Source organism: Odocoileus virginianus, unplaced genomic scaffold (genome assembly GCF_023699985.2).
Source record: "Odocoileus virginianus isolate 20LAN1187 ecotype Illinois unplaced genomic scaffold, Ovbor_1.2 Unplaced_Contig_29, whole genome shotgun sequence".
In the NCBI taxonomy this organism is placed as follows: domain Eukaryota; kingdom Metazoa; phylum Chordata; class Mammalia; order Artiodactyla; family Cervidae; genus Odocoileus; species Odocoileus virginianus.
In genome coordinates, this window is record NW_027224346.1 from 1 (window position 1) to 144,179 (window position 144,179).

General features: G+C 39.0%; 2 protein-coding genes across 7 annotated transcripts; one reads left to right on the top strand and one right to left on the bottom strand.

Annotated features, from left to right (window-relative positions):
* The first annotated feature begins 468 nt into the window (after window positions 1-468).
* Window positions 469-28,073, top strand: DBF4 (DBF4-CDC7 kinase regulatory subunit). 5 transcript variants are annotated; one of them, XM_070464564.1, is made up of 11 exons: window positions 469-648; window positions 8,963-9,142; window positions 12,649-12,699; window positions 13,190-13,259; window positions 13,458-13,534; window positions 15,861-15,903; window positions 16,691-16,736; window positions 21,567-21,695; window positions 22,157-22,271; window positions 24,798-24,922; window positions 26,931-28,073. In XM_070464564.1, exons 1-11 carry the CDS (start codon window positions 493-495, stop codon window positions 27,910-27,912), a joined length of 1,974 nt encoding a protein of 657 aa, XP_070320665.1. In that variant the 5' UTR covers window positions 469-492; the 3' UTR covers window positions 27,913-28,073. The 5 variants fall into 5 exon arrangements, with proteins under 5 accessions (XP_070320665.1, XP_070320666.1, XP_070320668.1 ...); XM_070464565.1 differs by having other exon boundaries at window positions 16,694-16,736; XM_070464566.1 differs by lacking the exon at window positions 469-648 and adding an exon at window positions 10,417-10,543 and having other exon boundaries at window positions 8,998-9,142.
* Window positions 28,074-55,599: 27,526 nt separating this feature from the next.
* On the bottom strand, window positions 55,600-97,179 carry CCDC126 (coiled-coil domain containing 126). 2 transcript variants are annotated; one of them, XM_020876501.2, is made up of 4 exons: window positions 96,881-97,179; window positions 96,396-96,476; window positions 78,006-78,384; window positions 55,600-57,366 (listed from the first exon to the last, which is right to left on the bottom strand). In XM_020876501.2, the coding sequence occupies exons 3-4, from the start codon at window positions 78,241-78,243 to the stop codon at window positions 57,182-57,184; spliced, it is 423 nt and encodes a 140-aa protein (XP_020732160.1). In that variant the 5' UTR covers window positions 78,244-78,384; window positions 96,396-96,476; window positions 96,881-97,179; the 3' UTR covers window positions 55,600-57,181. The 2 variants fall into 2 exon arrangements, with proteins under 2 accessions (XP_020732160.1, XP_020732161.1); XM_020876502.2 differs by lacking the exon at window positions 96,396-96,476.
* Window positions 97,180-144,179: the final 47,000 nt, after the last annotated feature.

Genomic DNA, 144,179 nt, shown 5'->3' on the forward strand with positions numbered 1-144,179 from the left:
GTGGACCATTTAGTTTTTTTAATATACACTGACTCTACATGAAACTTAACCTTGAGCAGTCAGGAACCTTTGCGGACTAGGTCAGTACCAGTTTTGAGTGTTCAACAGAATGCCAGAAGCTCAGTAAGTATTTGTTGAGTAAATACTACATGGAGTTTACATCCTACGAAAACTTTTAAATTGGTTTTATATAGTTCCATGCCTTAATGCATAAAACAGAATTAAATGCATGAATATTTCCTGCAGATCAGCTCCTATGAGCAATAAACGTTTTGTGACATACAGTATCGGTTTAAAGACCATTTTGCCATTATCCTAAGTGACACTACAAAGGAAATATATTAAAATGTTAATGCTGAATTAGTAGGATTATATTTTTTCCTCTGTGATATGATTATTACATAATTTTTTTAAACAAGAAAAATTTTCTGTCTACATAAAGCATGATCTAATTCTGAATTTTTTAAACAACAGGTGGAATCCAAGTTAAAAATGAAAAAAAACCGACCATCTTTGAAATCTCTGAAAACTGATAACAAACCAGAAAAATCCAAATATAAACCTCTCTGGGGTAAAGTATTTTACATCGACTTACCTTCTGTCACCATATCTGAAAAACTGCAAAAGGACATTAAGGATCTCGGAGGGGTAAGTCAAATCCATGCACTTTGACCAAAAAGAAAAACTTTCTAACTCCTAATCATTTAAAATTTTCCTTTTGGAAAAAAAGGTATAACCATAGAGTACCAGGGACTTCCCTGATGACTCAAATGATAAAGAGTCTGCCTGCAATGCAGGAGACCCATGTTTGATCCTTGGGTAGGGGAGGTCCTCTGGAGAAGGGAATGGCTACCCACTCCAGTATTTTTGCCTGAAGAATTCCATGGCCAGAGGAGCCTGGAGGGCTGTACAGGCAAGGGTCACAACGAATTGGACACAACTGCTTCCCTGGTGGCTCAGTGGTTAAAGCGTCTGCCTGCAATGCGGGAGACCCGGGTTTCGATCCCTGGGTCGGGAAGATCCCCTGGAGAAGGAAATGGCAACCCACTCCAGTATTCTTACCTGGAGAATCCCATGGAGGGACGAGCCTGGTAGGCTACAGTCCACGGGGTTGCAAAGAGTCAGACACGACTGAGCTACTTCACTGAGCAACTGACACTTTCACCGTTTACCAAGCTTACATTTTTTATCATCTGTTTATCATTTATGCAAAGTCATGTAACTGTGGAAACTTGACAGAACTTTCAGATTTCTGTCTGGTATAAAGTTCACGGTGTGAGAAATGAGACACACTTGTCCTGGAGGAACTGCTGATTGTCTTTTCATCGTAATTTTGGGATGTCCTTCAGATGGCAGGAGCTCTTTGATTGTGATTATTAGGAAGCTAAATATAAATAAGGTATTTACAGAACAAGGAAAACCTGTTTAAACCACAAAGAATTAAAATTTCTTTTGACTGATACAGTCTCAACAGAATGAATGTCACTAAGGTACCACTTTTGGATTATGAATATGGGAAATGTGCTTCTTTCCTACATTATACATTTGAGTATTAGAAAATTTGGATAAAAGTACAAGATTTTTTTAGGATTAAGGGTAATAATGGATAAATTTTGGCAAGGTTAAGATTTAATTTCCTGATTCTTCCTGTTTCAGAGATTTCTGCTGTACTTTGAGTTTGTCACGGTTAGCATTTTTTAATTGTCTTTGAAAAGCTATTCTACTGTTTTGCTGTTTTCTTAAACTAAAACATTGTCACATACTTGTCATGAGTAGTAGCATGTTATCATAATAACCATATGGCTGCATTCCTAAAGGTTATGTTTTGTAACCTAGCACCTTTGAATAAAGGATCCTTTCATTTTAAAAATTAGGTACTCAAGTATCCAGAGAAGTTAAATGACTGGCTTAGGTTAGAATCAGCCTAATTTCCAGACTCATGTGCTATTGCACCATTCTGTTCCTCTAGCATCCATGGCTACAGTGGGGAAATTCATTAACCCTGCTGATGTAAATCAGTAATTTTAGATTTGCGTTTTTAGCAGTGGAGCCCTTCAAACAAAATCATGTCCAATGTATAAAGCCACTGAAAAAGGAACTGCTCTAGCTAAAAGCAGTACAGAAGCACTCATCTCTATATCAGTTCCTGAGACACTTGCAAGAACCAAATTTTGAATGAACTTATACATTCGATAATAGTTGAGAGTTGATTTTATCAAATTTTCATCCTAAAATGGTTCGAAGTAGGCCAATGAAAAGAGTGTATTTCCCCAGAGCTGTGGATTTTGAACTGAATCTGATTATTCTTTAATTTCTCTTAAAAACTTTTTAATCAAATCCTGATCTCCCCAACACACTACTTTTCCAGTAATTCACTGATGTCATGATTTCTGTGCCTAGCACAGTACTGTTTCTATCACTGAAAAAGACTGTTAAGATCTCAGATGTGAACTATAAAGGAACTTTGACTTCCATACACTTGTTTTAACATTCAACTCTAAGAAATAGTTACATAGATATTCCTTGAACAGATTATGCTTACTATTAATCTTTATAATTACTTAAATCCTTTATCCATTTGTAATTTATCCTGCCTCAGGCTATTAACAGTGTTGTCTGTTTTAAAATGGTCTATGCATTTTTTTCTCTCGTCTTAATGAAAACATCTGGTTCAGTCGCTCAGTCATGCCCGATTCTTTGCAACCCATGGACTGCAGCAAGCTGGGCTTCCCTGTCCATTACCAACTCCGGGAGCTTGCTTAGACTCATGTCCATTGAGTCAGTGAAAACACCTAAATACACTTTTTATTTGGAGAATACACTTCTGAGAATTAAACCACTGAGAGCACATCAGGAAAGTCTGACATAATGGGAAAATATATTTAATAGTGAAAAGGAAGGCTGCTATTGCAAAACCAACCATGTAAAGGCCCATGTCTAAACAGTGTGGGCTAAAATAAGAGAGTTGGGAGAGAAAAGAGATATAGGGTCAGATACCTTACCATATCATGGACTTGAGGATAAACTTACTTGTTTTTGATGTTAAGTGTAACATTGAGTCATTACACTCAAAGTGTAACTTTGAGTCATTAGAAAAAAATAAATTTTGAGTTTACTCTTTTAAAGACCTAGATTCAACAGTAGCTAATAAAGACTGATAAAACTAAGTTAATGGTACAGGACACAGTATTAAGTATTTTGGTAGATTCAAAAATGAATCTGATACCTAGTCCACCTGCAATTTCTAATCAAATAGAGGTGGCATTGTTACAATTAATTGTTACATAACAGAATGTTAAAAAGGAAAGATTATTTACAACTGAGGAACCTTGGAGGCCATTGTACAGACACAATTTGAACTCAGCTTTGAAGATTGATTATGATTTGAGCATATGGAAATTCATTCAGAAATTATTCCACCAGTGTTTCCCATATGCTAGCACTATTTAAGATGCTAGGGATGCAAAAATCAGATGTAGTCTAATCCTCTAGGAATTCTCAGCCTATAGGAACATCAAACGCCTACATAAATAAATTACAGTATAGCATTGTCAGTGCTTTATCAGAAATAATGTAGAAATTGCCATTAGAATACAGAAATGGAAATTATTAACTCTGCCTTTTACAATTTATAGCAGTGATAAAGTTTGAGCTGAATATTAAAAACCTAGTAGGAATATACCAGGTAGAATGAACACACTAAATAGAAGAAAGAGCATACATAAAATATATGTTTGTGTGGTTTGAGCAGCTGTTAATAATAGAGTATGACTTGATCTTGGGATTTAGATGAGGGGTATGGCAAGAAACAATGTTACATTGGGACCAGACTATGAAAGATACTTTGTTCACTACTAAAGAGTTACAAGAAGTATGGGAAATGAAAAACCAAAGGAAATGTGGGGTACTAGCATAATGACAGACATACAGACCGATGCAATAGAAGAGGGAAACCAGAAATCCTCACTTATAGTCACCTGATTTTCATCAAGGTTGCCAGGACCATTCAGTGGGAAAAGGATAATCTTTTCAACAATTGATGCTAGGAAAACTGAACATCAACATGCAGAAGAATGAAGTTGTACCCTTACTGTACATTATATGATGCAGTTAATTAAAAATGATCAAGATCTAAAACATAAGAGCTAAAACCCATAGAGGAAGGTATTGGGGAAAATCTTCATGATGTTAGATTTGGCATTGGTTCCTTGACTATCATACCAAAAACACAGACAATGAATGAAAAAAAGATAAGTTCGACTTAATAAAAATGAGGTTTTGTGCATCAGAGGACTACTGTCAAGAGAGTAAAAAAGACACCCACATAATGAGAGAGAAAAATTTTGCAATTTTTTTCTGTTTGCAATCTTTTGATGGATTAATATCCAAACTATAAAGAATTCCTATAACTCAACAAAAATCTACCCAGTTAAAAAATGAGCCAAGGACTTGAGTAGACCTTTCTCCAAAGAAGATATATATAAATGGCCAATAAGCATAAGAAAAGATGTGCCACATCACTATTAGGGAAATGCAAATCAAGACCCCAGTAAGACAGACATAGAAAACCAACTTAAAATTAAGTAGCAAGTTCCTACTGTATATAGCACAGGAACTATATTCAATATTTTGTAATAAACTATAATAGAAAAGAATATGAAAAAGAATATATATACGAATGTGTAACTGAATCACTTTGTTGTACACCACATACTAACACAACATTGTAAATTAACTATATGTCAGTCCAAAGAAGCAGTGTGTTACCACTTCACATCCATTAGGACAGCCACTATCCTAGGTGTCAGTGAGGATGTAGAGAAACTGGAGTCCTTATGCACTGTTAGTGAGATTGTAAAATGGTGCAACTGCTATGGAAAACATTATGCTGTTTCCTCAAAATAATAAAGAAAGGAATTATCATTATCATTATGATCAAGCAGTTCTGCTTCTGGGTATATATCCAAAAGAACTGAAAGTGTCTTGAAGAGATAATTTATATACCCATGTCCAGAACAGCATTACAGTAACCAAAAGGGGGAAAAAACCCAGATATTAATAAGCAGATGAATGGATAAATGTGGTTTATATATATACAGTTCAGTCACTTCGTCATGTCCAACTCTTTGCAACCCCATGGACTGCAGCACCAGGCTTCCCTGTTCATCACCAACTCCTGGAGCTTACTCAAACTCATGTCCATTGAGTCAGTGATGCCATCCAACCATCTCATCCTCTGTCATCCCCTTCTCCTGCCTTCAGTCTTTCCCAGCATCAGGGTCTTTTCCAGTGAGTCAGTTCTTTGCATCAGGTGGCCAAAGTATTGGAGTTTCAGTTTCAGCATCAGTCCTTCCAATGAATATTCAGGACTGATTTCCTTTAGGATGGATTGGTTGGATCTCCTTGCAGTCCAAGGGACTCTCAAGAGTCTTCTCCAACACCACAGTTCAAAAGCATCAATTCTTTGGCACTCAGCTTTCTTTATAGTCCAACTCTCACATCCATACACGACTGCTGGAAAAACCATAGCTTTAACTAGACGGACCTTTGTTGACAAAGTAATGTCTCTTTTCAATATGCTGTCTAGGTCATAGCTTTTATTCCAAGGAGCAAGTGTCTTTTCATTTCATGGCTACAGTTACCACCTGCAGTGATTTTGGAGCCCGAAAAAGTAGTCTGTCACTGTTTCCATTGTTTTCCCATCTATTGGCCATGAAGTGGTGGGACCAGATTCCATGATCTTAGTTTTCTGAATGTTGGGTTTTAAGCCAACTTTTTCACCCTACTCTTTCACTTTCAACAAGAGGCTCTTTAGTTCTTCTTTGCTTTCTGCGTTAAGAGTGGTGTCATCTGCAAGTCTGAGGTTATTGATATTTCTCCCAGCAATCTTGATTCGAGCTTGTGCTTCATCCAGTACAGCATTTTGATGTACTCTGCATATAAGTTAAATAAGCAGGGTGACAGTATACAGCCTTGACGTACTCCTTTCCCAATTTGGAACCAGTCTGTTGTTCCATGTCCAGTTCTAACTGTTGCTTCTTGACCTGTGTACAGATTTCTCAGGAGGCAAGTCAGGTGGTCTGGTATTCCCATCTCTTGAAGAACTTCCCACAGTTTGTTGTGATCCACAGTCAAAGTCTTTGGCATAGTCAATAAAGCAGAAATAGATGTTTTTCTGGAACTCTGTTGCTTTTTCAATAATCCAAGGGATGTTGGCAATTTGATCTCTGGTTCCTCTGCCTTTTCTAAATCCAGCTTGAACATATGGAACTTCCTTGTTCACATACTGTTGAGGGCTAGCTTGGAGAATTTTGAGCATTACTCTGCTAGCATGTGAAATGAGTGCAGTTGTACAGTAGTTTGAACATTCTTTGGCATTGCCTTTCTTTGGGATTAGAATGAAAACTGACCTTTTCCAGTCCTGTGGCCACTGCTGAGTTTTCCAAATTTGCTGGCATATTGAGTGCAGCACTTTCACACATCATCTTTTAGGATTTGAAATAGCTCAGCTGGAATTCCATCACCTCCACTAGCTTTGTTGGTAGTGATGCTTCCTAAGGCCCACTTGACTTCATATTCCAGGATGTCTGGCTCTAGGTGAGTGATCACACCATTGTGGTTGGAATATTATTCAACCTTGAGAAGGAATGGAATTCTGTTCCATGATACATCATGGGTGAACCTTGAAAACACTGTTACATGAAATAAGTCAGACCCCAAAAGATAACTACAGGATTCCACCTATATAAACTACCTAGAATTATCAAGAGACTTCCTTGGATGGCTCAGCAGTAAATCCATCTGAAATGCAGAAGATATGGGTTTGATCCCTGGGTAGGGAAGATCCCTTGAAGAAGGAAATGGCAACCCACTCCAGTATTCTTGCCTGGGAAATCCCATGGACAGAGAAATCTAGCAGACTACAGTCCATGGGGTCATAAAAGAGTTGGTCACAGCGTAGTGACTAAACAATGACAGAATTGTCAGATTCACAGAAATAGGAAGTAGAGATTAAAAGAGATAAATCGGCTGGTGGGAGGGGGAAATTGGGAGTTACTGTTTAATGGGTACAGTTTCAGCTTACAATGATGATCAAATTCTAGAAATGGAGAGTTCAGTTCAGTTGCTCAGTTGTGTCTGACTCTTTGCAACCCCATGGACTGCAGCACACCAGGCTTCCCTTTCCATCACCAACTCCCAGAGTTTACTCAAACTCATGTCCATCAAGTCAGTAATGCCATCCAACCATCTCATCCTCTGTCATCCCCTTCTCCCGCCTTCAATCTTTCCCAGCATCAGGGTCTTTTCCAATGAGTCTGTTCTTCCCATCCGGTGGCCAAAGCTTCAGTTTCAGCGTCAGTCCTTCCAGTGAATATTCAGGACTAATTTCCTTTAGGATTGACTAGTTGGATCTCCTTGTAGTCCAAGGGACTCTCAAGAGTCTTCTCCAACATCACAGTTCAAAAGCATCAGTTCTTCAGTGCTCAGCTTTCTTTATAGCCTAACTCTTATATCCATAGACGACTACTGGAAAAACCATAGCTTTGACTGAATGGACCTTTGTTGGCAAAGTAATGTTTCTGCTTTAATATGCTGTCTAGGTTGGTCATAGCTTTTCTTGCAAGGAGCAACCGTCTTTTCATTTCATGGCTGCAAACATTGTGAATGTATGCATTGCCACTCTATTGTACACTCAAAAATGGTCTAAATAGTAAATGTTGTTACATATTTTATCACAGTTTTTTTGTTTTTTATAAACGTGGGAGATTGGGCTTCTCTTGAAAAACTGGGACTTCTGTTTTAGGGCCCACATATTTGAAAATTTTTTTTAAAAAGAGTATTTGATATGTAATTGTTTATTTGCATTCTTGATGACCCTTGTAGGCATTTGAGTGTGTAATCCTTGGCATATATAAATGTACTTTATTTACTGGTGATGAAAATGTTATTCAGAAAGAGAAGTAGTGATTTGCATTTAACCAAGGCAGCTGCTGGTCTTAGCAAATTCTGTGTAATGCTTAGATGAAATTAAGTCATTATTACATACATTGTTTCATTTTTATTATCCATTTATTGTTGTGAGATGCTGTAGAAATTAGATATAGCTGTTTAAAATATTTTTAGTTTCATTTATGGAAATAGTTAATGATTAATAGTATTTTTTCTACTTAATTTTCCTACCTTTGAATAGGAGTGATTTTCAGCATTGACTTTGGTATATGTGTTTATAAATTCAGGCAGTGGTTTTCAGACTAGGGAAATTCTCTTCAAAATAGTCATACACTCTTAAGGGTAAAAGTTTCCTACCTTTTAATAGTTTGTCTTATGGAAAGATATTATAACTTTATGAGTTTGAATTGTGCTGTCCATTACTGTAGCCATTAGCCACATTGGCTACTGAAATGTAACTAAAATTAACCAGGTTAAAATTCATTTGCTCAATCACATTACATTTCAAGTACTCCATAAGCACATGTGGCAGTGGCTACCATACTGAACAATGGTAATAAAGAACATTTCCATCATTACAATGCATTCAACTGGACAGTACTGCTTTAGAGCATCGACTTCAATCAAATACCTGTGTTCACACAACACTGTAAATCAGCTGTACGTCAGTTTAAAAAAATTTTTTTAATTAAGGTGAAGAAGAAAAATACCTTTATTCAAGTTCCCTTATGACTGGCACAACCTCAGGTAGGTGAGTTGACTTCTCTTCTGTTTTCTTCTCCAGTGCCATGGGTTATGTGGATTAAACTAACTATGATATATAAACTACATGCTCTTCTCGTGTTATTAGAGCTCTCCTTGTACTTTCTCAGAACTCAAGGCTCAGAATAATACAGTATGGAAATTTAGAAAATATTGAAAATGTTTCAGATTGACATTTCCTATTGTGCCTAGCAGATGAAACAGTTAATGGTTTATATGAATTCCTTAAAAATATGTTGTTTTCCTTTAGCGAGTTGAAGAATTTCTCAGCAAAGATATCAGTTACCTTATTTCAAATAAAAAGGAAGCTAAATTTGCACAAACCTTGGGACGAATCTCTCCTATACCAAGTCCAGAATCTGCCAATACTGCAGAAACCACATCACCTCATCCCAGCCATGATGGAAGTTCATTTAAGTCTCCAGATACAGTAAGTCTCTTAAATATGCTTTGAGACTCTGAAAGGCTAGGAATGAGTGAGTGAAAGTTGCTCAGTCATGTCCGACTCTTTGTGACCCCATGGACTATACAGTCCATGGAATTCTCCAGGCCAGAATACTGGAGTGGGTAGCCTTTCCCTTCTCCAGGGGATCTTCCCAACCCAGGGATCGAACCCAGGTCTCCTGCATTGCAGGTGGATTCTTTACCAGCTGAGCACAAGGGAAGCCCAAGACTGGAGTGGGTAGCCTATCCCTTCTCCAGCAGATCTTCCCGACCCAGGAATCGAACCAGGGTCTGCAGCATTGCAGGTTCTTTACCAATTGAGCTATGAGGGAAGCCCCTGAAAGTCTATAGGATGTTATAATTAAGAGTGGGTTAACAGCAGAGTTCAACTAGGTAGAATGATATCTACATTAAGTGTATCTACATTAAATGTGGCTTTCCAGTTGTCAATAAGGCTGCTGTTGTATATAGAATGGTGTTTTTTTTTCTCCTAATAATACTTATGTAGTCCTACTCCAGGGGGCTTCCCAGGTGGCTCAGTGGTAAAGAATCTGCCAGCCAATGCAGGAGACACAGGTTCAATCCCTGGTCAGGAAGATCCCCTAGAGGAGGAAATGGCAACCTACTCCAGTATTCTTGCCTGGAAAATTCCATGGATAGAGGAGCCTGGCGGGCTACATACAATACATGGGGTGGCAAAAAGTTGGACATGACTGAGTGACTGAGCACAATCATACTCTGATTCCTAAAATACGACCTTGCATTTAGTGATGGCTTATGTTTAGAGTAATTTACAAGTAAAAGATGACAGCAGGTCATTTTTTAAAGAAGGAATAGACACCTTTTGTTTGTTTCAGAGCGTGGTAAGCACAGTAGCCTAGGGGCCAGGTCCAGTCTGCTGCCTGTTTTTTTACAGCATGCAAGCTAAGCATGGAGTTTACATTTTCAAATGGTTGGGGGGACATTCAAAAAGAATACTTTGTGGCAAGTGGCAGCTATATGAAGTTGAAATTTCATCGTTCACAAGTAAAAGTTTTCCTGGAATGCAGACATACCCATTCATATAGGCATTGCCTGACCGCTTTACTGCTGTAAAGGTGGGGTGGCATAGTTGCAGCGGAGACTCCACGGCCTGCAGAGCCATAAGAACACGCACTCTTTGCCCTTTAAAGTTTGCCTACCCCTGGTCTAGATTTACTGACATCACTTCAGTTCAGTCGCTCAGTCATGTCTGACTCTCTGTGACCCCGTGGACTGCAGCACGCCAGGCTTCTCTGCCCATCACCAAACTCTTGTCCATCCAGTCGGTGATGTCATCCAGCCATCTCATCCTCTGTTGTCCCGTTCTCGTCCTACCTTCAGTCACATCACTACCACTCAGTTGCCAGTAAGTTGTAAGATACAGTGAAGGGTAAATTAAATTGATTTAATTGGTTATGCAAGGGGGAAGAGATTGGAAAAATACTGTTTATCTCTTTTTTTTTTCTGAGTTCACATTTGTTTATTGTTGTAACATTTTGTTTTGAACATCAAACACTGCACCAAAATATGAGCCATTTATCTTCAGACAGTTATCTTTGCCATAAAGTACTGATGTTGACAATTTCTGACAACTCAAGAAATGTTATTAGTGGCACTGCTGTGTCTAATAATCAAATGTCATCATAGACCGAATGTAATGATTAAAATAAAAGAGCAACATTTCCCCTTCCTCTTCCTACCTTTAAAACAAACCCAAAAAAGTAGTTTTCACCTGGAAAGAGCACTTACTTTAAACCAAAACTCAAATTTTTCACCGGTTTCATTATACCCAGCATTCTCTAAAGCGGGAAAACAAGGCTTCCCAGAGTTAACTATTGATGATACTCGAAAAGATGACAAAATCCCCTGGGAGAGTCTGTTTTCACCAACCTGCAGACAACTCAAGTCCGCTCTTGGCCTGTTCCTTTGGGTCTGGCATGTTTATCTCATTTTTAAATTGAAATTAAGTAATTTTAAATATCAGCCCCATCTTACCTCATGTAGCCATTTGGGAAGCAGGGAAACGTGGAGGCAGGGAAGAACAGGTAAGAGAAATGAGTTACACAAGAGAAATCACTTGGGGAAAAAAGAGACAAATATATAGAAGAAAAACTAGTACAGCCACTATGGAGAACAGTGTGGAGATTTCTTAAAAAACTGGAATTAGAACTGCCATATGACCCAGCAATCCCACTTCTGGGCATACACGCTGAGGAAACCAGATCTGAAAGAGACACGTGCACCCCAATGTTCATCGCAGCACTGTTTATAATAGCCAGGACATGGAAGCAACCTAGATGCCCATCAGCAGATGAATAGATAAGGAAGCTGTGATACATATACACCATGGAATATTACTCAGCCATTAAAAAGAATTCATTTGAATCAGTTCTAATGAGATGAATGAAACTGGAGCCCATTATACAGAGTGAAGTAAGCCAGAAAGATAAAGACCAATACAGTATACTAACGCATATATATGGAATTTAGAAAGATGGTAACGATAACCCTATATGCAAAACAGGAAAAGAGACACAGGTGTACAGAACGGACTTTTGGACTCTGTGGGAGAAGGCGAGGGTGGGATGTTTCGAGAGAACAGCATCGAAACATGTATATTATCTAGGGTGAAACAGATCACCAGCCCAGGCTGGATGCATGAGACAAGTGCTTGGGCCTGATGCACTGGGAAGACCCAGAGGAATCGGGTGGAGGGGGAGGTGGGAGGGGGGATCGGGATGGGGAATACATGTAAATCCATGCTGATTCATGTCAATGTATGGCAGAAACCACTACAATATTGTAATTAGCCTCCAACTAATAAAAAATTTTAAAAAAAGAAGAAGAGACCTAGGAAGCCTCATACATTCTTTCAGTTCTTGCTTTTTTTGAGGAACAAGGTTGTACAACAGTGACTAGTTCCAAATTAATTGCTGCTGATAGCATTTCAACTAATTTTCCTAATGTTTTATTTAAAACTGAAACTGTGTAAAAACCAGTATATCCGGTCTACTCATATCGTTAGATCTTCAATTAAACAGGAAATTAAAAATGTAAGCTTAAAAAAATAATAATAAAATAAAATAAAAATGTAAGCTTACTGTTTAATTACAGGCAGAATCTCAAATCAGTCTATTTTATTTTTCATGTTGAATAACATTTACTACAGAACTGACCTTGGATCTCATTTAGCTGAGTTCAGTTGATCTACTTAAAAAGGAAGAAACAAACTTTTTCATCAGAAATCTTATTGCAAACAAAGACCCTAAGGAGATCAGTTTTTACCATATATTTATGATGTTGATGGTTAAGACTTGTGTAAATAAAATGTATGTATTTTAAAGCTCATGTTTATATTAAAATTCATTTTAATTTTATCTACTTGCTTTGCTTATTTTGTCTTTTTAAAATTTTTCCCAGTGAGGCATTATGTATAACTATATGTTTGGTTGTTCTTTGGTCTTTCTATAGGTGTGTTTGAGCAGAGGAAAATTATTAGTTGAAAAAGCTATCAAGGACCATGTAAGTAGGGATTTTAAAAATTCACAGTGTTTATTCTGTTACTTGAAACTGAAGTGTAAAATAAAGATGTTCCTGAAATCTTTTCCTCATTTTTAGTAGAAAAAGCCTAAATATCAGCATGTGTCTTGTTTTATGAAGAACAGAATCTGCTTTTCATAAAGAAACACCTCCATCTTGTGGCCTTTTAAAGTATTACTGGACACTTCTGAAGCTTGTGGCACTCTGTAATTTAAAACAAAATAATTTATTGAAACTATTAACTATAAGGCTACAGGGTACATTAATTGTCAAGAATATCAGAGTGTATTAATTAGTAATGATTTTAGAAATTCCAGAAGGAAAAACTGATGTCCTCATGGTTATTGTAACTGTGTAGGGTATGATCTGAATAACCATAAGTGATATTAAACTTCAAATAATATTTTTAATTTGGCTCATTTAAAATAGTAATTTCCTAGAAAATCTATCAAACTTTTTTTTTTTTTAACAGGATTTTATTCCTTCAAACAGTATATTATCTAATGCCTTATCATGGGGAGTAAAAATTCTTCATATTGATGGTAAGGATTTTATTACTGTTTTTGACAGTATTTGCTATAAGTGTCTCTTGCTTCCTAATTTTAGATAGAATTTTAATAGCAAGACATACCTGTAACATTAATTCCTTCATCTCAATGTAGTACAATTTTAAGAAAGTGGCAGTGTTTAACTCCAAAGGCAAAAATGCTAATCTTAAACCCTTCTTTCTTTTAAAAAAGACATTAGATACTACATTGAACAAAGGAAAAAAGAATTGTATTTACTCAAGAAATCAAGCACTTCTGTAAGAGATGTGGTATGTTATTTTCCTTAATTTTTAAACTAATTAGAGAAAATGATTAAGTGTGGTTTTTAGTTCTGTATCTGTGAACTTTTTTGCCAAGTGGAAAGTATTGCTGCCAGAATATCCTAGGGGTGACCATGTATACTATATGCATGGTTCTGTTATCTGAAGAAATTATTGCACATCACTTTAGGATTTACTCATACGGTGAGAGTTGTTTCAGGGATGGTGGCATAATTTTATTTTCTTCTTTGATGGATACTGGAGCCAAGAGAACAGATACTTTTGTTCATTCTGAAGGAAAACACCATGACTGACATTTCATGAGAAGCTCCTAATGTGTATAATATACTCCTTTCAGGAACACAAATAAGGAGGCTTACTTATCAAGTTCTCTAACTTCTGTCATACAGTATGACTGACTGGCCTAACCTCAAAATATTTGTTAAACAAGTGTGTTGGGCATTAACGTCTTTTAGACCTAATGCTCTACATCTCCAGTTTTCCCTTTTTACTAACTTCCTCAACAAAGCCTCTGTATAGAATCATGCCTTCATGATACTTTAAAACAAACCTCTTCTGTCCTTTAAAAAAAATACAATAAAATCTCCCTTGACCTCACATCCCTACCTACTATTTAATCTTTATATCATCCAGACATCTGACATTTCCACTTTTACACTTCCCAACTTTCACTTTTCAACCTGTGAGGTACAAAACTACTGACCAATTTGGCATTTCAGTTGTGCACTTTTTAAAAACCAGTCATATTGGTTCTCTCAGCTACTATTCACTTCCTCCTTGAACTTATTTTCATCTGGAACTTCTCTCATCCCTTTGCTTTCTCATAGTTCTTATATCTCAGAACATTCTTTTGTGGTCTGGTTTTTCTTCACTCAATCGTTAAATGAATCTAAATGGTAAATAAATTTTATAGAAGAATGTATATAAAGACAAGCCATATGTAGCATGGCATGTTTGGGAAATTTTCTGTAATATAATACAACCTGATTTTTTAGTATGAAGCTAGAAAAGTTAGTAGGTTTAGATAGATCTTTTCACGCTACACAAAGGAGTTAGATTTTATTTTCAAGAGTTTGGAACATTACTGAGAAATAACTAATAGAAGAGGAACCTGGTTGGATATGTATTTTGGAAGGATCCTGTGGTAGCCAATTAACGATATTTCCTTGCAAGACTGATCATTTTACTCTCATAGTTCTACCTTTTCCAAAATGCAGTGGGGTTGGAAATCATACAGTATGTAGTTTTTTCAGATTGGCTTCTTCACTTAGTAATAGGCATTTAAAGTTCCTCCATATTGTTTTGTTACTTGATAGCTCATTTCCTTTTGTTGCTGAATATTCCACTGTCTGGATGTGCCACAATTTACCCATTTATCTTCTGAAAGACATCTTCATTGCTTCCAAGTTTGACTACCTGTGGCACCTTAACAGCTGCAGTTTCTTAACTGGGGTCCACTCTCATGTCAAAACTGGGGGAAAAAAGAAAGAGGAAGTAATACAGGGATTCCTTTTGTACTCTTTGGACAGCAGGAGCCTCTTTCCTGGCTCTTTGTAGCCAAAAAGATGAGGTTTGTATAGGAGTTACAGCCACTGACTCTGCTATTGCTGCCAATCTCAGGACTAGAGGTCCATTCTTCAAGAATCTTTGCAAGAAAAAAGAGGGTAGGAGAATAGGAAATACATTCCCTATCCCCTTTAAGATAATTTTGACTTCCTTCTGCAGTACACCTACTTTTGTTTACTTTTAGTCCTCAAGTAGTAGTTCATTGAATTTTGTCCAGCTTTTATTGTCATCACTCCATATGGGAAATGACCATATAGAATATATTCCATCCTGACTAGAATTACAGGCTAACAAATTTTTTAATAATTCTTTGATGAGTTTGTCACAAAGGTTTTGCTGAATAAGGGCATAAAAATAATTAACATGACTGTTCTTAGATTATTCTGTTAACCATGCTTTTTCTTTATTGGTTGATTTCTTTCTGTGAAGATAAAAACAATTATAGCTAAAATGCAAGGTATGTGTTGAGTGTACTGTAAAAGTAAGCTTCTGTTACTAAGTTTCATACTAGTGGTTAAGATCTTTAATTCTTGAATGATCTTTGTTTCCTTTCATTTCTTTGGTTGAATTGATTTTAAAAAGCTTTTTCTGATTTTCCCCCCCAGGAAACTACAGTAATCAGCCTTCCTTTATATAGTTCTCTTTCTATATAATTTTTTAATTTTGAGGATATTGAACAGTTTGCAGTGCCTGTTTTCGCTTTTCAAGCCCAGTGTTTTCACTATATATCTATATTTTGCCCCCCCAGGGGAAAAAAGTAGGTGTAGGTGTTGGCACTCAGAAAACAAAAAGTAAGTATTTTGATTTTCTTAAGTGTGCATGTTTTGCTAGAAAATAAAACAAACATAAAAAGTCTACTAAAAAATCATGTAACCAACCCTTTAAATGACTTATTCAGTGGTTCATAGCCTTTTCCCTTATGGCTGTCTGGTGACATGTCTGGTGAAGCCTATGGGCTTTTGTTAGAATAATTTTTTATACATATTTTAAATTCATCATATTACTAAGAAAATGAATTACATTGAAATTCAGTTAACAGAATATTTTTCAGTATAAAAGTTATATACTTGTTTTTATTACACATTAAAAAGTTCTACCAGAGATTATAATTGCTGCTGTAATTTGTTTTTTAAATGATAAGTGTAAGTGGTGCTTTGAAATATTTGTAGTAACTAATATGATATGGAAATGTTTCAACTGGTATCAGAATTAGAAGCACTGCTAATACTACTGTGGTCCTCTTGGTTATGTGCAGAATTGGAGGAAATGTTGAATATCAGTTACAGACTAGTGAACATGAAATTCAAATTTTCCTGTTTTTAGCTCAAAATTCTCCTGAATTCTATTTATAGGTCCTTTGGGGGATCCATTCAGTTTAAGAATTTCAGAATATAGACTGAGTGTTTGCTATTTTGGAAATGGATATATAATTATAAGATACCTTACCTGAAGCTGAAAATTTCAAACTGAAATGAAATGGGTAATGGAGACATAGTTGGATTATTTCAGCCCAAGAAGTTTTGTTAAAAAAAAATCTGGATTTGTGTAAATACCTAATATACTTTATATATTCCCAAGCAGGTAGACTCAAAAAGCCTTTTGTAAAGGTGGAAGATATGAGCCAGTAAGTATCTTGAATTCAATCTGTATGATTTAAAAGGAGAAAATATTTTATTAAAGGAGAAAATCTAATTAAACTATTTCCACTAATACTCTTAGGTCCCTTTATGTTAGATTTACATGATGCTAATATGCATGTGCTATCTAGGTTGGTCATAACTTTCCTTCCAAGGAGTCAGTCAGTCAGTTCAGTCGCTCAGTCATGTCCAACTCTTTGTGACCTCATGAATCGCAGCACGCCAGGCCTCCCTGTCCATCACCAACTCCTGGAGTTTACTCAAACTCATGTCCATTGAGTCGGTGATGCCATCCAGCCATCTCATCCTCTGTCGTCCCCTTCTCCTGCCCCCAATCCGTCCCAGCATCAGTTTCTTTTCCAATGAGTCAACTCTTCGCATGAGGTGGCCAAAGTATTGAAGTTTCAGCTTCAGCATCAGTCCTTCCAATGAACACCCAGGACTGATCTGCTTTAGGATGGACTGGTTGGATCTCCTTGCAGTCCAAGGGACTCTCAAGAGTCTTCTCCAACACCACAGTTCAAAAACATCAATTCTTCAGCGCTCAGCTTTCTTCACAGTCCAACTCTCACATCCATACATGACCACTGGAAAAACCATAGCCTTGACCAGATGGACCTTTGTTGGCAAAGTAATTTTTACTGATTTTTAATATGCTATCTAGGTTGGTCATAACCTTCCTTCCTTGGAAGCTCCTTGGATGGACAAGGGAGGCCTGGCGTGCTGCGGTTCATGGGGTCGTGAAGAGTTGGACACGACTGAGCAACTGAACTGAACTGAACTGAATATGCATGTGGCACAGTTTCAAAAAGTAGCATTAGGGCAGCAATGGAGCAGACATAGAGAACAGACCTATGGTGGGAGGAGAGGAGGGAGAAGGGGAGCCGTATGGAGAGAGTGACAGGAATTTACCATACCGTGTGTAAAACAGCGAGCCAGCAGGGATTTGCTGTGTGACCCAGGAAACTCAAACAGGGGCTCTGACACAGGCTGAAGGGTAGGTGGGGAGGGCGGTCTGCGGGAGAGCGGACATGGGTATACCTGTGGCTGATTCTTGTTGATAGATGACAGAAAACCACAAAATTCTGTAAAGCAATTATGTTTCAATTAAAAAAAATTTTTTTAAGTAGCATTAAATTACTTTGTACTTGAGGACTGAATTTAGTTTCAGTATGTTTTAGATAATAATTACTTGAAAATATAGTTTAGAGCAACCATGAGACCAACTCACATTTCAGTACTTCAAACAACCCTTCTCTGGCTAAATGTAATACCATATGATTTAGAACTATTACTTAAAGATTGCATTTACATTTTTGAAAAAGAAATTATTAGTTACTACTTGGAAATATAAAATCTGACTATAACATCTAAGTTGATAGTTTTTCTAAACTCATTCTGAACCTTTGTAACATAATCTTAATGAAGACTACAGACATAAGTAAATTAATTTGGCATGGGAGAATTAGATTTCTCTTAATATTCTACTAATTTAAACACGTGATTAATTCTCTTGGGTACTCACTGAGGTGACAAAGATGCGTTGAACACTTTTTATTAAATGTGCTGCTATGACAGAAAAGTACAATTTAAAATTAGGCCTAGAGAAGCATCAATAAGTAGAAGACAGCCCATGTTCATGGATTGGAAGACTTTAATATGTCACTACTACCCAAAGTGATCTATAGATTCAGTGCAGTCCCTTATTAAAATCCCAATGACTGTTGTTATAGAAAGAGAAAAAAATCCATCCTAAAATTCATATGGAATCTCAAGGGACCCTGAACACCCAAAGTAATTTTGAAAATGAACAGAGTTGGAGGTCTCTATTTCCTGATGTCAAACTCAACTACAAAGCTGTAGTAATCAAAACAGTTTCGTACTAACATACAGACAGATGTATGAACCAATGGAATAGAAGAAAGAGCCCAAATGCAAATCTTTATATGATCAAATGATTGTGGACTAGGGTGCCGAGAGCATTCAGTAGAGAAAGGACAGTCTTTTTAATAAATGGCATTGAGAATACTAGATAGCAACATGCAGAGAAGAATGAAGTTGAACCCTTATTTTATGCAATATATAATATTAACTCAAAATGAATCAGAGACCTAAAACTATAAAGCTTTTGGTTAAAAAACCGTAAGTAAGCTTTATAACATTGGAATTGGTGCTAATTTCTTGGATATGACACTAAAAGCAGAAGCAAAAAGAACTATTTTACGACATCAAAATTAAAAATTTCTGTGCCCAGAGAACCCAACACAATGAGAAGACAACCTATGGAAAGAGAGACGAAAGTTTCCAATAATATATTTAATAAGATGTTAATATAAAGAACAACAGAAAGTCAAATAACCCAATTGAAAAATGGGCAAAATTCATACATCAATTCAAAGATAATGCAAATTACCAACACACATATGAAAAGATGTTCAACATTACTAATCATTAGAGAAATGCAAATCAAAACTACAGTAAGAAATTGGTGACGTCGCTCAGTCGTGTTCGACTCTGCGACCCTATGGACTGTAGACCACCAGACTCCCGTCCATGGGATTTTCCAGGCAAGAATACCAGAGTGGGTTGCCATTTCCTTCTCCAAAGAAACCTATTATTACCTCACAACTATTAGGCTGGCTACTGTTTTGAAAAGAAAAAATAAGTATTGGTGAAGATGCAGAAATACTGGAACTCTTGTGCACTATTGGTAGGATTATAAAATGGTGTAACCATTGAGGAAAACCATATAGAGCTTTGTCAAAAGTTTTGAACTGTATGATCCATGAATTCCACTTCCGAGTATATATATCCAAAAGAAGTGAACACACAGTTTTGAAGAAGTACTTGCACATGCATGTTCAGTGCAACACTATTCACAATAGCCAAGAGGCAGAAGCAACCAAAATTTGTTCATCAATAGATGAATGGATAATATGATATATATGTACAATGGAATATTGCTGTGCTTAGCCTTGCTCAGTCTGACTCTTTGCAACACCATGGACTGTAGCCCACCAGGCTCCTCTGTCCATGGAAATTTCCAGGCAAGAATACTGGAGTGGGTTGCTATTCTCTTTTCCAGGGGATCTTCCCAACCCAGAGATCAAACCAGGTCTCCCACATTGCAGGCAGATTCATTACCATCTGAGCCACCAGGGAAGCCCCCAATGGAATGTTATTCAACTTTAAAAGGGAATGAAATTTTGATACATACCACAATATGGATAAACTCTGAAGACATTGTGCTTAATGAAATAAGAGGAAATTACTGCATGATTATACCTAATGAGGTACCTAGTGTAGTCAGATTCATAGAGACAAAGTAAAATAAAATGGTGCTTGTTAAGGGAACCAGTCTGTTGTTCCATGTCCAGTTCTAACTGTTGCTTCCTGACCTGCATATAGGTTTCTCAATAGGCAGGTCAGGTGGTCTGGTATTCCCATCTCTTGAAGAATTTTCCACAGTTTATTGTGATCCACACAAAGGCTTTGGCATAGTCAATAAAGCAGAAATAGATGTTTTTCTGGAACTCTCTTGCCTTTTCAATGATCCAGCAGATGTTGGCAACTTGATCTCTGGTTCCCCTGCCTTTTCTAAAACCAGCTTGAACATTTGGAAGTTCACAGTTCACGTATTGCTGAAGCCTGGCTTGGAGAATTTTGAGCATTACTTTACTAGCATGTGAGATGAATGCAGTTGTGTGGTAGTTTGAACATTCTTTGGCATTGCCTTTCTTTGGGGTTGGAATGAAAACTGACCTCTTCAAACTTTGTTTTTTTGGGGCTCCAAAATCACTGCAGATGGTGATTGCAGCCATGAAATTAAAAGATGCTTACTTCTTGGAAGGAAAGTTATGACCAACTTAGACAGCATATTAAAAAGCAGAGACATTACTTTGCCAACAAAGGTCCATCTAGTCAAAGCTATGGTTTTTCCAGTAGTCATGTATGGATGTGAGAGTTGGACTGTAAAGAAGGCTGAGTGCTGAAGAATTGATGCTTTTGAACTGTGGTGTTGGAGAAGACTCTTGAGAGTCCCTTGGACTGCAAGGAGATCCAACCAGTCCATCCTAAAGGAGATCAGTCCTGGGTGTTCATTGGAAGGACTGATGCTAAAGCTGAAACTCCAATACTTTGGCCACCTCATGTGAAGAGCTGACTCATTGGAAAAGACTCTGATGCTGGGAAGGATTGGGGGCAGGAGGAGAAGGGGACGACAGAGGATGAGATGGCTGGATGGCATCACTGACTCAAGGACATGAGTTTAGTAAGCTCCGGGTGTTGGTGATGGGCAGGGAGGCCTGGCGTGCTGCAATTCATGGGGTCACAAAGAGACACAGCTGAGCAACTGAACTGAACTGAAATGAACTGAACTGAACTGTCAAGGGTTGGTGGAGAAGGGAGAATGAAGTTACTTATTTTGTTATATATGGATACAAAGTTTCAGTTTTGAAAGATGAAGAAAGTTCTAGATATGAACAAGTGTAAAGAATCTGAAAACATTGTGAATATACTTAATACAAGGGAGAATGAAGAGTTACTGATTTTGTTATATATGGATACAAAGTTTCAGTTTTGAAAGATGAAGAAAGCTCTAGATATGAACAAGTGTAAAGAATCTGAAAACATTGTGAATTACTTAATACAACTGAATTGTGTTCTTAAGAATATAGTAAATAATTAAAGATAGTAAATTTTAACTGATTTCTATAGTTTGTTTCAGACTTCAGATGAATTATATGACTTTATAAGACTTAAAGCATGTTTTCTTTCATCATAAAGATTCTTATGTGTTTGTTTTTTTACTCTTTTAGGCTTTATAGGCCATTTTATCTTCAGCTGACCAATATGCCTTTTATAAACTATTCTATTCAGAAGCCCTCCAGCCCATTTGATGTAGAGAAGCCATCTAGCACCCAAAAGCAAACTCAAGTTAAACTAAGGTTGGTTTTACCTTCAAGCAGTTTTAATCTTTTTAATAAATGCTTCAAATAATTAATTTAATGCTGTGGGGTGTGTGTGTGTGAGTGAGTGATCACTCACTCCTTTAAGATTAAGGATTCTCCTTTGGATATTTTTAATGCCTCTTTGCTAGATTTAAAGTCTGAATTTTTTTCATTGTGTCACATTTGAACACTTCAGATTGGGGTTCTAGAGGAGAACCTAAAAAATACTTGCAAATAGTTAAAATACGTTGTTTCTCTTCATCGATGAGATAATTCTCCTGGATAATCATTAAATTCTCATTTTGCTTCTTAATTTCTTAAAAAGAAAAATGATTAGAAGTATTTGTTTATATAAATCTCTGCAGATTATAGCAGATGCTGTTTAATAGTCTAGGACTGTAATTTTTTAAGTATTCCCTGTGTTCAGCAGTTAATCTTTCACCATGTATTTCTATCAGGATCCAAACAGATGGTGATAAATGTGGTGGAATTCCAGTTCAATTCCAGTTAAAAGAGAAGAAAAAAAAGGGATATTGTGAATGTTGCTTGCAGAAATATGAAGATCTTGACATTGTAAATATGATTTTGTATTCAGGGGGTTGATGTTTCTAAAACTATGAATAATATTTGCTGTATAAATTTTAGCTTATTCTTTTGATTGTGTTTGGTAGCTTTGTAATTATTAAGTAGCATATACTTCTTTTTTATAGAATTATCTTGAATTTTAAGAACCCCAAGTGGGGAAATATATATTGAAAAGTCATTTTTATCCAGTCAACAAATATTTATTGAGCGGTTACTGTGTACCAATCACTGCTCTGAGTGAAAAGCATCATACAAAAGAGACCAGTTCCTGACCCTCATGAAGATTACATTCTATGGAAGGAGAGGAGAGAGAGGTAACCATAGGATAAAAGAATAGTGAGGTATATATAGGGAACATTAGATCAGTGCTATGAGAAAGCAGGAATGAAGATGTTCCTATTTATTTAGAGTAGACAAGGAATTCCTAATTGATAAGGTGATATTTGAGTAGAGACCTGTGTGACTTTGAGGGGACAGACTTGTGAATATTGAAATAACCAATGTAGAAGCGGTAAATTGAACTGATGGGATCAAAGAACAGATGTTGATGGACTAATCAGTGATAGTAGAAGTGATCGGACATGGTGAGATTGTGTATATAATTTAAAGGTGGGGCCAAGAATGCTTGCTAATTGATTGGATGTTGGGAGAGAGAAGAGATGATGGGCCATGGGTGAAGTGCAGTATTTCAGTCCTTAGCAATTTACAAATGGGCAAGAGACCTACTAATGGGAGGATGAGAAGAAAGTGGAGACTTTTTTTGCAATAGCAGAAAGAGAAACAGTTGAAAATATATGTGGGATGAAAGAAGATGGGAACAATTAAAATTTGTAAACAGATTTTTTAAAAAAGCAAAAGAGCTTTGGATCCAGGCTAGCCCAGGTTTGAATCCTGGCTTCTTGCCTATGTGACCTTAGACAATACCTGACACTGGGCTTATTAAATATTAGCTGTTATTGTTTGAATGTTAATTTTTAAATAATAGGTTTGTTTTGGTACTTGGTTTTGGTAGAAGATAATGGGAAAGTTGAGAAAAAGTACTTGAAAATATCTGATTCATAAACTACCTCTGTCTTCAGACTCTAAATTGAAGTTTGTTTTATAATGGAAGTTTGTGTCACATTTTTGTGTTCAGTTTATCTAATAAAGGAGGAAAATAGTTTAAAATTATTTTTAATCAGAAGCTGAACTTTCTCAAAAATAATTCCTCTAAGTTTTATCTCAATACACTGAACTTGTTGACTTTGTTCTTGACAACCCTTAAAATGAAGAAGAGACTTAATGACTCTCTGTCATAAGTACTGGGTAATTGAGATCATTATTTGCTCATCTCAAAAATGTTGTTTTTATTCCCAGCATTAGTTGTGCTTTTTTTTCTTTAATTTCTAGATTCTTGTTTTGGGCTCTTACATGTTAAATAACATTTCATGTATTTAATAGTTTATAAGCTTTACCTAACACTTGGTGGTAATTATATAAGGATAAAATAAATATATAAGGATAAAAAAATATAAGGATAAAATAAAAACTTCTCTTTACTAGAGAAGTCTTTTCAAAAATATTAGCATATTCTAAATGCTCATTCAGTCAGTTCAGTCATTAAGTCGTGTCTGACTCTATGCCACCCCATGGACTGCAGCATGCCAGGCCTCCCTGTCCAGCACCAACTCCTGGAGTTTACCCAAACTCATGTCTATTGAGTCAGTGATGCCATCCAACCATCTCATCCTCTGCCGTCCCCTTCTTCTCCTGCCTTCAGTCTTTCCCAGCATCAGGGTCTTTTCAAATGAGTCAGCTCTTCTCATCAGGTGGCCAAAGTATTGGAGTTTCAGCTTCAGCATCAGTCCTTCCAATGAATATTCAGGACTGATTTCCTTTAGGATGGACTGGTTGGATTTCCTTGCAGTCCAAGGGACTCTCAAGAGTCTTCTCCAGCACCACAGTTCAAAAGCATCAAACCGGAGACTCCGGTTTGATTCCTGGATCGGGAAGATCTGCTGGAGAAGGGATAGGCTACCCACTCCAGTATTCTTGGGCTTTCTTTGTGGCTCAGCTGGCAAAGAATCTGCCTGCTATGCGGGAGACATGGGCTCGATCCCCAGGTCGGGAAGATCCCCTGGAGAATGGAAAGGCCACCCACCCCAGCACTCTGGCTTGGAGAACTCCATGGACTGTATAGTTCATGGGGTTGCAGCATACTCTAAATGCTCAGTATTTCTGTTTTTCTTCAGCTTTATTTCATTTTCTGATGTAACTCCCTCATTTTCAGTTCCCTTAAAACCACAAATTCATTAGTACTTGAATCTTCTCATTGGAAAATGGAAGACTGAAAACCAAAGTAGTTTTAGTGGTTTCTGAGAAGATAACTTTTATTCTACTTATTTTAAGTTCTGATAAAGGATATTTCTTTGGAGTAGTTATTAGAAACTTAAGGGCATGAAAATATTAAAAAACCTGAACAAAAAAGTATCTATTGCTTTTGAAATGTAATTACTATATACTTTTTTGTTTTAGCATCTTCTGAGTGAGCAACACAGAAACTTTGCACAGAGTAATCACTATCAAGTTGTTGATGACATTGTATCTAAGTTAGTTTTTGACTTTGTGGAATACGAAAGGGACATGCCTAAAAAGAAAAGGTAATTGATCAACCTAAGTTTTAAGAATATCAGACTATTAAACTAAAAATAAATGCAGAGTTTTCTGTTCTTAGAAGGATTATAATTTCAGGGTATAAATATGGTTAAGAACTGATTACTTCCACCACCAAAAGTGCTTACATTAGATTACTTTTAAGGCTTTCTTCTTAACATAGGTGAAAAGAGGAGTTGGCAAAAGATATAAAGAATTATATAGTTAATGTTTTAGGCTTTGTGAACCACACGATGTCTATTGCAGCTACTCAGCTTTGCCTCTGTACAATGAAAGCAGCCACAGACAGTAAGTAAATGGGTGTGGCTATATTCCAATAAAACTTTATTTAAAAAATGGTGACACACTGGATAGATTTGGCCCCTTATCTAGACTATCTCCTTGGACTCAGAAATCTAGAACTTTTTGTTATTCTCATGGCGTTTTAAGAAATTCTTCCACTTTACTTCTGTTAAGTCATCTTTATACTTTCACTAGATATTTCTGCTCTGCTTGCTGATAATATTTATTAAAGGTACTGACACAACTTTTAAGTGTGAATACAGTGCTGTTCAATATACAATAACTGTACATTGACAAACTAAGCCTCATTAAGATGATACCAATAAATCTAAAATTTAAAAAAATGCGTTCATGTGTATATACCCTAGAATTGGTAATAATGCAATAAGTTGTTTAGTCCTTATATCTGTTTTTAGACCAATCATAAAGGCATAAAGACTATAAAATGTGATACCAAGCTACAGTTTCTGAAAACTAACTAGAAAGCTTTTTGGCTATATCTAGGTAGAACAGTTCCTAAACATCATATTTCTATAACATTCAGAATGATTGCTCATGACTGATTTAATAAGAGTATTTGGGGAGGAAGCATATCTTCAAATATTAAAATGTATATAAGCTATGGTAAGAATGTGGAATTTGCTAAAAACTCATTCTGCAGCAAAATTCTACACTAGTACTTATACATAAAGTGGTTATTCCTTAATCAGTTATCTTATTACCTGCACAATTTTTATCTCTACAGGCAAGTCACCTAAACATCTCTGGACTTTGAAAGGAGAGAGTGGTGTTGGACTAGTGTTTTTATATTTTATATCCTCCATTTGTTCAAGAGGAGTCTTAAGTGAAAGTATCAACAAAATAAGTAGAAAAGGAACCATTCTGGTTTTGAAGGGGCAGTTAGAATTCTGTATTTTTCTTCATTATCTATGACATGTATAACATAAAACATAATTAGTGAGCTATTGTAACCACATGGCTTAGTGGTAAAGAATCCACCTGCCAATGCAGGAGACATGAGTTCAATCCCTGGGTTGGGAAGATTCCCTGGAGGAGGAAATGGCAACCCACTCCAGTATTCTTGCCTGGGAAATCCCATAAACAGAGGAGCCTGGCAGGCTACAGTCCATGGGGTCACAAAGAGTAGGACATGACTTAGCGACTGAGCACACACACATAATGCAAAATAGCATCTCAAGAATGTTAGAGGCTCTATGAAGAAGAGAGTTTCAGATCAAATATGTGTATGAAATTTAAGGAACACTAATTTGTCATGTTTAGAAGTATGTTACAAGGTTTCTGGTTCATTATAATATAGAATTGATTATATTTAAATATAAAGTAAATCAAAACATGTAAGTTAAAGAAATTTTTCAAGATAATAAAAAAATCAGGAGCAGACCTAAATTCCTTCACCATCATCTTTCTTTGATTTATATGGTCAAAGCAGTTTTAAATACCAAGTTCAAGATACTGCTTGCCTGTGGTAGAAAGTGGAAAAATGTGGATAAGGAGTAGCACACTAGAGTTTTCAGCCTTATCTGTAAAGTTTCATTACTTCAAAAACATCTAAAGCAAATTTGGCTAAAGGTCAAGAGTTCTATCTTTTTGTAATGTTTTCTTAATTAAATAAGTTTTGTAAACAGGTTTAAAAGATACTTAAGGAGTTTTGATAGCAATTATTTTAATTTTTTTCTTTTTTTTCCTTTGAAGAATAAAATACAGTGTTGGATCCCTTTCTCCTATTATTGCAACTGTTGTGAAAAGGTCTGGAACTAAAGAAGAGCTGGAATTGCTGCATAATTTTCAGAAAGACTCCAGGGGAAATGTACATATGATAGAGCAGGGTTTCCTATATAAAGAACCTCTTCAGGAACCTGAACAAAAGTCTGTGTCTACTTCAGAACATACCCTCCACCATTCTAGTGAACCTAGAGAACTTGATGATAAAACATCTCATAAATGTTCCATGTTAAATCTACCTGAAAATGACATAAAACAAAATTTTACACCTCTGCCTGCATGTAAAAATAAACAAGAATGCATTCTTGATGTTTCTGAACACAAATTAATTTTAAATGAAAGTGACTTAGAAGTAAAGGTAGGTAAATGTCCATGTAGGCCACGGACATCTATACAGGTTTCTAATTTCAATACAGATGATGGTGCATCTCAACAAAAACAAAAGTCAGATACTGTGCTTTTTCCAGCAAAGGATCTGAAAGAAAAGGACCTTTACTCAGTATTTCATCGTGATTCTGATCTGTTAGCAATAAATAGTTCACAGGAGCACCTGACAATTTGGGCAGAAATTCCATCCCAGAGCCCTCCTGAGGAACCCAACACATGTGACATCAAGAGTATGGACAGTTTGCCTTCTGGTAAGATCTGTCGGAAAGTGAAAATACCATTAAGAAGAAATAAAAAAGAAAACCTGGAACCAAATGTGGGGTTAGATAAAAAAAGAACTGAATTTCTTACTACACAAGAAGAAAACAGAATTTGTAGCTCACCAGTACAGTCTCTACTGGACTTATTTCAGACTAGTGAAGAGAAGTCAGAATTTTTGGGTTTCACAAGCTATACTGAAAACAATAATATATGTGATGTCTTAGATATTTGGGAAGAGGAAAATTCAAATCTGTTAACAATGTTTTTCTCTTCCCCTTCAACTTCTACATTTACTGGCTTTTAGATTTAAAAAAATAAATAAATGCCTTTCAGAAGCAATGAAGATCATATTCTTGAAATTTTTATAGATGTATAAAAATTCTTAGTTTGGGGAATGGGGGTTTGCCAGTTTTGATTACAGAACCGATGTAAATAATAAAGGTGATTTTGCGTTTTTCTACAGAATTGCATACCTATTTTAGAAAAATTAAGGAATAAACTTGTGACTACATACAGTGTTCATAATTGTTTTCTAAGAATTATTATGAATAGTGAATTTGCTTTATGTCAGTGAAGACTAATTTCAAGTGAAATTTTGAGAATATGAAAATTGAGCATTATAAATTAGGTACACTGGTTGTATGTATTGTCTGTTAAAATAGATTTCCATAACATTGCTTTTAAAAACCTCATTTTCATACAAAACAAAAAAAAAATGTATTTCGGTGTCTTGAGTTCTAGAAATCATTATTACCAGAAACATTGACACTCGAAGGTGAACTTGATGGCTTATGCTGGGATGCTGGCACTGAGGAGTTATTTGTAGCTCATTAGAAGTTATTAGGAAAAAACTTAACCAGGCTAGCTTATGAAATCAAAGAATTTTTCTTACCTTTGGAAATACTTTCTTCCAAAATTAATTCTTTCATCCCTAGTTTGGAGGACTTTCCTGGTGGTCCAGTGGCATCCCTGGTCAGGGAGCTAGATCCCACATGCTGCAACTAAGGATCCCAAATGTCACAACTAAGACATAGCACAAATATTTGTAGAAAATAGTAGTTTAAGGAAACCCTAATTTGGTATCAAGAAATGAGAAAAGCGGTGACAATGAATTGTAGATAAGTTTCGAAACATGAAAGACTGCCTTTGATCAATAGGGAATAATTTAGAGAAAATTCAGATACAAGGGAAATTTCAACGCTTACCAGTAGGCAGGCAGACAATAAAAAATTGGTAAACAGGATAGAAAATTCCATTTGTTAAGTATGAGGGTTTCTACAGTGACATGTTTTCAGTAGTAAACTCATATATAACAATGGACAAATGCCCATTTTCAAAGTGCTCTCATATACTCATTTCAAAAACAGTTCGTTCTCGTTAACAAACATCTTTTACTTTGAAGAGCTAAATATTTTTTTTTTTCAATAACTCTTTGAGGCTCCCTAGAGATCATACTAGTTGCCCCTAATAGTAATCCCATACTCTTCTCTGTATTAGTACATTTAAACTATAAAAGCTGAGAACCTTAAAGGCAACTCATCACAGGTTGGGTTCCCACAGGAAGTAAACTCGGAGTTTAGCATACAGGAGGTTTTCTAAGGAGTGCCTGTGGACATAACTAACCCCACAGGAATCTTCAGGATTCCTAGGTGAAGCTGACTGGTAAGTCAGTAAATGTTCAATGACCACTCCAAGAAGGGGCATGACTGGGCAAGGAGGCTCTGCAGTTGAGAATTCCTGAAGGAGCTGACAGTGTCTACTGCCTGTACTTCCACCAATTGGGGGTACACGTTCTTTATTAAAGAGGCATCATGGAAAAAAAAAAAAAAAAACCTCCAACTAATAAAAATAAATGGAAAAAAAAAAAAAAAAACCTCCAACTAATAAAAATAAATGGGAAAAAAAAAAAAAGAGGCATCAGGGTCAGTTACTCCTACCTGGATGGTGCCTCCTTGTCTGCTGGTCTCTTGATATAATGAACCCAAAGGGAGGGGCTAAGTGATAACTGCAGCTTATAATTCAACAGGAATTACTCAGATGGGAAGCACAGATTCCAAGAGGGACACAAGAGGAACACTGGTAAGTAGGGCCACTCCTGCTTCTGCCTATTGGTTCCCACACCCATGTATTCTTTTATCAGAAACATAGCACCATATAAATCTGAACTCAAAGTATATACTATATCCTGGATGATATCCCATCCTCAAAAATACTACCTCCACACTGCTAAGCTAATGCTACAGCTATCCCTTTAACAGGCTTCCTGGGTGGTTCAGCAGTAAAGAGCAGATGCCTGCCAATGCAGGAGTCGTGGGTTCAATCCCTGGGTTGGGAGGATCCCCTGGAGGAGGAAATGGCAATCCACTCCAATGTCCTTGCCTGGAGAATCCCAGACAGAGGAGCCTGATGGGTTACAGTCCACAGGGTCGCAAAAGAGTCAGACAAGACTGAAGAAAGAGCACATATGTCTTTAACAGACCATTCCAATACTCTTATCAATGAGGAAGCTTCTGGGTGATTGGGCATGAATTAAGACCACAGATGACCTGACTATGGGCTCACTACCATACCTCAGCTATAAAGTCAGTCCCCTACTGTAACATGAAAGTATGTGAGATGCCATGCCAATAAATGAAATCCTCACATTGCGATGGTGTGAGCAAGAAAGACAAACTCATACCTGGAATACATCTGCTACTGTGTCAAGTGTAATCAAGTTGTCATCAAGTGCCAGCTTGGTCTCTTCAAGGTGCTGTAGCAGCAACTCACTGTTAGTCTGTTTCTGACAAGTTGAACTTCAGGCAAAAGCAGAAACACCAGAACAACTTTAGAAGTCCATATTATTGAGCCCAGTCATGGCTTTCATCCCTGCCCCCATAGACCTTCTACTCATAAACCCACTGTGCCAGCACTGGGGTGATATTAACATGTGATATGAAGATGCCTACACTTCATGCCCACTCCCATATGCCACATGCCTCTACCCCTTTCGCTTGATCTTCCAATCTTTGTCTCCACAAACCCCTTAATAGCCAGTCAAGTCATTTTTCACTGCTCGAGTCCACATATATTCTAAACTCATGCCATTTCTCTTTCCACACACAGGGGTAGACTAGGTCACCACTTGAATCTCTTCCCATTGGAAAGATTTTCCCTGTGTTTGACTTTAAATGCCATCTATTTTCAGCTTGCACCCACAGAAGCAGCTAGTCCATGAACAAGTCTGGGTTTTTCCTCCTTTTTACAACTGGTTGTAAGGGATGGCCCATACACCTGTAGGCGTGACCTGAGAGAGAGAACAGCAGTGACGGATGGCATGGGGTCCATGCTGCCTGCTCATGCAATTCCCATGAGCCCTCAGGTCCTGCTCTTAATCAACCCTGGATGGACCAGTCCCATCTTACCATGGATTACTGCACACCTGCTCTAAGTTATGACTTGATGGGTCTGAAAGAATCCCAACTCAAGACGCCGGTTGTAGCCACATGAAGATTTTGCCCCATGGTCAGGTACTTCCTCTCTCATACATCATCTCATAAAATGAACTATTTTCACGTTTCATACAATATGTAATTCTCCAGTGAAGATGGCATGGCCTTACTCTAAAACCCAAGGCCTCAGTTGTGATTTCCTATTGGTGCTTGCCATGAACTCCAGCTTTCCTTCAATTGAAGTCTCCAGAACCTTTGAACCTCCCAGGCCATATGACTGCAGAGCCCTTTTCTGCTCACAGCTGGCGCCCTTTCATACCACTGTGCGGAAGTACCTAAATATATTCCAGGGGGAATATACTGCCTCCAAGATCCGAAGAGGCCTCCTAGACACTATGCTTCCTTCTTCATGTTTGGGAAGCTCAGGCTGCAATCATTTGTCCTTTACTTCAGAAGCCACATCCTGGAATCCCTCTGACCAATGGAATTCTAAAAATGTTACTGATGTGAGAAGGCCCCTTAATCTTAGGGTATCTCTCCTAGGATATCTCTCCTACTCTTTAGGGAGCATGTGTATCTCATCAAAGTGTCCAATGTGCTAGCAACTTCTTCCTCATAGGGTCTAATAAAAACATTATCATTGATATAATGTATTAAGGTGACATTCTCTGTGGCATCCTCTTCAAATTATAGGATGACAAAGGACAAGAAAGTTTAAACAGCTATGAGGTAAAATCACAAAGGTATACTATAATCTTTTCCCTGTGAAATACACACTGTTTCTGATCTTTTACTTTCTGAACAGGGATGGAAAGTATGCATCTACCCAACCAATGTCTGCCTACCATGGACTCGAGACTATGTTCACTTGCAATGGAAAGGATACCACATTTGGCACTTCAACTGCTGCTGAGCCTGTGACTTCGTGCAGTTGTAGTCAACGGTTGTCTTTCTCAACCCAGGGGATGGGAATCAATTAGCTTTCAGGTACTTAATATTTCCTCCATCACCACCACCCCCTCCACCACTACCCCATGGTAAGATATTGTTTTTTATTTATTTGCCTGAGTGATAGAGGCAGTTTTGGAAATTCCTACTTACTTGGGCTTTTTGAAATTTTCTTCTCGTCTCCCCCATTATAACGATTCTTATATACTATAGGTCAGGGACAAAATGTGAGGGATTTTATGAAGTACTGAATATTCTCTAATAAAATATTCAGAGGCTAAACAAATGACATTGCTGACCCCCTGTGAGCCAGACCTTGGCCAGGACTCCATTCATTAGCTGGTTGGCGCACCCCCCCCCATTATACGAGGTACTTTGGATCCCAGGTATCAATGTCAATTCAGACCTTGTGTCCAACAAATATTTGGGTATTCTTACCTTTATCCCCAGTGCAATTACTCAAGTACCTCGAGGTAAGTCCCTTTGGGGAAGCGCTAGGGGAATCATTACCACGTGTATTTAACATGTGTTGCGTGTCCTGCTGGGGACAGGACTGGTGTCTTGCTCAGTCCATTTCTTCAGTCAGTGGTTTCTGGGTTGAAAAACTGACTCAAGTTTGGAAACAGAACATGAGAGCATGACTATCAACTACTCTCAGCCTCCCAAGGTGAATTTATTTTAATGATACATATTGAGTAAATTCCTTTGTTGTTATCCATCTGTTTTGCTCCTAAAGGAACTATGTTATCCGAACCAACTCCACAACTTACTGAGGATCAGGCCTTCTCTGGCTGCCTCTTTAACCTTGCCGAGTATTATAATAATTATGTGCACCTGGCATCCATATGTGTGAAAGGTTTCATTCAAATATATAAAATTAGATATAGATATGTAGAACAGGCAAGATGTGGCCAGAAGCACACCACTTCAACAACAGTCAAAGAAGATTAATATGATACACCACATAAAATGAAAGTTAAAAACTATGATCATCTGGACAGATCCATGAAAAGCACTGAACAAAATTCAAAATCCATTCATTACAAAAACTGTCGACAAACTGGGCACAGAGAGAATGTTTCTCAATATAAGAAAGGTCGTATATGACAAGCCCACAGCTAGCATCATGCTCAATGGTAAGAAACAAAGTTCTTGCTCTGAGATCAGGAACAAAACAACGATGCCCACTCATGACACTTTCATTAAACATAGTATGAGAAGTTCTAGCCAGAGCAATTAGTGAACAAAAAGACATAAAAGACATCCATATCAGAAAGGAAGAACTAAAACTGTCTCTATTTGTAGGTGACATTATATAGAGAGAAAACCCTAAGAATTCACCCCCAAAACTATTAGAACTGATAAATTCTGCTAAGCTGAAACATGTCTTTGAAGAGCTCCAAGTGAAGTCCTGAGCCACTTCTACTTAGCTGAGGGTTCTAAAGAATGCTCAAGAGTTCTGTAATAAAGCCTTGCCTTTCTCCAGTCTATCAAGGACAATGAGCAATATCTGTAGTTCCTCGATCATTACAAAGTTCTTCCAAATTAGGGAAACCCCAGCCACATTGTACCCAGGGGAAGTTGTAGAGCAGAGAGGAGTGCCTCAAATAAGTCACCCTGGGTGACATTAAAAAGTTCTGGGCTTAAAAAAATAGTTCCGGGCTTAACAACTAGCTCTTCAGGGAGTCTTTCCAAGTTCTATCTCTTTCTGACTCTGAACCCACTAGCTATATCTGGCTGGGCAGACAGAAACACAGGAGTTAAGATAATTCTGAGACATGTAACCCAGAGAATTTTTTTTTTTTTTTTGCTATGGTGTAGGGATATCTCACTGGCCTCTACCAGTGCCTAGAATAAATATTCTACACCAATTACCAGCCAAAAACTTTCTGATTCAAAAGTTAGTCTCTCAGGAATCTTAATACTTACCAAAAATAAATAAATAAATAAAAGGAGCTAGAAGACTCAGCATCATTAGAAAGGAACAAAGTTCATTCTAAATGAACAAAAGCAGCATTTCTGTTTAAATATCAGTCTCAAGTAACACTATTAATAGCACTTAGTACTTGTATAGAGCTTCCTATGTACCAGGAATTATTCTCAGAGCTTTTTATCTATTAACTCCTTTTATCCTTATAACAATCCTATGATGAAGGAGGTTCTATCATTATTGTTCTCATTTGCCAAATGAAGATACTAGGGCATAAAAATGTTTGGTAACACATATCCAGTGGCAGAGCTGAGATTTAAACCCAGGCGGTCTGGCAAAGAATTTTTCTTAGCCACTCTGCTATTCAGTGTAGAACCTGCCCCCAGGATACCTGCAAGGTTAAAACCCAAGTCTGGGGCATGAAGTTCTAACCCCACATGCCAATCCAAACAAGCCCTGACAGCACTCTAGACCTTGATAACAGCTCAATCAAATGATGTCATTGCCCAAGTCAGATCTTTAAATACAGAAATACAGAAAGTGTGGTATATGATGAATAAATCAAAAGGCTTCTAGAGAAGTTCTCACTAATGCACACATCATTTCAGATTTCAATGTCTTTGCATATGCTGCAATATTCTCCACTCTTCATCATGCTAACTCCTCCTTAACTTTCAAATCCAGAACAAGCATCCTGTTCCCTGGAAGGCCTTCCTCATTCCCAACTCCAAAGGCAACCCTTTTTCTGCACTCCTTATTGAAGCATTTAGCACCTTATAGTCTATCTGCTATTATTCTCATCACCCTAGATGGTAAACTCTTAGAAAACAGAACTCTGTGGAAAGCCTCTGTTTCCTAATTTGAATACTGAGAGTAATAAAATTACATCTCCTGTGAGAATTAACTAGATAATCTCTGTAAACTTTCTTGACATTTAGTTAGCACTCAAGTGAAGGATAGCCACTATGAAAGTACAGTTTTGTAACCTCGGGTAGCTGATAGTGTTGACATAAAATGCACAGTAATGCTAAACAAGTACAAAATGATATTCAAAAGTCATTGAGGAAACAAACAAAAACAAGAACAAAAAACTCACTGAAGATACACTTCAAACGTCTCATTGCTGGCCCTGATTCGTCAGCTTTGCTTGTGGAAATTTCACAATTCAAGTTGTCACATACCTTGCTCATTTTCCCTTTCTTTGGTTCCTTTTTCTGTTTCATGGTTTTAACTTTAAATAAAAGCAATGGTTGCCTTCAAAGTTTATTTAAAACAGATCAAGTTTTGTTATAATTGTTAGCACAAGAAAAATTTCAGTGTATTCAAAAAAATTTCTAAGCTCCTTGACATAACCCATTTTACTGTATTATCAAGCCATTTTACTGTATTATCAAGGATACAATAAAAATGCCAGACTAATAAAGAATTTGGAAAATTCCTTTGAGAAACTTGATATTATCTATTGGACAAAAAAATTTCTGACCCTTAAGTAAGTCTTGGTCTGTGTAGTTTGTTTACTTTCTTGAACATTTCCTAAGTATCTCTAAACTCTCCTTCTTACTAATTATACAAATATATAAAAATTGATTAGTATAAAGTTATTTGACCTTAATTCCTTGAAGGGAATAAAATAGCCACCTTATATCATTGAATAACGTATCTATTTCCTTATGCAGGGAATTTCATGCAATTATAATTAAAGTTTATTTTACTCTAATAATTTTTACCCTTTATATATTTAGGAAACCTGATCCTTACTGCAGAGATTCAACTTAACATAATTATTTTCAGTCTATAGACATCCATGCTACAAACTGTTACCAAATGTCTATACTATATAAGCATTACACTAGGTGCTTGGGACAGAGGAAGACAAATGGAACAAAACAAAAACAAGTCAGCAGTGATAAATATCACAAAGAAAAGGAAAGCAGGTTAAGGGGAATAGAGAATGAAGGGGAAGAGGTGTTATAGAGATCAGGTAAGTCTCTCTGAAGGAAACAAGGCAGTGTCACAGGACATCGAGAAGCAGCGCTGCAGGCAGATTAGTGAGTACAAACCATACTGTCCCAAGGCGGAAGGAGGTTCTGCTTGTTCAGGCAAAGAGATCAGTGCGACTGCAGTAGTGTGAGTAAGGGAGAGGAAAACAAGTAAGAGATGAGGTCAGAGAGGAAGCAGGGCCCAGACCACATGGGGCCTATGGATTCAATGGAAAGATGACATGAGACAAATATGTGAATCTTCTAGCAACCATATTTTAGAAAGTAAAAAGAAGCAAATAAAATTAATTTTAATAGTGTATTTTATTTGACCCACCATATGTAAAATATCATTTCAATACATATGTATATTATGTATATATTATATGTATATGTATACTATATATATTATTGTATATTATGTATATATTATATGTATTCAATACATATATACATATTGTATATACATATATAATAAAATATGAATAACATTCTTACATTTTATCTTTCCTACTAAGTCTTTGAAAACTGATGGGTATTTTATATGCGTAGAACATCTACATTCAAACTAGCACATTTCAAATGCTCAATTGTTCAAGTAGACATGTGGCAAGTGGCTACTGCATCCAAGCTGTAACAGACAAGTATAAAGCCTTGAAAGCGTTTTTAAATTTGTTTTACGTGTGTGTGTGTGTGTGTGTGTGTGTGTGTGTGTGTGTGTGTATATATATATATATATATAATATGAAGAGAAGCAAAAGGCAAAGGCAAAAAGGAAAGATATACCCATTTGAATGTAGAGTTCCAAAGAATAGCAAGGAGAGATAAGAAAGCCTTCCTCAGTGATCAATGCAAAAAAAATAGAGGAAAACAATAGAATGGGAAAGACTAGAGATCTCTTCAAGAAAATTAGAGATACCAAGGGAAATTTTCATGCAAAGATGGGCACAATAAAAGACAGAAATGGTATGGACCTAACAGAAGCAGAAGATATTAAGAAGAGGTGGCAAGAATACACAGAAGAACTATACAAAAAAGATTCTCACAAGAATACACAGAAGAACTATACAAAAAAGATTCTCACAACCCAGATAATCATGATGGTGTGATCACTCATCTAGGGCCAGACATCCTGGAATGCAAAATCAAGTAGGACTTAGGAAGCATCACTACCAACAAAGCTAGTGGAGGGGATGGAATTCCAGTTGAGCTATTTCAAATCCTAAAAGATGATGCTGTGAAACTGCTACACTCAATAGGCCAGCAAATTTGGAAAACTCAGCAGTGGCCACAGGACTGGAAAAGGTCAGTTTTCATTCCAATTCCAAAGAAAGGCAATGCCAAAGAATGTTCAAACTACCACACAATTGCACTCATCTCACACGCTAGCAAAGTAATGCTCAAAATTCTCCAAGCCAGGCTTCAACAGTACATGAACCATGAACTTCCAGATGTTCAAGCTGGATTTAGAAAAGGCAGAGGAACCAAACATCAAATTGCCAGCATCCGCTGGATCATTGAAAATGCAAGAGTTTCAGAAAAACATCTATTTCTGCTTTATTGACTATTTCTGCTTTATTGACTATGCCAAAGACTTTGACTGTGTGGATCACAGCAAACTGTGGAAAATTCTTAAAGAGATGGGAACACCAGATCACCTGACCTGCCTCCTGAGAAATCTGGAGGTCAAGAAGCGAGAGTTAGAACCTGACATGGAACAACAGACTGGTTCCAAATAGGAAAAGGAGTATGTCCATGCTATGTATTGTCACCCTGCTTATTTAATTTCTATGCAGAGTACATCATGAGAAATGCTGGCCTGGATGAAGCACAAGCTGGAATCAAGATTGCCAGGAGAAGTATCAATAACCTCAGATATGCAGATGACACACACTTATGGCAGAAAGTGAAGAAGAACTAAAGAGCCTCTTGATGAAAGTGAAAGAGGAGAGTGAAAAAGTTGACTTAAAACTCAACATTCAGAAAACTAAGATCATGGCATCTGGTCCCATCACTTCATGGCAAATAGATGGGGAAACAATGGAAACAGTGACAGACTTTATTTTGGGGGGCTCCAAAATCACTGCAGATGGTGACTGCAGCCATGAACATTAAAAGACGCTTACTCCTTGGAAGAAAAGCTATGACCAACCCAGACAGCATATTAAAAAGCAGAGATATTACTTTGCTGACAAAGGTCCATCTAATCAGAGCTATGGTTTTTCCAGTAGTCATGTATGGATGTGAGAGTTGGGACTATAAAGAAAGCTGAGCGCCGAAGAACTGATGCTTTTGAACTGTGGTGTTGGAGAAGACTCTTGAGAGTCCCTTGGAGAGCAAGGAGATCCAACCAGTCCATCCTAAAGGAAATCAGTCCTGAATATTCATTGGAAGGATTGATGTTGAAGCTGAAACTCCAATCCTTTGGCCACTGGATGGAAGAACTGAGTCATTTGAAAAGACCCTGATTCTGGGAAAGATTTAAGGTGGGAAGAGAGGGACAACAGAGGATGTGATGGTTGGATGGCATCACTGAATCAATGGACATGAGTTTGAGTAAACTCCAGTAGTTGGTGATGGACAGGGAGGCCTGGCACGATTGAACTGATAAAAAATATTTATATTATTTATATACACACACACACACACACACATATATACACACACACATATAAAAGAACAATATAATGAATTTAAAGTTGCCACCACCCAGTTTCAACAACCAGCAATACACAGCCATCTCTCTCTCCATGCACCTTCCCCAAACCTAGATTATTTTGAAGAAATATACTGAAGAGTTCTTCACAAAGGAATGACTTTTAACAGCTCACCTGACTGCCAAGTGGAGAATATCTTGTGAAGGAGAAGCACAGATGGAAACAGAAAGACCTGTTATGTTGTTACTCAGTCGCTCAGTCATGTCAGACACTTTGTGAACCCATGAACTGCAGCACACCAGGCTTCCCTGTCCTTTACTACCTCCTGGAGTTTGCCCAAACTCATGTCAATTGAGTCAGTGATGCCATCCCACCATCTCATCCCTTGTCTCCCCCTTCTCCTCCTGCCCTCAGTCTTTCCCAGAATCAGGTCTTTTCCAATGAGTCGGCTTTTCACATCAGGTGGCCAAAGTACTGGAATTTCAGTTTCAGCATCAGTCCTTCTGATGAATATTCAGGGTTGATTTCCTTTCAGATTGACTGGTTTGATCTTGCTGTCCAAGGGACTCTCAAGAGTCTTCTCCAACACCACAGTTCAAAAGCATCAATTCTTTGGTGCTCAGCTTTTTTTATGGTCCAGCTCTCACATCTGTACATGACTGCTGGAAAAACCACAGCTTTGACTACACAGCCCTTTGTCTGTTATGAGCCTGTTACAATAATCCAGGTGCATTTACAGCAGCTCAGTTGGAAGTGATGGCAGTGGAAATGGTAAGATATGGAGGACTGACTAGATTCTTAATATATATCAAATGTAGAAGCTGACAAGATACATTGGTGAATTGGTTATGGAATGTAAGACAGAACAATCAGAGACGACTTCACAGTATTAGACCTGAGCACCTAATAGAGTTGCCATTTACTGAAACAGGGGAGACTGCCAGAGGAATAGCTGCACGGAGACTGAGAGTTCATCTTTGGACTTGTTAAGTTTAGATAACCTATTAGGCATCCAAGTGCCGATAGTGAATAAAAGTTGTATATTGAGATCTGCAGTTCAGGGAAGAAGTCCAGGCAGAAATATACATTTTAGAGTGATTAGAAAATAGGTCATATTTAAATCCATGGGACGAGATGCAAGTTCTAGGAGATGAATATGAATGGAGGAGAGGTCCTGCTACACTCTAAAGTTGAGAGCAGGAAGAGGAGGATCTAAGAAAGAAGCCCCAAGAGAGACAGAAAAAAATAAAAATAAACACAAGAAAAAGTAGTGTCCCAGACAAGTAAAAAAGTATTTCAATATAGCAATACATATTACACACACACACACACACACACACAGAGCAATATTCAATATAGCACAAGTAACCAATAATCTTATATCTTATAATAACCTATAATGGAAAAGAATCTAAAAAAGAATACATATATACATATGAGTCAGACATGACTGAGAATATGTATAACTGAATCTTACTTTGCTGTATATATAAAACATTGTAAATCAACTATATTTCAATAAAAATTTTTAAAGAAAAAAGTATTTCAAGAAGGAGGTGGTATCAGTTCAGTCAGTTCAGTAGCTCAGTTGTGTCCGACTCTTTGCGACCCCATGAATCGCAGCACACCAGGCCTCCCTGTCCATCACCAACTCCTGGAGTTTACTCAAACTCATGTCCATCGAGTTGGTGATGCCATCCAGCCATCTCATCCTCTGTTGTCCCCTTCTCCTCCTGCCCCCAACCCCTCCCCCCCCCCACCCCCGCCAGCATCAGGCTCTTTTCCAGTGAGTCAATTCTTCGCATAGGGTGACCCAAGTACTGGAGTTTCAGCTTCAGCATCAGTCCTTCCAATGAACACCCAGGACTGATCTCCTGTAGGATGGACTGGTTGGATCTCCTTGCAGTCCAAGGGACTCTCAAGAGTCTTCTCCAACACCGCAGTTCAAAAGCATCAATTCTTTGGTGCTCAGCTTTCTTCACAGTCCAACTCTCACATCCATATATGACCACTGGAAAAACCATAGCTTTGACTGGACCTTTGTTGGCATAGCAAAACACAAAACTAAATTTAAGAAGAAAATAAAAACCAATGCCTAGAATTTGAAAACAATCTGAAACAAATGAAACTAATTGTATATCAGTTTGGTAACAAACACAGAAAAAAGAATTATTCCAATTAGTCTTAGAGCCTACTATTTTGCCTATACAGTCCTTAGTACAATATATTCTTAGGACAAAAATACTGAAATGGCAAACAAATCTTAAAATACCTAATGTTATTTGTAGTTTTATTGTTAATAGTAACAACTATATTATTATTTTGAAATTAACCTGTATATATTTTTAACATAATAGAACTAAGAAACTATGTTAAAACTGCTGAAGACCAATGTTCAACATAAGAAGGTCAGTTAAAAAAATCTTATAATTTTACATTGTGGTTCTAAGTATTGGTATGTACTTGTAACCTTTTTATTTTTTTAAGTTACATATTTTCTAGCTCTGTCCACTGAAAATGGTGATAATCAAGTAGCAACAAGCCATTTTGTGGTCCCCAAATACCATTCCACACCAAAAGAACTCAGGGTTTTTTTTAACAAAGTCAGTTCTAGAAAATGTACCAATTGCATTTGGGATATCACACTGTGATAGAAAGGAAGGAAGCTATCAAAAGCTAATATTGACAAATTAAGTGAATACAGAAAACATCAAAATGTCCCCCTTTGATCAAAATAGAATAATGTGAATATCAAACAATTGCAACTGACAAAAATACACTGAATGTGTAAAGTCACGAGTTCATAGTGATACTCAAAAAAGGAAAAAGAGAGATTTTTTTGGACATGATGGAGGTTGCTAAGTAACCAACACAATACTCTAAAATTGGATAATTTTAAGGAAATAACTGAAGATCTTTGCTGTATTTCTGGTTTGAACAGTATTCCAGGGTAATCAAGTAATTCTAAAGGACATAGTAAAATTTCCTCTATATATAATAATTCTAGCTAATAAATGTAGAAGTAATGATCAAACTAGAAACCACCATCTTATAACCCCTATTTCAAAATGAGTCAGACAATGATCATCAATAGATATTAAAATCATTAGTTAAAAGTTTGCTGGGAAACTTCACAGGGAAGGAATCAGGCTGTCACCACCTGAATTAAGCATTACTAAAAAGGCAAGACAATCTGACACTACATGGTTCTCCAGGTGATAAACAGTATGAAGTCTGTAATATCACTTACGGCTAGGCAAAAATCTGAAACAGAATACAATCAAGTCTTTAGATGTCACTTCTAGACAACAAACAGGACTACTGACTCACTTTATACAAGACATAAATAAAATAAGCTTCAGGTATCAAGATAATCACTTACCCCAGCATAAGAGCCCTGAGTTCTTCAACAGCCATAGAATACTGTTCCTGCGTTAGCAACTCAAATACCACAACTCAAGAGTTGTTGAGTAGAAGCATAAAGGTCAGAACTGAACTAGGCAAATGCAGCAACCTCAACATAAGGGGCCAATTTCTACACAGTACCTGCACCTACTTCACAAACCTGGTATGGGCAGATCTGATATAGGACACACAAAAATCTATGTTAATGGTAGGGCAGATACCTTTGTAGAACAATTCTGTTTCCAAGAAGATCTGTCCATCATTGACAGAAATAACATTCACTGGAATGTAACCAGACACATCAACAGCTTGTGCTTCTGGTAAAGAAGTCAAGAAGCCACCAACAAAAGAATCCTTCGTTATGTTTGCTCTCTCCAGGAGGTGGGAATATAGATCTAACACATCACCAGGCTGGGTCTCAAGGGTAGTAGAGTGGCCTGCACGTCAGGAGAGGCACCTGACAAAAAGCAATAGCCTGTTTGTAGATAATTCATTCATGCACGATCAAAGTATGTTTGCCATTATCCCTAAAATACTCCTCCCCCATAGGATGGTAATAATAAGCAATCAGGTACTGATGTGGGGCTGTGTTAGAAGCAGAAGCTGAAACCACATTAGTGTACTCGTGTTCTCCATGGCATCCAGTCTGTTAAGTGTCGTCACCAACTGGGCAACGATGGATCTCTTTTGACCAACAACAGTGTGGATATATAATAGTACAGCTTCCTCTTTCCACCAGAAGAAAGGGAAAGTTGCTCAGTCTGACTCTTTACAACCCCACGGACTGTGGCCCAACAGGCTCCTCTGTCCATGGAATTCTCCAGGCAAGAATACTGTAGTGGGTTGCCATTCCCTTCTCCAGGGGATCTTCCCAATCCATAGATCAAACTTGGGTCTCCCACATAGCAGGTGGATTCTGTACCATCTGAGCCAAGGTGTCCTCCATTCTTGGAGAGTGCAATCTTGGAGCCAGTACCTCTGAAGTGCCAGTCTTCTGAAGACAAGTGTTAGAGGCATGGAGTTTCCTTTTAGCAACAAAGGATGATCTCAAATTTTGAACATCAGCCTGGCCTGCCAAGGGAAGGTGTGCAAGCCACGCAGCCCAAGGATGTGTGCACAAACAGCATCATGGCAGCTCTCCTTGGATGCTTCCTCTGCAGCTGCTATCTCTAGACTGACTCCCAAGCAAACATTAACCAGAAGAAGTCATACTAATATTTTAAGATAGTATATAAGGAATATGAGATAATTATAGAAGACAAAATATATTTTTAAGAAAAATCCTTATTATAAAGTCATAACAAAAATAAATAAAAGTATAATTCACTACAAACATAAAATAATTATTATATAATTTTAAACTTTTTATTATGGAATTTTAAAACATATACAAAAGTAGGAAATGGTATTCTAAGATTCAGCCATTGTTCACTTTCTATCGTATCAGCTTTATGAGCACACATACCAAAGATAATACTAGCAAAAAAATTTTTAATTGATTTTTTTATTGAGGTAAATTGACATACAGCATTACATGTTAGGTATACAACATAATGACTTGATATTTGTGTACACTGTGAAATGATCACCACAATAAGTACAGTTAACATGCATCACCAGAGTTATAGAATGTTTTTCTTCTGATGTGAGCTTTGATGTTTCATTACTCCCAGCAATTTTCAAACATGCAATACAGTATTAATAAATACAGTTACCATACTATACATTACATCTCAACTTATCTATCTTATAAATGGAAATTTGTAGCTTTTAACTCCCTTTATCCATTTTGCCCACCCTCCAACCCCCGCCTCTAGAAACCAACAGTCTGTTCTATCTACAAACTTGGTTTCTGTCTTGTAGATTCCACATATAAGCGAGATCATAACCAGCAAATTTGTTTTAAAACATACATACAAAGGTATTTCCTTCAGCACTATTTGTTACAGCATAAAAACTGGAAACCAAACATTTATTAAAAGAGGACTGGTGGCATGAATAGCCGCTATGAAGTTCTGTGCAATGTTGAAAAAAGAAAACGGAAGACCTCTTGAATACTACCATGAAGTGATCTCCAGAATATATTTTTAAATGTATAAACTAAGTCACAGACAATGGGTATAAAATGCTACCTTTTATCTAAGAAATAATTGAAGAGCAAAGCAAAAACTAAATGAAAAGCAACATTACAAACCACACTAGATATTATTATTATCAACAATTTTAAACCAATAAACTTGAAAATTTAAATGGACAAGAAAAAAAATAGAGAAAAGCCAACTTACTAAAACTCACACAAAAATAAAAAGTAAATCTAAATAACTGTATACCTATTAAAGAAAATGAACCCATAATTAAAGACCTTCCCCACAGAGATCTCCAAGCCATATCACTTCACTGGTGACTTCTAAATTAACAAAAAAATAACATCAATCTTATAATGCTCTTATAAACAATATTTTTCAACTTGTCTTATGACACCAGAATGAACTCAACACCAAAACTGCAGGACTTACAAGGAGAGAAAATTACAGATTATTTTTCTCATAAATCTCATAAATCTATCGATTTAAAAATCCCTAAAATAGTAGCAACTGAACCCAATAACTTATAAAAGATATAATACCTTACAAACTTGAATGCAATGTTGGCTTAATATTTGAAAATCAATCACTGCATTTCACCATATTAAAAGAAGAAAGAAAAACATGCAAACTGACAGGAATATAAAATAGAAATTAAACACTGGTACCCGAGTTGTACAGTACAGTAAATTGTACAGTAAATCTAAAAGTTGTACAGTAAATCTAAATATATATATATATATATATATATATATATATATACACACACACACATATAAAATTCTTCCCAGGGAAATAGGTAGCAACTTGGTTTAGAATACTGCCAAAGAGTTACTCTCTCCTCTTGGCTAGGCCTTATTCTGTTTATAAGCAACAATGAGATAAGTTTGGGGACATCAACAGACAGAGATAGGTCAAAGGGTCCCTTCATTCTCTGCTTTCAAGACAATATCCCTTTGCTGGTAGAATTTACTTTTTTCCAGTGTATGCATGAGCAGTCCAGGAACCCCACTCACACGATTTTACCGGTTTGCTCCTAATCTACAACTAAGTTCTCTGGGCACAGTGGAGTAAATGTCCTCAAGGGAGTGAAGTATTATGACTGTTCTATTACCTACCCTGAGCCTGGGGAAGTGTGGAGATATCCAATCACACCACTACCAGTGAGAATGCAAAAAGGCACAAGCACTTTGAAAAAAAAGTGCATTTCTTAATATACTTGCTATAGGATCCAGTAATGCTACTCCTAGGTATTTATCCAAAAGAAATGAAAATTTATGTTCACAAAAAAGAATGTTCACAGCAGTTTTATCATAATAGTCCCAAACTAGAAATAGCCCAAATGTTTATCAACAGAAGAAGAAAATGCAATCTGTGCTATATTCATACAATGAAATACTACTCTACATTAAGCAAATTACTGACACATGCAACAACATAAATGAAAATCAAAAACACTTTTCATTTCACGATGACTGAAAGCAGCCAGACTGGTTCCACTTATATGAAATTCTAGAATGGGCAAAAGTAATCTATGGCGCAAAAAACTGCATTGGGGTGGGGGGTGGGATTTAACTAGGAACAGTATAAGGGGTCTTTCAGGTATGATTTGAGTGTCATATATTAACAGTTAACAGGCTAATGCATTTGTCAAAACTCAGCTAAAGTATGTTAAAATTTGTGCATTTTACTTTCTATAAATTTTACATCCAGAGAAGAAATTTTAAACACTGAACTCTAGATAATGACACGAATGTTAAAGCACTTAGCAAAATGTGGGTGAAAACTGTAATTTGCTTCAGAGAACATAAAAAAAGAAAATGACTTAATGGATGGATATGGCAGACTATAACAAAAAAAAAATAACAGTAGAATCTGGATGGTGGACATATTCTTTCAACTTTGCTGTATGTCTGAAAGTTTTGTAACAAAAGACCGAAAATAAATGTAAAGCTCTGTTGCCTCCTCTGAAATAGGTTCAGTGAGAAGGCTTTCCTCAGGTAGACACAGTAAGTAGCAAGTAAGCATAATTTGAAGAAAGAGAAACTTGTTACAGGACTTTGAAAAACACAAATCTTCATTCCTTTTAAGCACTATGTACAATTTGTCTTCACAATACTTTTGAAAGAACAGTATTTTTGTTGTTTTTGGTCACAAAGTCGTGTCTGACTCCTTGCAACTTCCTGGAATACAGCATGCCAGTTTTCCCTGACCTTCACTATCTTCCTGAGTTTGCTCAAATTCATGTCCATTGGGTCAGTGATGCCATCCAACCATCTCATCCTCTACTTCCCCCTTTGCCTCCTGCCCTCACTTTTTCCCAGCATCAGGGTCTTTTCTAGAGAGTCAGTTCTTCGCATCAGGTGGCCCGAGTATGGAGCTTCAGCATGAGTCCTTCCAATGAATATTCACGGTTGACTTCCTTTAAGATCTCCGTGCAGTCCAGGGGACTCTCAATCTTCTCCAGCACTGCAGTTTGAAAGCATAAAATCTTCGGTGCTCAGCATTCCTTATGGTCCACCTCTCACAGCTATATATACTGGAAAAACCATAGCTTTGACTATATGCGCCATTGTCAGCAAAGTGATGTCTCTGTTTTTTAATACACTTTCTAGGTTTGTCATAGCTTTTCTTCCAAGGAGCAAGCATCTTTTAATTTCATGGCTGAAGCCACCATCTGCAGTGATTTTGGAGCTGAAGAAAATAAAATCTGTCACTGCTTCCACTTTTTCCCCCTTCTATTTGCCATGAAGTGATGGGATCAGATGCCATTATCTTTACTTTTTGAAAGCTGAGTTTCAAGCTAGCTTTTTCACTCTCCTCTTTCACCTTCATCAAGAGCTCTTTCTCTTCATTTTGTGCCATTAGAGTGGTATCAACTGCATATCTGAGGTTGCTTGTATTTCTCTTGGCAATCTTGATTCCAGATTGTGATTATCCAGCCTGGCATTTCGCATGATGTACTTTCCATATAAGTTAAATAAGCAGAGTAACCAAATATAGCCAAGAAGGGTAATGTCAAAGAATGTTCAAACTACCACACAGTACTTAGTGTGACTTAAAAATATTAGTTGATAGTCATATTTTGACAGTGCCATGTTTCCTATAAAAAATGAGAAATCATTAATTGCACAGTAAGGGTTAAGTCTATAAAGAAAAATTTAATCCAGGAGCTGCCAGAACAGAACTTGAATTTATTAGTAAAGTAGGTGTATTTTAGTTTCTTCAACCAATATGAAGGGGGATAAAAGTCCTACCTGGCTTGTCTGGTATAGAATTTTGTTACTCTCCTTGCTGCTGGTTGGGTTCAGTTCAGTTCAGTTCACTCAGTCATGTTTGACTCTTTGCGACCCCATGGACTGCAGCATACCAGGCCTCCCTGTCCATCACCAATTCCCGGAGTTTACTCAAACTCATGTCCATTGAGTCAGTGATGCCATCCAACCATCTCATCCTCTGTCATACCCCTTCTCCTCCTGCCTTCAATCTTTCCCAGCATCAGGGTCTTTTCAAATGAGTCAATTCTTCACATCAGGTGGCCAAAGTATTGGAGTTTCAGCTTCAACATCAGTTCTTCCAATGAATATTCAGGGCTGATTTCCTTTAGGATGGATTGGTTGGATCTCCTTGCTGTCCAAGGGATTCTCAAGAGTCTTCTCCAATACCACAGTTTAAAAGCATCAATTCTTTGTTGCTCAGCTTTCTTTATAATCCAACTCTCACATCCATACACGACTACTGGAAAAACCATAGCCTTGACTAGACGGACCTTTGTTGGCAAAGTAATGTCTCTGCTTTTTAATATGCTGCCTAAGCTGCTCATAAGTTTTCTTCCAAGGAGTAAGCATCTTTTCATTCCATGGCTATAGTCACCATCTGCAGTGATTCTGGAGCCCAAAATATAAAGTCTGTCACTGTTTCCACTGTTTCCCCATCTATTTGCCATGAAGTGATGGGACCAGATGGCATGATCTTAGTTTTCTGAATGTTGACTTTTAAGCCAACTTTTTCACTCTCCTTTCACTTTCATCAAGAGGCTCTTTAGATCTTCTTTGCTTTCTGCCATAAAGGTGGTGTCATCTGCATGTCTGAGGCTATTAATATTTCTCCTGGCAATCTTGATGCCAGCTGATGCTTCATACAGCTCAGCGTTCCTCATGATGTAACCTGCTTATAAGCTAAACAAGCAGGGTGACAATATACAGCCTTGACGTACTCCTTTCCCGATTTGGAACCAGTCTGTTGTTCAATGTCTAGTTCCAACTGTTGCTTCCTGACCTGCATACAGATTTCTCAAGAGGCAGGTCATGTGGTCTGGTATTCCCATCTCTTTAAGAATTTCCCACAGTTTGTGGTGATCCACACAGTCAAAGGCTTTGGCATAGTCAATAAAGCAGAAATAGATGTTTTTCTGGAACTCTCTTGCTTTTTTGATAATCCAAAGGTGTTGGCAATTTGATCTCTGGTTCCTCTGCCTTTTCTAAAACCAGTATGAACATCTGGAATTTCACAGTTCACGTACTGTGGAAACCTGGCTTGGAGAATTTTGAGCTTTACTAGTGTGTGAGACGAGTGCAATTGTGTGGTAGTTAGAGCATTCTTTGGCATTGCCTTTCTTGGGGACTGGAATGAAAACTGACCTTTTCCAGTCCTGTGGCCACTGCTGAATTTACCACATTTGCTGGCATATTGACTGCAGCACTTTAACAGCATCATCCCTTTTAGAATATGAAATAGCTCAACTGAAATTTCATCACCTCCACTAGCTTTGTTGGTAGTGATGCTTCCTAAGGCTCACTTGACTTCACATTCCAGGATGTCTGGCTCTAGGTGAGTGATCATACCATCATGATTATCTGGGTCATGAATATCTTTTTTGTATAGTTCTTTTGTGTATTCTTGCCACCTCTTCTTAATATCTTCTGCTTCTGTTAGGTCCATACCATTTCTGTCCTTTATTGAGCCCATCTTTGCATGAAATATTCCCTTGGTATCTCGAATTTTCTTGAAGAGATCTCTAGTCTTTCCCATTCTATTGTTTTCCTCTATCTCTTTGCACTGATCACTTAGGAAGGCTTTCTTATCTATCCTCACTATTCTTTGGAACTCTGCATTCAAATGGGTATATCTTTCCTTTTCTCCTTTGCTTTTCGCTTCTCTTCTTTCACAGCTATTTGTAAGGCCTCCTCAGACAGCCATTTTGCTTTTTTGCATTTCTTTTTCTTGGGGATGGTCTTGATCCCTGTCTCCTGTACAATGTCATGAACCTCCATCCATAGTTCATCAGGCACTCTATCAGATCTAATCCCTTGAATCTATTTCTCACTTCCACTGTGCAACTGTAAAGGATTTGATTTAGGTCATATCTAAATAGTCTAGTGGTTTTCCCTACTTTCTTCAATTGAAGTCTGAATTTGGCAATAAGGAGATCATGATCTGAGCCACAGTCAGCTCCTCATCTTGTTTTGCCGACTGTATAGAGCCTCTCCATCTTTCGCTGCAAAGAATATAATTGATCTGATTACGGTATTGACTATCATGTGTAAAGTGTTCTCTTGTGTTGTTGGAAGAGGGTGTTTGCTATGACCAGTGCGTTCTCTTGGCAAAACTCTACTGTCATTTGCTCTGCTTCATTCTGTACTCCAAGGCCAAATTTGCCTATTACTCCAGGTGTTTCTTGACTTCCTGCTTTTGCATTCCAGTCCCCTATAATGAAAAGGACATCTTTTTTGGGTGTTAGTTCTAGAAGATCTTGTAGGTCTTCACAGAACTGTTCAACTTCAGCTTCTTCAGCATTACTGGTCAGGGCATAGACTTGGATTACTGTGATACTGAATGGTTTGCCTTGGAAACAGAGATCATTCTGTCGTTTTTGAGATTGCATCCAAGTACTGCATTTCAGACTCTTTTGTTGACTATGATGGCTACTCCATTTCTTCTAAGGGATTCTTGCCCACAGTAGTGGATATAATGGTCATCTGAGTTAAATTCACCCATTCCAGTCCATTTTAGTTCGCTGATTCCTAAAATGTCAACGTTCACTCTTGCCATCTCCTGTTTGATCACTTCCAATTTGCCTTCATTCATGGAATGTTATTCCAGGTTCCTATGCAGTATTGCTCTTTACAGCATTGGACTTTACTTCCATCACCAGTCACATCCACAACTGGGTGTTGTTTTTGCTTTGGCTCTGTCTCTTCATTCTTTCTGGAGTTATTTCTCCACTGATCTCCAGTAGCATATTGGGCACCTACCGACCTGGGGAGTTCATCTTTCAGTGTCCTATCTTTTTGCCTTTTCATACTGTTCATGGGGTTCTCAAGGCAAGAATACTGAAGTGGTTTGCCATTCCCTTCTCCAGTGGACCACATTTGCTGCTAGTAGCAAATTATTAGAATTCAGTATGTTATTTTTCTACTTAAAGAAAAATGAAAACAGCTTTGACAAAAGTCATACCATGAATGTATAGAAGTTAAGAAACACATTTTCTCAACTTCAAAAATCTAAAATACTTTTTAAAAAATAGAATATTTTTAAAAATCCACTTCAAAATAGCATTTTTTATATTAAAATACATAATGCCTTCTAACTGGGATTTAAAGTGTGATCATGTCCTATTTAAGTTATATCCATATATAATGTATTCATATGTACATTAAATACCATTTAAAGATAAAAAATTTGTCTCCAAATCCCTAGAGAACAACTAAGAGAAGACCATAGAGGATGAGGAAAACATGAAGAATCATTCCTATTTACTCGTATTACTATCCTTGAAACATACACTGGCATCTCACAGGTTTCTTCTACTACAATGAGTTATTTTCCAGAAAATTTCTTAGTTCCTTACACAAATGGACATGGGTCGCATCACTTGTTTTGAGATATGTCTCAATTCTAGGAGTTAGCAAAGTTTTTGTTCTTTTTATTTTTCTATATATATAAGTAATAAAAATGAAATGTGGAAAGATACAACTCATAACAGTATAAAACACACTATACTTAGTAATAAATATAACAAAACACATACAAAACCTCTGCAAGGGAACTTATAAAAGTTTACTGAGAAACATTAAAGAAAATCTTAATAAATTTTTAAGTTACCAAATTCGTGGAAAGAAAGACTCAATATTTTAAAGATATCAGTTCCTTCCCAATCAACTTATAGTTTGGTCTTATTCCGAAAGCTTTTGTTTTTAAGCTGCAAATCATTACACATTAAATAGCAATAACAGGACTTCCCTGGTGGCTCAGTGGTAAAGAATTTGCCTGCCAAAGCAGAAGACAATGAGTTTGATCCTTGGTAGGGGAAGATCTCATATGTTATAGAGCAACTAAACCCATGGGCCACAACTATTGGCCTGTGCTCTAGAGCCCAGGAGCCGTAACTACTTAAGTCTATGTGCCCTCGAGTCCCTGCTCCACAAGAGAAGTCACTACAATGAGAAGCCCATGCACTTCAATGAAGAGGAGCCCTGCTCACCACAACTACAGAAAAGCCTGAACAGCAATTAAGACCTTGCACAGCCAAAAATAAAACAATAAAATTTTTAAAAATAACACAAATTCATTTGTTAACACATTTAATAAAGGTTTACTATGTACCAGCTACTGTGCTGGGAGCTAGGAACCTGACGGTCTCTGAATATAGAGAAAAGCCTCCTACTTTAGAATGGTAGTGAGAGAAGGTCTCTCTGGAGAAGTGGCTTTCAGTTAAGACTTAAAGAAAGAGAAGCCACTCCTGAGAGCTGGGAGAAGAGAATCCAAACAGAGGGAACAGTGTGAATGAAGGACTAAATGCATGAAACAGGGACCACAAGTGGTAACAGGATTCCAAAGAAAGGGGAAACCTCTTGAGGCTGGGAATGGAAAGCCTGAAATACTAAGTAGGTAAAACCTGACATTGGAAAAAAAAAAAAATGTACTCAAACCAGAGAGAGTAAGGGGAAGGGTTTCCAAGCAAGCAAATAGAAAAGAACAAATCAGGACTACATGATATAAAACAGGGCAGTCAAAGCCTGACAGCAGAATTGTTCCGTAGTTGTGACTACTTTAGGGCTGGTCTTCATCTGCTTGGAATCCCAATGAGACACTGTAAGATAGCAAAGGGTCCCAGCTATGCCTATTATCATGGGACGTTATTTCATGAAGCCAGCACTCATGCCTTATCATCAGCAAGAAATACTAGTTATCCTGGTTTTGCAGAGGCAAAGAATACTTTCCATCTGGCCTTCTGGGTTGAGAAGAAATCAGTTCTCTCCACCTTGGCATCAGTATATGTGAAGTGAAGACTCCCTGGAGAAAGGTGTAAAAAGTAGAGCTTATGTCTTCCCCAAGTTCATTATTTCCCTGATAAAGTTAACTGAGCCCTAATCGACAGGAAGAAAAACTTCCTCCGTTTAGAGCTGTGGCCTTGGCTTCCTTTTTAGCCTCAGGAAAACTTTTTTTCTAGAAACAGAAGGCAGAGTGGCCACTTTTGCAGTCTCCAGGCCCCTCAGCTGAGACTCTGTGTCGAAAGTCACTTGTTTTAATCAAAGAAAGAGCAACCTTTCTTCTGCTTTAACCATGGTTATTTAGCACTGTAGTTCAACTTAACATTGTTTTTAGCACATGGTATTTAGGGGAAAAGATAAGAATTAATCCACATAAAGAGAAAGTGATTTTTACTTGAAACTATCAATATTCATAGCACCTTCCTGGAAGAGTTTATTTCTAAGCACCATTCAGTTATTTCTCAAGGCAGAAAAAGCAGCAGCCTGTAAAGAGAGAATAAACTACATAAATATGTCAATCCTCCAACCCCCAATTTCTGACTGCCTTTCTCCTCCAACTCTGTCTTTGCCTGGAAGCTAAAAGAAGGGCATTTTTCGCTAAAATGCACTGTTACAGTTCACAACAAGCATTCTTTACATTCATTCTACTTTTAAATACATCGAGTTCAGGGGAAGGCCAGAGAACCCTTATATTTATACAGGATGAATATTAATGAAAATGCTAAAAAGAGGAATTCTATGAAAAATTTTCCTCACTTCTCCATGGAAAGATCTATTCCAGGCTGGTAATCAGTACAAGGACCATGTACAGTGAGCAGAAATCATCCAGAGACAGAAAACAGGTGGACTCAGAGCTTTTGCAATTTAAAATACTCTCAATAGCTTCCTACATGGCTCATTGGTAAAGAATCCGCCTGCCAATGCAGGAGATGCAGGTTCAATCCCTGGGTCAAGATGATCCCCTGGAGAAGGAAATGGCAACCCACTCTAGTATTCTTGCCTGGGAAATCCAGGCAAATTCTTGTGTGGAGCCTGGTGGGCTACAGTCCTTGAAGTCGCAGAGCTGGACACGACTGAGCAGGCACACACACACTAGATACTGATGGAGAACTGCCCTAAACTCCATGCTGGACACACAAAAAATGGCCCTAATGGAAAGACTGAGAAGATTCTATTCACCCTAGAGAGTATGCACCAAGTTGATTCCTCCCTTCCTCTTTATTCCAAGATGTGATGTAACAGCCACTATTGTGACAGGCTTGTTCATGAGCTCCCAAATACTATGGCGCATCTTCATCTCCCATCATCCACAAATCCAGACTTCCTGGGCCATCAGCCTGGGTCGGGGCTACCACCAATGCCTGGGAGCCCAGCACCTACTCTGTGATGCCTCTTCAGACTGACCTAGGCGTTTGGTGACAAAGTGAGGAGATCTCTCCTGGATCACAACAGAAAAGTCCGTAGGTCCAGGGGACAAGATAGGGGGAGGAAAGGAGAATGTTGGAGCTTACTTAAGCCAAGGCTCCCAGAACAGCTGAGAAGGCACAGTGACCAAGAGCACAGACCCTATAAACCAACCCTTCTAGGTCTGAATCTCTGCTGAACAGCCTAAGAGATCTGTGACCACAGCCCTCATATCCAGCTTCTCCATACCTTAGTCCTTCATCTACAAAATGGGGATTAATTAGAACTTACCTCACAAAGCTGTTCTGAAGATTAAAACAAGACACTGTACATGATGGCACAGTGTAGGGCACAGTCCTTAGTAAGTGTTACTGTAATGCTATCATCACATGAGGGATATTACTAAAAATAAATTCTCCAAATCCTTCCTGCTCTAACTCCTTCCTCCCAGAACACACCGTGGTTTTGAATAGTTTTAATACACAAGGCGTGGAGCCTCTTTCAGGAGGCAGAGGCCAGTGGCCCTTCTTACCTGGCAGAGGTCCCCTTTCTGGGCTCTCCTGCTTCAATTATCCACTCAAGGCTCCTGGTCTGAAACTCCCAATTCCAATCTCAAGAAAAGACTCAAAAGGGAAATTTTTTTCTTCCTTTCAAACTCAAGAAGATGAAGAAGCAAACAAAAAGTACATTTATCCAAAATTGAACATAATCTGTTATGGGTAAATTTCCAAACACCAGGTTCAAAATGTTTCCTCTCCTCAAACTTTGCTATTATACCTTACATCACCTTCCCATTTAAAAAGAATACTCAGAACCAAAGTTTACCTCTTTGTCTGAAAAAAAATCAGTATTAACTATTCATGTCTAACTGATATGAGATAGTAAAGAAAGAGTGGGTGGATGACTGAATTAAACACCTGAGAAAGCTAAATGAAAAATGATTTATTTAAATGAATGATAACACTAATCAACACTCAAAAAGCAGCAACATGAAGTAACATCTGACCTAATAAACACTCACTGGAAGCCCTAAACTCATTCTGGAAAGATGTCTGAAAGATACTGACACTAATAAAATTTAAAAAAAAAAAAAATATATATATATATATATATATGTACACACACACACACACACACACACACACACACACACACACAGGAATATTACTCAGCCATTAAAAAGAATGAAATAATGCCATTTGCAGCAACATGGATGGACCTAGAGATTATCATACTAAGTGAAGTAAGTCAGACAAAGACAAATATCATATGATATTGCTTATATGCAGGAATCTAAAAAAATGATACAAATGAACTTATTTACAAAACAGAAACATACTCACAGACTCACAGCACAAGATTATGGTTAACAGGAGGGAGGGGTAGAGGGGGAGGAGTATAGTGGGAGTTTGGGATTGACATGTACACACTGCTATATTTAAAATAGATAATCAACAAGGACCTACTGTATAGCACAGGGAACTCTGCTCAATACTCTGTAATAACCTAATGAAGAAAGAATTTGAAAAAGAAGAGACACGTGTATAACTGAATCACTTTGCTGATACCTGAAACTAACACAACACTGTTAATCAACTATGCTCCAATATAAAATTAAAATTTAAAACAAGACTCAACAGTAAACTTCAACTTGAGGGAACAAACCTAGGAACCACTTCCAATCACAAACCTCAGAATTCGTTCCCATCAATCCCCAAGTTCAGACTCTTCTAATCTGAACGAGGCAATCTTTCATGTTTCTCTTTTGAAACAGCTATTGGGAATTGATGGAACAAAACCCAAAATTATCTAAAATTCCTTTTAATCACTTACCATTTATTAAAAGAACAATCACCATTAAAGAAGAAAACTTATAACACTTTAAAGTACCAATAATACATTTTATTTCATCCCTGAAAACAAAAACAAAATATCTACACATCTAATTAGAGACTTTATCTGGAAACGGTATGTAAATAATTTCTTCACATAAAGGCCGGGTACAGGGAAGAGTCTGGAAAGATACCTTTCAAGAAGTATTTTCTCATACTTACTTTAATAAACCATTATAATTATTGCTACAACGTCTGGTAGCACATTGTAATAATCAACAATACAATTTCCAAAACTAAATACAATACAGTCTAAATCTAGAAGCTAGCTGCACTTAGAGAAAAAATACTATGAAACAAAGGGCACCATATGGTAATTATATTTGCAACAAGGAAAATTTAAATAAAGGTGTACTTTGCTCTATGCTAGAATTACCCAAGATTGAGCTCTCTTGTGCTATAGAATAGCTGTTTTTCTGAAAAGATAGTCCATCTTCATAATTTAAATTACATTTTAAATGCTCTTAATTATTTTTAAGTGGTCACTATATAAAATGAATATCTACTGTATATCATACAAATCCAACATTTCATAAAGCAGTATATATTCTATATACTATAATGCTAACATTTTCCAAACAATTTAATGCAACACAAATACTTTTATTATACACATCTGGCTAAAGTCCTTAAGAGTTCCAGTCTCACAAATATCTCAGTTTCCCCCTCCCTTGCCAATATAATAAAAGCAAAAATTACCCAAATATGGAAATAATGTGCTTTCTTGACAGCATAATCACTCAAAGTGTTATATTTTTAAATTAAGGTTCATCTATATGAAAAATCATGAATTAATATTTAATCTCATCATAAAAATATCTTTTACTCTTCAGAATATAAGTATATAAGAAAATGTTACATATGAGATTGGAGATTACTATTTTAATGTTATTTAATTGCCCCAATGTTTAGAATAGTTTACGAACAGTGGCTACTACCCATTTCAAGATTATACTCTTAAAAATGTAAATTTTTTTAATATACAATAATTAACCTTCAGTTATTCTGAAGGGATAGTGCAAATGAAGACATTCTTTGGGTCATCATTTCAAAACACTATTTTCAACATTATACTTCATTTCTCTCTGCTCATAATCTGAATAACAAAATATAGTAAGTACTGGAAGCAAGCACATTTTCTAATAGTATTAGTCCAACAGTCACATCTATCCATAACAAATGACAAAACGATTCAATAACAATATTCCTCATTTGTCTAAAAAATATGTTATATATTTAAATAAATATTTTGTAGAAATGAATCTTTCAGTGTTTTTGTTTCAACTTGGTCTCAAACACAAAGATTTATACAAAGATCACCTACCTGCTTACTACATCAACCTTGTTACCAAATTCCCTTTAAGGCTATAGTACAGCATTGAAGAGATGTGCCCGAAAGCAAACTAATAACTTTTTAATTATATACAGAATTAAAGTTCCATGAATCCAGCATATTCCTTGAAAATGCGTAGAGCTTTTATTGTGAAGTATTACTCTATGGTAGCCAGTGATTTTCTGCCATAGGATATAATCCATGGTGAATGTAGCAGCACAAGGTGATCTTCAACTGCTATCTAATGCTGCCTGATGCTTTTATCCTTTTATTTGTGGTCAGTGGCACTGGATTCCCACTAGTACCACTGGTAGTGCTAGCTGCTGAGCCATTCACAACAATATAGTCGACTTTGTTCTCCAGCTTTACCAAACGTTGTAAAATGTCATCCAAAAGGACAGCAATTGTTCTTCTTAGATCCGCTAGGGGGGGAAAAAAACAAGAATAAATCATAATAAACAGTGATAGAGCACTTAATATTTGTGCTTTCATAGTTTGATGGGAAACATGAACAATTATTGAATCATCTAGAAATATACTAGAGAGAAAGCACTCAAACCACAAACAGGAAAAGCCTCAGTATTTTAATCAATAGTATCACATAAAGAGCTTCTTATAGGAATAACTTAGGTTATAAATGTGGGGAAACTCACTTTTCTAATGCAATAAAACAGATTTAAGGGCTGGTTTAAAATGTTAGTCCCTCTGTAAGAAACCCACTTACTTTGAGATTCTTAAGCAGTCTGTAAAGATGACTGTGGGCTAGGCAGGTAAGGTAAAAAGGTAGTTAAGTAAGAAACTCAATGAAATGTAGAAACAAAGAAACCTAGAACCTCCACAGGCTGAAATGTGGGGGGAGCCCAGGAACCAGAGCAGAGCCAGGAACCCGGTTAGTGTTGTACAGATAGTAGTTTTGACTAGCAGATGACGGGGGAAACTATCTTCTAACCTCTCTGGGAGGTTAAATGATGTCAGCAGAATTTACCTGGCAAGGATGAAATTACGCGAAGTCAGTCAGAAAGAAAAACACCAATACAGTATATTAACGCATATATATGGAATTTAGAAAGATGGTAACAATGACCCTATACACGAGACAGCAAAAGAGACACAGATGTAAAGAACAGACTTTTGGACTCTGTGGGAGAAGGCGAGGGTGGGATGATTTGAGAGAATAGCATTGAAACATGTATATTACCATATGTGAAACAGATCGCCAGTCCAGGTTCGATGCATGAGACAGGGTGCTCAGGGCTGGTGCACTGGGATGACCCTGAGGGATGGGATGGGGAGGGAGGTGGGAGGGGGCTCAGGATGGGGAACACATGTACACCCATGGCTGATTCATGTGAATGTATGGCAAAACCACTACAATATTGTAAAGTAATTAGCCTCCAATTAAAATTTTTAAAAAAAGAATTAAATTATGACCCTCTGCTTCATTTTGAGTCTCTTTTCTCAGGATTCCCAATGGCACCTAGCACAAATTAGGTATTCAGTCAGTGACAACTAATATTGCCATTTTTTGTTGATCCTGGACCAAAAATGGCACCTCAACCCCTATCTGGGATCAGAGAAAAAAATCATTTCAACAACAGCTAATAAAATTGCTAATGGTTCTGTTACTAAGTCATCAGAAAAAAAAAATAGGTAGAAGAAAAAGAAAACAGGTAAACTGAACTTCATCAAAATTTAAAACTTTTGGATATCAAAAGATACTATCCAGAAAGGGAAATGACAATCTATAAAATGGAAGAAAATATTTGCAAATCATGTATCTGACAAGGGCTTAATATCAAGAGCATATAAAGAACTCCTAAACCCAACAACAAAAAAATTAACCACTCAATTTTTAAAATCAGCAAAGGACTTGAAAAAACATTTCTCCAAAGAAGATATGCAACTGATCAATAAGCATGTGAAACAATAGCAAACATCACATGATACATCACTTTACACCTGCTAGGATGGCTATAATCAAAGAAAGGGAAAATAATAAGCACCAGCAAGAACATGAGGAAGTTAGAATCCTCATACACTGCTGGTGGGACTATAAAATGGCATAGCCATCATGAAAAACAGCCAGGCAGTTTCTTAAAAAGCTAAACATACCATGAAAAAAGTGAAAGTCACTCAGTCGTGTCTGATTCTTTGGGATGGACTATATAGTCCATGGAATTCTCTAGGCCAGAATACTGGAGTGGGTAGTCTTTCCCTTCTCCAGGTGATCTTCCCAACCCAGGGGGATTGAACCATATGACCCAGAAATTCCACTCCTAGGTATATACCTTTAAAAAGTGAAAGAAGAGACTCAAAGAGATACCTGTACCCCAATGTTTATTTCAGAATTATTTACAATAGCCAGAAGGTGGAAATAACCTAAGTGTCCATCAGCAGGTGAAAAGATCAACAAAATATGGTATTCACATACAAGAGAACATTATTTAGACATAAAAAGGAACAATGTTCTCTAATACATGATACAAAATGGACGAACCTTAAAGATATTACACAAAGTAAAATAAACTTCCACAGCTATATGTCTCTCTCTTGATTTAGCTCTTATTTATATCTCAATAGGTTTTACTATTTGTATAAATGTGAAGAGAGGCAGATACAAATAAAATTAACCATGTGTACACAAAAAAGAAACAATTATAGTAAAAGGCAAAAACGACTAATGAAAATAAAACACATTAAGTGTTTAAAATGTAAGTCAAAAACTTTTCCTTATTAATATTTTTCAAATTCAAATGAATATTTTTACTGCCACTAACATCTGCTTAATTGTACAAGGGAGAAAAGTTAGAAGTCACTTCTTGATCAAAGCAAATTACTCACTGTAAAATTTTATTATAAAGCCAGAAATAAAACAAGAATGCTTCCTAAGAACTAAAAGCTAATTAAAATATCAGAGCAAATAGCTAGGTAAAAATCATGTCAAAAGCCTCATAAACTCTGTAATTAAGTGTACATTAATTGTTCAGTCTTTTACATTTTTAATACAGCTACCCTCTCCCACTGAGTGCTGCATAAATTATATCATTCAACAAATATTTTATTACTTCCCTACTTAAGAGTGCAAGGCACACTGTTTAGATCTCATGAGTAGATCGAGATGTTCCCATCAAACTTCATATACAAATTAAATGCCTAGGTACATTAAAAAAGCCTAGTTTTTAAGTGAGAAAAGAAAAGCTACATAATGATCTAAGTGCAAGAAGCAACAAATACAAGACTTCAGTACCCTTACCCCCAATAGTGACATCTTGCAAAATCACATAAAACATCACTACTAGAGTACTGATACTGGTACAGTCAAGATGCAGAGTATTTCCTTCACCACAAGGATTCCTCGGTTGCTCTTTTACAGTAACCCTCACTTTCTTTTCATTAACCTTCTAGTATGATGGATTAAGCTGACTGCTTTTTGAAAATTAAAACAGACTTGCATCCCTGGGATAAATGCCACTTGGTAACAGTAATTAATTCTCTGTATATGTTGTTGAATTCCACTTGCTAAGCTTTTCCTAAGGGCCTGCACATCTATACTCATAAGGGATACTGGTCTTTAGTTTTTATTACCAATGTGGTCTTTGGTTTTGGTGTAAAGTTAATACTAGCTTTATAACTGAATTGGGAAGTGTTCTCTCCTCGCCTATTTTCTGGAAATGACTGTGTAAGATTGATACTAATTGCTATTAAAATTTCTGATAGAATTCTCCAAGTGCAACCATCTGGGCCTGAAGATTTCTTTTTAGAAGTTCTTAAACTATAATCAATTTCCCTAACAGTTACAAACATTATCTCACTTTGTATAATTTTCTGTTTATACAAATTCACAGGTTGTGGCAACCCTGTGCCAAGGAAGTGTATCAGTGCCATTTTCCCAACAGCACTTGCTCTCTTCATGTCTCTATCACATTTTGGTAATTGTCACAATATTTCAAACTTTTTCATTATTGTCTTTGTTATGATGATCTGTGATCAGATATGCAGATATGTGAAAACAGTATGGGGGCTGGAATTCGAGGTGGAGCCTTATGATTGTCACTGAGTTGATGTAATCTCACGACAGAAAAAAAAATCAGCAAACAAACAAAAAAAAACCCTTTAACAAATGAGGAGTTGCTTCTTTAAGAAATGAGTAAAGTAACTGGTTTACTGACATGGACTCTACTCCTGGTGAAGTTGCTATGAAGACTTGAAATGACAAAAAAAAAACAACAACATTAAGAATATTACATCAACTTAGTTGACAAAGCAGCAGCAGAGTTTGAGGACTTATTTCAATTTTGAAAGAAGTTCTACTGTGAGTAAAACACTATGAAACAGCATGGCGTACTATAGAGAAATCATTTGTGAAACAGTCCACTGATGCAGCAAACTTCACTGTTGTTTTATGTTAAAAAATTGTCACAGCCCTCCAACCCTCAGCAACACCACCCTGACCAGTCATCAGCCATTGACATCAAGGCAAGACCAGTTAAAAAAAAAATTATGACTTGCTGAAGGCTCAGATAATGGTTAGCATTTTTCAGCAATAAAGTATCTTTAATTACAGTGTGTACATTTGGTTTCTTAGATAATGCTATTACTATTGTACACTTAATAAACTACAGTGTAAATGTAACTTTTACATGCACTGTGAAACCAAAAACTTGGAGTGACTCGCTTTATTGCAGTGGTCTAGAACCAAGTTATCTCTGAGCTATACCTGTACAGAGCTATTCAAATTACTTATTCCAAAAAAAAAAAAAAAAAATTACTTATTCCATACTGGGTGATTGTACTAGTTGACAGCTTTAGAGATACTAACCCCTTTCATATAAGTTACTATGTTTATGTGTAGAGCTGTTCATAGAAGTCTCTTCTTACGCTTTTGATGTTTGCAGGGTCTATAATGACACTGCAATTTTTCTGTCAGTCTTATTAGAAGTTTGCCAGTTTATTCCCCATTCTTTCAAAGGAAAAGCTCTTTGTTTCATTGATTTTCTCTACTGATTTTCTTTCAATTTCATTTATTTCTGTTCTTATTTTAATAATTTCCTCCTTTCTGCTCTGCTCTGGGTTTCTTTAGCTCTTCTTTTTCTAGGTTCTTGAGGTGGGGGCTCAGATTATACATTTAAGACTTCTCTTTCTAACGTATGTACTTTTCTAAAGTAAACTTCTCTCTTAGCATGGCTGTAGCTGTGTCCTACAATTTTTTATGTTGCACTTTCATTTGGGGATTGTCCTATTACCACTCTTTTATTTCTAATTCGAGTTCACCACAGTCACAGAATACACTTTACGATCTCAATTCTTGTAAATTTGTTGAGGTTTGTTTTATGTCTTAGGATAACTATTTTGGTAAATGTTCTATGGACTGTTAAAACCCATGTATATCCCCTATGCTGACTTCAATTTTGGACTGCAGTAGCTATGTTAAAGATTAACTATTTGGTCTCATTGAAGTCAACACAGAACCTGCTCCTGTGTTTCTTCTTCAATGATAAATAAAATGCTTATAGAATTTGAAAAAAACAATGTATAACCTGCTGTTATTGATGGAGCTTCCATATACGTAGGAGTCCACTGCTTAGACTGTGTTCTTCAGGTCTTCTATATCTTTGTAGATTTTCTGCCTAGTTCTATCAGTTTCTGAGAGATCAGAAAAATTCTCAACTATAATTGTGGATTTATCCATTTTTACTTTCAGTTCTATCATTTTTGTAGATACATTTAGGACTGTTATTCCTTCTGGGTGGATTGACCCTTTTATGACTACATAATGTCCTTCTCTAACACTACGGAGGAGCCTAGTGGGCTACAGCCCACGGGGTCACAAAGAGTTGGACACGACTGAGCGACTTCACTTTTCTCTAACACTGGTAGTTTTCTTTCCTCTGGAGTCTACTTGATTTGTTATTAATGTAGACATTCCTGCTTTCCTTTGACAAATATTTGCATGAAATATCTTTTCCAATCCTTCTACTTACAGCCAGCCAGTATCATTAAGTTTGAAGTGACTTTCTTGTAGACAGCACATACTTTGTCATGTTTTATAACCCAATCTGCCAATGTCCTCAAACTAGTGTATTTATAACACTAACAATTAATCCAATTCTGGTATATTAGGACTTCAGTCTGAAATTTCATCTTTTGTTTGTTCTGTTTTTTCACTTCCCTGTTTCCCTTTTCCTGCTTTCCTATGGGTTACTTGAGTATTTTTTAGAATTTTTTTATATTTCTGAAGGGTTTTTAAATGTATCTCTCTTCAAGCTTTTGTTGTTCTGGATATTACATCATATACATAATGTACAATAGTCATTTTACCCATCACAGTGATATATAGAAGCTTTACCTCTCTTAACCATCTGTGATCCAGCAGATCCAGCAAAGGGATTAAGAATCCCCAGGGAATTTGACTTTGAAGGTCAGTGGGATTTGATTACAGAACTTCCACAGGACTGGGGAAACAGACTCTTGGAGGGCACAACAAAACCTTGTGCGCACCAGGACCCAGGAGAAAGGAGCAGTGACCCCACAAGAGACTGAGCCAGACTTGCCTGTGAGTGTCCAGGAGTCTCCAGCAGAGGTGTGGGTTGACAGTGGCCTGCTGTGGGGTCAGGGGCACTGACTACAACAGTCATGGGGGCCACAGCATCTTGGCATAAGTCCTTTTGAAAGAGGTCACCATTAATTGCCATTACCCCTAACATAGTTTGGCCTAAGGCCAAGGTACAGGGGGGGAAGCCAGTCCCACCCATCAGCAGAAAATTGGATTAAAGATTTACTGAGCATGGCCTTGCCCACCAGAGCAAGACCCAGTTTTCCCCACAGCCAGTCCCTCCCATCAGGAAGCTTCCACAAGCCTCTTATCCTCATCCATCAGAGGGCAGACAGAATGAAAACCACAATCACAGAAAACTAACCAAACTGATCACATGGACCACAGCCTTGTCTAACTCAAAGATACTCTATGAGCCAGGCTGTGTAGGGCCACCCAAGATGGATGGGTCATGGTGGAGAGTTCTGACAAAACATGGTCCAGAAGGGAATGACAAACCACTTCAGTATTCCTGCCTTGAGAACCCCATGAACAGTATGAAAAATGCAAAAAGATACAACACTGGAAGATGAACTCCCCAGGTTGGTAGGTGCTCAAAATGCTACTGGAGAAGAGCAGAGAAACAGTCCCAAAAGGAATGAAGAGGCGGAGCCAAAGCATAAAGAATGCCCATCTGTGGATATGTCTGGTGGTGGAAGTAAAGTCTGATGCTATAAAGAACAATATTGCATAGGAACCCGGAATGTTAGGTCCATGAATCAAGGTAAATTGAAAGTGGTCAAACAGGAGATGGCAAGAGTGAACATCGACATTTTAGGAATCAGTGAACTAAAATGGACTGGAATGGGTGAATTTAATTCAGATGACCATTATATCTATTACTGTGGGCAAGAATCCCTTAGAAGAAATGGAGTAGCCCTCATAATCAGCAAGCATCCAAAATGGAGTACCTGGGTGCAATCTCAAAAACGACAGAATTATCTCTGTTCGTTTCCAAGGCAAACCATTCAATATCACAGTAATCCAAGTCTATGCCCCAACCACTAACATCAAAGAAGCTGAAGTTGAATGGTTCTATGAAGACCTATAAGATGTTCTAGAAGTAACACACACAGAAAAAGTCCTTTTCATCACAGGGGACTGGAATGCAAAAGTAGGAAGTCAAGAGATACCTGGAGTAACAAGCAAATTTGGCCTTGGAGTATAGAATGAAGCAGGGCAAAGGCTAACAGAGTTAAGCCAAGAGAACACACTGGTTATAACAAACACCATCTTCTAACAACCCAAGAGACGACTCTACACATGGACTTCACCAGATGGTCAATACTGAAAACAGACTGATTATATTCTTTGCAGTGAAAGATGGAGAAGTCCTCACAGTCAACAAAAGAGTCCAAATGCAGTACTTGGGTGCAATCTCAAAAATGACAGAATGATCTCTGTTTGTTTCCAAGGCAAACCATTCAGTATCACAGTAATCCAAGTCTATGCTCCAACCACTAATGCCAAAGAAGCTGAAAGTTGAATGGTTCTATGAAGACCTACAAGACCTTCTAGAACTAACACCCAAAAAGATGTCCTTTTCATTATAGGGGACTGGAATGCAAAAGTAGGAAGTCAAGAGATACCTGGAGTAACAGGCAAGTGTGGCATTGGAGTGCAAAATAAAGCAGAGCAAAGCCTAACAGAGTTTTGCCAAAAGAATCCACTGGTCATAGCAAAGTCTTTTCCAACAACCCAATATACATATACACACTACTGAATATAAAATAGATAATAAGGACCTATTGCATAGCACAGGGAACTCTATTCAGTACTCTCTAATGACCTATATGAGAAAAGAATCTAAAAAGAGTGGATATAAGTATAACTGACTCACTTTGCTATGCACCTGAAACACAAACATTATAAATCAACTATACACCAATAAAAACTTTTTAAAAGATAAAAAAAAAAATCCCAAAGAAATGCAAAAAGGCAAAATGGTTGTCTGAGGAGGCTTTACAAATAGCTGAGAAAAGAAGAGAAGCAAAAGGCAAAGGAGAAAAGGAAAGATATATCCATCTGAATGCAGAGTTCCAAAGAATAGCAAGGAGAGATAAGAAACCTTCCTAAGTGAACAAAGCAAAGAAATAGAGGAAAATAACAGAGTAGAAAAGACTAGAGACCTCTTCAAGAAAATCAGTGATGCCAAGGAAGCATTCCATGCAAGGATGGGCACAACAAAGGAGAGAAATAGTAGGGACCTAACAGAAGCAGAAAATATTACAAACAGATGGCAAGAATACACAATAAATATACAAAAAAGATCTTGACCCAGATAACCGTGATGGTGTGATCACTCACCTAGAACCAGATATCTTGGAGTACGAAGTTAAGCGGGCCTTACTAAGCATCACTACGAAAAGTTAGTGGAGGTGATGGAATTCCAGTTGAGCTATTTCAAATCCTAAAAGATGACGCTGTGAAAATGCTGCACTCAATATGCCAGCAAATTTGGAAAACTCAGCAGTGGCCGACAGGACTGGAAAAGGTCAGTTTTCATTCCAATCCCAAAGAAAGGCAATGCCAAAGAATGTTCAAACTACCATACAATTGCACTCATTTCACATGCTAACAAAGTAATGCTCAAAATTCTCCAAGTGAGGCTTCAACAGTACATGAACCAAGAACTTCCAGATGTTCAAGCTGGATTTAGAAAAGGCAGAGGAACCAGAGATCAAATTGCCAACATCCACTGGATCATAGAAAAAGCAAGAGAATTCCAGAAAAACATCTACTTCTGCTTCACTGACTACACTAAAGCCTTTGACTGTATGGATCACAACAAACTGGAAAATTCTTCAAGAGATGGGAATACCAGACCACCTTACCTGCCTCCTAAAAAACCTGTATGCAGGTCAAGAAGCAACAGTTAGAACCAGACATAGAACAACAGACTGATTCAAAATTGGGAAAGGAGTACATCAAGACTGTATACTGTCATCCTGCTTATATAACTTATATGCAGAGTTCATCATGCAAATGCCTGACTGCATGAAGCACAAGCTGGAATCAAGATTGCTGGGAGAAATATCAATAACCTCAGATATGTAGATGATACCACCTTTATAGTAGAAAGTGAAAAGGAACTAAAAAGCCTCCTGATTAAGGTGAAAGAGGAGAGAGAAAAAGTTGGCTTAAAAGTCAACATTCAGAAAACTAAGATCATGACATCTGGTCCCATCACTTCATGGCAAATAGATGGGGAAACAATGGAAACAGTGACAGACTTTATTTTCTTGGGCTACAAAATCACTGCAGATGGTGACTGCAGCCATGAAATTAAAAGACGCTTGTTCCTTGGGAGGAAAGCTATGACAAACTTAGATAGCATATTAAAAAGCAGAGACATTACTTTGCTAACAAAGGCCCACAGAGTTCAAGATACCATTTTTCCAGTAGTCATGTATGGATGTGAGAGTTGGACCACAAAGAAGGCTGAGTGTTGAAGAATTGATGCTTTCAAATTATGGTGTTGGAGAAGACTCTTGAGAGTTCCTTGGACTGCAAGAAGATCAAACCAGTCAATCCTAAAGGAAATCAATCCTGAATACTCACTGGAAGGACTGATGCTGAAGCTGGAACTCCAATAGTTTGGCCACCTGATGGAAGGCTGACTCATTGGAAAAGATCCTGATGCTGGGAAAGATTGAAGGCAGAAAGAGAAGGGGGCAACAGAGGATGAGATAGTTAGATGGCATCACCAACTCAATGGACATGAGTCTGAGCAAGCTCCAGGAGATGGTGAAGGACAGGGAAGCCTGGCATGCTTCAGTCCATGGGGTTGCAAAGAATAGGACACAACTGAGCGACTGAACAACAACCATCATCTGTGCTGGTTCATTTTGTGTCAATCTGGCTAGGCTGTGGTATGTAGACAAATCTACCAGCCTGGATATTGCTACAGAAGTATTTTTTAGATGGGATTAGCAAGGCTCAGCAGTAAAGAATCCACCTGCAATGCAGAAGCCACGCAGGGACTCAGGGTTTGATCCCTGGGTCAGGAAGATCCCCTGGAGGAGGGCATGGCAACCCACTCTAGAATTCTTTCTTGAGAATCCCATGGACAAAGGAGCCTGGCAAGCTACAGTCCATAGTGTCGCAAGAGTCAGACATGACTGAAACAAGTTAGCACAGCATTTAAACCAGTAGACTTTCAGTAATGTAATTACTCACCATAATGTGGGTATACTTCATCTAGTAAGCTGAAGACCTTAAGAAAAGACTAAGGTTTCTGGAACAGGAAGAATTTTGTCCCCAGACTGACTGCCTTCAGACTCGGACCTAAACATCAGTTCTTGCCAGAATTTTCAGCCTGCCCTGAAGATTTTGGACTTTTCAGGCTCCACAACTGCCTAAGAAGCAAATTTCCTAAAGTCCATCTCTCCCTCTCCTTGATTTGTTTTATTCAGAATTTAAAAATCTGAATATGCCATCCTTTTACCTACTAGCTCGTTTATAAGATACTGCCTTAAATATTTCCTCTACATAAATTTAGAATCACATCAAGCAGTGTTATAATTTTTCCTTCAACAATTTTTGCTTCAGTTTAGAAAAATCAAGAAGAAAAAGAACCTAGTGACCTACCCTTATTTTTATGTACTGTGTCTTTCTTTCCTTCCTGATTGTTCCAAGTTTCCTCTATTTTTATCATTTCTTTTCCATTGAAAGAACTTCTTTAGCCATTTCTTAGTGTAGGTCTGCTGGTAACACTCTTTTCCTTCATCTAAGAAACACCTTTGATTTCCCTTAATTCCCAAAGGATATTTTTACTGGGTACAGAATTCTGGATTAAGAGTTCTTTTCTTTAAGCATTTAAAACAAAACATGCCAAAAAGCAACACAACATTGTAAAGCAATTATCCTCCAATTAAATATATATATACATATATATGCCACTTATTTCTAGTCTTGATGGTTTCTGATGAGAAATCCACTGTCATTTGAATTGTCTTCTCATTGGAAGTGTTGTTTTTCTCTAGGTGCTTGTCAAAAGATTTTTTTTTTTTTTGCCACATCACACAGTTTGTGGGATCGTCCTTGACCAGGGATTGAAGCCAGGCCACAACTGTGGCAGCCCAGAATCCTAAGGTCACCAGGTTAAGTTCAAATGTTTCTTTTCCTAAATTGCTCTTTTAAGTTTTCAGAAGCTTACTTATAGTGTATCTTGGCATGGACTTTTTTGACTAATCATACTTGGGGTTCACTCAGCTTCTTGAATCTGAGGTCTGTGTCTCTTGAAAAATTTGGAAAGTTTTTGGTCATAATTTTTTTGAACTACTCTTCCAGCTCTGCCCTCATTCTTCTTCCACAAACGTTACACCTTTTGTTATAATCCTACAGGTCCCTAATGTGCTGGAATTTTTTTTTTTAATCTATTTTCTCTCTTGTTCAGGTTGGGTAATTACATCATTCTATATTTCAGTTCACTGATTCTATCCTCTGTTCTCTCCTTTCTACTTTTGAGTCAAGATGCTAACTCATACTTTTCATTTCAGTCATTGTATTTTTCAGCCCAACAATTTCCATTTAGTTTTTCTTTATGTGCTCTATTTACCTCCTGAGACTTTCTGTTTCCCTGTTGAGACTTTCTGTTCTTTCATTCTGTTCTTTGTGCTCATTAATTCCTCACTAAAGCATTCAATCCTGACTGCTTTAAAATCTTGTTCAGATCATTCTAACATCAGTCATTGGTTATCTTTCTTCATTCAGTTTAAGATTTCCCTGGTTCTTGGTATGACAACTGATTTTTATTTGTAACCAGGACATTTACAAATTTTATGATGAAAGTCTAGATCTTATTTAAACCTCCTATGTTAAGTAGTATTCTCTGATACCACTGTGGCAGGGCAGAGGGGTGTCACCTGGTTACTGCCAGGTGGAGGCAAAAGTCCAGGTTCCCGCTTCACCTCCACTGCCACCTGAAGCTGGTGAGCTCTGTGTCACTGCTGGATGGAGGCAGGAGCTCCAGGCTCCCCCTCCCCACATACGCTTCACTGGCATTGTGATGGGGACTGCTCCTCACCACTGGGCAACGGTGGAAGTGCTCACTCTCCACTCCTCTGACGTCACCCCCGAGGGAGGGAGCTGAGCACCTCGTTACTGTGTGAGGGTAGAAGTTCTGGCTCCCCATGTGGTCTAGGAGGAGTCTGGATGCTCTGTCATAGCCTCACAAGGGTGGGAGTCTGTGCGCCTCACTTGGCCTTTGATACGTGGGTGGAAGAGTGGTAACTTTCTTCTGTGTGTCTGGCTGGAGGAGAAATGTTTGCTGTCCAAAGTTTTTATCTTGCTAGGCTGCCCCTCTTTGTCTACTGAATATAGGCTTCTGTTGGGGTTTTGTTTGTTTTGTCTTTGTCTGTGCCTGGTTGACAGTTCTTAATTCTCAGAATAGCATTTAAATATTAACACTAAACTGTTCTCCAATTCTCTGAAAATATTTGGTGGAGTCCATTTTTTAGCAACAACAACAGATGGTAAAACCAAAACTCTTAAAAGAAAGTAAGGTCAGACTTTGGGTGGAAAAGCCTGAGGTGATAAAAGATGTGTTGCTGTACATTCAGGTGAAGGAAACCACAGGTCAACTGCAAATGTTCTCTAACAGTCACTGGGCATCAGAACAATAACCCCAAATTCACTGCTCTGCACAAATCACAGAATCCAAAAAACGCTACATGGGAAGAAACATAAGCTTTTTTTTCTTAGAGAAAACTAAGAATGTTAAGCAATATTCTTAGATATCTTTTTAAGACATCTTACAAAGAAATGATGATATCTTAAAAAGAAAGTACAAGTTACTCTTCAAAATTTACAGACAGTAATCTTAAAGCTGGACTGATCTGTCCATGGCTTTTGAAATAGTAATAATTCATTGTAGACCAACATTTAAAAAAATATATTAGCTTGTGTTTTGTTTGCCAACTGGGAAAATCACATTATATAGCTCAAGGGAAGATCATTCAATAAATATTATTTTGACTGACTAGCCTTTTTATATGGCATCAACAAGAGGCTAAATGGTTTCTATCAATGACTGAAAGTTCAAGTTCACCAGAACTCACGAAATTCTCATTTTACTGTAATTTATATTGCCATTCCAGATTAGTGGCGCAAGGACAGAATTCAAATAATGAAGCTGAAATAACTAGCTACCTAGTCTGCAAAAGAGAACCAGCATCTCTCATTGTTTGCACCAGAAATCCCAACTGTATTACAGACGTGTGTGTGAGCTTGGTTGCTCAGTTTTGTCTGACTCTTTGCAACCTCGTGGACTATGTAGCCCACCAGGCTCTTCTATCCATGAATTTTCCAGGCAAGAATACTGGAGTGGGTTGCCATTTCCTCCTCAAGGGGATCTTCTTGACCCAGGGACTGAACCTGAGTCTCCTACATCTCCTGCACTGGCAAGCAGATTCTTTACCACTAGCACCACCTGGGAAGCCCATATTACAGACAAAAATGTTAAAAAAAAAAAAAAAAAACTGCAATATATTACAATGTAAGTTTTAGAAAAAAAAATTTAAGCATATAACTAAACCATAAAAGATGATAGACACGTTTTACCATATAAATTTTTAAAAACAATCTACCAAGTTATTAGACAACTGATGAATCAGAGGAAAACCAAATGCTACATATACTGACAGCATGAAGGTCTTTATTAAAAAATCAAGTCAAGTAATTTCCCTGCAGAAAAATTGACAAAGGATACAAAATATTCCCTCTTGTATGTATAAGGAATACAAACAGCCAACAAACTAGAAAATCTTTCAACCTCTCCTGTAAACAAAGAAATGCAAAAGCAAACAATTAGATGCCATTCAAAAGTAAACAGAACTGGTGTAGTGTGGAGAAACTGGCACTTCGACAGTGGTGGGAGAATGGAAATAGTAATGCATACTGGCAGCACAACCCTGGAGGGCAACTTGACACGTGTCTATTAAATTTAACATGCATACCCTTAGCCAAAAACGTTCATTTTCAGGAAATCTATCCTGCTGAAACAGTCACACAAACATAAAATACCACACATGTATTATGCACACATATATTTCATATACACACACGTATCACAGCACTAAATCCAACATACAAAGTTAGCAACAAATGATCCATTACTACAGAACAAGCAGGGGAAAAAGGAACCTTTTAAAACGAAACAATATTAAGTCACTAAAAAGGATGACACAGACTATCTGTAATAACATGGAAAGGTATCTGTAATCAAGTGAAAACAAGAAAGTTACAAACTAGCATATATAGTACAATCCCATTTTTGTTCAAAATGTGCTTGATGGTATGTCTGCAAACTAGAGCTGGTTGGTTATGTGTCTTTGTAAGAAAAGTTTTACTGGAACTTAGTTGTGCTCATTTACTGAAAAGAAGACCAAATGACCCACAAAGCTGAAAATACTTACAATTTAGCCCTATAAGAAAAAGTCTGCTATTCCCAATATATACCAAATTAATTGACATTCTCTCTCTCTGCTCTTTTATCTATGGTGTATATTTCTGTAATATTTGAATGCTTCTATTTTTTACAACCAGAAATAAGTAAAAAAAAATTTCAGATCACTGGTTAAATACCATGTGGTCATTAAATGATGCAGGTATATATTCACTGACATTGTACTAGCTCCACCATATATTTTAAAATATAGTTTAAAAGATACCATGTGTATATGAGTCTCATTTTGCTCTTAAAACTGAGTTGTTATACACAGCTATGCAGCATAGCACAGAACAGCTACCTTTAAAAATATCAGTTATTCTGCTCAAGCAGAGAAACCTTTTTTCAAGTATTTCTCTTGTTTCAAAAGAATTGCTTCTTCACATTTCTATCAGCATCCTTGGACTAAACAGAATGCAAAACAATGTAACATTTAATCTGCATCTGCCACTAGTACCCCCATCTCAGTTTATACCAACTCCATCTCTAGTCGATATTTGATTCTCAAGAGCCAATGCAGACTAACCCTCATCACTTCTTAAAAATCATCATAAAGGGGAGAATAAAAAAGTGTCCAGGGCATTCCCAGATTAAAATGGTTAAACTCAATAAAGGCACTTAAACCTTTGCTGACTCTAGATACTCCATCAAAACAATAAAGGTGATTCTTTTTCACTCTCTTTTTTTTTATGCATACATGAATGAGGCCAAAGATAACAAGAAAGGAGACAACAGCAACAAAATTCCAGAAGCTGGAAAGCAGATGGATGAGACCTGGGGCTTCCCAGGTGGCGTCAGTGGTAAAGAATCTGCCTGCCAATGCAGGAGACACAAGAGACACAGGTTCAATCCCTGGGTCAGGAAGATCCCCTGGAGAAGGGCATGGCAAATCACTCCAGTATTCTTGCCTGGAGAATTTCATGGACAGAGGAGTCTGGTGGGCTACAGTCCATGGAATCACAAAGTCGGATACGACAGAGCAGGCACCCATGGAGAGGAATGGCTACTTTGTGTCCTGGACAACTGACTTAGCATACCTGAAAAAGTTGGATCTTGAAACAGAAACCAAAAACAATTGAAAAAAATAAGAGAAAACAAAGAGCAATTCATTTTTCTCCATAGAAACACAGTGCAAATGGCCCAGGAGCTGCTGTATCAGGTACTAATGAAAATAGGAGTAAAAAAGGAACCAAAAACCGAAGGACTGGATAAAAACTGATTTATAAAGAAATCTGATTGCTAAATTTTCTCTACCACACCAAACTTGGCAATAGCCCTTCCACCACTGCAGAAAATCTGAGAGGTATTTTTGGAAGCCAGTAAAACAGCTGAAGACCTGGGCACCACACTGAAAACTGGAGGAGGAAGTGAGAGTTCACAGAGTGAGTACTGAGACCACTCCTCCCGCCACACCCTTCTCCCCTGCTCAGAGAACAAGTGTCCACTCCCAAAACACTTGGAGGCATAAATGGCCTGCAAGCATTGGAAGAGACTGGAAGCCCTTCTCTAAGGAGTCTGACCAGCTCAAGAGAAAAGACCTAAACATACTGATATTCAGTTCAGTTTAGTCGCTCAGTTGTGTCCAACTCTTTGCAACCCCATGGACTGCAGCACACCAGGCTTTCCTGTCCATCACCAACTCCTGGAGCTTACTCAAACTCATGTCCATGAGTCAGTGATGCCATCCAACCATCTCATCCTCTGTCATCCCCTTCTCCTCCTGCCTTCAATCTTTCCCAGCATCAGGGTCTTTTCTAATGAGTCAGCTCTTTGCATCAGGTGGCCAAAGTATTGGAGTTTCAGCTTCAGCATCAGTCCTTCCAATGAATATTCAGGACTGATTTCCTTTAGGATGGACTGGTTTGATCTCCTTGCTGTCCAAAGGACTCTCAAGAGTCTTTTCCAACACCACAGTTCAAAAGCATCAATTCTTCAGCACTCAGCTTTCTTTATAGTCCAACTCTCACACCCATACATGACCACTAGAAAAACCATGCTGCTGCTGCTGCTAAGTCGTTTCAGTCGCTCTGTGCAACCCCATAGACGGCAGCCCACCAGGCTTCTCTGTCCCGGGAATTCTCCAGGCAAGAATATTGGAATGGGTTGCCATTTCCTTCTCCAATGCATGAAAGTGAAAAGTGAAAGTCAAGTCACTCAGTCGTCCAACTCTTCGGGACCCCATGGACTGCAGCCTACCAGGCTCCTCCGTCCATAGGATTTTCCAGGCAAGAGTACTGGAATGGGTTGCCATTTCCTTCTCCAAGGAAAACCATAGCTTTGACTAGATGGACCTCTGTTGGCAAAGTAATGTCTCTTTTCAATATGTTGTCTAGGTTGGTCATAGCTTTTCTTCCAAGGAGCAAGTGTCTTTTAATTTCATGGCTGCAGTCACCATCTGCAGTGATTTTGGAGCCCCCCAAAACAAAGTCTCTCACTGTTTCCATTGTTTCCCCATCTATTTGCCATGAACAGACACTGATACTATAATTAAAAAAACTGGGGCACTTCCCAGGTGGTCCCGTAGTTAGGAACCCACCTCCCAGTACAGGGGATACAGGTTCTATTCCTGGTCCGGGAGGATTCCACATGCAGCAGCAAGGCAGTTAAGCCCGAGCACCATAACTGATGAGCCCACGTGTCGTGACTACTGAAGCCCAAGCACAGCAACAAAAGACCCAGCACAGCCAAAATTCAGTTCATTAATTGTTTAAAAGGAAAGAAAAATTTAGCTGGCCTCTGTCCCAGGATCCTGGGAGGCAGACTCTGAATGCCAGGAAGTTCCTGGCTGATTGTCTTTGTTATTCATGGTGGGCCCAAGGAATTGCACTTGATATTAACATATTATTGAGCAGAGATGGATTAGCACCAGAGGTATTAGTTTCTGCAAAAACCATCCCAGGTCAATAATGTGTTAAACTGGGACTCTGGGTGCAACCCTAGATACTGTGTACCGAGGTGACTCAGAATGGGGGCAAGCCATTCAGAAAGACCCATCTTGTGATGAGAGGGTTAAGGCTTTCCAGTAGGGGAGAGGTGAGGGAGCCTGGGAAATTGAGCTCAACCACGTGGCTAATAACTCAATCAATCATACATCCACAATGAAACATCAGTAAAAACTCTGGACCCCAAAGTTTCGATAGGCTCACCTCACTGGCAATACTCTTAATACTGACACACGCTGACATGCCAGGAGGGCAACGTGTTCTGATTTCATAGGGAGAAAACAACAGAAAGTTCGCATCTGGAATCCTCACAGACCTGCCTTGTTTGTCTCTCCCTTTGGCTGATTCTGATTTTCATTCTGCTGTAATAAAACTGTAACAGTAAGTACACTGCTTTCAGTGAGTTCCATGAGCTGATCTCATGCATTATAAGCCTAAGAGGATAGTGGGAACCCTGGAACTTGTAGACAGCTGGAAAAAAAAGTGGAGATGACCTGGGGACACCCAAACTTATGGCTGGTGTCTGAAGTAAGGGCAGTATTGTGAAGGATTATGCCCTTAACCTGTGAAATTTGGCCGAATTACAGGTAGGTAGTGATCAGAAGTCATTGTAAATATGAAGGATACTCCCAAACAAATGACCCAGTCAGATCATCTGAGTGAACACCACTCAGCAACTCAGCATTTCCCATCAAGGTTTTAGTGTCTCACTCTTTAAGAACACTTCAAAAAAAAAAAAAAAAACACTTCAGAAAAGTTATCACTAATTAACCTTAGGGAAATAACAAAAGCGGAGCTCTTAGCAGTTAAAAATGAAAGAGACAAAATGAAAAATTCCATATAAAACTGAAAATACTGAGGAAAAACTTCAACAAATAAAGCAAAAAGACAAAGAGGTGGAAACTAGGAAAGCAAATAAAGGGGAATTAGGGGACCAATTCAGAGGGCCCAAATGCTGAATAACAATTCCAAAAAGAAAGAATGAAAACAATGTGCAGGGAAAAATCAAATAAATAATTTTGGAAAACTATTCCAGAATACAGGATGTAAGTTTTGGGATTTAAAGTGCCCACCAAGGTTCCAGCACATGAATCCATACGCAGGCACATCATCAAGAAATCTCAAGACAACAAGGTTCTACTGCATAGCACAGGGAACTACATTCAACATCCTGTGATAAATCGTAATGGCAAAAAAGTGAAAAAGAATATGTGTGTGTGTGTGTGTGTGTGTATAACAGAATCACTTTACAGAAGATGTAAATCAACTATACTTCAATAAATTTTTTAAAAGAAATTTTAAAACAACAAAAATCTTATAAGCATCCAAAAATAAGTCACATATAAAGATTGAAGAACCAGAACAGCATTAGATTCCCAAAAGGACAATGGAAGCTAAGAAAGAAGAAAAAAGAACAAAGCCTTTAAAATCAGAGGGAAACTATTTCCAATCTAATACCAAAACTGTCAGTTAAGCATGAAGATAGAGGGTAGCAACAAAAAGAACTTTTCAGATATGCAAGGACTTTGACCTTTTCTACCTTTCTGAGAAAATTCCCAATGGGTCTGTTCCCCCAAAATGAGGGCTTAACCAATAAAGGGGAAGTCACAGGATTCTAGGATACAGGAGATCCAACACGACAGAGGGAAAGGGTATCCATGGGATGCTGGTGGAGTGAGATTCTAGAACAGTTCAGTACTGAAGCCTAGAGAGGAAACAGACCAGGCCAGAGCAAATCCAAAGGCTCTAGGAAAGAGTTTACCCAAGAAAAAAGTGGCAAAATACCTAACGTGTCTGAATATACTGAAGGAGATTTAAATGGCCATGGGGATAGAAAACTAGGCAAAGAAATAAGAATTGATCCTTATAAACTTTATTTCCAGGGGAAAATACAGTTGTACAGACAAGGAAAAGTAATCATAATGTATTATATGGCTCAGTAATATTAATAAATGCCGCCAACACAGTCATAATAATACAAACACTGAATATTATTTCAACCAAAATTATGATGGGCCAGGAAGCAAGTGTGTGTGTGTGAAAGTAGCCTAGGGTGGGTGGGATGCAATTTGGAGGAAGAAAGAAAGCTGAACTCTCACCTTGTAGTGAGAAGTAAACAGATAATTCCTGTAAGTGAAAAAGTCAAGAAGGAGCTCACAGAACATGCTATTTAGAGACATGGATGTAATCACCAAATACACCAGATTAAATAATTTTAAATGGCTGACTCTAAGGAATGGGAAATTTGAGAGCTGTTGGAGGTGGTAAAAACTGCCCTTTCACAATTATAACACGTTTGCTTGTTTAAATACATACATGTATAATTTTAATTAAAAAAATACTGAAATAGTCCACACATTCACATACACACACCGTGATCTAACTCTTCTCTTTAAGTCTTAAAGGCAAGAGAGAACACGACACTTAAAGAACTTAAAACATAGCAGCAAGCGGGATGTGAAAAGGAGAACGGCAACAAGCAGCACTGGAGACGCTGGCAAAGGCTGCTTCTTAGGAACTCACGGACGTCGTGCAATTGATGAGCTATAGGAATGTGGGACCCCTGGAGGAGGAAACGGCAAGCCATTCCAATGCTCTTGCCTGGAGAATCACATGGACAGAGGAGCCTGGCGGGCTACCGTCCACGGGGCTTGCACAGAGCTGGACACGACTGAAGGGACAAAGCAGCAGCAGTAAAGTGGCCATCAGGAAAAACGCAAATAGGAACTAGGGATGACAACAGTCCTGATTATGCAGGAGAAAGTCATTATATTAGGGATACATAGAGAATATCTAGCAGTAAAATGCCACAATTTTTATAATTTTAAATATTTTCCAAAAATTGGACAAAGCAAATACTGCAAGATGTTAGAATTGTTAAAACCCAAGTGATGTATTATTTGGATATTTATCAGGTTTCTATTTGTCAGTACATTTGAAATTTTTCATAATAAAAAGCAAGACAAAATTACTCTGTGAACACCTATGCATGAAGTAGTGAGTTGGATCTCCATGATTATCATTAAATGGGGACAGGAAGAAGAGAAGAAAACCGGGAATATTCTATGGTTATCTTACCATATCCTGCCATAGAAGCGCCATTCTCGACATCCACTGTGTTCTTATTTTCCTCTGCTAGGGCTTTAACATATTTTTTGCTTAAATCTAGTATTTGCTCACGTAACTTGACACTGCTTTGATGTCTTGGTCGTTGAAAAATATAGTGCAGTAACATCAATCCCCAAAGGAGTCCAAATACAAGCAAGAGTAAACTCAATTTCTGGGACATAGATTTTCTTGAGATTGTAAAAACCATTTCTGAGGAACCAAACAGACTCAACTGAAAAATGGTACCTAGAGGCAAGTCACCAAGCAATCAAGACGTGAAAGAAAAAAACTCCTCCTCTAATGTATATTCTTCATCTTCAGCAAGGTTGCCTCCAACTCACAATTAACTCTGTAAAATTGAGAAGAAAAAAGGCGATTAGTCTTAACTATATCAGTAATAGAATAGACAATGATAGACTAAAGAAGGGATTCTACAAATAGTTTTCATTTGGAATTGTATTGTCTTCTTTTTTATAATTTTCTCTATCACTAAATAAGCTTCCAGGTCTTTTATCAGCTCTGTTTACACAGCTCTTCAAAAATTTAAACTAGAAATAAATGTCAGTTCATTAGAACTCCCTGGAAGAAACACCACGATGGTCATGAAACTCTTTGAATAACTCCTCATCGTCTGTAACTAAAATGATGAATATATAAGATTTATAGAGATATCAGTCTCTTCAAATACAAGTCACCAACCTAAATGTGTGAAAGTTATTCCTCCTTCTCCTTTAAAAAAAAAAAGTTGATTCCAAAATGAAAGTCAGAAATAGGAAAGGTGAAACAGACTGGAAGATCAAAATAGCTGACTGAAAAGCAAAACAAAACCCACAATAAGTATGCCAATATGTCACTAGAAAATGCCACTAATGACAACGGATAATCTTAAAAAATAAGCAACCTCAGATGAAAAATAAGTCATAATTTCTAAGTTTACACTTTTAAGTTTATGCCAGACATGACAAGCACTAACTCTCTTTTTTTCACATTTCCAAATTTACAATTCTAAACAGGTATGTATTTTTATGATTTGAGGAAAAACTAAACAGTTATACTTCAGTTTTTTAAAAGAGATAAAGTAATAACAATCAAGGAATCATAAACATCTTAAGAGTAATAATGTGCCCGAATAATGTGCCCAAAGGGTCCAGTGAAGAAAACTCTTCAATTATGTCTAATGGGATAAAATTCTTCAGGGAGAAATATACCTAGAGTCCAAAAAATGCATTGTACAGCTTAATGAAAATAATCCCTAAGAACTTCTTAACTTTCTAAAGTAGTATGGGCAAATAAAACACACTAATTCTAACCTATTTAACTGAAGTAATAAAATCTAGTTTGAGGATAATAAGGCTAGAAATGAATATAGTATCAATGAAAGTAAAGCATTCAATCACTCTCAACACATATTTATGAGCCAGCATACATGCTAAGAAGCAGGAAAATCCTGTTTTGCCCTAGGAATTTGATTTCTAGCATAGGTGCTTTCAAACCTTTTTGAAGATAAATTAAGAAAGTATTTACTCAATGATCTTATGCAAAATATCAAAATACAAAACACATATAATCAAAGTTTTTCTAGCAAATGCATGTGCGCTGAGGTATGCTTAAGGGGGAGATCTATTCCCCTGCCAATTTTGGTTCAGAAAATTCCCATTCTTACTTTACTCCACCCTGCCACCCAGTCCCTGACACACGTCTAGTAAATTCTGGAGCTCCAAGGTTTGAGGGACACCCATCTACTCTTACTGAAATATATTCATCTTTCCAAACCTCACTACAACCATGACTACACCACCAACTAGGTCTGTTAATTACTATGTAAAGCAATTAAAAATTAAAGAATTAACTCATTTTCTAATTTTCTTCTGCTTTTTTCTTCTTTTTTTTTTTGTTGTGCATACAACAAACTCCTTCAGAGTTCACTGAAACAATATCATTAATATCAATATTGGATTACTAAATTTTGTTTAACGAAGTAAGGTAAACATCACCTAATATTTTTCTCTACAAAGATTTTTACATTTAAGTTCAGAAAATAGAAATTCTGGGTTCCCAAGCAAAATTTAAAAACATTCTTTCATATGTGTAAACCTTCCTTCATACATCTTTACAGGTGCTTATGTCTTTTCAAGTTTGACCTGAGTGTTAGATTATCCAACCCAGTACCCAGTGGAAAAATCAACTGGGAATCTGTCCTGAAGCAGTCACAACAGGGTTCTAAAGGTGGCAAGCCCATAAAGCCAGAAAAGTGACATCACCAGAGAATTGAGAACACAGGCCTGAAGGTATTTTGGCAGGTGAAGGTTAAAACGAGAGCCTAGAAAGCTCTAGGCTACTATACCTGTCCAAGGCCACAAAGGAAGAGACTCAAAACCAGAAGCAAGAGGATATATACTTCAGTTAAATAACAGCAACAATCATTACTACACTTACTTACTTCATACCATATTCTACTCTAATCTCCTTACATAAATTAGCTTATTTAATCTTCACAATATTCCATACTAATAATATTCTAACTTAAACAGATGAAAAAACTGAAGCAAACAAATGTTAAATAAGTTGCCCAGTTCAAGAGGGAGGGGACATATGTACACCTATGGCTGATTCATGTTGATGTATGGCAGAAACCAACACAATATTATAAAGCAATTATCCTTCAATTAAAAATAAATAATTTTTTATAGAGAGATATATCCTACATTAAAAAAAAAAGTTACCCAAGATCAAACAACTAGATAGTGGGAGAGAGAGGATTCAAAGCTCAGGCTCTTAACCACCGCCCTCTTTTACAGCAATGGCATTAAAAGAGCAGCAGCAGCAACCACTGTGGTTAACAAGTACTGAATCCTTATCACCGGTCCAGACCGAAATAAACACTTCACAAAGGTTACTTCATTTAAGATTTACATAACCTCAAAAAAAAATGTTGTTGTTCCCACTTCAAAGATGACTAAAGTAAGGCTTCATGAGGTTAGGCTGCCCAGATTTTTTAATACTCAGGACCACTCACTTCACTAGCCCGAACTTTGAAGAGGATCACCAAGTCCACAAATTCAGAATCTACATCTCCATTCAGGGTCTCTTCTTTCCCTTAAAAGGGTCCTTAAACCCAGCCATATTAGAACTTCTAGGTTTTATGAAACTCCACAAAAGTGACAAAACTTCACAAAAGTGACAAATCCCCAAACTGTAAATGGCATTAGGCAGAGAACAGGAGGTTCATGGGTAAGGAAGCCAGAATGACTAGTGAAGGAGAATAGTTAAACACAGGGAGCCTAACCCATAAGAGGTAAAATCCCTCCGAGGAGGTACAAACTTAAGGATGAGAGGATGGGGAGTTCTCTGGTGGCCTGGTGGAGGTTAGGATTCTTGGTTTTTCATTGCCATGGCCCAGATTCAATCCCTGGTCAGGGAACTGAGATCCCACAAGATGCGCAGTGCAGCCAAATAAATAAATAATTTTTTTTAAAAAATGGAATGACAGACTGCTCACTATCATGAACACAAACTCTGCTTAAAGGCAGTACCAACACCAGACAGAGAGAAAACCCTGGGAGGAAACGAGGCAGAAGCACGGCTGAGGAGGGTATGTCCCCAGAATCATAAACCCCAGGGAACAAGGAAGCCGAGTTTCTCAGTTTGAGGGACCCAAAAAGCTGCAAACATTAAATAAAGAACCCCCCTTTTGGCTCTGTACTGTGTATGACCCAATTATATCACAAATTCAGAAAAGAGGCTTTCATGAAAGGTCTCCGTAGCTTTGATTCTACATGGAATGTGTCTACTCACCATTGCCTACAGCAAAATTAAAGCAGACCATCTCAGAAGGAAGTCAGGGAAATTTCATAGTGACTCAGCAGTGCGAAATTTATACACTATGTAACTTGCTTGTGTTTCTTACATGGTTTTCTATAGAGATAAGAAGTTTTACTATGAAAAGGGTTTGTCTCTGGGAATAGCATAGAGGTCAGAAGTTGGGAGCAATTAATCCCTCAAGACATGAGGGAACTACAAAAGGACACCAAGGAATAAATGAGTGTGGAAGACACCCTAGAGCCTTCTCTAAGCTTAAATGATGGCCCAGAGCCAGCTTCTGCCTGACAAAGAGCTGAACAACTCAACAGTCCATGAGGATTCTCCACAGTGACCCAAGAAGACCTAAAAACTGTTATCTGAGGGCTCATTTCCACAAGTTACTGCAAGCAAGCCCAGCAGAGGTGACTAAAATACCAAAAAGGATACTGCTTTTGGTCTCTTCTGAGGGAATGCTTCACATTAAAACCACCTGGAAAATGTTCTTTTTTTTTTTTTAATCCCAGTGCTGGGGAGCCTGGAGGAAAACCAGAATCCTAGCCACCAGACCAGCTATGGCTAGAGGCCAGAAGCTATTTCTCCCTGGAACTTTGCTCCCAAAAATACATTTATCACAGAGGCAGAAACTATAAGTGCAGGTACTAGAGACACAGCACAACAAGTGGGAGAGCACACGGAGCATCAGTTTGTTTAGCTAAGACAGAAGCAAGGCAGAGATGTACACCCAAAGAGAAAAGGGTACAGGCATCCCCCCTAGTGAGAAGGAGCTCCACAAGGAGGTGTTTAAGTCATTTATATACCTCAGTTCTTCCCGATCTTTGTCTTCCTTCAGGCCAATTATTTGGTTTTTTTCTCCTGACCTACCCTGGAACCCTCCCCTTGTGCCCACACACCCCCCCAGCCAATATGCATCTCAAAGTGAAGGCCTTGAGGAGGAGCAAGACTCTTTATGGCCTGGCATTATCCCCTGACTTTTGACCCATCCACAAGGAGCCTTTCTGCGCATGTGTAGTGTCTCCCTTGTCCCAAAAGAGGGGGGAGTAGAGATCCCTTAATCCTTTACTCAAACAGGGTTTTGCCCCTCTTTGTCCTTGCCATGACTATTACCTTAAGGTGTTTACAAGAGACAAAGACTGGCTATTTACCCTGTTTCTGTTGTTACTTCCATTTTGGAGAGCAAACAGGAAGCTGACAGTAAATTCCTCAACTGCAGCCCATCTAACTCTTGTCTCAGGAAATGCTAACAGTTCTAAGTATCATGCCTGAAACCCACTTTTTCGTGCCCCATGAAATGCAAACAGGAGGACAGTTGTAAATGTCTAACCTGGAGCCCTTCTATCTCCTGACCCATTTCTGTGCAATGTTCAAAGTTACAAATGGCAGAGAACTTGAACACTGAACACCCCAATTTTTCTTTGTCCTTCAAGTACCGGTTCAGCTCCTGAAAGGCCACCTAGATCAGGACAGAGACAATAACTAGAAACCTAAAAGGCCTACACTGTCACTGAGGACTTATGGCTACAATCCAGCGTAGTATTCTTCCTCCACCAAAACAGTCTGAAATATAAAAACTTAAATCTTAACTTCCAGGCCCACTATATTAACTTCCTACTAATTATTTTAAAAAGTAAAACATCAAAACATGTCCCAAGAAACAACTGGAGTTTTTAAAGGCAAAAATAACATCATTATTGAAACCGAGCAGGACCCAGTGGGGACCTCCTGGATACAAGTCCTTTCTGTGTCCCCTGGTGTTTGTTTTTGGGAAACAAACTTCATTCAGCCCCCTAGGCCTTTCCTGAGTTCCAAAGGATAGGTTCAAATAATTGCTAGTCAGCAAAGTAAGGGAATGCAGAAACAAAAGAGAAAGAGTCAAGAAACAACAGTGCAGTGATAGGGACACCTCCCCAGTGGTCCAAGTGGTTAAGACGCCTCACTTCTGCAGGGGGCATGAGTTCAATCCCTGGTCAGGGAACTAAGATCCCACATGCCACATGTGCAGCCAAAAAAATAAAATAAAATAAAGAAACAATAGTACAGTGATGGGGCATGGTCCTGGTTCCTCCCCAAAGAATACACATAACACACCTCTGAGTTCTTCTGCAGGAAAGTCCCCATACAGGTGAGAGATGGTAACTTCAGGCTGAGCACAAGATGACCCTGTTACCTCACCACCAACCAGTCAGAAGAAAGTCACACACCATACAGCCTTCACCCCAAATTTTGTCTATAAAAGCTTCCTCCAGAAAATTGACTTTTTGAGCATTATCTGTCCCAAAGAACTGATACCATTCAGGTTCCCACAGGCCTCTGTGTCCCCCATTTCTTTGATTATAGGAAACAGCCTTCATTCAGCCTCCATGACCTTCCCTGAGTTCCAATGGGCAGATTCAAGCAGTTGTTAATTAGGGAAGGGAGGGGATGAGAGACCAGGGAGAAACAGTCAAGAGCAGCCTTGGGGCAAGGTCCTGTTTCCCCATCTAAGGATACACACAACAATTTCTTTAAGCTATGGTATGCTTCCCACAAGCAAGCAGACCCCAGACCAGTTGGACCTAAAGTTTGATGATGCTGACTCCTACCTACCTCACCACCAACCCTTCAGAAGAATATCCACGGAATGACCATACCCTCCTTAAACATTTACTATAAAACTTATTATCTTCCCCAAGTGAGGATACACTGTTTCAAGGGCAGGAGCCCACTGTCTCCCCACCTTTGCCTCACAAAGCACTAAAGCTATCTTTTTCTACTTTACCAAAAACTCTGTCTCTGAGATTTGATTTTGCAACAGTGTACAAAGAAGCTGAGCTACCAGCATCACAACTTGTATGGCACCTTACAATAAACACTGTACTTTCCTTCCCAACAACCCAGTGTCAGCAGATTAGCTTGGCTTTATTGCATGTGGGCAGATCAAAGTTTTGGTTCAGTAACATATTTGCTTCATCAATCGTTATTTTGACCTAAGAGACAGACTTCTGAATATTTTTAGGATTCCCAGGGGAAAGTTCTCATCCAACTGCAGAAATTACAAAAGGAATTACACACCATATGGCCCAAAAGTAGAAAAATTAAGGAGAGGAGACACACTTAAAATGAAGTATCTGTAAAGTACTAGACCTGAAGAAGGGCAACAGAACCATCATCTCCAACTAAATCACTGCCGCTACTTCTCAAGTGATTTCCTAGATTCCTCTCCAACCCCACTTCAAGCCATTGTCCTCAGAGCAAAACAAGCCATATCTGAATAGTCACAATTTTCATTTCTTCCTCCAAAGGAAATATGCAAATTGTGAATAAGCACATGAAAAGGTACTCAAACTACTAATCTTTAGGGAAAAGCAAATTCAAACCACAATGAAATACCACTTGACACCATGAGGATGGCTATGAAGGGCATCAGAACATGTCACCCCAAAATATCCACTTTGGTATAAGGATTATTTTGAGTCAAAGATAACTGAGAAACAGCAGATGCAGTAAGGCCTCCCTGATCTCCCCCTTTCTACCTGAAAGCAAAACATGAATTACTTATGAGAAAGGTGAGAGAGAACGCTCTATCACAGGAGACAGGGCACTGATGCTGAGACAAATCTGTACAAACATGCCTTACTAAAACAAATCTTATCTTTTATTAGTTTCCCCCATTTATTTACCTTCCCACAATTTACTGACTCCAGAAGCTCAAACTCCTTTTCCTTTGTCTTATCACACTTCCATAATTTATGGCTCTTTGTTTAAATGGTATATATGCTCTCAGCAGTAACTGCTTCTTTTATTTTTTAAGTTCATTTCTGTGATGTGCACCATTTGTACATGAAACAACCTTTCTCTCCTGTTAACTGATCTTTCGTCAGTTTAGTTTGCACAGTCCTGAGCACTGAACCTAAGAAGGTAGATGAAAACATTTTTTTCTTCTACAACAAGAAGAAAAAAACAAAACCAAAACTGTTGGTACAGCTGAAGAGAAACTGAAACCCAATACAAAATGGTGCAGGTGCCGTGGAAAGCAGTATTGGCAGTTCCTAAAAAAATTAAACAATTTGACCCAGCTATTCCACTTCTGGGTATAATTACAAAAGAACTGAAAGTGTTATGGAACACAAATACATGAGACCAATGCATATTAAGGTCAAACCAAAATGTGGGAGTTTGGAGCAGAGAAGGGTTTATTATAGGGCCAACCAAGGAGAACAGGTAGCTCATGCTCAAAAATCAAGAAGTCCTTGATGGTTTTCAGGGACAAATTTTCATCGGCAAAATCTGGAATGAGGGCTGTACGGTATGTGACTCTCTTCTGATTGGTTGCTGATGAGGTTAACAAGGCGGTGTTCCAGGAATCTTGTGCTCAGCTGAAGTTAACCATCCTTACCTGTGTGGGAATCTTAGTTCCTTCAGAAAAACTTGAAGATATTATATATATATGTAATCCTTGAGGAGGAACCACAATACTACTTTAATTGCTGCAATATAGTTTCTTGATGTTTCTCCTTTGTTTCTGCATACCCTGACATGCCTGATTAGCAACTATTTGAATCTGCCCTTTGAAATTCAGGGAGGTCTAGGATGCTGAAGACTTCATCCTGCAAAAAAGAAATGGGGGGCTTGGAAGGGCTTCTGTACCAAGTGGTCCCCGCTGGGTCCTGCTTCATTTCAAAAGCAGAGACTCAAAGAGGAACGTGTACAGCCATGTTCACTGCAGCACTGTGAGGTGGAAACAACAGGTGAACAGGTGAATGTTTTATTTATCGTGGTATATACATACAACGAAATATTATTCAGTGATAAAGGAGAATAAAATTCTGATACATGCTACAATATGGATGAACCTTAAAGGCATTATGCTAAGTTAAAGAAGCTAACACAAAGAGACAAATACTATATGATGCCACTTGTATAGGTACCTAGAAGAGTTAGTCAGAGATAGAATGTAGAATGCTAGTTACTAGAGGCTAGTGGAAGGAGAGAATGGAGAGTTATGGTTTAGAGTACAGAGTTTCAGAAATACTCTGGGATGAAGAAAAACTTCTGGATATGTAAGGCAGTGATGATAAGGAAGGAGGTAGATTAACTCCTGGGCTAACATAAAGCTAACATATGATCCTGCAATTCCACTCTGGGGCATATATCCAGAGAAAACCACAATTCAAAAAGATACATGCACCCAAATGTTCACTGCAACACTATTTACAACAGCCAGGACATGGAAGCAACCTAAATGTCCACTGATGGATGAATGGATAAAGAAAATGTGGTATATAGGTAGAATAGAATATTACTCAGCCACAAAAAAAGAATGAAATAATGTCATTTGCAGCAACATGGATGGACCCAGAGATTGTCATACTGAGTGAAGTCAGACAGAGAAAGACAAATATCATGGGATATCACTTATATGCGTAATCTTAAAAAATGGTACAAATGAACTTATCTACAGCACAAGAAAGAGTCACAGATGTAGGAAACAAACTTACAGTTACCAACAAAAAAAAAAAACCTCATCAATGGTTTCCCACTGTACTTGGAATAAAATTAAAACTATTTACTGAAACCAAATAGGACCCAGTGGAGCCCTCCTAGGTACAAATGCCTTTCTGTGCCCCCTGTTTCTTGTTTGTAAAGAGAAGGCTTCAGCAGGTTCAAACAGATACTAATCACAGAAGGGAGAGAATGCAGAAACAAAGGAGAAGCCGTCAAGGTACAACAGTGATGAGCACACAATTCCTGGAGTTTAGGGTTTCTGAGCAGGAGTGCACATTCTCCTTTCATGCTTGTTGCAATAAACCTTTCCTTGCTCCAAATTCCCATTCTGGCCTCTTTGGCCTCCCTGTGCATGAGGCACACAAACTTACGTTTGGCAACATGGCCACAGTCCAGAAGGTTCTGCATATCTGACTTCACCATTATCTCTGTCTGTCCTAATCTCACACCACTTTCCCCTTGCTCACTGTACTACAGTCAAGCTAGGCAAAACACACCAAATTCTTTCTGAACTCAGGGTCAACACAACTGCTATTCCCTTGCTTGAAATGCTCTCCCCATGGCTTATTCCTTTTCCTCCTTTAGTATTCCTCCTTTACTCAAATGTCACCTCTTCAAAAAGTAGCACTCCCACTTCTACCCCACCTCCAGTCTCAAGGTACTCTCTATCAATCTCCATATGAAATTACATACAGTATGATCCACACTCAGTATCTGCAGGGGTTGGTTCCAGGGCCCTCAATGGATACCAAAATCCACAGACGCTCAAGTCCTTCATACAAAGTGGTATATTATTTGCATATTATCTATGCACATCTTCCTGTATACTTTAAATAATTTCTAGATTACTAATAATATCTAATACAAATGTAAATGCTATATGTTAGTCACGTCTGATTCTTTGTGACCCCATGGACTGCAGCCTGCCAGGCTCCTCTGTCCATGGAATTCTCCAGGCAAGAATACTGGAATGAGTTGCCATGCCCTCCTCCAAAGGATCTTCCCAACCCAGGGATCAAACCTGGGTCCCCTTGCATTGCAGGCAGATTCTTTACAGTCTGAGCCACCAGGAAGTAAATGTGATATAAACAGTAGCAAATTCAAGTTTTACTTTTTGGAACTTTCTGGAATTTTTTTCAGTATTTTCAATCCACAGTTGAAGCCACAGATGCAGAATCCGCAGATACAAAGGGCTGACAATATTCTATCTTTAAAACCTTAACCAAGTTATTTCATCTTCCTAAACGGTAAAGTCTCACTTACATCATGGAGACAACAGTACCTACCTAACACTGGTGAGGATAAATGACACCTTATACTACTAACGCAATAAATATTAACATTTATTAGTAGTATCAGGTACTTACGCAGCAATATCAGTTAGCAATTTGAGTAACTTGAGTTAACACAGGGGATGTTTTACTAGACGACTTCCCAGGTGGCGCTAGTGGTAAAGAAACTGCCTGCCAATGCAGGGCACATAAGAGATGCAGGTTCAATCACTGGGTCAAGGATATCCGCTAGAGGAGGAAATGACAACCCACTCCAGTGTTCTTGCCTGGAAAATCCCATGAACAGAGGAGCCTGGCGGGCTACAGTCCATGGGGTTACAAAAGAGTCGGACACAACTGAGAGACCAAACGATTAAGATGACTTAATAGCATGTCATTGATGAGAACAGTTCCCCTTTATGGCCTAAAATGAGACTAGAGTATCTGTTTAAATGCTACTTGTATGAGAAGGGTCTTAAAACCTCATAACCTTACTCAAGTCCACTTTCACCTCCTTTTCTCACATCTCACAGCACACTACTTTATACCAGCTGAGCCTTGTCTCTTTAAGTCCCACGTCTCTTAAGAGCAAGAGTGACACGCCCTACACTGCAGCCATAACTTCCACAGAGCCTGAAAGACAATCAGCAGAAATGCTACTTACTTTAAGCACACCCTGAGCCTAACCCCACCATCTCCCCCGAGCACCAATGTGATCTCCCGGCAATATATCTGAGGGGCAAAGGTGCAGAGGAGAAGAGAATTTCAAGATAAAATTACAGTCAGTTGAGTTCCACATCCACAGATTCAACCAACTTCAGATAGAAAATATATAATGAAAAGGGAAAAAAAAAAAATATTTAATGAAAAGATATTCCAGAAAGTTCCAAAAAGCAAAATTTGAATTTGCCAAGCACTGGCAACTATTTACACAGCATTTACATTGTATTAGGTATTACAAACAATTGAGAGATGGTTTACAGTATACAGGACAATGTGTGTAGGTTATTTGCAAATAACATGCCATCTTATTAATATATAAGGGATTTAAGCATCCCAAAGATTTTGGCATCCATGGTCACAGGGCAGTAAAGGTAGAGGTGGACCTGGAACCAACGCCCTGCAGATACCGAGAGATGACTGTATTTTCAATTACCTGGGCAGACATATGACCCAGCAATCCCACTTCTGGGCATACACACCGAGGAAACCAGATCTGAAAGAGACACGTGCACCCCAATGTTCATCGCAGCACTGTTTATAATAGCCAGGACATGGAAGCAACCTAGATGCCCATCAGCAGACGAATGGATAAGGAAGCTGTGGTACGTATACACTATGGAATATTACTCAGCCATTAAAAAGAATTCATTTGAATCAGTTCTAATGAGATGGATGAAACTGGAGCCCATTATACAGAGTGAAGTAAGCCAGAAAGATAAAGACCATTATAGTATACTAACACATATATATGGAATTTAGAAAGATGGTAACGAGAACCCTATATGCAAAACAGAAAAAGAGACTCAGATGTATAGAACAGACTTGTGGACTCTGGGAGAAGGCGAGGGTGGGATGTTTCAAGAGAACAGCATTGAAACATGTATATTATCTAGGGTGAAACAGATCACCAGCCCAGGTTGGATGCATGAGACAAGTGCCAGGGCCTGGTGCACTGGGAAGACCCAGAGGGATCGGGTGGAGAGGGAGGTGGGAGGGGGGACTGGGATGGGGAATACATGTAAATCCATGGCTAATTCATTTCAATGTATGACAAAAACCACTGCAATGATGTAAAGTAATTAGCCTTCAACTAATAAAAATAAATGGAAAAAAAAATTTACCTGGACAGAAATCTGATTTAATCTTCTCACATTTCAGATGTAGGAACTAAAGCTCAGAGATGTTAAGTGTCTTGCCTAAAATGGAGGCAATCAGTTAGTAGCAGAAACTGTATTGGCCCTGAACACAGGTCCTGACTCACTATTTAGGTTTTTCTCTATACCACACTACCTTCCCTACCTCCAGGAGAAAAGACTGTTTGTAAGTACCGAATGAACTATAATATTAAGTGAACTTTGTTCTTTTTTGTTTTAAAGGAATGTAACAAGAAAATAGTAATGGCAGTTTAGGTCAATGATACTAAAAATTCTGAAAATATATAGTGTGGACTATTCTTTAAACCATCAGGTTGGCATATTAAAGTTTCAAATATGTTGACTCACAGAAATCAAAGTATTACAAAGTTGCTATAGGAAGAACTTAAGAAATCAGATCTTTATTTTTTTAACATAAGCAAAAGAACTAGAAAAAATATATAAGGTCTTCTGGATGTAGGTATCTTCACCATGATCAGCAAATACAATGATAAGAACACATTTCCAGAAAAAATGGTTGGGGGGGGGTAGGGATGATGCAGAAAGAACCATATTCAAACACAACCTTTACTACATACAGTTTCATTTAAGCCTGAAAGACTTTGGTTTATTCATTCATTTGCTCACTTATTCATTCACAATATTTATTAAAGCACCTACTATGTGCCAGGAATAGGAGATGTGAAAGGAAACAAGCCAGGATTCCTGCTCTTCTAAAGATTACGCTTTAGTAGAAGTAGGATGGTAACAAGCAAACACAGAAACAAGCTAATTTAAGCTTGCAAGAAATTGCTACAAATAAAATAATCAGAGAGATTGAGAAAAAATGAGAATCTGGAGGAGCCAAATGAGCCATGAGGTCAAGGAAGGCCCTCTCAGGAGGTCTGATCTGAGAAAGAAATGGAAGTATGAAGTCTGGCTCCAATTTCCTTCTAACCAAAACCTTGAGAATTCTAACCAGAATCTTGGGAGGAGACAGTAAATTCCTTATTTCTGTTCTCTTCAGTACAAACATATGAGAATGAAAGGGATCCCAGTCCCCACATGGAATGGCCTGGTTTGGAGAAATTGTCCAAAATGAACAAAAGGAGACCCACAAGCAGAGAAAGCTCTGCACTCCCTTTTCTCATGAGAACGGCAGGTCCGCTGCTGGGCAACGTACGAGCAGTCGTGATCTGACATGGTGGTCTGTACACAGGAAAACATTAGAAAAGGGCAGTGGTAAGGAGGAGGAGAAGTAAAGTCTATCTGGCAATGTGATGGCATGTTAATTTGTAACTGCTGTCAAGCATTTTATTTATTTATTTTTTTTATTAGTTGGAGGCTAATTACTTTACATCATTACAGTAGTTTTTGTTATACATTGAAATGAATTAGCCATGGATTTACATGTATTCCCCATCCCGGTCCCCCCTCCCACCTCCCTCTCCACCCGATCCCTCTGGGTCTTCCCAGTGCACTAGGCCCGAGCACTTGTCTCATGTACCCAACCTGGGCTGGTGATCTGTTTCACCCTAGATAATATACATGTTTGATGTTCTCTTGAAACATCCCACCCTCGCCTTCTCCCAGAGTCCACAAGTCTGTTCTATACATCTGAGTCTCTTTTTCTGTTTTGTCAAGCATTTTAAATACAACTTTTCAAACTCATATTGCTCATTACAAAACACAAAAATAGAAAAACAAAGAACATGGGGAAATTTTTTCTTAATTTATATATTTACTGTATTACAGACCTTAATGCATTCATTTCAATTCACAAGATTTACATATGAACAAAGATTTTTCAAAGTTCTTGCCAAACAGCAAACATGCAAGTAACTACATATCTAAGCTATTTTTCAGTGGTTTCTCCCTAGCCAAAGACCTAAAGACGAATATATTACTCCAAAATTATTACTAGGGAAAAGTAAAGATAGAGGATCAGTGAATATTTAAGCTAGAAGATCCTCATTTTAAAGACAAGGAGGGACTTCCCTAGTGGTCCAGTAGCTAAGACTCTGTGCTCCCAATGCAGGGAGTCTGGGTTCAATCCCTGGTCAGGGAACTAGATCCCACAAGCTGCAACTAAGAGACTACATGTTGCAACTAAAGAGCCCACGTGCCACAACTAAGAGACAGTGCACTCATATAAGGAAATGAATATCTTTTAATAAATAAGTAAAGATAAGGAAAGGGAAGCATCAGGAGGATTAATGACTACCCAATATCAAACAAATGGGGAAATTAAGCATCTAAACTCTCAGCCCAGGACTCCAGAGTTTTTTCAAAAGCAAGGAACAAGAATCTACTTTTCGACTAGCCCTTTTAAACAAGATGAAATACAGAACACTTCCCTGGTGCTCCAGTGGCTAAGAATCTGCCAATCAATGCAGGGGACATGAGTTCGATCCCTAGCCCAGAAAGATCCCACATGCCAAGGAGCAACTAATACCATAGCCACAACTACTGAGTCCATGCTCTAGAGCCCAAGAGCCACAACTACTGAAGCCCAGTGACCCCTAAAGCCTGCGCTCCACAAGAGAAGCCAGCGCACCACAGCTAGAGAGTAGCCCCTCCCACAACTAGAGACAGCCCGCACACAACCACCAAGCTCTAACATAGCCAAAAATATATAAATGAAATAGAAATTATCAGAGTAGACTGTACGGTATATAGATTTTATTTCATAAAACTTTTTTCAGCTTTATATACACATATATATTTTTCATACACACGCCCACAGAGTTATATATCCATGGAGTCTGTAGGTTAAAAGGTCCCTTTCTATGGGCTGCAGTCCAAAATGTTAAAAACACTGCATTTCACACTGCTGATCTTGAAATATTTCCTTGTATTTTTATGCAAACATTGCAATAGCAAGACTAAAAACTTCAGTGGATGGCCAATCCTACCTTGGAACTCTCTCCTTCAAGTCCCATTTTTGCATTCATTCAGGGCTCTGCTTTTGTGCCGTTATGAATATATAACTGAAGTAACTATTGACAGCAACAGCAGCAACTAGCAAGCACAGAAGCTCTCATTCAGCCAAAGGTGCTGTAAGAATCACTGCCTGTTGGTCTCCTACGGAATTTACAGCTGGAAAAGCAGATCTTTATTACAAAAAGACACAGTATGTTCTCACTAGAGCTCAGAGGTTCAGATAGTTCTCTCCAAAAAAAGAATTAAGTATGCCACAGACTTGCCTTTGAATGTAATTTCAGAAGAAAGGCTCATTCCTAAAATATTTTCTAGTTTCTCTACATAACATTGCCTGAGGCTAACAACTAGGGAAAAAATTTAACATAGGACACAGCCACCCACTACTAATTTGATCTAAGATTTAAAATGTGAACTGCCTTGGGAGAAGCTACACTATAATTCCAGCTAAGACACAGAAATATCACATCTCAAGATCTAAGATCATTTTTAGATGGCATACTGGGGAGAGGCAAACAATGACGAAAGCACTGGAGAGGACAAAGACAGATAAAAGGCAACGAGTAAAATAAGTGAGGGTGGCAAGGAGGATGTTAGAGCAAAGGGGAAACTATTCAAGCACTACACACAGTGAAAGTGTAATCCAAAATACATCACGCCCTACTAGATATTTCAGGCACAAAGCCTGACCTGCCCACCGCCTCAGCCAATCATGGTTTGTGCCACATGACCCCACCTCCCCTTCCACAGCTGACCCGACCAGGACTGGGCACCTTTGCCTGAGACTTCGCACAAAAAGGCCCCTAAAAAAAAAAAAAAAAAAAAACAAGCTGTTTGGAGTAAAAATAATTAATAAATAAATAATATAAATAATAAATATCACAAAAAAGAAACAACAAGGTTGAATTAGGGGGACTGACACACCCAAGTTATACTGTTATTTAGTTGCTAAATCCTGTCCCCACTCTTCTGCGCCTCCATGGACTGTAGCTTGCAAGCTACTCTGTCCATGGGATCCCAAGTTATATAAAAGCAGGCATATCAGATAAAGAGACTGCGACTAAAGAAAAGAGATACAGAGTATGGAGGAAGAAAACTAACCATGTCAAAAATGCAGAGAAAACATGTGCAGCTCCTGAAAGAGGGAGGAAAAGAGATTCTTGTTTATGGCACCTTTCTCTTCTTTCATATGTACCCATTCCCCAAGGTGGGGGAAAAAGTACCCTAAGACACAAATGAATTATTAAAAGGGTTTACATCATTTTTCCCCCCACATTAAAAAAGAACTTATCACTGAAAAGTCTGAGTTAGAAGAGTCCCTGGAATCAGACCAATTCTCTATTTGAAAGATGAGGAAGTTGAGAACCACAAAGGAAACTAAGGTTATACAGTGTGACAGACCCAGGACAAGAATCAAGGTCTCCTATTTCCATAGTCATTATTCTGTCCTTTACACAGGACTAAATGACATCACCAACAGAGAAACATTTTTTCCTAAAAACGAGTATTTCTGTCACACATTTCTAAATGAATCAGAAATCTTTATGTGCACTATGCCATCTCCCACAGTTTAAATACATTTTTCACGTATTGACTCTCTGGTTCTCTGATATCCTGATGAAATACATTCAGTAGACTATTCCTTTTCTTAAGTAATTTTTTTTCACGCATGTGTCACTCAAGACACTACCCAAAGTTCACCTTGCTCCACTGGCTTTTCCCCCACCATAATCATACATTCAAAAACAGCTTAATGTAGAGAACTTATTTCAGACTGCACAGTATTTGAACTAAAAGTAGTACCGAACACACATTTTAAATGAAAAAGTTTCAACAAAGGACCATAAAGATTTCCATGAGGAAAAACTCAACACCTATGTCAGTAAAATTCAGGAGAAAACAGTGCAAGAACAATCATAACTAAAGAAGGACTAATGTGAAATGCTTCAAGTCATTTTTTATAAAATGTATCACCATCATTGGATTTATCGTGAGAACAAACACTACAACTTGGAAACAAAAAGCCCAAAAGTGAAAATTACTAAACAGTAGAAAACTACTACTTTTTTTTTGCAATGGCAACCCACTCCAGTACTCTTGCCTAGAAAATCCCATGGACGGAGGAGCCTGGTGGGCTGCAGTCCATGGGGTCGCTAGGAGTCGGACACGACTGAGCGACTTCACTTTCCCTTTTCACTTTCATGCATTGGAGAAGGAAATGGCAACCCACTCCAGTGTTCTTGCCTGGAGAATCCCAGGGACAGCAGAGCCTGGTGGGCTGCCGTCTATGGGGTCGCAGAGTCGGACACGACTGAAGTGACTTAGCAGCAGCAGAAAAGTACAAGGGGCGGGGGGTTGGGAAGCTGGCATAAGGTAAAGATGGTGAAGCCCCAGGTTAAGAACTGCAGAACACCTAGATGCTCATTCTGTCAAAACACTTAAGATCCTCCAAGAATCCCCTACAGAACACAGCTGGGGATGGGGGTGGGGTGAGTAAGTCCTCATATCTAAAGCCGACCCACAAAAAGCAGAGTCATCAATTTTCCAAGAATGTTCTCAGCCATCTTAAAACGGCGGAAATTGAAAACACAGCACATTTTAAAGAATCCTTTACTTACGTCCTTAAGGTGAACAAGATATATAAAGTGAAGAATATACAACCCAGAGTGCCAATGATTAAACAAGGAAAAACACAAAACTCACCAATCTAGGGGCCACTTCAGTATAGCTAATGTAAGTATCACACTCAAAGAATTTTTCCAAGTGAAGAATTTGTGGCGTTGTAAGCATATTATTTCTTATTCTAGCAACTTAGAGATGTGTACTGTTACGGCCATTTGATTGGTGAGAAAATGCAGGCTTAGAGCCTTAATTAACCAAGGTCACTAAAGCCAGGCAGTAAATCGATCGGGATTGGAAGCCAGGCTGTTTTAATACGGCTTGCGAGATTATAAACCACAGTCGACATAGCCCTTTAAATTCATCCTTACCAGCCACCCAGCAGCTGAGTTTTGGAGAGGGAATTGAAAAAGGGCATCTGACTTTCTCTCTCAAAGTAGAACAGAAGTGAGCTGTCAGAAACGGAAAAAGAAGTGAGTGCGGCTGCCGCGCGGGCGCTCCAACCCCGCAGCTCAGGTCCGTCGCTCCCCCGCGCCAGCGGCCACGGGACCCAGCCCGCCCCACTCGGATCACGCAGCCCGAGCCACGCTCGGTTCTCTGCCCGGGGCCCAGGGGCCGCGGCTGTCAGACCTGGAGCGGTAGGGACAAAGACCCTCCTCGGCCGTGGCCCGGAGCTGCGGGTCAGCGCTGGAGCGGGGTCTTTGCGGACGCCCCGAGGCAGCGGCCCCGATGGGGCTGGGGACTGGGCACCGCGGAGGAGAGGCGGCCCCCGGCCCGAGGGGCTCCGGCAGAGAAGCGAGCCGGACGGACAGAGCCGTCTCCAACCGCGGCTTCCCTCTCGCCCCCTCCTCAGTACCTCGCCTTGTGGGCTTCTCGTCTCTGTCGCCGACGCCAACTGGCTTCCGAGCTGGGGCGGCGCAAAGAAAGCCGATTAGCGGGCGTCAGCTGCGTCCCGCGCTTGCGAAACAGCCTCCAGGTCGGGATGAAGAAAGGCCTGAGCTAGGAATCAGCAACAAGGTTGATTCCCGGCTTGTGGGGATTTTACTCCTCTTGTCCCTCACACTCTGCTTCCGCTCCGCCTCCTTGCCCTGCCCTTCCCCCGCTAGGAGAACCTGAGGCCGGCGGCGCAATGCATTGTGGGGGATGTAGTCCAGAAATGCGGAAGAGGCGGCACGTGCTTCTAACCGGCTCGCGCCTACTCCGGGTCAAGAGACGCCGTTGCGTGGCAACCGGAGGGGGCTGCCAGCTCCTTCCTGAGAATTGGAAGGCGAGCTTCAGGGAGGCTTACTCTCTGGCTTAATTCGCTGCAAGCGCTGAAAGGAGAGCGTGGGCGTCTCACTCACACCCTCCAGCTGTGAACCAACAATTACACGCCTTTGGCTTGAGGCAGAGGGCTTAGTGATTAAAAGTGTACTACTGGCAAGAATGTCCGTTATTGCTCCCGAATGTCCTTAGCCAATGGAAGAAGGGGGGAAAAAAAAGACTAAGAACAGGAAGAAACAAAATCGTTATTTTTCATGGATATGTATGTAGCAAATCCAAAAGAATCTGCAGATAAATTGTTACAATGAATGAGTTTAACAATATTAATAGAAAGAAAAATACTATCTTTCAAAAATAATACTTTTTTGTATAGTCTAGGGGAAAAGGCTAAATTTAGAGATCCAACCAGTCCATTCTAAAGGAAATCAGTCCTGAATATTCATTGGAAGGACTGATGTTGAAGCTGAAACTCCAATACTTTGGCCACCTGATGCGAAGAACTGACTCATTTGAAAAGACCCTGATGCTGGGAAAGATTGAAGGCAGGAGAAGAGGGGACAGAGGATGAGATGGTTGGATGGCATCACCGACTTGATGGACATGAGTTTGAGCAAGCTCCAGGAGTTGGTGATGGACAGGAAAGCCTGGCATGCTGCAGATCATGGGGTCGCAAAGAGTCGGACACGACTGAGCGACTGAACTGAAATGAGGGAAAAAGTTAGAAAATTAAGGCAGAGTATTTGAAGCTTACAGTACCTTCAACCAAATATCTAGAAATAAATCAAAGAAGTGCACGACCTATATAAAGAAAACATTTTTAAAACACCAAAGATGACCTAAACAAATAAGAGATAGTAGTGTTTACAGACTGCAAGATTCAATATTGGAAGATATCAAATCTCCCCATATTTATCTATCGATCCAGTGCAATTTCAGATAAACTTCAGTAGGTAGGTTTGTGTGTGTGAGAGAAACTTAACGAACTAATCTAAAACTTTATGGAAGAGCAAAGACAAGTATATAAGAAATATGAGAAAGAAGAAGAAGCAAAAGAAAGACCAGGGGGAGGAAGATGTGCAACCAGATACCAAGATTTATTATAAAGCCAGAGTCATTAAGGCAGTGTGGTACTGGATCAAGAATGCACCAATAAACCAACAAGACAGAGTAAAGAGCCGACGGATGCCCTACTGTCCCCATATGAGTCTGAACCTGTTAGCACCTCCCCTAGGAGACAGTTGCTGTTGGCCAGCCCCTGCTATTAAAAAAATAAAGAGTGAAGAAAGTCTCATCTGTACATGGGAATTTGATTATTGTTGTCATGAGGTGATGCAGAGCAATGCCTAAAGAATAGTTTTCCATGATTGGTGTTGGGACAAATAGATTTCCATTTGGAAGGAAAAAAATGAAATTGGCCTCTTTACATGCAAAAATGAGTTTTAGGTGGATATTAGACATAAATTTGAAAGGCAAAACAATAAAGCTTTTAGAAAATAAAGCAGGAAAATATATCCAGGACCACAAGTGTAGGGGACAGACTTTTAAAATTAATCCAAAAGCACTAAATATAATTAAAAAACTAATAAATTAACTACATTAATATTTAAGACTTGGTTTCATCAAATGACACTATTAAAAGAGCTAAAAAGCAAGACTCAGAGTCAAATAAATTACAGGATTATGCTGTACACCCTAAATTTATACAGAGCCATATGTCAATTATATTTCAATAAGCTGAAGCAAATCTCAGAGTCAAATAAGAAATTACAATATTGCATTGTACATTTCAACAGTTATCTCTCAATGAAGCTGAAAAGACATTTACAGCATGTAGGAACAAGAGAAATCTTATACCCCGGACATATAAACAACTACAATCATAAGAAAAAGATTTGAACAGGCACATTACTAAGGAAGAAATCCAAATAGCCAGTAAACATGTGAAAAGTGTCAATCTTATAAGGGAAAAGGAAATTGGAACCACAGCAAAGTCATAGTACACCACCCACCAGAATGGCTAAAATGAAAGAGACTGACAGTTCCAAGTTGACTAGGAGTGGAGCAACAGGAATTTTCATTTACTACAGGGAGACTAAGAGAGCAGTTTGGCAAAGTTGTTTGATCTTATCAACTGAAGTTGAACACGGGCCCACATATGACCAAGCATGTCACTTCCTGGTATATACCCTGAGAAAGGGTCATCTGCACCAAGATACAAGTGCCAGGATGTTAACAGCAGTACTGTTGTTACAGCTAAAAACTGTCAGCAACCCCATGTCCTCTATCAACAGAAAAAATGGACAAGTTGTCATATGATAATAGAATATAATAGAGAAATGAACAAACTACATGCAATAATATAGATGATCTTAAAAGTACGTTAAGAAACCGCTCACAACATATACAATGTTATTCCATTTTTATAAAGTTCAAAAACTTGAATAAAGAATGCATAGGGACTCCTCTGTAGCACAGTGAATAAGAATCTGCCTGCCAGTGCAGGGGACTTGGATTCAATCCCTGGCCAGGTAGATTCCGCATGCTTCGGAGCAACTAAGCCTGTATGCCACAATTACTGAGCCCTCACTCTAGAACCTGCAAACCACAGCTACTGAAGCCCGTGTGCCCTAGAGCCCCGCGCTCTGCAACAAGAGAAGCCAATGCAGTGAGAAGGCCACTCACCGCAACCAAGTGTAGCCCCTGCTCCCCGAAACGGAGAAAGCCCGAGCAAAGCAACGAAAATAAAGCAGAGCCAAAAACAAATAAACAAAATTATAAAATTTTAAAGTCAAGACTGTCTAAAAAGATTTTTTTAATGAAAGAATGCATACTTAGGTGCTGAAACAGTAAAGAAGAACAAGGAAATAGTTATCAAAAAAAAAGGAGGTTGGCGACTTTTCTGGTGGTCCAGTGGTTAAAGACTGCGTGCTTCCACTGCAGGGGGTCTGGAGAAAAAAAAAAAAGGAGGTTAATGGCTACCTCTAAGACAGAAGGTACTTTGTGGGGAAAGGGTTAAGACTAGGAATTCTCTTATGGTAGGGGGAAGGGAGAAAAGATAAATAAACAAAAAGCCCAGCAGAATGTGATACCTGCTATGATGGTTTAGCCACTAAGTCGCATCTGACTCTTGCAACCCCATGGACAGAAGCCCACCAGGCTCCTCTGTCCATGGGATTTCCTAGGCAAGAATACTAAAGTAGGTTGCCATTTCCTTCTCCAGGTGATCTTCCCCACCCAGGAATCTAACCAGGGTCTGCTGCATTGCTATCTGTAGAGAAAAAAACACATTTTTTTTTGAGGAAAAAACACTTCCATCTGAGTGGGAAAAGTCTGTTCAGTAACCAGGTACAAACGAGAGGCAGGTCATGTATACAAAACACAGGATACCTGGATACAGATTACCTGAGCTGTCCAGTACAATAGCCATTAGATCCATTTCATATATTAGGTTGTAAACACATTACTATTCACTGTTTCCCAGTACTGGTAGAAGGCACTCAGTAAATATATGATGAATAAATAACTCTTCCCACTGGCCTCATAGAAAACTCTCTGGACACCTGGATACCTCATACACAAATCACTGGACATATATATTTAATAACTGCTGTTTGATAGAGGTTTCCCTGGCCAAAAAGATTTATCTTTCTTTCAAGATTCATCCTTCTTTCAAGAAATCTTTCGAGATTTCTCATCACCTCCATTCTATCCCACATCTTGGTCGACAAAGAATAAATTAATTTGGAAGGTTGAAGATAATAATTATTATTATATTTTATAGAGCTTTACAACTTAGAAATAATTTTCATAGAGGTAGTGGGATGTATTGCCAAACTCTGCCCACTCTTCTGTCAAAGAGAGGCCTAGAGTCAAAAGAATGTAATCAGCTGCTCAAATAAATTTGATCAGAATTGAAACCATTCCTCTTGAAATCAAGGGAAAACCATAGCCAACTAGTTCCAGACCTCAGTTTGGAAAGTGCCTCATTAGCAATATAATAGGTGATGGTATTTAGTAACTAAGTTGACTCTTATAACCCCATGGACCATAGCCTGCCAGGCTCCTCTGTCCATGGGATTTCGCTCCTCTGTCCATGGGATTTCCCAGGCAAGAATACTGGAGTGGGCTGCCATTTCCTTCTCCAGGGGATCTTCCCAACCCAGGGATCAAACCCACATCTCCTGCATTGGCAGGCAGGTTTTTTAACCTTTGCTGCCACCAGGGAAGCCCATGTAACAGGTGAAAATGTAGTTTATTCCTAAAACACAGTGCTAGTCATATCATGTTAACAACAAAAGTAGACTTTTTCCAAGGTTAATTGTGTTGTCTCTGAGGAAAAGAGTGAGAAACTAAACTAGGAGAAGGAATTGGAATTGGAGTACCTAATTCTACTCTCGTATATAAGGCAGAGCGTGACACAGCTTGGGCCTGAAGTATTGCTCAGCTCTGCTGAGACCATGAAAAGGACTCTGGGCTGAACCTGTGGAAAATGGTGGCTCTCGGCTAAGTTTGAATGCGGACAGCAAGACGAGGGAGAGACAGATCAGAAATGGAGGAAGCCTCCCTGAAGGACACCATTGTTGGGAAGGCCTGAACCTGGAAGCACCTGCCACTGGGCTTTGCGGGGGCACAGTCTTTGTTCCTTCTAAGTTGTGATAAGTTTCTGTGGTGTACCTAACCCTTTGTGGACAATTCTGCTTTTCCACACAGTGGTCCAAAGGGTTTGGTCTGGGGGAGTCTGACAGGCTAAGGAAGAGAGGCTGGAAGCCGCCCCTCTCCTTTGGGGTCTGGGAATCTAAGAGGAGCCTGCTAACCACAGGAAGAGCTCCTAATCAAAAATGTAATAAACAGTTTGGGCCAACAAAGGGGATTTTTTTTTTTAAATACAATATGGTATGTTTTTTGTTTAAGAATGTGTCTTTGTATGTGTATATATCATTTAACATTGTGTAAAAAATATAAACTAAAAACAATGTTTTGGCTTTTTAAATTTTATGTGGATATACAGTTCATTAACAATGTTGTGTCAGTTTCAGGTGTACAGCATAGTGATTCAGTTATACGGATACATGTGTCTATTCTTTTTCAAATTCTTTTCCCAAATACGTTATTACGGAGTATTGAGCAGAGTTCCCTGCATATAGTAGATCCTCATTCGTTATCTATTTTCAAGATATCAGTGTGAACATGCAAGACAGGTATTTTAATTGTCTACCCCTAAACTACATGGCAAATAGACGGGGAAACAGTGGAAACAGTGACAGACTTTATTTTGGGGGGCTCCAAAATCGCTGCAGATGGTGATTGCAGCCATGAAATTAAAAGCTTACTCCTTGGAAGAAAAGTTATGACCAACCTGAAAAGTGAAAGTGAAGTTGCTCAGTCATGTCCGACTCTTTGCGATCCCATGGACTGTAGCCTACCAGGCTCCTCCATCCATGGGATTTTCCAGGCAAGAATACTGGAGTGGGTTGCCATTTCCTTCTCCAGGAGATCTTCCCAACCCAGGGATCGAACCCGGGTCTCCTGCATTGTAGGCAGACACTTTACCATCTGAGCCATCTAGACAGCATATTAAAAAGCAGAGACATTACTTTGCCAACAAAGGTCCATCTAGTCAAGCTATGGTTTTTCCAGTAGTCATGTATGGATGTGAGAGTTGGACTATAAAGAAAGCTGAGCACCGAAGAATTGATGCTTTTGAACTGTGGTGTTGGAGAAGACTCTTAAGAGTCCCTTGGACAGCAAGGAGATCCAACCAGTCCATCCTAAAGGAAATCAGTCCTGAATATTCATTGGAAGGACTGATGCTGAAGCTGAAACTCCAATACTTTGGCCACCTAATGCAAAGAACTGACTCACTGGGAAAGACCCTGATGCTAGGAAAGATTGAAGTGGAGAGGAGAAGGGGATGACAGAGGATGAGATGGTTGGATGGCATCACCGACTCAATGGACGTGAGTTTGAGTAAACTCTGGGAGTTGGTGATGGACAGGGAGGCCTGGCGTGCTGCAGTCCATGGGGTCACAAAGAGTCGGACACAACTGAGCAACTGAACTGAACTGAAGCTAAAAACTCATCATATCTTGCCTGATTCAAAGTTAGGCTTTCCTTTATAGAAAGCACATCTTACTTCTTTAAACTCCCATATGTAAACTGCAAAAATGCAAAGATGAACATTCAAAATACCAAGATCATAATGATGATCATATCTCCCAGGGGGTGCTCATACACACTCAGGAAGATGGATTTTAACCTTTCACACCAAAATGTACAAATATGTATCTTTTGGGGGGGGGCTAACTTGCCTAACCACAAAATTATCTATTTTTTTTAATTACCTATGTTTTGTCCATTATTATAAAATTCAAAATAATAACCCCATTAAAGTAAATCAATTGATGAATGCTATTGCGTTCAAAGCTCATTAGTATACATTTTTCCACATAAGGAGCTAGATTTAGAAACTGAAGCCTCTAAATATTCTAAATTAGATAAAATGGATTTGATTTTTAATAATTGTGTTTGACAAATCCCAAGGATTAAGCCACTTTCCTTGGCTATGTCTTAATTTATCCCTTTGTTAAAAAATGTATAGGTATCTCTCTACTTACACTTACTCAAATAGATTATGAAATCTTGTCAATCAAGATGTATGACATTGCAAATTTGAAGAAAAGAAGTGACATGGTACAGAGTTGTATTAATATTTTGGTCTAAGCATTATCTAACTTTATTGTATTTTAATTCTTACAATCCCAAGAGCTTTGTCTGTCATAAGTTACATTTTAACATGTTCTGTAAAATTCACACATCCCAATACATTCCCCACTATACACTACTCAGATCAATCCTTTAGCAGAACAGATAGATGCAGCCTTGAAACACTAGTCCCTGTCGAATTCATCTACTTCCACCCACATTCTGTCAGCCATCTCTCTCAGATTCCATAAAAAGTGAGAGGGAGGCTTCCCTAGTGGGAACCATTTCAAGACAACACTGCAGGCTTGAGAGAGTAAATAAAGTGTTACTGAGATTATCTGGGCTGTACTGCATGTGACTGAGCCCCGTTAAGTCATCTTTATAAACTCCTAAGATTCTGGGGAGTGGATGCAGAGAGTCGTTGTTTTCAGGCACCCAAGTAAGAAAGTTTGCTTGTTAAAACTGCCACCTATGAATCTGAAGTGATTGGCCTCTATCTTCAGTCTCTCCTTGCCCTCCATTCAGGGGATCCTGTTTGGGATTTCACGTGGAACTCTCGGAGTTTTGAACCGACAACAGATGTGGTTCCTGGGGGAGGCTGCGGTGACTGGACTAAGTCATCACCACATGATTCTGCTCCACCTGCCTCTCATTCTGCTGAGACAGAAATCAAGCCCTGAGCCTTTGGAGTGCGAGCCCTGACTCCAAGATCCTAGACTACCAGAGAACTAACCCTAGGGATTATCAAATGCTGAGAATTCACACAAAGGAAACCACTTGAACACAGGACCCCGCATCACCCAAACACCAGTAGCACCCTGTATAGGATGCCTCATCTAAACAACAAACAAAGCAAAAATACAAACCCAATCATCAGCAGGCAGGATTACCACCTCACTCAGCCTTGCCCATCAGAGAAAAAACAAACAAACAAACAAAATTAAAAAAAAAAACCTCAGCACAAATCTCACCTTATACACAATCACTGGACCAAACTTAGGAGTGCAGAAACTAAAAGGAAGAAAGAACTTAAATTTGAAGGCTGGGAAAAGGAGACCTCAAACATGATAAGTTAAAAAATAATAATAATGAAAAGGCAAAAAGAAATACTGCACAAATGAAGAAACAAATTAGAAACACAGAAGGTCCAAATAAATGAAGAAGAAATAGGCAAACTCTCTGAAAAAAATTCAGAATAATGATAGTAAAGATGATCAAAAACCTTGAAAACAAAATGGAGAACAAAAAGAATCAATTAACAAAGACCTAGAAGAATTGAAGAATACAGAAACACACAACATAATTACTGAAATTAAAAATACTCTGGAAGGAATCAATAGTGGAATATCTGAAGCAGAAGAACGAATCAATGAGCTGGAAGATAAAATGATGGAAATAACTTCTGAAGAGCAGAATAAAGTAAAAAGAATGAAAAGAACTGAGGATAGCCGCAGGGACCTCTGGAATAATATCAAGTGCACCAACATTCGAATTATAGGGGTCCCAGAAGAAGAGAAAAAGAAAGGATATGAGAAAATTTTTGAAGAGATTATAGTTGAAAATTTCCCCAACATGGAAAAGGAAATAGTCAATCAAGTCCAAGAGGCACAAAGAGTCCCATACAGGATAAACCCAAGGAGAAACATGCCAAGACACATACTAATCAAACTAACAAAGACTAAACACAAAGAAAGAATATTAAAAGCAGCAAGGGAAAAGCAACAAGTAACATACAAGGGAAAACCCATACGTTTAACAGCTGATCTTTCAACAGAAACTCTGCAGGCCAGAAGGGAATGGCAGGATATATTTAAAGTACTGAAAGGGAAAAATCTACAACCAAGATTACTGTACCCGGCAAGGATCTCATTCAAAATTGATGGAGAAATAAAAAGCTTTTCAGACAAGCAAAAGTTAAGAGAATTCAGTACCACCAAACCAGCTTTACAACAAATGTTAAAGGGACTTATATAGTCAAGAAATACAAGAGAAGAAAAAAGATCTACAAAATCAACCCCAAACAATTAAGAAAAATGGCAATAGGAACATATATATCAATAATTACTTTAAATGTAAACAGATTAAATGTTCCAAACCAAAAGACACAGACTGGCTGAATGGATAAAAAAACAAGACCCATATATATGCTGTCTATAAGAAACCCACTTCAGACCTCAAGACACATATAGACTGAAAGTGAGAAGATGGTAAAACATACTCCATGCAAATGGGAAGCAAAAGAAAGCTGTAGTAGCAATCGTCATATCAGGTAAAATAGATTAAACTAAAGAAGATTACAAGAGATAAGGATGGATAATGATCAAGGGATCAATCCAAGAGGAAGATATAACAATTGTAAATATCTATGCACCCAACATAGGAGCACCTCAATACATAAGACAAACACTAACAGACATAAAAGGAGAAATTGACAGTAACACAATAATAGTAGGAGACTTTAACACCCCACTCACACCAATGGACAGATCATCAAAACAAAATTAATAAGGAAACACAAGTCTTAAATGATACATTAGATGAGATGGATCTCATTGATATCTTCAGGACATTCCATCCAAATGCAGAAGAATACACCTTCTTCTCAAGTGCACGTGGAACATTCTCCACATCTTGGGTCACAGATCAAACCTCAGTAAATTTAAGAAAGTTGTAATCATATCAAGCATCTTCTCTGACTACAGCACTATGAGACTAGATATTAATTACAAGAAGAAACTGTAAGAAACACAAACAAATGGAGATTAAACAATACGTTTCTAAATAACAAACAGGTTACTGAGGAAATCAAAAGGGAAATCAAAACTTTTCTAGAAACAAATGACAAAACACTACAACTCAAAACCTATAGGATGCAGCAAAAGCAGTTCTAAGAGGGAAATTTATAGCAATACAATCCTACCTCAAGAAACAAGAAAACATCGAATAGAAAACCTAACTTTACACCTAAAACAACTGGAAAAAGAAGAACAAAAACCCCCAAAATTAGTAGAAGGAAAGAAATCATAAAGATCTGAGAGCAGAAATAAATGAAAAAAGAAAGAAACAATAGTAAAGATTAATAAAACTAAAAGCTGGTTCTTTGAGAAGATAAGCAAAATTGACAAACCTTTAGCCAGACTCATCAAGAAAAAAAGAAGAATCAAATCAACAAAATTAGAAATGAAAAAGGAGAGGTTACAACAGACAGTGCAGAAATACAAAGAATTCTAAGAGACTATTATGAACAACTATATGGCAAGAAAATGAATAACCTGGAATAAATGGATGGATTCTTAGAAAAGTTCAATCTTCCAAGACTGAACCAGGAAGAAATAGAAATTATGAACAACCCAATTACAAGCACTGAAATTGAAGCTGTGATCAAAAATTCTCCCAAAAAACAAAAGCCTAGGACCAGATGGCTTCACAGAATTCTATCAAACATTTAGAGAAGAGCTAATGCCTATCCTTCTAAAACTCTTTCAAAAAATTGCAGAGGAAGGAACACTTCCAAACTCATTCTACAAGGCCACCATCACCCTGATACCAAAACCAGACAAAGACAACACAAAAAAAGAAAACTACAGGCCAATATCACTGATGAACATAGATGCAAAAATCCTCAACAAAATTTTAGCAAACAGAATTCAGCAACACATCAAAAAGCTCATACACCATGATCAAGTTGGGTTTATTCCAGGGATGCAAGGATTCTTCAATATATGCAAATCAATCAATGTGATACACCATATTAACAAACTGAAAGATAAAAACCATATGATAATCTCAATAGATGCAGAAAAAGCCTTTGACAAAATTCAGCACCCATTTATGATTAAAACTCTTCAAAAAATGGGCATAGAAGGAACTTACCTCAACATAGTAAAGGCCATATATGATAAGCCTACAGCAAACATTCTCAATGGTGAAAAACTGAAAGCATTCCCCCTAAGATCAGGAACAAGACAAGAGTCCCCCCTTTCCCCTTTTATTCAACATAGTTCTGGAAGTCCTAGCTACAGCAATCAGAGAAGAAAAAGAAATAAAAGAAATCCAGATCAGAAAAGAAGAAGTAAAGCTCTCACTGTTTGCAGATGACATGATACTATACATAGAAAATCTGTTTCTGTTACTGAAAAATTATGAGAGCAATTTTTGTAACAGAAAATTATGAGAGCTAGTCAGTGAAATTAGCAAAGTTGCTGGATACAAAATCAATACACAGAAATCACTTGCATTTCTATATACTAACAATGAAAAATCAGAAAGAGAAATAAGAAATCAATTTCAGTCACCATTGAAACAAAAAGAATAGAATATCTAGGAATAAACTTACTAAAGAGACAAAAGAACTGTACACAGAAAATTATAAGACACTAATGAAAGAAATCAAAGGTGATATAAACAGATGGAGAGATAGTCCATGTTCCTGGGTAGGAAGAATCAATATTGTGAAAATGACTATACTGCCAAATGCAATCTACAAATTCAGTGCAATCCCTATCAAATTACCAATGACATTTTTCACAGAACTAGAACAAAAAACTTTCACAATTCATATGGAAACACAAAAGACCCTGAATAGCCAAAGCAGTCTTGAGAAAGAAGAATGGAGCTGGAGGAATCAACTTTCCTGACTTCAGATTATACTACAAAGCTACAGTCATCAAGACAGTATGGTACTGGCACAAAAACAGAAACATAGATCAATGGAACAAGATAGAAAGCCCAGAAATAAACCCATGGACCTATGGGAACCTTATATTTGACAAAGGAGGCAAAAATATACCATGGGGCAAAGACAGCCTCTCAATAAATGGTGCTGGGAAAACTGGACAGCAACATGTAAAAGAATGAAATTAGAATACTTCCTAACACCATACACAAATATAAACTCAAAATGGATTAAAGACCTAAATGTAAGACCAGAAAGTATAAAACTCTTAGAGGAAAACATAGACAGAACACTTGATGACATAAATCAAGCAAGATCCTCTATAACCCACCTCCTAGAGTAATGGAAATAAAAACAAAAGTAAACAAATGGGACATGATTAAACTTAAAATCTTTTGCATAGCAAAGGAAACTATAAGCAAGGTGAAAAGACAACCCTCGGAATGGGAGAAAATAATAGCAACTGACAAAGGATTAATTTCCAAAATATACAAGCAACTCAAACAACTCAATACCAGAAGAATAAACAACCCAATCAAAAAGTAGGGAAAAGACCTAAACATACATTTCTCCAAAGAAGACATACAGATGGCTAACAACCACATGAAAAGATGCTCGGCATCACTCATTATTAGCAAAATGGAAATCAAAACTACAATATCACCTCACCTCACACCAGCCAGAATGGCCATCATCAAAAAATCTACAAACAATAAATGCTGGAGAGGGTATGGAGAAAAGGGAACCCTCTTGCACTGTTGGTGGGAATGTAAATTGATACAGCCACTATGAAGACGGTATGGAGATTCCTTAAAAAACTAGGAATAAAACCACCATATGACCCAGCAATTCCACTCCTAGGCATATACCCTGAGGAAACCAAAATTGAAAAAGACACATGTATCCCATTGTTCACTGAAGCACTATTTACAATAGCTAGAACACAGAAGCCGCTTATATGTCCATCAACAGATGAATGGATAAACAGATGAATGGATAAAGAAGTTGTGGTACATAAACACAATGGAATATTACTCAGCCATAAAAAGGAACGCCTTTGAGTCAGTTCTAATGAGGTGGATGAACCTAGAACCTATTATACAGAGTGAAGTAAGTCAGAAAGAGAAAGATAAATATCGTATTCTAATGCATATATACAGAATCTAGAAAAATGGTACTGAAGAATTTACTTACAGGGCAGCAATGGAGAAACAGACATAGAGAATAGACTTGTGGACATGGGGAGAGGGGAGGAGAGGGTGAGATGTATGGAGAGAGTAACATGGAAACTTACATTGCCATATGTAAAATAGATAGCCAATAGGAGTTTGCTGTATGGCTAAGAAACTCAAACAGAGGCTCTGTATCAACCTGGAAGGGTGGGAATGGGGAGGGAGTTGGGAGGGAGGTACAAAAGGGAGGGGATATATGTATACCTATGGCTGATTCATGTTGAGCTTTGACAGAAAACAACATAATTCTGTAAAGCAATTATCCTTCAATAAAATTTTTTTTTATTTTTTTTTTTATTTCAAAGGTTTATTCACTCAGTCGTCTCCAACTCTCTGCGATCCCATGGACTGTAGCCCACCAGGATCCTCTGTCCATGGAATTCTCCAGGCAAGAAGACTGGAGTGGGTTGCCATTTCCTACTCCATAAAATTTTTTTTTTAAAGTAAGAGGGAGGGAAAGAAGAAAAAGACTTTATTTAATGCAGGCATTAACTATGGTCTCTCCTCTTTTCCTGCCTCCCCACTCCTATGGGTGATGATAACAAACAGGGCACCGTAGTCTGTTATCATAAAAATAACCTTATTCATTCAATCATTCCATCGACAGGTATTTATGGAGCACTAACTGCCCACTTTTATACCCAGTGCCTTGGAGAACACATGGCAAGCACAAAACAGGCCCACAATTAATGATTTTATGAGGAAGTTGAAAAAACAAGTTAACAAGGAAAGTATATCATATTACTAAATGATATGATACCAGTAATAAGTATTATAAAAATTTAGAGTGATATAAAGTCTATAATGTGCTTAACTCAACCAGGTGGTAGATGTGTAAAGTTTAATCATAAAAGGACTAATTAACTTTTAAACTCTATTCTTCTGTTACTGTGAGTGTTGGAAACACATAACCAGAATGTTCTAAACAATGTACAGAAACCAGAATGTTCTAAACAATGTACAGAAACCAGAATGTTCTAAACAATGTACAGAAAAGTTCCCTTTTTTGAGTTATAGTCCTCTGCTCCCTGCTGGCTATTCCAACCTTTGTAGGTATTCACAATTGACAGATTTGGGTATATCTTATCAACTTCAACTGTGCACTTGCAGATGTACTTTATCTTAAAAATAAAAATGTATGATCTTAAAAAATGTACAGAAGCTATAGTTCAGTTCAGTTGCCCAGTTGTGTCCAGCTATAAGATCTGTGGAAAAAACACAGTGGCTGATGTTTGTGTAATTTTCAAGGCATTTTTGCATTACTTCTTCTACCTGTAATAACTCTCTGAGAGGTACACAGAGAAGCTACTATCTCAGTTTTTTGTTGAGGAAACTAAGGCTCAGAGTAGGGACATGAAATGCCCAAGAAGACATACCCTGTAGGTGGCAGAGGAAAGATTAGAAATTAGGTCTTTTGACATCTCAACTAAGATTCTACCCTTACCATAATAGTATGAGTCTGTTTTCCAGGTACTTGTAAAATGGAATGAATAAAGAAATAAGATATCTCACTCCCTTTTCCTGTGTATGGGATTAACCACAAGAAAGTCAGACATCTTTAGTTTTCTTTCCTACAGTCTCTTAGCACCTACTCCAATGCCTGGCTCCTGTTAGGTGGCCTCGGGAAAGATTTGTTGAAGATGTCAACTCTACACAACATTTTGGGGAAAGCTTGATTTGTTTAAAGCAGAGGTTCTCAGAAACCCATCTATAGGTTAGTGCTTGGCTAGCTAAATATGCATTTTATTTTTTAAAAAATATTTATTTTTGGCTGCATTGAGTCTTAGTTGCTGCACAGATCTTTCGTTGTAGCTTTCGGTTTCAGTAGTTGCCTCAAGGCATGAGGGATCTTAGTTCCCTGACAAGGGATGGAACCATAGTCCTATGCATTGCAAGGTGGTTTCTTAACCGCTGGACCAGGAAAGTCCCTAAATATGGATTTTTAAATTACATATCTTAGAGCCCTATCCGTGGAAATTTTAACACAGGAGGTCTTGAGTGAGACCCAGGAATCAATGTTTTTAAAATGATCCTGTGATGATGCTAATGAGTCTTTGGATTTAGAAACCTCTGGTTTTTAAAGTATCTTGTTTCTCTTTATTCCTCCCTCCCTCCACCTTAGTCTGTAGAGGGATGTCAAAAAAGCAGATGGGAAGAGAAAAGTAAAGATGAACACATATGTGGCCCTATAACTCACCCTTGGGAGAGAAACTGCCCCAGGTCCCAATGGTTTTCCAGTTTTCAATTATGAGCCTAGGTTCTCTTTCAACCTTTGGATTCATTTATTTAAGTGTTCATTTAGAAATGTGCCAGGTGCTGGGGAAATAGCAGCTAGCCATCAAAGTCACTGTGTCCAGAGATGACAAATGCTATGAGGAAAAGTAAAGCAAGGTAAGAGGATGGAGAGGGGCGAGAGGGATGAAACTATTTTAGCCAGGGAAGGCCTATCTGAAATGAGTTTCAGGAGATACCTCTGGGGCTCCCCTGGTGGCTCAATAGTAAAGAACCCGCCTGCCAACGTAGAAGGCATACGTTCAGTCCCTGATTCCGGAAGATCCCACATGCCGAGAAGCAACTAAGTCCATGTGCCACAACTATTGAGCCTGTGCTCTAGAGCCCTGGAGCTGCAACTACTGAGCCCACATGCCACAACTACTGAAGCCCACACGCCCTAGAGCCTGTGCTCTGCAACAAGAGAAGCCACGGCAATGAGAAGCCAACACACTGCAATGAAGAGTAGCCCCTGCTTGCCGCAACTAGAGAAAAGCCCACACAGCAACAAAGACCCAGCATAGCCAAAAATAAATAAGTAAAATTATTTTTTTAAAAAAGCAAAAGCAAAAGCAATACCTCTGTACCCCCATAATAGATTTGAGAAGATAGATAGGGACTGAGGCATCATTGGAGTATCCAGTGGCCCAACCACCGTCTATTAACAGATAGGCTGGCCAGAACTCCTCTACCACTACTATGCAACAGTTCTAGCCTCTGCAGGTACATTTAATGAGTCTTAATGATCCTTGCATTGTTTGCTCCAGATTTAAAGCACCAGGTAGGAATCCCCAGAAGGTCCAGTGGTTAGGACTCCATGCTTCCACTGTTGGGGTCCCTGGGTTCAAACCCTGGTCCAGAAACTAAGATCCCACAAGTCTCATGGCATGGCCAAAAAAAGAAAAAGGGGACAGCAACAAGGTGAGTGAACCTGCAAGGTCAAGTCTAAGGCCACCTGCCAGTACTCCACCTGCAGTGAGCTCGAGAAAGGATTCTCTCTAGGGGCAACCAAGAAGAGAATCCCAGCATGGACTCCCCAAAACCTGCCATCTCATGAGAGAGTCCCCAGGTAGAAGGCCTTGTACACTGCACTATCAAAAAAAGACACAATATCACTATAGTCTCTCTTTCTTAAAACTAAAGTAGCCCTAATATAACCCCTTGAGGAAGGCTGTAACCCTAAAACCAACAGAATACAAAATTCTATTCAGTCCTGGGACATTTAATAAGCATTAACTAGGCACAGTGCCAGGATGTTAAAGACCCAAATGTGTAGAGGAAGAAAACAGATTCTTGACTTAATGATCCTTAAAGCCTAGATCATCTTTTAACCTCGGATCTGCAGATGATATCTGAGGGCTTCCCTGGTGGCTCAGCTGATAAAGAATGCCTGCAATGTGGGAGATCTGGGTTTGATCCCTGGGTTGGGAAGATTCCCCTGGAGGAGGGCATGGCAACCCACTGCAGTATTCCTGCCTGGAGAATCCCCATGGAGAGAGGAGCCTGGTGGGCTGCAGTCCATAGAGTATGACATGACTTGGCTACTGAACAACAATAACAACAACAACAAAGGTCTAGATGGGGAGACAAAACATATATAAAATTTTTTAAAATAAGATAGCATATGCCATTGGCCAAAAAAGCATTACTGCTAATGCGAAACAGTTGGATATCGTGCGTTAAAACACTTGTTCTAAAACTAGACTGCCTGAGTTTGAGTTCTGCCTTGATCCCTTACTAAGGGCAAAACTCTGTGAATATTAGTTTCTCTGGGCCTCAATTTTCTCATTTGTAAAAATGTGGATAATAGGGCTTACCTGGTGGCTCTGGTAAAGAATCTGCCTGCCAATGCAGGAGACATGGGGTTTGATCCCTGGTCTGGGAAGATCCCACATGCCATGGGGCAACTAAGCCAGTGCGCCACAACTACTGAGCTGTGCTCTAGCGTCCCAGAGCCGCCAACTACTGAGCCCGTCTCCACAACAAGAGAAGTCACTGCAATGAGAAGCCCTCGCACCACAATTAGAGAGCAGCTCCCGCTCACTACAGCTACAGGAAGCCCACATGCAGCAACGAAGACCCACCACAGCCAAAAACTAAAATAAATAATAACACAATTAAATAAATCTTCTTTTAAAATGTGGACAATAAACATCTACCTTGTAGAGTTCCAGTGAAGATTAAACTGAGATAATCCATTTAAAACCCTTCACACTATGCCTGGTCGACACACAGCTAGCACCAATACAGGTTCGCTAAATTGTATTTAATAGCTGTTATAATAGCTATTGTATTTCATCAGTATAAATTGATGAAATCAATTGTAGGATCAATCATTATTTTATAAATTACAATGAAAGAAAATCACTTCCAATTAAACTCTGATACAATGCTTTTCTATAACTTAGGAGTTTTCTATACAATCTCATGCTCCGTGCACCAAGAATGTCAGTGATGCAGCATTGCTTAAAACAGTGCTCCCAAGGACTTCCCTGGTTAAGACTCTGTGCTTCCAATGCAGGAACCTGTGCGCATGATAAGTTGCTTCAGTCATGTCTGACTCTTTGCGACCCCATGGACTGTAACCCATCAGGCTCCTCTGTCCATGGGATTCTCCAGGCAAGAATACTGGAGTGGGTTGCCATGCCCTCCTCCAGGGGATCTTCCCAACCCAGGGATCGAACCCAAGTCTCTTATGTCTCCTGCACTGGCAGGTGGGTTCTTTACCACTAGTGCCACCTGGGAAGCCCTTCAATGCAGGAGGTTTGGGTTCAATTCTTGGTCAAGGAACTAAGATTCCACATGCATCATGAGGTGTAGCCAAAAAAAAACAAAAAACGGTGCTCCCAGTAGTCTCCAGGATTCTCTACCACACTACTGGCATCCCTTTTATAAACCTCTCTGAACATCAGTTACATTCAACATATGTGGTACCAATTATGACTTTAACTCAGCTGAAGTGATGACAATTTGAACATCTATGACCATAATTACTGATAATTACATCTATGTCCACATGACGGATGATGCATGCAGAAACATCCTGATTTCAGACACGTTAATGTGTTTTTAAAAAAATGGATTCTTAGAACTTTTTGAAGTATTATGATTTATAAAATTCTAAGGGACTCAAAGCCAGGAGTTTGTTCAGGAGCTCAAATTCTGCAGTTTTATAAACCAAAAGGACGAAAAGCAATAGCTTTGACAGATGTTTGCAATGAATCATCTTTGTTGCTGTAAACTTGTAGAAAACTGTTAAAATTGTTACTAGAGTGAACACTTAAAAGGAAAGCATTTTCAGGACTGCCAGGCCAAACTGATGTGCAGGGAAGTTTCCTCAGAATCTAAGAAGTGTAAAAGTGGAAGGGAAACATGTGAGACTTCACTCTACTCCTTCCACATCACTCTGACATTTAAAAGTCACCCAGGAAATTCCCTGGTGGTCCAGTAGTTAGGACTCCGAACTTCCCCTGTAGGGGAACTAAGACCCCACAAGATGCATGTCGTGGCCAAAAATAAAATAAAGGTCATCCAACCTTTTTAGAAAATTCCTCCAGTGAGAATAAACTCAAAACTTTCAAAGGTAGTTTGGGGACTTCCCTGGCTGCCTAGTGGTTAAGACTTTGTGCTCCCAATGCAAGGGATACAGGTTCGATCCCTCGTCAGGTAACAACAACAGCAACAACAAAAAACTAACTTTCAAAGGAAGTTTGTCTCATTTTAGGGAAATTCTGCTCACAGTTCTTCTGTATATTAAAAAAACAAAATTCTTACTCCCATGCCATCCACCTCTTGGCCCCAGTCCTAATACTTTAAAACTATGCCCTTAAACATAATCACTTCATTCCACCTCAGGTTCTCCCCTCAACATCCTTCACCTTACCTCCTCACCTCTTTTCGCCACATCTTCTCTTTTCCAAGGTCCATCAATTCCGAGGGTCAACAATAAGAGCTGAGATCAGCTGTGCGGTTCTTCTGCTGGGCCTATGTGGAATCACACAACTGTGACCATCCGGCAGCTGGACTGGGCTGGGTGGTCGAGGATGGCCGCACCCATGTGTCTAGTGGTTGTCCTGGCTGTCAGCTCCATGTCTCTCCACATTGTTGTTGTCCCCAAGGGGTCTGGTCTACTTTAACAATAGCGTCAGGACAGCAAGAAGGTGAGAACAGAAACTACAAGCCCTCTTAAAACCAGGCTCAGAACTCACACAGTGACAGCTCTCCCATATTCTCTTCGCCAAAACAAGAAACAGGCCAGCTTAGACTAAAGAGGTAGATAAGCAGACTTCATTTCTTGTTAGGAGGGGCAACAAAGTCACAATGCAAAGGGGTATGCATACCAGCAAGTGCTTAGCATTTTACTTCACTTAACTTTCCTCAACAACCTATGGAATAGGCACTGTTATTATGTCATGTTAGATATGAGCAGGGCTGATACACTTATAAGGTGGGACTTGAAAGTTATAATTGGAAAAACTACTATTTGTTTCTCCACTTTCCATTCAAATCAGTTCTGTAGGGATGAAATCTAAGGCAAGTCCTAGATTTTTTGTGGTCTTTTATGGTCACTCATAGAAAATAAAAAGGCTGCTTTTCAGGTTTCTGAAATAGTCTCAGTCCAGTAATTAAAATGCCCAGTCCTATCTAATAGATTGATTTCCAGCTTCCCACTTCGCAATCATTATAACACTAATTGATTCAGACAAGACTCATCAGTGGATGCTAAATGTTCTCGGTGAAAATTTGAAGAGGAGAAGGAAATTTATACTGTCTGAAAATACCTCCCTTCAAAATCATTATTCCTCTCTCTCCCACGCGATGGGGTGCTCTTCTCTTCACGTCTTTGGTCAACGTGCCCTCATGCCTCAAAGATGGATTTTCCTGCTATTATCTAAATAAATAGAGCTGTAACACTGAGCTGTAACACTGATTTATTTAAGAGCTATAACACGGTCTGTCCTCCGAGAGCTGTGACCCACCAAGGGGCTAAGACAGCCTTCAGAATGGGAGAAAATAACAGCAAACGAAGCAACAGACAAAGGATTAATCTCAAAAATATACAAGCAACTCCTGCAGCTCAATTCCAGAAAAATAAATGACCCAATCAAAAAATGGGCCAAAGAACTAAACAGACATTTCTCCAAAGAAGACATACAGATGGCTAACAAACACATGAAAAGATGCTCAACATCACTCATTATCAGAGAAACGCAAATCAAACCACAATGAGGTACCATTACACGCCAGTCAGAATAGCTGCTATCCAAAAGTCTACAAGCAATAAATGCTGGAGATGGTGTGGAGAAAAGGGAACCCTCTGAAACTGTACGTGGGAATGCAAGCTAGTACAGCCACTATAGAGAACAGTTTGGAGATTCCTTAAAAAGCTGGAAATAGAACTGCCATATGACCCAGCAATTCCACTCCTGGGCATACACACCAAGGAAACCAGATCTGAAAGAGACACGTGTACCCCAATGTTCATCGCGGCACTGTTTATAATAGCCAGGACCTGGAAGCAACCTAGATGCCCATCAGCAGATGAATGGATGAGGAAGCTGTGGTACATATACACTATGGAATATTACTCAGCCATTAAAAGGAATTCATTTGAATCAGTTCTAATGGGATGGATGAAACTGGAGCCCATTATACTGAGTGAAGTAAACCAGAAAGATAAAGACCAATACAGTATACTAACGCATATATATGGAATTTAGAAAGATGGTAACGATAACCCCACATGCAAAACAGAAAAAGAGACACAAATGTACAGAACAGCTATTTCTGTGGGAGAAGGCGAGGGTGGGATGTTCAGAGAGAACAGCATTGAAACAAGTATACTATCAAGGGTGAAACAGACCACCAGCCCAGGTTGGATGCATGAGACGGGTGCTCAGGGCTGGTGCACTGGGAAGACCCAGAGGGATGGGATGGAGAGGGAGGCAGGAGGGGGGATCAGGATGGGGAACACATATAAATCCATGGCTGATTCATGTCAATGTATGGCAAAAACCACTACAATATTGTAAAGTAATTAGCCTCCAACAAATAAAAATAAATGGGAAAAAAATCATTATTCATTACAAATGGGAAAATTGTCACTTTATGGTGGAGAGATCTGGCTTATCCAAGCAATCAAAGTTAACATGAATAATAATGGGACAAACTGACACCAAGCGCCTCTTGATGTGATGTACTAAGAAGAGCACAGCGTCAGTTTGTGAAACAGTCCTGCTAAGAATGCAAATTTTCAACTTAATCATGAGGAAACATCCAATAAACTCAAATTGGGGAATGTTATGCAAAATAAATACCTATATAACTTTAAAAGTGTCAAAGGTCATGAAAGACAAAAACTGCTGAAGAACTGGCCAGATTAAAGAAGAATAAACACACAGGAGGGCTTCCCAGACAGCGCAGTGGTAAAGAATCTGCCTGCCAGTGAAGGAGACACAAGAGACGTGGGTTCAATCCCTGGGTCAGGAAGATCCCCTGGAGGAGGAAACGGCAACCCACTCCAGTATCCTTGCCTAGAAAATTCCATGGACAGAGGAGCCTGGTGGGCTATATAGTCCAGGGGATTGCAAAGAATTGGACCCAACCGATAAACTGTGCACACATATACAAACACACATGTAATACATGAGAAACTAAATGTAATACACGAGAGGGACCCACTTTGGGGGTAAGACCTCACAAGATACTGACAGTGACCATTCTCTTCAAATATTCTCTTCTAATTGCCAGCCTTCCCCTTGTGATAGGGTGTAGTTAGCAAAAGTTGGGGAATTTGCTTAACATCCTCCTCTTCAATTCCTGATTTGGTGATCTTATCCATCATTTTGGAGTTGGGGATAGTTGGTAACATTTAGGGGGAACTCATTTAAAATGGGAACAAGAAATTCTATTTTAAAATACCATTATATGAGGGACTTCCCTGGTGGTTCAGTGGTGAAGAATCCGCTTTCCAATGCAGGGGATGTGGGTTTGATCCCTGGCCAGGGAGCTAGGATCCCACATCCCACTGAGCAACTAAGCCCGTGTGCTGCAGCTAGACAGTCCATGTGCCCCAATGAAAGATCCCACGTGCCACAGCTAAAACCTGACACAGTCAAATAAATAAATTTTTAAAATAAAATACCATTGTATGAGGAAACTAAGACTTTAAAAGTTTAAGTAACTTGGCCTATGCCAGAGATAATGAAAAAGAGAGTTGGGATTCAAAAATCAGTATCAAATTTATGCTTATAAACTTTTACTTTGGTAGATTTGGCCTGTTGTTCTGGGCTGTTGTATCTTTTTAGCTCCTGATTAGGTCATTTAAGGAATTTACTCTGTATCTTAATATCTATTTATGAAGCACTTACTATAATGTGCCTTACATATATTGTCTCACTTTATTTTTTATAACTGTATCATGTAGCTATTATTGTGACTTAAGAGTAACAAAATTGCATTTGTGCCACAACTAGAGAAAGCCCACATGCCTCAACAAAGACCCAGTGCAGTATTAAAAAAAAGTGTTTAAAAAAAAAAAAAGAGAAACGAGATTAAGGGAACATAAACAGCAATATTAAAATTGGCATATCTGGTAGCTGAGATTATGGGTAAATTTTATTTTTCTTTCTGCTACTCTGTATTTTCCAAAGTGTCTCAGTGCAGATGCATTACTTTTGCGATGGGAAAGGACAGTTTTGTTGTTGTCGCTGTTACTTTAACAAGGTTTCACAACATAAGTGAAAACTCTGGAGCAGGAGTCATGGTGAGAAGACTGAAAGGACACTCAAGGGCCTCTGGCCTGAACACTTAAGGAGCAAGACTTACATTCCAACTTGCAAATTAAGAACACTGGCTTGTATTTCACTGCAGAGGGGTTTTAAAAAATAGCTTTGGATTTGCTCAAAAGGTTAAAAAAAAAAAAGATTTGGCTCAAAGTCCTAGATTTCTGCATCATTAAGCAAAGAATAAATGACCAATTACGTTCTGCCAGGCACTGTTCAGAAAGTACTTTTCATGTATTAAATCAACTAAAGTTCAAAGTAACCCTAAGACATAAAGACAATTATTACTCCCATTTTACAGGTGAGAAAACTCCTTTGAGTTTTAATCAATCGAGTAACTTTCCCAGTGTCCTACAGCTAAAAAATGGTAGATCATCAATTGAATCCAGACCTTTTATTTCTAGAGTCTGTGTTCTCAAGTTTTGCTTGAAATATAATGATGGCAGAATTTAAACATATTAGTCATAAAACCATTTAATATTCCTGTACTCTCCTTAGACTTTTAAAAATCTATATGACATCCCAATGGACCAGCCCTGAATTTTTTAAGCCAGGAAACTGACCAAAATGTTATGTACCTCAAGAATAAAACCTGGCAGATTTAGAATAGAAAACAGTATAGTTAATTTATACTGTTGTATTGGTTTTTGGTAAATGGCAGGGAGATCCAGTGATGTATATACATATATATTCAGTTATATATGTATATTCTTTTTCATATTCCTCTCCTTTATGAGTAGCCATTATTCTTATTTCTATCCTCATATACATTATAATGCTATAATACCATCATGTTAAAAATTGTAACACATATGATAAATTATTATAACAAAAAATGTGACAAATTTTTTCATTTACTATATAAATAGTTGTCAGTTTACAGCCAATTTCATTACCTATGTTATAGGTCCCTAAAATATTCCTTAAGTTTCTCTTTCAAATTGTCAGTGCTCAAATATTACAAAGAAAACCAAGACTGGAAGTATGCTAATCAGTTTGTTCAGATCTCTCTTCAATTGAACTATGTCTTAATCTATCATGGACAGAAAGCATGCTCCGTGGAATTTAGTTTCATGGTTATTTGTACATGAATCTTATTTATGAAATTTGTATAAAAATCTTGTTTCTTTGCTCTAATTTCTTTATATTTTATTGAATGATGTCTTTGTTAAATATCTTATGATTTAGAAAGTTGTTTTCTCTAAAATTAAAAAAGTTACCATTTTCAAAAGTGAAACTTAGCTAAGTAAGGGATTTCTGTAACACTTTTGCCAACATTAGTAATAACAATGAACAGTTTATATCAAATCACTATGGCCAGTGCAACTTCAAAGTAAACTTCATTTTTCCTGCAAAAGCCACAAATCACTCTTTGCTCAAAATCTATTATTTTGTTTAACTTTTCTAATGTACCTTGTATCTTGTTTAAATTAAATGCAATTACTTTGACAAAATTTAGGAAACATTTTCTTCATGTGGTCAGGAGTGATATTGTATATGATTCATTAAGATGTTCAAAGTTTGGACAGATTCAGAATGTTGTATGTAATCTTTGATTTGTTCCAAAGACTATGACTGCTATTGACATAAGTAAGTCTAACAGATGTGAACAAAGTTCAGAAGTGGTTTCACAAATGTTCTGGATTTGGTGCTAAAATAAGGCATGTGCACTTTATTTTAGCAGGGCATTTATCACTGGCTTTATCATGCATGGAGGGGCTCAGTAATAGATTTCTAGGGCCCCGTGGTACATCTGTGAACATAGGATTTACTGACAAATCATACTCAGTGCCCTGAGCTCGCATTGCCCCACAGCACAGGCCTGGCTCAGGTGTTCTCAATGTACCTTGGTCAAAGTCCCAAGGACTAGTCTGAGGCAAGGGCACAAACTCAACAGAATTCAAGGAGAAAGGACTCTGCCCCATATGTAATATGTGTTACATATTCATCAACTGGACAAAGAGTGTAGGGAAGATCTAGACTCTCCAAGACCTAACAAGGGATCTTGAGCTCAGGAAGAGTGCTAAGTAGTGTGTGAACCCGAGGCTGAGGTCTCATATTGAGGGCCTTGGAAACACCCTTGAAGAAGCTCCACCTGTAGGAGAGGTACACTGGCATCTGTGGCAGCCTAATCGTCCCTCTGCAGACAGGCTCAGTCGCTCAGAGTGGGCCCTCTGCTAACCTACCAAAGGAAGGAAAGAAACACGCTGCCAGCACCATTCAGATTTGGTTCTTAGCAGACTTGCCTTTGGCAATCTTTTGAATCAAAGCTTAAAACTGAAAAATGTTTTATCAGTTTTTTACTTAAGCCAAAGGCCTGTGTTTTTTGGTTTTTGTTTTTACATCAGGGGTGATACTTATGGAATATTTCTTAATTTTCCACTCTGGTTATTTTTCTGGTAGTTCAAATGTCCATGTGTATAAAATCATTCAACATGTATGAGAAATGCTGGGCTGGACGAAGCACAAGCTGGAATCAAGATTGCCAAGAGAAATATCAATAACCTCAGATATGCAGATGACACCACCCTTATGGCAGAAAGTGAAGAACTAAAGAGCCTCTTGATGAAAGTGAAAGAGGAAGAGTGAAAAAGTTGGCTTAAAGCTCAACATTCAGAAAACTAAGATCATGGCATCCGGTCCCATCACTTCATGGCAAATAGATGGGGAAACAGTGGAAACAGTGGCTGACTTTATTTTTCTGGGCTCCAAAATCACTGCAGATGGTGATTGCAGCCATGAAATTAAAAGACACTTACTCCTTGGAAGGAAAGTTATGACCAACATAACATATTAAAAAGCAGAGACATTACTTTGTCAGCCAAGATCTGTCTAGTCCAGGCTATGGTTTTTCTAGTGGTCATGTATGGATATGAGAGTTGGACTATAAAGAAAGCTGAGCACTGAAGAATTGATGCTTTTGAACCATGGTGTTGGAGAAGACTGTTGAGAGTCCCTTGGACTACAAGGCGATCCAACCAGCCCATCCTAAAGGAGATCAGTCCTGGGTGTTCACTGGAAGACTGATGTTGAAGCTGAAACTCCAATACTTTGGCCACCTGATGCGAAGAGCTGACTCATTCGGGAAAAGACCCTGATGCTGGGAAAGATTGAGGGCAGGAGGAGAAGGGGATGACAGAGGATGAGATGGCTGGATGGCATCACCGACTCAATGGACATGGGTTTGGGTGGACTCCGGGAGTTGGTGATGGACAGGGAGGCCTGGTGTGCTGCAGTTCATGAGGTTGCAAAGAGTCAGACACGACTGGGCGACTGAGCTGACTGAAGTATTTCCAATCACAAATACTTTCATTAGTCAAAGCTGACCTTGAAAACTGGTTGTGAGATGCTTTACATTATAACAAAACACATAGCCTTGAAACTTCAAATACAAAATACAATTTCTATAGCTTTTAAATTTCAGTTGAAAGCATTTTGGTGTGAAATGATTTACTAAATTTGCTGCTAAGTTAAAACTGAAATGAAAAATTCATTTGAAACTGAAGAATGTGATTATTTAGGATCATTATCCAGGAGCATTGTTCAATGAACACTAAAAAGCCTCAGTGTTTTTCTTACTCATCCAACCTGCTGATTTCATGGATAATTATCTATTTATTTGAATTGCCTTAGCTAGTCATTAAATTTTCATTAATAAAGAATATGAAATTTCACATATTCCATTTGACTTAAGCTATGAATCTGAAGAATAATTTTCTTCCTAGCTTCACTTCATGGATCAGTTATCAAATCTCCATTAAATAAAAAACTGTTATCTCCTATTCAAGAATTTCATGTGGGTCATTCTCAACAGAAGTCTATTTGCCTTCATTGTTTCCAATTTAAAAAAATTAAGCAGACTGCCTCTTTCAAAGATTTTCTTTCCTTTGAAGATTTTTTTCTTTTTGAACTCCATTTCTGTATTGTCTACATTTATAATGACCTTGACTTATATTCTCAGTGATCCAGATTTTAAAATAATCTATAGCATATTGACTTTACACAACTTAAAAGTATTTTCGTTTTAAAAGAAAGCTAGGAGGGCTTCCCTGGTAGTCCAGTGGTTAGGAATCTGCCTGCCAGTACAGAGGACTCAGGTTCGACCCCTGGTCTGCGTGGATCCCACATGCTGCTGAGCAACTGGGCCCACGCACCACAACTACTGACCCTGTGTGCCTATATCCAGCAGCAAAAGAAGCCCCCACAAAGGAAAGCCCATGCATCACAGCTTGAGAGTAACCCCTGCTCACCACAACTAGAGAAAGCTCATGCACAGCAGAGAAGACCCAGTGCAGCCAAAAACTAATTAATTATTTTAAAAAGTAAACTAGGAATTCCCTAGTGATCCAGTAATTTAGGACTTAGTGCTTTTGCAGCAAGGTATGTCAAAAAAAGAAAAAACACACAAGAAAAAAGTAAACTAAAATACACATAGAAGTAAAAATTAAAATAAAATTTTTGTACATTTTTCAAAAAAGTCTTTTTTTCTTTTAAAATATTCAACATTATTACATTAAAAGGCAATATATAAATTACAATTAATAGATAGCAGAGGATATCAAAAGTGTTTAAATCTGAATTTTAAATTTAGTTTTCTAAAACTTTATACCTTTTAAAATACTTTTTATAAAAATAAAACTATTCGTAATTCTAGCATTTAGTGTCCATTTAGTTGCCAATGTAAAGAATCAGTTTTCCATTGTACATGTTATGTCTAAACCACACATTTAGTAATAGGAATTTCTCACTATTGCAAATGTTCTTCAGCTACTATATTTATCTGCTGCAAATACAGTACCGATTTATAAGGAACTACAAGTCGGAATATCAAGAGAGAAGCAAAGAAAGGGATGCTCATGGGAAAGGACCCTGCATTTTGCAAGAATCTGTTACATTGTAACATTTGAGAGGAGGCCTCATTGAGTAATTTATTTTCTCCCATGCATGTTCAGTTGCTCAGTTGCCTCAGACTCTGTGAGTCCATGGACAGCGGCCTGCCAGGCTCCTCTGTTCATAGGATTTTCTGAGCAAGAATATTGGAGTGGGTTGCCATTTCCTCCTCCAGGGATCTTCCCAATCCAGGGATCGAACCTGAGTTTCCTGTGTCTTCTGCATTGTAGGCAGATTCTTAACCCACTGGGCCACTGGGGAAGCCGGAACACCTTACAGACTCACAATCATCTAATCTAGTGCCACTTTTTATTTTATTGATTTATTTATTTTTGACCTGGCCTCATGGCTCATGGGATCTTAGTCCAAGAGATCTTAGTTTCTCAATCTGGGACTGAATGTGGACCGTCAGCAGTGAAAAAGCAGAGCCCTAACCACTGGACTGCCAGGGAATTTTCCTAGGGCCACATTTTTAAAGGATATAGGACAGGATTTCCCTGGTGCTCCAGTGGTTAAGAATCTGTCTGCCAATGCAGGGAACACAGGTCTGATCCCTAGCCTGGGAAGATCCCATATGCTATAAGGCAACAAATCCCGTATACCATAACTACTGAAGCCAGTGTGTCCTAGAGCCTGTGCTCCACAACGAGAGAAGCCACTGCAACAAAAGACCCAGAGCAGCCAAAAAATTATAAATATAAGTACAAATACAGAAAGAACATGGGACAAGACGTGGATGCATTTCCCTGGAGCCTGAATATCATTAGTCACAAAAAAGGATATGCAGGTTACAGGCCCAAGCTCTGCCAGCCCTAAGTACCAAGTCAGTGACCAAGGTGCACATATGTACTCTAAGAAATGTACTTTTTGTATATTTGAGATAATCAGAGACTTCTAAAATGCAGAGTCCAGAGCAGAGGCCCCTCTTGCTCAGATCTAAGGTCCTGCCCTATGTTGCTTCCTATTCTTTACTACAAATGAAACCAAGATAAATGTTCTCATTTCTGTCTCCTTAAGGATCTGTAAAGAGTTTCTCAGGAGTCAAACTGTTGGGTTATAAAGTATAACACATTCTTAATTTCACTGAGTACTGCTCTCTGGAGTAGCTATACTAGTTTACAATCTTGCCTGTAACAGATAAAGATTTTCTCCATTTTTCTATTCAAGTATATAGTTTTCCAAAACTGAAATGGTATTGTTATATACCTATTGCTTCACAATCGGAAATTTTCAATAGTCTAATTTGGTATTAAGTCATTGGCTGGATCCTTCAGGCAAGATTGTCTAACCAGTAACCACTGAACTGTACAAGCATTGGAGCCATATTCCTGCATCCTTCATTAGGTAAACATATTTGTTTATCCAAAACACAAACTTCGCCGAACTACTAAGACTGCTCCAGGCATTGGGTTTGGGGGCGGCGGGGGGTGGGGTTGGGGGAGGGGCGGGGGGGGGGAGGGATGAGGGATGGAACCCCAAAATAAATAATAGGCATAATCCCCTACACTCAAAGACCCTGGAGTCTGTAAGATGTTAATGAAACACCTATTCCAAAGCCTTGCAGAAGTCAAGAGTACTGTCATTTTCATTTCTTATTTTACAAATGAATTAGTCTTGTCAAAAGAAAGGAAATAGGTTAACCTGAAAATACCTGTTTCTAACACAAACCCCCACTTCTATGATGTGGTTACTTTGTAAAAGCACCTAAGTAATACTTGACATAATCCTTTCTTGAATCTTGCCCAGGATCAAACCAGGTATGGGTTCTTCACCCTTTCCTTTTGGAAAACTGTCTCCATTTTTGTCAATATCTGACCTTGATTTCATTCTCCTTGATTTTCAAAATAACATTTGTTCAACCATTCATTCTGGGCTGTCTGAGCATGCTGGATGGACATAATTCATGTAGTCTAGTATTATTAGTTGCTCAGTCATGTCCAGCTCTTTGCAACCCTATGGGCTGTAGCCCACCAGGCTCCTCTGTCCATGGAATTCTCCAGGCAAGAGTACTGGAGTGGGTTGCCATCCCCTTCTCCAGGGGATCTTCCCGACCCAGGGATCAAACCCTGGTCTCCCGCATTACAGGCAGATTCTTTACTGCCTACATCAGGGAAGCTTCATGAAGTCTAGACGATCAAAATTATTTAGACCTCTGCACAACTTAGATACTCACATTTCTTACCCATCTTAGGCTCTAGTTTCTTCTAACCCTCTTTGGTTTAACCTTTTTCAGTATGAAGAGCATCCTCCTTGGCATAGAGTTTTGCCTACTCTGTCACTTGTTCACATTACACAAGTGATGTGTATGGCCCCAAGCCATACACATGGTTGGCCCCAAGCCAACCAAAGCTAATTCTTTATCCTTTTTGCTATAAATATAATTTATAAAGCTCTTCTGTCCTTAGCAGTTTCATAATTCTCAACTCACATTGGGCTTCAGTGTACCTGATGTCAATTTGTACAGATTTAGGACATTCTCTATGCTCATCCTTAATCATATTTCCTTATTTACATCATGTGCACATTTTTGATTAAACTCTGAACTAAAAATACCTCAAGCTATCAAACTGGCTTATTCAAACACCTTCCTCTTGTCCTCTTCATTATTTGTGTTCAGTTGCTTCAGTCGTGCCTGACTCTTGCGACCGTGAACTGCAGACTGCAAGGCTCCTCTGTCCATGCAATTTTCTAGGTCAGTAATACTGGAGTGGGTTGTCATTTTCCTCCTCCAGGGGACCTTCCTGACCCAGGGATCGAACCTGCATCTCCTGCATTGGCAAGTGGATTCTTTACCACTGAGCCACAGGGGAAGCCCCTTTTCCTCTTCATTAGGATCATCTAAAATTATCAGAATTGGATATTTGAGGGCAACTCAATCCTCTTGATCAAGGTACATCTAGCAGAACACAAGCCAAATAAATGTTTAGTGAATGATAATAAATGAATGAAAATCTCATTCCATAGATTTATGCTTGTCTTTCTTTGAACTTTTTATAATCTAAAATTTTTGTAATTTTCAAGATAGAGCTAGATAGTCCTATTGTTATAAAAATTCACAGCTTATTAGAGTCTCTTTTCCCTACATTAATGTCCCTTTCACTTCAGTCGATTTCTATTTTTAAAGCACTTGCATATTTCTGAGTTTGTAATTAGTGAAGATGTTAACTCAGTGCTATGGCAGTTGCTCAGAAAAACCCTCTTGGGCCTGACACTCATCACACCTACGTGTAATGATTTTCTTTTTTCTTTTTAGCTGCACCACGCAACTTGTGGAGTTTTAGTTTAGACCAGCGATTGAACCCAGGCCCACGGCAGTGAGAGTTTGGAGTCCTAACCCCTGGACCACGAGGAATTCCCTGCAATGATTTTCTTTTTCATGGGCAGCAGGGTGACTAACAGCCAGTGATGACCTGTGCCCTTTCCAAACTGAAGAACTGCTATTCTGCATTGTGAGAGAATCCGAAGCATCTTTAACCCCCCTTGCTTATATATCCCCTTGAGTAAGAAATTTTATTTACTCCCATTCTTGATATCATTGCCTGTAAAAATACATTGACAGAATCCATGTTCTGTGTATCCTAAATAAGATGAAGAAAGTTATGTGATAGAAGGTTACCATGAACTTAAAATTCTACCCTTGGGAAAGTTACACAAGGAAGACAAAGTCCTCTCCCCACTCCCTTCAACTTTGGCTGTTAATAGCTCAGCTGTTCCCATAGGTACCCAGGCTGTGGGCTATGGGCTGTGGGCTGTGGGCTGTGGGCTGCAGGCAAAATTTTCATCAGGGACCACTTACAGCCAGTTCCAGACCCAGAGCCTTGGAAACTAGGAAAGAATTCTTGTCTTCAGCAGGAATCGAAGTACTTGATGGGTAATGTCTAGAAATCGGTTTGCTTTTTATTTGCTGAGGAATTAAAGGGACACGGACCCTGCTAATTAGTCTGTGCTGCTTTCATCCTTTAGTCTCTGTCTCCTGGCAATCAACTAATAATAGAGAACCTCATGGCAATCAAGAGATGTGTTCATCCTCAAGAGGGCAGGCAACCCCAATTTGGGTAGTTCTTAACACTCTTGTTATGAAGTATTAAGGCAAGTTAGAGTTACTAATTGTTCCAAAACTGTATGTTTTTTTTCATCCTGGATATAGCTTGGATATTTTAGATGGAACATACCCTTATTTTTATTGGCGTATAGTTGATTCACAGCGTTGTGTTAGTTTCAGGTGTACGGCAAAGTGAATCAGTTATACATATACATATGCATACATGCATGCTAAGTCACTTCAGTTGTGTCTAGTCTTTGTGACCCTATGGACCACAGCCCACCAGGCTCCTCTGTCCATGGGATTCTCTAGGCAAGAATACTGGAGTGGGTTGCCATGCTCTTCTCCAGGGGATCTTCCCGACCCTGGAATCAAACTGTGTCTCTTATGTCTCCTGTACTGGCAGGTGGGTTCTTTACCACTAGCGCCAGCTGGGACATCTACATATACATATATCCACTCTTTTTTAGATTCTTTCCCCATATCAGTCATTAGAGTATTGGAAAGATTTCCCTATGCTATATATAGGTTAGTTATCTATTTAGAAATGAGTTATCTATTTCATATGTAGTAGTGTGTATACGTCAATTTCAAACTCCCAATTTATCCCTCCTCATCCTTTCCCCTGTTTGTAATTATGTTTGTTTTCTACATCTGTGACTCTATTTCTGTTTTATAAAAAAGTTTTTTGTACTCTTTTTATTTAAGATTCTACATATAAGCGATATGGTACATGGTACTTGTCTTTCTCTGTCTGACTTACTTCACTCAGTATGGACTCAGGTCCATCCATGTTGCTACAAATGACAATATTTCATTCTTTTTTATGGGAACATTGCCTTATTTTGACTTTAGAGATAAATCGTGCCATTAAAAACTTGTGCTGTATATTGAACAATCCCATTTATATGAAATGCCCAAGGTAGGTAAATCCATAGAGACAGAAAATAGATAAATGGTTGTCAGAGAATGAAGGGAGGGGAGAATGGGAAGTGACTATTTAATGGGTACAGGGTAGTTTCTTTGGAGGATGATACAGATATTTTGGAATTAGATAGTAATGATGGTTGCATAACTTTGTAAGTATCCTAAAACTCACTGAAACTGTGCACTTTAAAATAGTTTAAATGCTGATCTCTATGTTATGTGAATTTTATCTCAATGAAAAAAATATTTTTTTAATCTGCTTTGCTCTGTTCCAATGTTTCAAAATTAGTATTGTCGAGTGTAAGGTAAAATATAAAGCAACAACTTATATAAAGCTGCAGAAGGCTAATGTTAATAAAAGATGAGTTGACCAAAAGGAAAAAAAAAGGAAATATGTGTGTTTGGTGTACCCAACTGCATTTATAGACCCCAGTATCCCAAATCCCTGACCGTGATTTTCCAGCATGCTCATACTGCCACCTGGTGGCTTTGACGCTCCAAAGCAGCTCGGGTCCCGCGTTTATGACTAACTGCCATCTCTCACCTAGTCTTTCCTCTAAGCCTGCCCTCTTCTGGTGGTAAAGGATACGCAAAATGAATTCTTGAAAAATTCAAGTGAGTCGGTATATTAAAATCTACTAAGCTCTCTTGTCTTGTTCCTGATTTTAGGGGAAATGCTTTCAATTTTTCACCATTGAGGGTAATGCTTGCTGTGGGTTTGTCATATATAGCTTTTATTATGTTGAGGGATGTTCCTTCTATTCCTGCTTTCTGGAGAGTTTTAATCATAAATGGATGTTGAATTTTGTCAAAGGCTTTTTCTGCATCTATTGAGATAATCATGTGGTTTTTATCTTTCAATTTGTTAATGTGGTGTATTACATTGATTGATTTGCGGATATTAAAGAATCCTTGCATTCCTGGGATAAAGCCCACTTGGTCATGATGTATGATTTTTTTAATATGTTGTGGGATTCTGTTTGCTAGAATTTTGTTAAGGATTTTTGCATCTATGTTCATCAGTGATATTGGCCTGTAGTTTTCTTTTTTTGTGGCATCTTTGTCTGGTTTTGGAATTAGGGTGATGGTGGCCTCATAGAATGAGTTTGGAGGATTAATGCAACTCCTGCAGCTAAATTCCAGAAAAATAAATGACCCAATCAAAAAATGGGCCAAAGAACTAAACAGACATTTCTCCAAAGAAGACATACAGATGGCTAACAAAACACATGAAAAGATGCTCAACATCACTCATTATCAGAGAAATGCAAATCAAAACCACAATGAGGTACCATTACACACCAGTCAGGATGGCTGCTATCCAAAAGTCTACAAGCAATAAATGCTGGAGAGGGTGTGGAGAAAAGGGAACCCTCTTACACTGTTGGTGGGAATGCAAAATAGTATAGCTGCTATGGAGAACAGTGTGGAGATTTCTTTAAAAACTGGAAATAGAACTGCCATATGACCCAGCAATCCCACTTCTGGGCATACACACCGAGGAAACCAGATCTGAAAGAGACACGTGCACCCCAATGTTCATCGCAGCACTGTTTATAATAGCCAGGACATGGAAGCAACCTATATGCCCATCAGCAGACGAATGGATAAGGAAGCTGTGATACATATACACTATGGAATATTACTCAGCCATTAAAAAGAATTCATTTGAATCAGTTCTAATGAGATGGATGAAACTGGAGCCCATTATACAGAGTGAAGTAAGCCAGAAAGATAAAGACCAATATAGTATACTGATGCATATACATGGAATTTAGAAAGATGGTAACGATAATCCTATATGCAAGACAGAAAAAGAGACACAGATGTACAGAACAGACTTTTGGACTCTGTGGGAGAAGGCGAGGGTGGGATGTTTTGAGAGAACAGCATCGAAACATGTATATTATCTAGGGTGAAACAGATCACCAGCCCAGGTTGGATGCATGAGACAAGTGCTTGGGCCTGGTGCACTGGGAAGACCCAGAGGAATTGGGTGGAGAGGGAGGTGGGAGGGGGGATCGGGATGGGGAACACATGTAAATCCATGGCTGATTCATGTCAATGTATGACAAAAACCACTGCAATGATGTAAAGTAATTAGCCTCCAACTAATAAAAATAAATGGGGGGGGGGGAAGATCTACTAAGCTCTCAAATAGCTGAGCAACATATTAACTTAGAGAACAGCAGAGGCAGAATTTCAGGCACACCCCACTCATTCCATCAAATAAATATGTACCAAACCTGCTTTGTACCAGCCACTGTTTCAAGTTCTAGGAGTATAGCAGAGAATAAAACTGATGAAAATCTAAAAAAAAACAAAAACAAAAACTTATGAAAATCTGTGCCTTTGTGGTACTCATGTTCTTGTGGAGTGTGGCAGAACAATAAAAATTAACGAACTAATGTTACACATATCAACCTGAATGCATCTCATAAACATAATGTTGTGGAGGGAAACATTTTATCAGAAAACATAGATTGAAGGCAAAAGGAAGAAGGGGGTGGCAGAGGATGAGATGGTTAGATAGCACAATCAACTCAATCAATATGAATTTGAGCAAACTCTGGAAGATAGTGAAGGACAGGGAAGTCTGGCATGCTGCAGTCCATGGAGTCACAAAGAGTCAGATACGACTTAGTGACTGAACAACGACAAATACCATAAAAGACAAATTTTACAAAAAATTTTAAATGAGAAAAATAACATTATTCATATTGCTTAAGGTATTAAGGTATTGCATAAGTAGGCAAGGAGTTCATGCTTCCACACCTGGGAAGCGGGAGAAGAACATCAATTTGTAGCATTTGCTGATTTCCATAATAGGACCAGCTCACAATATCCCAGAAATGTTAACAACCAACCCTTGTAAGCCTATGTGAGCACCCTCCAGCGCCCCACTGCTGTATGAGTTAGCCCTACTTAAAAGTACAGATGATTCCTTCTTAGTAACAGAAGCGAAGAATCATAGCAGGTATGAAGGGTGAGCAGCTGCAATAATGAAAAACTCTTGTTTTCCTAGGACATAGGGAGCAAGTGAGTTTAAGAAGCACCAGTTTTGAATTTCAAAAGAAAGGAGGAAGCAGGGGCAAGAGGGTGACCCAAGAGGCTCCTGAACTTCCCTCCTCCTGTGGATACACCTGACACACAGCTCCACGCAGAGCAATTCCCTCTGAGAGAAATCCAGAAACTAGCTGAGTGACACCTGCACGTCAGACCATGAGAAAACACATCAAAATGGAGAGGAAAAGCTGAGACACACTCTCACCATAAACCCCTACCCTGGCGCAGCACCACACTATGGGGACGGAATCCCCAGCTCCATTTCATTAAGATTGGTTCTCCCTGAATAGCAAAGAGTTTGGATCACACATGTAGTGCCCCAACTTTTTTTTTTTTTTCCTCATGAAATTCTTTTTTTTTTTTTTTTCATTTATTTTTATTAGTTGGAGGCTAATTACTTTACATCATTACAGTGGTTTTTGTCATACATTGAAATGAATTAGCCATGGATTTACATGTATTCCCCATCCCAGTCCCCCCTCCCACCTCCCTCTCCACCCAATCCCTCTGGGTCTTCCCAGTGCACCAGGCCCGAGCACTTGTCTCATGCACCCAACCTGGGCTGGTGATCTGTTTCACCCTAGATAATATACATGTTTCGATGCTGTTCTCTTGAAACATCCCACCCTCGCCTTCTCCCACAGAGTCCAAAAGTCTGTTCTGTACATCTGTGTCTCTTTTTCTGTTTTGCATATAGGATTATCGTTACCATCTTTCTAAATTCCATATATATGTGTTAGTATACTGTAATGGTCTTTATCTTTCTGGCTTACTTCGCTCTGTATAATGGGCTCCAGTTTCATCCATCTCATTAGAACTGATTCAAATGAATTCTTTTTAATGACTGAGTAATATTCCATAGTGTATATGTATCACAGCTTCCTTATCCATTCGTCTGCTGATGGGCATCTAGGTTGCTTCCATGTCCTGGCTATTATAAACAGTGCTGCGATGAACACTGGGGTACACGTGTCTCTTTCAGATCTGGTTTCCTCGGTGTGTATGCCCAGAAGTGGGATTGCTGGGTCATATGTGCCCCAACTTTTAAGGCTTCTATAAGGGGGACAGGCCCCAAGTGACTTAGCTCTGACAGTCAAAGGAACTTGCATTCAAAGCGCCACAAGACTACAGCAGACAGAAGCAGTTTTTAAGCAGGTGCAGGAGTCTCCTCGCCCCCCCCCCCCCGCCGCCCCCCCCCCCCCGTCGCCACCCCCTGCAGCTAATACACCCAGGCTCAGCGCAGAGGGAACAGGCAAAAATGCCTATCCCTCAGTTTCTTCTTGGAAAGGGTTTAACTCTATCTTTTCACAGCTGCTGCCTGGGGGCCCAGCTTCTAATTAGCCTGCATCCAGGAGTTAACTGTCATCCTTCCCTTTGGGACACTCTCAGGTCTTGACACGCCCTTAACTATTGGGAACCACTAAGAAAAAAACGGCGGCTTGGACAATCACAAAGGTTTGAGAAGCAACCAGGAGCTCAGGCCAGGCTGATTGGACATATAGAATGAGAGCGAAGGGATGGAAAAAGGCATTTATTCCATGCAAATGGAAATCAAAAGCAAACAGGGATAGCTAAAATTTAAAACAGACTTTAAATCAAAAACTAAAAGAAAAGCTGAATAAGACCATTGTACAATAATAGGGGTCGAACCCTCAAAAAGAAGCAATTGAAAATATTTATGCATCTAATATCAGAACACCTAAATATATAAAACAAACATTAACAGACCTGAAGGGTGAGACAGACATCAACACAATAATAGTAGGAGACTTCAATACTCCCTGGAGAAGGAAATGGCAACCCACTCCAGTATTCTTGCCTGGAAAATCCCATAGATGGAGGAGCCTGGCGGGCTACAGTCCATGGGATCGCAAAGAGTCGGACACGACTGAGTGACTTCACTTCACTTCAGTACTCCACCTTCCACAATGGATAGATCATTCAGACAGAAAACCAAAAAGGAAACATTGGATTTAAACCACAGCTCTGTTTCTGCAAAGAAGCAGAAAACAAAGACCCGCAGACTGAACTCCTCCCAGATAGAATTTCCCACCAGGGAGAGCCAGTCAGCTGCACTGCAGCAAAAGACACTCTCTGTGGTCAATTGCGAGCACAGCTCTACCATCCTGTCCGTGATGAAATTGTTATGGTTTTGTTAAATCAGCATTTGTTAAGAACCACAGCCCTTGTGAGCTGTGGTTCAACAAAAGAAAAACTGAGGCAGAGAAGTTTATTACTCACAGGTCCTTGGGAGGCCACATGTTTTCTGCTTCTTCATGCTTCAGCATACTGCCTAGGTGGAGGGTACCGCTGCTTCCCATCCCAGAGTGTAAACTCCAAAAGAAGCAACTAGAGTCTTCCCAAACCTCAAAACATTACTCACTGGAGCTGGTTTAAAGTGCATCAGATGTGTTTTCCTCCTATTAATGCCCCACGGTGGGTAAACTTCCCCAGTGGGTATTAGATTGAGGGTATAATTCCTGACTGTACGCACAGACACAACTGCTGTCAGGAGAATTGGTTAAGATTTTCACAAGGTCACATTGTATTAATGGCAACTCCAGGTCAAGTGTGAGCTCCTCGAGGTGTGGGGCAGTGACCTTAGCAAGAAGAGAAGGAGACTCGCCTTCACAGACCCCCATGTTTGTGGATGGCCCCAGGACTCTGATCGTTGGCCAGTACAACAGGGGCACCATTGCAGGACAAGTCAGGGCTCCTTGCAAAGGCAAGTGCAGCTGGAGCCAAGTCCCTCTGTCTCTGCACACCTTGATGCTGTCACACTTCATCCTCTGACCCTCTGGGATATCGTGGGGTCACCTCTGGTACATGGTAGCACAGGATCTAGTGGTCTACTATAAATGTTTCTGACTAATAGACAGAGGAGTCTAAACCACGGTAACCCTGGGTAACCCTTCTAAATTTCCCAAGTGAACTTCACACAGCCTAGAAGGCATAGCCGGTAAAACTATAAAGAATACAAATTAAGCTAGATGTGTCTATTGGCATCATATTTCTCAAAACAGCTGCAGGTGGTTCTCACCCTGGCTCTCTCTTTTCCTATTATAGGTATGGATGTCCTCACTCAGGGACTCACCTGGAGGATGAAACCCAAACTGCTGGCCTTTGTCATGGGAGCTGCCAAAAGGGGACTTATCTAGTTGACTCCGCCAGTGAAAATAGTTAATACACTACAATACAGGCTGAAGCAAGGTGCAGAGGACCTTTGGCTCATCATTAGAAATATGCTTGGCCCTGGGGTCATGGTGCCAGTGGTAAAGAACCCGCCTGCTAATGCAGAAGACGTAAGAGACGTAGGTTCAGTCCCTGAGTTGGGAAGATCCCCTGGAGGAGGGCATGGTAACCGGCACCAGTATTCTTGCCTGGAGAATCCCATAGACAGAGGAGCCTGGCAAGCTACAGACCATAGGGTCACACAGAGATGGACAAAACTGAAGTAACTTAGCACACATGCCTGGGGTCACTAGGCCCACCATCTCACCCTGTGATAAACAACCATATCTGGCCAGTGTTAAAATTGGCAACCAATGAAAGGAGATTAACAACTGACTATCAACACTTAAATGCACAGATTCCCGCCACTAAGGCTCTCATTGCCAATATTATAGTAATGATATAACAGCCAAAGGACTCAGGGTCTCTCCTTTGCTATCCTAGACTTAATCAACATATTTAACCTGGTCCCACAGCCTCAATTTGCTTTCAGTCAGGGTCCCCTGTAGACATTTACTCAGCTGCCCATGGATTATCTGAATAAGCTTGCCACTATGTAACCTATGCAGACAAGATCTACATTTGTTTAAACCAACCCACTGCTGCCCTAACATCCCATAGATCAGAGGTCCCTAAACTCCAGGCTGCAGACCAGCACCTCCTGTCAGATCTGCAGTGGCATTAGATTAGAAATACAGTGCACAATAAACTTAATGTGCCTGAATCATTCTGAAACCATCCCCTCACCCCGATCCATGGGAAAACTGTCTTCCACGAAATCCGTACCTGGTGCCAAAAAGGGTGGGGACCACTGCAGACGATAGTCTACTAGAGGGGGCCTCTGCGGATGCCATCTCGGGAGACATACCTAGTGATGCAACACTTACAGCTGAGAAGATGGGCCCTTGACCCACATAAAATCCAAGAACTGACCACTTCAAGTTTCTTGACATGATGTGGTCGGTCAGCTGAGGGCCAAAATATTCCTCTGACTGTAAAATATCAACTTCTCACAATCAAGCCTCCCACTACTTTACTGCAGGCAGAGCACACACAAGTTCTCTTTACCTTTGGGAGACAAAACATTCCACACTTATCCACTCTACTTACTTCATGCTGTTTCATGAAAACTAGCTTTTGCTTTTTTTTGTTTGTGATTGTTGTGATGATTTTCCATAGTTAGTGAAATGACATGTAGTGATCTGGTCACCAACAAACATGCTTTTTAGTACCTTTGCTTCTCTGTAGGCAAATGCTGCATTAAATTGACCAGGCACCGGTTCTTGATAACGGAGGAACTGGCATTTTTATTCTTGGTATGGTTGCTGCTGTGTAAAGTTAAGGCAAGGCACAATGGAACGCAGGAGTTTGGCAGGTCCAGATAAATTGTGTTCCTTTAGTGCTTTTTCTTTTCTTTTTCTTTTTTTGCTTTTTCTTTTCATCATTGCTATTACCAGTGGGAGACTCAAACAGAGGCAGAAGATGTTCATGGAAATTGTGTTTTGTCTTCCAGTGATAGAAGCTCTGTGTAAAAACTAGCTTTAAAAAAAAACAACAACTAGCTTTTTTCAACTGGGGAGAACCTCAACAAACTGCATGTTGGCTGGTCCAACAAGACATGCATCAGGCCCTGCCCTCAGTCCCCTCCAGGCTCAGACCGCCAAGTCAAACCACTATGAATACCTCAAAGTCTCTAGACTGAGTATAGCTCTACGTAACTGTCCATGGAGTTCCGGACCAAACGTCTGCCCCAAACTGCATCTGGTTACATAAACACTCAAGCACAACATTGTGGGAGTCTACTGGGCCTTTTTAGAGACAGTAGCATTAATAATCTCACAGCTTTACATACAAGTCCCCATGCTGCCTTGGGTTGGAAATTCAATACAAAGGCAGCTCAGCATGGCCACTGAAGCCTCCCTGTTAAAATGGAATGGTACCTTCAGGGAAGACTTAAACCTGATGTCCAGGGCATTTCCAAATTACAGGAGGCCGTGGCTTCCTACATGCTCAGCCCCTTGCCCACTGACATTGAGGTGCAACTAGTGGCACCCTCTGCCAGCCTCTCTAACACTTTGGAGAGCCCCTTGGGATAGAACTATCTGACATGGAAAGGGAGTGGGTGATCTTCACTGATGGCAGCGCCACCACTGTATACAACACAGCCCACTAAAAGGTCACAGCCTGTCATCCTGCTAGTGGCATCTCCCTAGTCCAGAAGTGCTCTCCTGGCTCAGCCCATCTGGTGGAGTTGGTGACAGTATGCCTGACTCTACAATACACCATGAAAATGAGACTTCCAAGGGTATACACTTTTAACTGGCTCCTGGGCAGTATTCAACAGGCTCACTGCCTGGTCTGGACAATAGCAAAGGGATAATTTCTTGATTCAGGGAAAGCCTGTCTGGGTGCCTCCACTCATTAAGAGATGATCATGCTGAATATGGTCACTCATGTCTTTGCCTGAACAAGCCAGAAAACAAGAAGCAAATTATAACAATACTGCCACTCTCTATCCAAATTACACCTGTTCCAAGGCCCCCAATAAGCCATTTCCCAAAATATCAGGCACAGTCCCAGACACAAGAATTCCTCCAAAGATGTCATATCCACTGACAGAGTAAGTCTGTATTCCATCAGGCCTTAGGGGAGCGACAGCACTCACTGATGGGCATATACAGTTGATCCTTCAACAACACAGGAGCTGGGGTGCTGACCCCCACAGAGTTAAAAATCCACCTATAAATTTACAGTCATCCCTCCACATCTGTGACTTCAAACAACCATGGGTGGTGTAGTACTGTATCAACTGAAAAAAAATCCATGCATAAGTAGATCCACACAGTTTAAACCCTTACCCTAATTCTAGCCAAGTTCAGTTGCTCAGTCATGTCTCTTTGCACCCCATGGACCGCAGCACACCAGGCCTCCCTGTCCATCACCAACTCCCGGAGTTTACTCAAACTCATGTCCATGGAGTCGGTGATGCCATCCAACTATCTCATCCTCTGTCATCCCCTTCTCCTCCCACCCTCAATCTTTCCCAGCATCAGGGTCTTTTCCAATGAGTCAGTTCTTCACATCAGATGGCCAAAGTATTGGAGTTTCAGCTTCAGCATCAGTCCTTCCAATGACTATTCAGGACTGATTTCCTTTAGGATGGACTGGTTGGATCTCCTTAATGTCCAAGGGACTCTGAAGAGTCTTCTCCAACACCACGGTTCAAAAGCCAAAGTGGTGGTTGATAATAGACATCTTTTCTCTAAAACAAAACTTTGGAAGGCTCCCACAGGGGGTCATGAACCCCTGGACGACAGACCCTACTCACAAAGGCAAATTGATTTTATCAGGTTGCTGCTGTTCTCTGCTGGAATCATGAGTACAGAACCGCCATCACCTATACCTTCATGGAACACCTACTGGTAGATTCCTATCATGTAATCTTCTTAACCAGGTATGTGCTCATCCCCTGTGGCCCACCAGACATCCATAAATTCAGATCAAGGTATCCATATCATCTCCCAGTTGTTCAGTTCTGGACTCTAGAACATAGAACCTTGGGGAATTTCCACCTGGTTCACCAGCCCCAGAAGGCTGCACTTACTGCAAGACACATGACCTACTCAAAGACATGGTCCGCAAGCTTCATAACAACAAATGGTCCCCAAATGGCCGAAAATTTTACCCCAGGCTCTAATACAGCCTAAGTCCCAGAGCCCAGGTCTCCAACGGCTTGACATCAACTACCAGTCTTCTTCAAAGACTCCCTTCCTAAGTATTCACAGGGAATCCCTCTCCTCTGACATCAGAGAGGATACCATTCACATGTGTTCACCAGATGAATGCTCCCCTTACCATTTTAAAGAATCTAATCTGCCTGCAATGCAGGAGGCCTGGGTTCAATCCCTGAGTTGGAAAGATCCCCTGGAGGAGGGAATGGCTACTCACTCCAGTATTCTGCTCTGGAGAACTCTATGGACAGAGGAGCCTGGCAGGCTACAGTCCAAGAGGTCACGAGTCGGACATGACTGAGCGACTTTCACTTTACCATTTTAATGCTTCTATCATTTCATCTTTCACATGCTGGTAACCCAATCGAGGGCAGATTGTGCAATTTTACCCAAGGGGACAAATTCCTACCAAATGGTGTGCAGATCATGATTATACAGATTTTGTTGGCCCAGACAATGGTCCGGTATCAGCCTGGGAGCTAGGGCCATATTCTTTGTCTCACTATTCTAGTTATAAAGGCTGATTAACTAAACCAAATTCAGCAAAAATTTTGCAGAAGATTGAAACAATAACTACAGGACCCACTAGCAAAACTGCATGGATCTCAGAGACAGGAACAGAGGCCCTCCTAGTGGATGCCAGTCACATTTGGAAATGAAATCCAAATGGAAACTCTTGAATCTATTGTGCTGTCAGTTCATTTACGGCAGGTCCCTATCCCACATTAAAGGAAGAGGTAAACAACTCTTGCTCCAAAACAAGTACAGTCAGCCTTTGGTCAGTATCCAGATTGCTCACCAGAAGCAGGCCCTTCAATCTAGTCAAATGCAAATGCTCTCCTTCATTGTGGCTGTTACTCTTAGTGCCCACAGCCTGTGTCATAGTATAGTGAGTACACCCCTAGGTCCTAACACTGTCTCAGGAGATGAGCCGAGGCAAAACCAGTCAGGTGTACAACTGCATTACTGGATGACTGAGTGCCAGATGCTGGCAGGCCCTGTTAAAGAAGGGCTACAACTTATATGCAGAGTACATCATGCAAAATGCCAGGCTGGATGAATCACAAGCTGGAATCAAGGTTGCCGGGAGAAATATCAACAATCTCAGATATGCAGATGACACCACCCTTACAGCAGAAAGCAAAGAGGAGCTAAAGAGCCTCTTGATGAAGGTGAAAGAGGAGAGTGAAAAAGCTGGCTTAAGAACATTAAGAGGAGCCAAGATGACAGAGGAATAGGACGGGGAGACCACTTTCTCTCCTACAAATTCATCGAAAGAACATTTGAACGCTGAGCAAATTTCACAAAACAACTTCTGATCGCTAGCAGAGGACATCAGGCGCCCAGAAAAGCAGCCCATTGTCTTCGAAGGGAGGTAGGACAAAATATAAAAGATAAAAAGGGAGTCAAAAGAGCTACGGACGGAGACCCATCCCGGGAAGGGAGTCTTAATAGAGGAAGTTTCCAATCACCAGGAAACCCTCGCACTGGTGGGACTGGGGGAAGTTTTCGGCAATCTAACTGGGAGGAAAAATTAAACAAGGCCCACAGATTACGTGCCTAAAAGCAACTCCCAGCAGAAAAGTACCCCAGATGCCCGCACCCGCCAGCAACAAGCGGGGGCGGAACAGAGAGGAGCGGGCGGCATTACTTAGGGTAAGGACCGGCCCGAAGACCCTGAGAGCAATTGGAGGAAGCTTTTTTAAACTGTGGGGTAGCAAGGGACAAAATTAACCGGCCCGAACACACTGCCGGCGGTTCGCAAAACAAAGGGACTGAGAAACTCCAGAGAAGAGCCGGCCCATCCCCGCTGGAGGTAGGAGGCAGGGGGGAGGGGAAAAGGGCAAACTCAGCCCCTGAGAAGCCACCCCCTCCCACACTGCAAACAGGCCCCCGGTTCCTATCTAAAGACTTCCTGAGACCTGACTGGCGGCGCGCGCTGGGGCCGCGGAGGGAAAAAGCGCGCCGTACCCGGGGAGATTGCGCCCAAGCCTCTGGCTGCCTGAACCACTCAGGCCGGGGAAGGCACAAAACGCAGGTGCAACCGAATCCGCGCTTTTGTGGAGTACCCGAAAACTGGAACCACACTCAACGCAGGGCCCGCTCCATATAGAGCAGCCGGGAGCCTGAGCAGTGTAGACGGGGAAAGCACTGACACCCGTGAGCGGGGCAAACCCAGTGTGGCCGGAACACGGTGAGCGCTATCCACACAGAGCGGTATCTGTCTGCAGCGCCCTGCTCTCCCCGTAGCAGGACTGAACTGAACTAGCGAACCTAAATAAGAGATCACCTCCACCCGCCTGTGTCAGGGCGGAAGCCAAATAAACAAAGGGAACCGCTTCAGAAAGGACCTGTGCAACAGATTAAAATCCCTGAAGGTAACAACGACTACACCGGAAGGGGCCTATAGATATCGAGAAGTGTAAGCTGGAAAGAGGAGCTATCTGAAATTGAACTGAACCTACACTGACCGCAACAACTCCAGAGAAATTCCTAGATATATATGTATATATTTTTTTAATTTAAAAAAAATTTTTTTTTCCTTTTTTTTTATTTTTTATTTTTTCTCTTTTATTTTCTTTTTAAAATTCCCTATTACTCCCCCATTACTCCTCAAATTTCATTTTCATATATTTTTACGATTTTTTTAATTAGGGAAAAAAAATTTTGTTTTCTTTTTTTTTCTTGTTTTTCTCTCCTATTTCCTTTTAAAGTCCTATAATACTCCTCTATTATTCCTTAATTTTCATTTCCATTTCACTATAACCTTCCCAAAAAAAAAAAAAAAGAGAGAGAGAGAGAGAGAAACCCTATTTTTAAACCGAACTTCATATACATTTCTAAATTTTTTTTGTTTTTGTTTTTAAACATTGTATTTCAAAGAGTCTAACCTCTACACTAGATTTTTAATCTTTGTTTTTCAGTATGTGATATAAATTTTGGACATTTAAGAATCCAATATTCAGTTCCCATTTCTGTTCAGGAGTGTGGTGATTACTCTCCCACTTTTGACTCTCTGTTTTCTACCTCAGAACACCTCTATTTCCTCCTTTCCCCTTCTCTTCCCAATCCAATTCTGTGAATCTTTGTGGGTGTCTGGGCTACGGAGAACACTTTGGGAACAGATAACTGCATAGATCTGTCTCTCTCCTCTTGAGTCCCCTTTTTCTCCTCCTGCTCACCTCTATCTCCTTCCTCCCTCTCCTATTCTTCATGTAACTCTGTGAACCTCTCTGGTTGTCTCTCACAGTGGAGAATCTTTTCACCATTAACCTAGAAGTTTTATTATCAGTGCTGTATAGCTGGAGAAGTCTTGAGACTATTGGAAGAATAAAACTGAAATCCAGAGGCAGGAGACTTAAGCCCATAACCTGAGAAAACCAGAAAACTCCTGACTACATGGAACATTAAGGAATAAGAGACCATCCAAAAGCCTCCATACCTACACCAAAACCAACCACCACCCAAGAGCCAATAAGCTCCAGTACAAGACATACCACGCAAATTCTTTAGCAACACAGGAACATAGACCTGAGTGTCAACATACAGGCTGTCCAAAGTCACACCTAACACATAGACCCATTGCAAAACTCATTACTGGACACTCCATTGCACTCCAGAGAGAAGAAATCCAATTCCACGCACCAGAACACTGACACAAGCTTCCCTAACCAGGAAACCTTGACAAACCAATCATCCAACCCCACCCACTGGGTGAAACCTCCACAATAAAAAGGAACCACAGACCACAAGAATACAGAAAGCCCACTCCAGACACAGCAATCTAAACAAGATGAAAAGGCAGAGAAATACCCAACAGGTAAAGGAACATGAAAAAAGCCCACCAAGTCAAACAAAAGAGGAGGAAATAGGGAATCTACCTGAAAAAGAATTTAGAATAATGATAATAAAAATGATCCAAAATCTTGAAAACAAAATGGAGTTACAAATAAATAGCCTGGAGACAAAGATTGAGAAGATGCAAGAAATGTTTAACAAGGACCTAGAAGAAATTTTTAAAAGTCAATTAAAAATTAATAATGAAATAAATGAGATAAAAAACACTCTGGAGGGAACCATGAGTAGAATAACAGAGACAGAAGATAGGATAAGTGAGTTAGAAGATAAAATGGTGGAAATAAATGAAGCAGAGAGGAAAAAAGAAAAAAAGAATCAAAAGAAATGAGGACAACCTCAGGGACCTCTGGGACAATGTGAAACGCCCCAACATTCGAATCATAGGAGTCCCAGAAGAAGAAGACAAAAAGAAAGGCCATGAGAAGTTATTTGAGGAGATAATAGCTGAAAACTTCCCTAAAATGGGGAAGGAAACAGCCACCC

What these genes read in the sequence shown, in the direction of transcription:
- CCDC126 (XM_020876502.2), bottom strand. Translation starts at nt 78,243, where the DNA reads ATGGTTTTTACAATCTCAAGAAAATCTATGTCCCAGAAATTGAGTTTA. An exon ending in CGCTTCTATGGCAGGATATG is followed by an intron (nt 57,367 to 78,005) that starts GTAAGATAACCA and finishes TTCCCCCCCTAG; the next exon opens with CGGATCTAAGAAGAACAATT.
- DBF4 (XM_070464564.1), top strand. Translation starts at nt 493, where the DNA reads ATGAAAAAAAACCGACCATCTTTGAAATCTCTGAAAACTGATAACAAA. An exon ending in AAAAATTCTTCATATTGATG is followed by an intron (nt 13,260 to 13,457) that starts GTAAGGATTTTA and finishes CTTTTAAAAAAG; the next exon opens with ACATTAGATACTACATTGAA. An exon ending in TGGCACTCAGAAAACAAAAA is followed by an intron (nt 15,904 to 16,690) that starts GTAAGTATTTTG and finishes TATATTCCCAAG; the next exon opens with CAGGTAGACTCAAAAAGCCT.